Here is a 144,179-nt window from a genome sequence, read left to right as displayed (position 1 = left end):
ATGAATGTAAAAAAAAAGATTTTTAAAAATAATAAGCACACAGTGAACGTGTAGAGCTTGAAGGATGGTAGATAATCCAGAGTACTTTAGTATTGGCACCATAAGATGCAAATTTCTACATTCTAAATCTCTGATTTTCTTATCTGCATTTCCCTCTCATCCTTCGAGGTCTACTCTCAGAAGAAGACTGTAGCAGATTTCTGTCTTTTATTACGTAAGAGACCCCAGACCAGAAATTGTAGGAGGGTAGATTCTATTTCTTTAACACATTATGCATACCATCTTGCTTTGGAGCATTTTTTAAAAAAACTGATCATTTGAGCATTTGCTCCTTGTTTCTTAATGTGAAGCCTGGTGATTTTTCTCCAGGCTGAGTGTTTGCGTGGCGTTTGCATTTCTCCCAAGGGAGTGTCTGCACAGAGAGAAATCTGCATTAGGACTGACACTATTGTCAGACAAGCCCTGGCCTATGCAGCCTGCCGGTTTGCATTCTGACGGCTGACTACTCCTTGGGCCATTTGATCTTGCTGGCATGATCCTCCAAACTGAGGGATGTACCCTCTGTTTACTTTTAAACAGAACAATTCGTGATCCAAACTCCATGCAGCCCAGAGGCAAACCATAGGAATCCTGCCAGTCCCACGTGCATGTATACATTTTACACATATGATAAGGAAATGGTTTTAATCAGATTTCTGCTTGGATGTTCAGAGCCACTTGGGAGCCTTTCAGGCATTTAACATCGTTTGGTGCAATCAGTAATTATCTGCTTTTGTTTGAGTCTTTTTAAAAATTCCCTCAAAGCTATTGGATCATGCAATTGCTCTGAGAATCTGAAATGGATCATGCAGGTGTTCAGAACACCTGAGTTTAAAAGGAGGTCAACAAGCGTGTGATTAGTTCCTGTGCCAAATCCCATTTGCTTTCCAGGTATCAAGATTAAAGGATAAGATGCCTTGAAATTATCTGTTGCAACCGATTCTGAAAGTTTAGCCATGTCCATGGCGATGGTAGGCCCAAGCCTGGTAAGCACCTTAGCCAAGAGTATACCCTGACAGAGACCCAGGGACACACCTTTGACACAGACATTAGGCTTATAACTGATATCTGCCAATTCTGGTCACATAATCTAGCCCAGAATGCTGCAGGGGGAAAAAAATGTCTCTTTACCTGAGAAAATCTTCAAAATCAAGGCAGGTGGCATGTTCTGCCCTTCCCAGCCCACCATTTTCGTCTCTGAAACCCTGTATCGTTGCATCACCTTGTGTGCTTCCTTTGTCTGACAGCCAGTCCAGGGAGTGTAGACAGGTTAGCATCAACCTCTTTGCCACAGGAGCAAAGTCAGCCGGAGCTCAGTAACTTTGCTTTTGTACTAGAAAAGCAACTGGTTTCAAGTTTGTAATGTTCAAAGCCACCATTGCCAAGGACAGAAGAATTTGAGAGACCTTCATCGAGGACATAACTTGGAGTCCCTGAAGGTTGCAAGATGTTCCCTCACCCATCATCTCCCAAGCCCCTGGGTCATGTGCTGATGTAATGGGGGGGATGAGATATGCACATTACTGCCCAACAGAAAATCTGGTAGAATGTGGTTGCTCTTTGCCTGGCTCCATTTCCCTTGGGATGCCTGGAACCTTGGATGGAAGCCGGTTTTACAGTTAGGTCCTTTGATGTGGTGCATAACTGGCTCTTTGCAACAATCACAGTGCATTCCTTTTTTTTTTAAAGAGGAACACAGCAGAAGGCTTAGCAAGTTCATACCTATCCCTTCTTACCAGAAGTAACATTAATCTGGTGAATATTTCAGCAAGCCTGTAACCATTATGCCTTTGACTGTTACACAGAGCCAAACAAGTGAGAACAAAGTCAGAAAAAATGAGTGTTGCACAAATAGATCTTCTATGATAAGTCAGAAAGTAGAAAAATTCAGGGGTAAGTCAAAATTAGTCATGACTTTTTAAAAATTTTTTTCTGCATTATTTTTAATTGGGCTATAATCTATTAACCAGACAGTACACGAGTCTCAAATGTACAGGACAGACTTTGACAGAAGCACACACTGGTTACTATAGAAATCATCTGGTTAACCATTATTTTAAAACACTGAGATGTCTGAAAATAACAGTTAGTGGCTGATCTAGTTGCTCTGTTGTCTCAGGGTGAACCTGCACAGTTTCTTTAATTTTTAAAGGTCAGATCTCAGGGAAGTTGATAAAGAGAGGAGAAAACCTGATTCTCCCTTGACCAAGGAGTTTGGTGAATTTGAGTCCATTAAGAATACTGTCCTTGGGAAGAAAGTAGATCTTTGAGTAAGCTGAGTTCCCTTGAATTTACATACTGGAGTACTCTTAAAGCAAGCCATTTCTTAAAATATTGTATTTGCCTTTCAAATAAACATTCTCTTTGGCTTTTCATTCAACTGACCTATTTCCCCATGCCAACCTATCAGAAAACAAATCTGTGACCTCAAAACCAGTCTAAAGAATTCCAAATGCTCTTAATTTCACAAATAAATATTTTGCTATGATATTGATTATGATTTTTTGGACAGTGTTTTCCAAATCCTAAGATACTAGACTTCTTTTAGCTCCTTACTAACTGTGACCCCCTACCTTATACTAGTGATATTAGAATCTCTGAGAATCCGCCTTAAACTAATTGGTTCTGAAACAAGAGCCCTGGACACACTTTGAGAAAATCAAATGTAATTGGCTACCAGGCCAGTGAATATCTACTAGTGACTACAAATATGCAAACCTATTCCGTTTTTCTTTTCAGTTCCATCAGTGTCACTTCAGTGACGTTGTGAGTATGGCCAGCTTTGTAGCCCACAGGAGTGAGCCCACCATCATTAAAAACAACGTGGTTACACACGGACTATGGAGCCACACATACCAGGCTTAAATTCTGACTTTGCCTCTTCCTAACTGTGTGACTTTGCACAATGTTTGTCATCTCTCTGTGACTGACTCCTTTTATTCATCTAGTAAAAGGAGAGTGGCAATCCTGGAATCTGCTAATACTTTTTTTTTCTTTTTTTTTTTTTTTTGATTGTCAACTGTGAGGCAAGGATGCTGTCTACCTTAAATACTGCTGTTAGGACTGAACGAGCTAATATGGGTGACTTCATAATTCACTTTTCTGTATTTGTGAACTTACTAACATGTATTTATAACCCCAAATCATCATTTATAATACTTTCTTGATCACTCACGGACATATACAGAGCAACAAAAACAAACAAAATGCATCTCGGTTGTGGTTAAACGAGGCAACGCTCTTTCTGTGGCAAACACAAGTCTTTGCTTCCTACTTTGTGCACATTTACTTTGTTTTTATGCATGTTTTGTTTACAACAGCACCCAAGCCTCATGCTGGAGTCTGTCTGGCATGGCTAGCACAGAAGACTGGAATGTGCCTGATGGAGAAAGGTGCCAGTGAGGCGTAGTTCAGACAGTTACAGTGTGTTGGCCACAAGTTCAATGCTGACATGTCTGCAGTGTGTGTTCATCAGGTGCCTTTAGAACAGAAACATGCATAAAATCAAGCATGCTGAACTGCTGACCAAAACATCAGTGGGGATGGCAGGCACCTCACCCTCCACCCACCTTAGGAGCAATGATTCAGTGTTTACCATGGCTTTACAGAATGTAATTAGTCAAGTAATGAGGATTTACTACATACGGTGCTTCAAGAGGTGTCAGGTGCATAATTACTGCAACAGAAGTGTGTGTCGACTGAAGAATACCAGAGTGAGTTCAAGAGAGGCCAGAACTCACCTGCAGGAAGTTGTCCAAGGGATCTCGTGGGAACAGGTGGACCAGGTAGTCCCAAGATCCTCTCAAGGATGGAGGCAGTGTCCTGGAGGAAAGAGAATTACAATGGTGAAGGCAGGTACGTAGCTAATTTTTTCAGGCTTCAGGTTTTCCACAAACATGGGTTCTGGTTTTTTTTTCTAGCAGTGAGAGTTGCCGCTGGGAGGGGCAGGACCCAGGCCATGTCCTGGGTTCATGATCCAATGGAGCCCTTGGGGAAGTATGCTAGGGCAGATTCCTCAGTCTTGTCATGGGGTTTCTGATTCAGACTTCTCTAGTGCTGGAACTAGACATTGGTAGTCATAACTAGTTCCCCAGAGCAGTCCATTGGCAGCCTTTTGGAGCAAATCTGGCAGTGGAAGAACTGTTCCTTTGGAGGAGGGGCTTGCATTTGAATCCAGTTATATGGTGCTTGGGCAGGTGATTAAAACCCAAGGAGTCTGTTGTCCAATGAGGTCGATAACCTCAGGATTGGAGCATCATGGCTAAATATGAACTTGAAAGTGTGTGTAAATCATCAGACTCAATGTCTGGCTTATGGTAGACTCAAGTACATGTCAGACTGACCATCCTTCTCAATGGTTATTTCTAACTGCCGTTCCCATGTTCTCCTTTTTGTGCAGCACTGGCACCCCAGCAGGAGATGCTGTTTGGTTTTCTGGCTGGCTGGGTGGTTCAAGCCCATCCATCTACCCTCCTTCTTCCCCTCCTCCCACTGGCTGAGCTCACATGTCTGATACAAGACAGACAGACAAGCACTGGGAACTCTCGGTGTGATCTCACTGTCTTCATGGTTCCTGTTTCTCAGGGAAGCCTGGTCCAGGCTGCAGGTTTTGGATAGAGTATGAGTCACATTGAAAGCAGTCTTTTGCTCTGATGTCAGCTTTCCTGAACCTGCTGGGGCTCCCCTGGGGCTTGGATGATGTTATCATAGATGGGCCAGGTGGGGAGCGTGGGCCCCTGAGCACAGGTGGTCACTGCTTCTCAGCTGAATATTGCCCAGGGTCACCTACAGACACTTCCAGTCCCATCTGTTTGCCACTAGCCAGGCTGCAGGCCCCAGGAACCCTGAACAATAACTCCAGCTTGGAAAATGAGCTGTCCCTAAGGAGGCCATTGCTACTTTCCATACTGCCTCTCCTACATTCCTAACACCTGGTCCAGGCCTGCCTCCCCACCTGTATTTTTCTACCCTCCCCATCAACATGTACTATATCTCCAAAGTTCAAATTTCTCACTAGTTGGCTTTGGGCCACTCCTAGTCCTTGTTATTTGTATACTTGCTGCCTCTTGGCTAAGGGCTGAGCAAACTGGAAAATCCTCTCCCTAGTGGCAGAGCCACAGCCCCTTGACAAGGGCAAGTTCCCTTTTTCTCTTTGGGCATCAACTTGGCAGAGTGAGATGAAGCCCTCAGTGGTGTTCCTTCTGTTCCCCCTTGACTGAGTTTTGCCTCAACCAGTGTCCAAAGCTTGTTGAAGTTTGCTTCTGACCATTAGAAGGCAGGCATCACATAACCACTGGCCAAAGCGCTTGAAAAGGCAATGGAATATTCCATTGGCATCTTCCACTCTGACTCAATTGTGGAGGATGAAATGTAGTTCACAAATTACGTGGGTTGGGCACTGCTGCGCTTTACATGAATGAACTCATCTCAGCTTTTCAGTAACCAAAGAGGTATATGCTATTAGAATTGGCATCATCTTTGTCTTATTGCTGAAGATATCGAGACATGAAGGGATTCAATAATATGAATGAGAGCCCAAAGCATGCAAGTAGCAGTATCAGGACCTGACATTAAGCAGAAAGGCCTCAGCATCAGGACTTGCAGTCCTTGTGCAGGACTATATAAAAAAATATTTTTTTTTCCCAAAATGAGAAATCGGGTCCGGCGCAATGGTGCAGTGTTTAGGGTCCTCACCTTGCATGCCCGGGATCCCATATGGGTGCCGGTTCTAACCTCGGCAGCCTCTCTTCCCATCCAGCTCCCTGCCTGTGGCCTGGGAAAGCAGTCGAGGATGGCCCAAAGCTTTGGGACCCTGCACCCACGTGGGAGACCCGGAAGAGGCTCCTGGCTTTGGATCGGCATAGTATTGGCTGTTGCGCTCACTTGGGGAGTGAATCATCGGACGGAAGATCTTCCTCTCTGTCTCTTCTCTCTGTATATCCGCCTTTCCAATAAAAATAAAATAAATAAATAAACCCCAAATGAGAAATCCTTGAGTCTTAGGGTTCTTAACACCCTAGAAGTTATCAGGGGGGTGAGAAGTAGAGTTCCCATTTCCTTATCGACTTCTTCAACATTTGCAACATCTACAGACCCTTCTCTCACCCATTATATACGTGGGCATCTATGTAAAGCTCAGCTTGAAAGAGAAAGCTCCCAGCCAAGACTGTGGCCACTGAACAGAGTAGAGCTGCTCATGGCTAGCCACACTGTGGGCCATGGAAGAGCCAGTCTATGCAGATGGTATCCTAGAGGGGCCTGAGAATCTGTAGAGCCTGGTCATACACACGGTGTATGCTCCGTGAGGAAGTCACAAAGAGAGAGACACGGAAGTGGCCATCTGTCATACCCATGTCTGATCTGTGGGCTGAGTACGTCTGTAGCTGTCAAAAAAAGACCATTTATGCATTCCCCTTCCTCCATTCCCTTGGCTTCAGCCCCAGAAGCCAGATTCTTTGTCACAATCTAGAAGAAAGAGGAAGAAGCTCCCAATGTCAGATCTCAAATCCAAGGAAGGGCTAGAGCAGAAGATAAAACTTTTAATCTCAGACAATGTTTTCAGTTTTGTTGCTTACTTGGGCTACTCACTTTAACTCTGTAAGGCTTCATTTCTACAATGAGACTTGATGAACCTGGATGGCTCTTATTGCAAAACCATTGGGTAGGACTGAAATTCTATCCAACCTTGGAGAATGTACCAGCCTATTGCATAACAGAATGAATCCTAACCCACCCCCTGGGGACAGAATAAAGTGGTTTTTTATGTGCATCTATCACGCCTTGGACATTCATTGTAATGCTTGGATTTCCTACAGTTACTTTCTTTCTGTCATGTAGGCAAGGTTCCTCTGGGGATGGGTAAACAGGTCCTTCTGTTTACCAAGAGCCACAGCATGAATCACCTTTGTTTGCTTTAGTTTTTATTTTTCATAATACAGTTCCACAGGCTCAGGGATTTCCCCCTTCACCCTCCCCACTTCTTCTCCTCTGTCTTTACCTATATTGTTACAACAGTAGAGTCCTTCAACAACAGCCACAAGTCCATCATTCTGCTTTTAAGTGCATTGTGGATATAGACAATGGTAGAAAGTCCTCTTGTCAAGATATATTTAGGAGTTTCATTGGAAGTCCATCTTTCATTGAGGAGGAGAGATGCATACGGCAATATATCCTCACTTCTCCATATGCTAATATTCTTTAGCTCTGCATTGCAAGGCCTCCTGGGTCTGCAGGGAGGGCCCCTGGTTCCACAGTGAGCTGAGCCACTGCCCTCACTACTGTAACAGCTGCGGTTCACTTGGCTTCCTAATGCCATCTGCTTGGGCAGTTTGAGCTTAGATGCACTCTTCTCCAGCATGGGAACAAAGTTTACTGCTTTTCTCCTCCACCCAAGTGCCTGGGAAGCCCCCTTCTTTTTGTTACTCTTTGTAGCGCTATAAATGTGGTCACCTCAGTGTTTATCGGTTCCTAATGTTAGCAGCCTTCCCAATGAGAGCAGATAAAAGAAAGGCAAAGAATGAGATGAAAGAGTTTGACACCAAGTCTTTCTGTTCTATTTCTCTTCTTTGTTGACTTAGGCAATGAACCTGAAATCTGAATCCAGATGCTGGACAGATTGATTCTGGGTACCTCATCCTGCCTGGTTTCAGGTGCTCTCCACACAGCTCTTGCTCTAGGAACAGGTGGAAACGGCACTGGGTTACATGCCAGGAGTCCTTGTTGCGGCCTGTGCTAACTAAGTTCTATTTCTAGGTTGTCCCTAATTTGCATTATGGCCATGAGAAAGGCACTTGTTGCATGATGTGGTGGAAAACAAATACAGCAAGGATTCTGAAGAGCTTGGATAAATGTTCTGTGGCAGAAATGGTCAATTTCCACCATTTTAATGGAGATGATGAACTCTGACCCCTCCACTGAGGGTGTGGATTGGAACATACCCTTCCAGCTCCATCATGTAAAATAAGTGGAGGCTTTCTGGAGGGCATAAAGACACCAGGACAAAGAGACTAGGGCACAAAGTAATACAACAAATAAACATGTTGAGTGGGGATGGGGTGATATATTTTGAGTTTAAAAAAAATGGTAGCTTGGTACATCCTAGACACATGCAGAAGTCAGCAGAGGAGAAAGCTAAGAAACATTTCAATTTGTATCCAAACCTGGAAAAACCTCAGGAGTGGTTGGCATAGCACCTTAACAAGGAAAGGTCAAGGAGGGGCTTCAAAGGTGATCCGAGCGATTGCTGCAACAGTTAAGCTAATACTACAGGGAGCGGCGTAGCACCGGATATTGCGGTCACTTGGAGAGTGAATCATCACATGGAAGATCTTCCTCTCTGTATATCTGACTTTCCAATAAAAATAAATAAATCTTTTATTAAAAAGAAAGAAAACACCACCACCAATGCCAACAGCAGAAAGACAGGTACACAGCATGCAAAAATAAAAATGTAGCTAAATTAGAGGTCAAAAATTGGGTGAGTGGAGGGGACCCTGGTGTGGTCAGGGAAGACTCTTTAGTGAGATGACAAGGACCCTATGCTGGGGAATATGCATGTTCTGTTCAAGGGACAGGGAAAGAACCGAGCTGAGGAAGAAAAGAGACAGAAGGTCGCAGGGACTCGTCAACCATGATGAGACTGAAGCTTTTTCCTTTTCCTTTTTCTTTTTTTTTAAGATTTATTTTTATTAGAAAGGCAGATCTACAGAGAGGGGAAACAGCTCTTCCATCCGCTGGTTTATTCCCCCTATGACTGCAGCATCGAAGCTGAGCAGATTTGAAGCCAGGAGTCAGGAGATTCTGCAACACATGGGCACAGGGCTTAAGGATTTGAGCCATCCTCTGTTACTTTCCCAGGCCATGAACAGAGCTGGATCAGAAGTGGAGCAGCCAGGACATGAGCCAGTGCCTGTATGGAATGCCAGTTCTTGCTGGTAAAGGATCAGCCTATTGAGCCACTATGCCAACCCCAAGGCTTTAGCTTCTGCTCTGATTAAAATAGGAGTCTTTGGATGAAACCAGTGTTTCAAAACTCTCTGGCCAAGCAGATAACCACCCAGTGACCTCTTTGCCATGCAAAAGATAGGCTGTGTCCGGCAAAGCGGGGAGAAAGGATAAAATACAACTTTCACTGCCTATTTGAACAGGCACTCAGCTGCTTGGACTGAAGGTTGTCACCGTGAACTTGGCAAGATGTCAGCACCTCATCTGAATCAGGTTCCACTTCAGAGTGGAGACAGGAGGGCTCCCTGATGATTGCATGCAAGGAATCTAGAGCAGGAGGAGCCCTGGCTCCCTCCGCACTGCTGGGTGTGCTCTCTCCAGGATTGGCATGCATCTTGGCTTTACCCTATGGCTCCACATGTCAGGGGCAGCATGAGCTCCAAGAGCCCCACATTCACAACCTCCCACTTAGCAACCCCACTCACCATTACATGAAGGGATCTTCAAAAATATATGGAAAATATATATTATTGAAAAACTACACATCTATTTAAACATGTTTTGTCCCTTCCTTCTCTCCCTCTAGGATAAGTAAATTAAAGCAGAAATTTTTTAAGCAGGTGGAATTGGGAGAGAAGGTTTATTTCTAAGGATTTTCCATTCCAGAACACGTGAAGCATTAACAAACTCCTTCAAGGCTTTTAGTAGGATGCTAGCTTTGTGGAGCAGCAAGTTAAGCTGCTGCTTGAGGCGCCCACACAGCATATAGAATACTAGTGTGAGCCTCAGCCACTCCACTTCAATCCAGTTCTCTGGGAAAGCAGCAAACAAGATGGCCCGAGGATTCAGGTCCCTGACACCCTCGTGGGAGACTTGGTCATTATTCCAAGGTGCGTGGCTTCTGACAGTGGCCCAACCCTCACCGCTGTTGCCCTTTAGGGAGTGAAGCAGAGGGTGGAAAAGCTCTTTTTCTATTTCTATCACTGTGTCGTGCAAACAAATCAAATCCGTCTTTAAAAAATTAGCAAAACGCTGAAGGAAAGCTGGTCCTGAACAGTTCTTTTGAGCTTCCTAAGATGTTTAGAGCAGGATTCAGCTGCACATTTTTCTCCTCCCCTGGACTTTCTACACTCCTTGTCACTTATGGATTTGCGGGGGTGGGGTTGGGGAAGGGCTCAGTCAATTCCACCATTCACATTTGTATGTTTTGGAAGAATTGAGAAAGTAGCTGCTGGAATGTGTGTTTAAGAAATGGCAGAGTGCTGTGTGCTGTGGCCCCGGCTGTGAGTCCACATCAACACTCAGTGACCCTAAAATCTGGACACTGATCCCACGGTCAGTTTCCTCATCCTCAGTGAAACACCTGCTCTTCCCATCCCTGGGAAAGAACCGCTGGGTGTTGACAGTTTCCCTACTTGCTCCACCTCCACATGTTGATGGTAAACACTGCAGCCTGCTGAGTCTGTAGTGAGCTGGGTTTTCCCAGACATCCTCCTGCACCTGCTGCAGGTTTCCACTTTGCCACCTGGAAGCCGCAAATGCTGTTCTTCTTGCTTTGCTGCATACCAGTGGCAGAGATAATATTTACAGTGGCGGCCAGATGATCTTGCTGCAGGCTTCACAGCTCCAGTGAGCAGCTTATGCAGAGATCCAGGGAGAGCCTGATGAGGGGTTGGGGCTCCTGCCATCCCCCTTCCCTGGAGAAGGGTTCAGTGCTGGCCTAGATCCCAGTGCAGGTAGGATCCCAGGCCAAAGCCCCCAGTTTGGCCAATTGGAGAGTGGCAGCCAGGGAACTTTTAGAAGTTTCCAAAACTTGGATAAGCATGTCTCTAAGCATTCCAGAACATTTAGGGCTCCTCTTGGAAGAAAAGTCACAGATTAGAGGTAAATACGTCCGGGGGAGTTAGGCCAATTAGCCCCAAGGAACAAATACAACTCACAAAAGTAGGACAAGAAAATACTGTAACTTCTATTTATTTAGTTTTGACTCGCTAAATGTAATTTGCCTGCATGTATTTAAATAACTATATTAACACAGAAATGAAGCATGTCATTGCAAACTGAATAGATTGTATAGTCTGAGGTTATCTGTTCAAATTATTGGTATTGCTGAGCATAACTGATCAAAAATATTTGAAAGTCATCAAATTGGGAGATTAATTTTATATACTGCAATGCCATGGTTCTGTGGTTTTACATCTTAAGATAAGTTCTGTCCAAGTAGAGCATAAAGGGGCAGGTGAGAAAGCACACAGCTGGTCTACCTGGAGTTGCCAACCTCAGTGGGCTGTTTTCTCTGTGGGATCCTTGATCTTCCCACCTTCCAGGAGGACCAGATTGTGACCAGCTTGTGGGAACGAGGTGAAGGAGGTCAAGAGAAATCAAAGGTCAAAGACAGGCTGGATGATAGCCCTTGGAGCTATCCTGGGGCTCTCTCCCTCCTAGGGGTATAGCCCTACCAGGCTGCAGGACCAGGCGGGCTCTGACAGATGACAACTATGACTTCCAGAGCCTGTGCAGTCATCACTTACCTTAGTTCTGTTTGGACTTGTTACCTGATTCAGGTCATGTTAACCATATCCCCAACTTTTCACTGGGAAGACCCAACTGTTGATCATCTGGTCCCACAATGCAGACTTACAGTTCTTCTTTGGGGGTTAAATGTGAGATTTGTCTTAGCTCTTCCACCATCCTATATTGCATTACCATTTGCATTGTTTTGGTTTCTATTTCATTTCATCATCTATCTTCTTTCCCTCATTCATTTTCGCCTTCCTGCTCCCTTCATAGGATGCATGGCAAATTCACCCACCCCTTTCCTGCAAGCTGTTCATGTCATCCGTGGCTGCATTCTACTTGGAAATCTTTTTATACAGAGTCTAGGGGGAAATGCATTATGGTACACTTGATTAAGCTATCACCTGTAATGACAGAGCTCAAGATCCAGATGCTCCACTTCTGATCCAGCTCACTGCTAATACCTCTGGCAGAGCAGTGTGAGATGGCCCAAGCGTTTGGGCCCCTGCACCCTTGTGGGCAAACTGGGTGGAGTTCCAGCTCAGATCCAGCCATTGTGGCCCTTCAGGGAGTGAACCAGTGGACAGAAGTTCTCTTTATCCTCCCTGACTTACAAACAAATAAATCCTTTTTTAAGAAAATGCAGGTAGATGGCACTTCTACATATTTAAAAAATGCTTTCATGGTTTCTGATACAACAAATTAATCACTCCTTTCAATGTACTTTTTATGCTTTCTTTTTTCATAGTAAGTGACATGGCAGCAATGTTATGATATGTTCCCATATTTGTCTACCTCTTCCGGTCTGCACATTCACCCAAGGCCAACGCTGAAACACTGTGCCACAAATCCTAACTCAGTAGCTGATATAGAACAGTTTCTTTATACTGTGAATGAAGGATGCAAGGAGTTCTGAAGCCAACTACCCAGGAGGCCTCGCTTTGATCCACTGAAATGTGGTCGAGGGTAAAGCGAGCAACAACAACAGCAACAACAAAAACTCACATTCACTACGTGCTTCCATTTGCTTTCAGTGAGAGACCAATTAAATGCATAGCTAGTGAGCAGGGACCAGCAGACCAATTAATTACAAAGTCTGTTCGTGAAGAATCAGCCTCCTCCCCACATACTTCGAAAGCTCTGTTCCAGTCCAAATCACAGTGTCCTATTCGCATGGCTCTAGTTGCCAGATTGTTTCTTAGCCTCATTTCTGGGTTTAATCAAAGTTTACACCTGATTTACTTGGACCTTGGGGATTCCAATTCTGCAACAGGAACACTGAAGTTTTCTTTCTTTGAGAAACTCATTGAAAATCTCTAGTAGCCAAAAGATCTATTCTAATTGAAGTGCAACTCTATACAAATACAGTGTTCTTTCCTTATCTTGTCCATCAGGGAAAATTATTTTTAAAAGATCCCCAAACTGGAAAAAAAATAAATAAATGCAATTTACTAACTTTGCAGCTTCTTTATCTGATCCTTCATTTACTATTGGTTTAAAAAATACATATTTTCTTTCACATTCAAATTCTCTCTGCACACACACTCATACACACACACCCTAAGGACCCACGTAGCTTGAATTTCCATGCCTTGAAGCATCTGAAACTTGTTAAGACTTCCCTGTTGGGAAGTCCATTTGGGCACCAGTTTCAAGTGCCAGCTGCTCCACTTCCCATCCAGCTCCCAGCTAATGCAGCAGGAAAAGCAGCAGAGGATGCCCAAAGTGCTTGTCCCCCACACCTACACGGTAGACCTAAAAGAAGCTCCTGGATCCAGGTTTTGGCCTGGCATAGCCCTGGTCATGATTGTCATTTGAGGAGGGACCCAGTGGATGGAAGAGTCTTTCTCTCTCTCTCTTTCCCTGTTTATAACTCTGCTTTATGAATAAACAAAACAAATCCTCTAAAAAGAAGACATCCTCTAACTTATGCCCAAGTTTTCCTATCAGCAACTGTCCAGAAACCAGTACCACTCAAGAATTACATGTTTCAGTCTGGCCTTTGCCCAAGCATGCTGCACCTCGAGTCCTTGCTATAACGTATGCATGGAGGAAGATCTCTTCCCAGGCATGCCGAGTCTGTGCTATGCTGTAACTTTAAAAAGTGATCCTCTTCTTTCCTAGGCGTAGCTATGCTTACCCAGTGATCTCCAACTTCTGCCTGGAAAACTAAAGACTGAGCTGAAAGTCCAGCACCTGAATTTTGAGATCATTCTGTATCTGGTATCTGTGAGCCCTCCCATAGGCCCCCTGGCCATTTCAAAACTACACAAAATTTTATTTTCTCTTTTTCCTTTTTCCCTCTCTGGTTTTCCCACTGTTCTAGACTCTGCTTCCACCTATGGTCCTTGTGAGGTCAGAGGAGCTAATGTTTGAACAAATACCTTAAATGTTTACAAAGGAGGCTTATAAATCAAAATGCTGTTGATTTTGAGCTGCGGTTTTTAGCACTAACACTGGGAAACAACTTCCTAAAGTTCTGTGAGTTAGACGATGGTAACAGGGGCAGGACAATGTGAATGTATTCATTCCACTGAACTAACACTTCAAAGTAATTAAGACAATAAATATCATGTTCTCTGATTTTTTAATCATAACTGAAAGCACACATGTCATCCCTGGCCCATGTCAAAGAACCTGGATCTGACATTCAACTCTTCTTTCTTATCCCATCTTCCTGCAGACCCTGGGATATGATGGTGATGGCTAGCTGGGTCTCGGCCACACATATGGGAGATCAAGGTTGAGTGTCCATCTTTGGCTCCCAAGCTAAGAACAATGCAAGTGTCTTGGGGGGTGAATCAGTGGTTGGGAGCACTCTCTCCTTTTCTCTATATCCCTTAACTAAATTATTTTTTTAAGCTTTATTTATTTTTATTGGAAAGTCAGATATACAGAGAGGAAGAGAGATAGAGAGGAAGATCCTCCATCTATTAATTCACTCCCCAGGTGTTCACAATGGCTGGAACTGAGCTGATCTGAAGCTAGGAGCCAAGAACCAGGAGCTTCCTCTGGGTTTCCCATGTGGGTGCAGGGTCCCAAGGCTTTGGGCTGTCCTCCACTGCTTTCCCAGGCTACAAGCAGGGAGCTGGATAGGAAGTGGGGCTGCTGGGATTAGAACTGGCACCTATATGGGATCCTAGCACTTGCAAGGTGAGGACTACCACTAGGACTGCCACTAGGCTACTGCACCAGGCCCCTAAATTATTTCTAAACTGTTTTTTTTTTTTTAATAACAACCAAGTTGGACATTTCTGTCATGTGTTTAGGAAGTGGGTTTCCTGGAACCCATTCCCTCTGTGCCCAATTTTCTCACCTTTCATTTTACCTCTCCTTTAAATGGGGCTTGGAATTTGCACAGAGAATGAGATCAGGGTCTCCCACACCCTACACCCTCAAGTAACAAACAAGGTATCAGGCTAATTTAACCAGAGGGTTAATTACAATTTAAGGTTTCCAGTCCCAGGTCAAGTTCAGTTGTTTAGAGAAAAACTAGTCCAGCATCTGATATATCTAGTCAGTAGCAATGACTCCTGGTGTTCATAACTATTATAATGAACTGTAAGAACTGCTTCTGTCAGCACACCCACCCCTGCCAGCCCCAGGAGCAGCACCGCAGAGAACTGGGCCCACCATGAGCTACCCTTAACCCCAGTCTCCTGCTGAGAAGGCTCACTCAAAGCTGCTTTTGTAAGAAGACTTGCATGGCCGAGTCCCCAACCACAGCTTGGTGGTAATTAGTTAGCTTCTAGAAAAACAGACAAACTGACAAGTAAAAAACAAAGCACAGGAGCAGCAAGGAATAGAGCCCCTATGCTAATTTCCTCCCACACCTCCCTTGGATCACAACGTGACAGCTTTCAATCCTCTGTTATCCCAGATACTTGCACCTCAAGTTGCATCAGAGAGCAAACATTTCCAGCTGGGTTACAAACTGGGATCAAGAGACTCCTGGGAGGGTGACACAACCTCCAGCTGCCTGGCCCCAGGCGAGCTCTGATTCAGTCTGCATAATGTTGTTTCTGGACAGGGCCTGCAGAACTTGTCACATCAAGCAGAGTCCCAAGGGAAGGGACACAGTGGCAGTGGTCTTTGGGAGCCTTGTAGAAAAGTCTGAACAGGAACAGGTTGTGGTAACCTCGTGACATTCCTTCATCTCATAGACAAGAACATGAGAGCTGAGCCCAGCACGACAGCTCAATGACTAAATCCTCACATTGCAAGCATTAGGATCCCATATGGGTGCTGGTTCATGTCCCAGCTGCTCCATTTCCCATCAGCTCCCTGCTAAAGGCCTAGGAAAGCAGTAGAGGATGACCCAAAGCCTTGGGACTTTGCACCCATGTGGGAGATCCAAAGAAGCTGCTGGCTCCTGACTTAGGATCAGTTTAGCTTAGGCCATTGCAGCCATTTGAGGAGTGAACCAGTGGATGGAAAATCTTTCCATCTGTCTTTCCTTCTTTCTATAAATTTGATCTCTTTCCAATAAAAATAAATAATTTTTTAAAAAAGAAAAAAAGAAAAGAATCTATCTGAGAACTGGGTTCAGAGAGTGGAGCTTGCCAATTTCCCAGCAGACTTGAGCACTCCTTTCATCCTCTCCCCACCGACGACATCATCTGTGACCTGGGAGCAAAAGGTTTTGTGGAGAAGCAAGGCCTTCAGAGCCAGGCTTGGCTCCACATCCCATTTCTTCCTCCGAATCATTCCAAGGCCCTGTGAGTCTCAGTCTTCCCCTCTGTAATGTGGGCATAATAACCCTCATCTCTCAAAGTGACGTGAGGATTAAATGGAGTGATGTGTGTAATGCAATAGCATGGTTTGTGGCAGAACTAGTGCCCACACATGGAAACTAGGATATATTGCTATTTCTTCCCTCACTGATTCTCTGAGCATGATGGGTCAGATCAATGGTACAGTTGCTATGCACTGTAGTCCTGGGTATTGGAAGAGGGTAGACCCAGCACAGAGAGTGGATTCTGAGTTGGAATGGAAACAAATATAGAGAAGAAGCATCCTGTGGCACTTGATCACCAGTAGGAAGCAAAGCCTCCATGCAGCTGGCTGGTGTAGGTAGATCTAGGATAGCTCATTCACTATGGTGATCTGATGTCCATGGATGCCATGAGATGGATATTCTGGAAGAAAATAAGAGACCAAACAATAAAAACCACCCCGTCCACTGCCACACATGTGTCAAGGCTAGAGAAGGGAAGGCTACTCCCTTGATCTGCCTTGAGGAAGTCAGGAAAACGTATTCCAAGACTCATTCTCCAAGCACGAAATAGGATGTAAGGGCCCAAGAGCTTGGCCCCTGAGCTCTCAAGGGTCCATAAAGAATGCTAAATATTTAACTGACTCCTGGCAACATCAAAAGAGTCCTGCATGCATTAAATCATGTCCTTAAGTAGGCCATGAGAAGCCTTAGCATTTCATATCTTGATAAAAAAAAATACTGTATTTTAGAAAGGTGGGGCATTAAGGTAGTCTATCTAAAGTGCCTAGCAGGCTAGACTTACACTTTTAACTTCTGATCACTTCCCTGGAAGCTTAGAAAACTTGTCATAAGCTAACTCAAAATTGAGCTCCTGGTTCATTCTGCTAATATAAAGCAGATGTTGTTGCTCAGGGACTATCCTAGGTTACAGTTTTCAACAAAATCTCTAAGTATCCTTGAAACTGCTCCAGGTAGGAAGAAAGGCATATTGGATAATTTTGTCCAAGTTTCTTTTCACTTGTTAAGGCAAACAATGGTCATGTTTCCCTAGAAGTTTTCTATTTCAGCACGGAAAGTTTTATTTCCCAGGAGACCCTTGTTCCTGGGTAAACCAGGATGCTTGGCCACCTTCGCCCTCTCCAGACCTCTGCACACACCAGCCATCTCTTTCTTCCCTTAGAAATCCTTCCCCACTCTTTTTTTTTTAACCTTCATTTCCACTGTGGCTTGTGTTTACAGGGACACACGCAAGTCCTTTCCACACGGTGCTAATGCAAGTACATCCTATATTTTCCTTGAATTTCTTTTTCACATTTTCCCCATGCCATCACCACTCTATCTCTCCTCAGGGATGACTCCAATAACATCTTGTTCTTTTTCATCAGGCTGCCAGAACAAATGTGGGGAAGGAACAAGAGGGATTTCCACGTTTCAGAGCTGAACTGAGATGAAAGCACACATAATAAAAAATTAAAGACCATCATTATCCAGTGAAATAATTCCTTATTACCCATATCTTATTTGCCAGACATTGTGCTACTTGGCATCCACAATAGGACAGGTCCTTGATGTCATGCTAATATGTGAGAGAAATGGCTCCATTCACTCTGGAAGACTCATCAGTGCCCTAGATTGTCTTGCTCCTTGGTTTTCCATCAGACTGAGAAACTGCAGCTTGGACTTTGTGCCATTCTTTGTCTCGGGCTGCTGGTAGCAACAGACAAATCTCCTGCCAAGTCATGATTTGGTGCTTCAGGGCTGCTCCGATCAGTTAACTCACTCGATTTCCATAGCATTTCTTTCCCCCTTTCCAGGACCTCCCCTTCTTACCGTCCATACATCTCTCGGCCCTCTGCTGTCTGGAAAACACTCCTGGCACACTGAAAAGCTCACTCAAGGGGTGCCATCAGCTACATATAAAATGCAATGCCGCCTCTTCTTTACTTCTTGCCTCATACTTCAAATTGTTTATGGAAAAACATGAGATTAAAAGATCAATTCGGGCCCGGTATGGTGCCTAGTGGCTAAAGTCCTTGCCTTGAACACGTTGGGATCCCATATGGGTGCTGGTTCTAATCCCGGCAGCCCCGCTTCCCATCCAGTTCCCTACCTGTGACCTGGGAAAGCAGTTGAGAATGGTCAAAAGCCTTGGGACCATGCAGCCATGTGGGAGACTTAGAAGAGGCTCCTGGCTCCTGGCTCTGGAGTGGCACAGCTCCAGCCGTTGTGGTCACTTGGAGAGTGAACCATCAGATGGAAGACCTTCCTCTCTCTCCTCCTCTCTGTATATCCACCTTTCCAATAAAAATAAATGAATCTTTAAACAAAAAGATAAGTTCATTTTGTTGCAAAAATCTCTTGAGATCCATACACAGTTTTGTATCTTAAAGAATTACTAATTTATTTGCTTTATTTGAAAGGCAGAGAGATATCTTCCATCCACTGGCTCACTCACCAAAGATTCCCAAGTAGTTGTGAGTGGCTTGGATTAAAGAGTCTTGAACTCCAGCTGGGACTCCCACGTGGGGTGGAGGAGCCCACAAACTTGGGCCATCCTTTGCTGTCTCCCCAGGCATGCATTAGCAGGAAGCTGGAATTGGAAGGAGAGCCAAAATCAAATTATTCAATATAGAACGCGGTTGTTCCAAGAGATGTCTTAACCATGGTACCAAATATTACCCTCATAATCAACCCAGTTGGTTTTTCATAACCTTCATTTTCCTCTAAGTGGGTTCCCAGCATGAGTTGATACCATTTGCGCTTCTCTCACTAACCCTTCAGCTCCAGGTTGCTGTTTGTTCTCCTTGACCAGTCCTTTCTCTTCCTCTTGTCTCATTCTGCACCTCACCATGCTGTAGTCTGCACCGACAGCTCTATTCAGCTGACTCCCAAATCTCTAACTCCAGCTCATTATGTCCAAAAGTTCAAAGCTCATTGTCCTCTCCAGCACCTGTCACCCAATCCACCCTGCATCACTCTTTATCATTTCTCTTCCTCACATCTAAGCATGTGTCAAATAAAATCATTTTACTGTTTGAGCATTTTATTACAAGTGGCACATCCCAATTCAAATTAGAAGTAAGCAAAAAAAAAAAAAAGGGATTTGTTGGCCCATAAAACCAAATGAGAGAAAGAAAGAGTTCCCACGAATGGTAGCAGGTTTCTTCCTGTGGCTCAGGTTCTGTTTGTCCCCATTCTTACAGGTGCCTTTACATGCTGTTGTAATGATATGGAAGAACTCAGTGCATGTGTGGCTAGAGAAGGAGGGGGGGATAGGGGAAGGGATAGGGCCTATGGAACTATATCATAAAATGATAATAATAATAATTATTAATATGAAAAAAGACAGAAAAAAACCCACACAAAATTAAACCAACCAACCAAACAAAAAATCATAGCATTTCAAAGGTTTCGAGTTTTTGTAGGATAGTGGCTACATGATGCAATGCATAGCGCCAAGAACCGAGAGTATTATCAGGTCACATCACCTGTGGCTTGCCTGGGATGTCTACTGCGAAGGGAGGCCCAGACATGATTCTTCCTATTCACAGAACATTGGAAGGATTTCTTCCTAGCAAGCCTCCCTAGAGGGCACTGAAAACAGAAAAGCCCCAATCGTGTGACTGCATATCTGCTTTGATTGGACCACTTCACTTTCTGGTGGCCCCTTTCAAAGTTAAGCTGTTGCCTTATGTAAGCACTCAAGTGAACTTGATGTTTCTCATCATCTTAGACTCCAGAATTCCGCACATACAGGATTGTATGTACTTGGTGCACATACTCTTTGCTTGGTGCACTCGGCTTTTGTTCTGCTTCTATATCCATAACTCCGCTGGTCGTCCGTTGATGTCTCTTCCCATCAGAAGGAAATTTGTCAACATAATGAAACTTAAGCAGAACACACACGGATGTGAATTCCAGAGCATGTGTGAGTTCAACCTTCTCCTACAGCCTGGGAGCTATTTCTCCTGGGAGTGAAAGCTGCCAGGTGCCCAAGGAGGGGCTGCATCGTCTTCTGTGATGCAGGGGTGAGGATGTGACTGGCAGTGATCTGTAGGTTAGGGGAAGGAGGGAATGCTCAAATCATCCTTGTGAGACCCATCACTCCACACCATGGTCTACTGGGCTCAGGCTGAACTGCTCAAGAATGCAGTTTTCACGTGCCATCCTTTCAACTGTTCTCTTTTTTGCTTGTACCAATAAATCACCAGAAGCTGCCAAGAAGGGAAAAAACCAAAACCCAAAACAAAAAACTATTCTTTATGTTGATCTTTTCAGGGAATATTTGTCCTGAGTTTTATTAGTCCAAAAAACCATTCAATTTATAAAACAATTTTAGAAGGAGCTGCTGTGTGGCACAGAATGTTAAGCAGTAGCCAGTAACTCCAGCATCTCCTGTCAGAATGAGCGCTGGTTCGAGTCCCAGCTACTCTACCACCAAATCTCCCTGCTAATAAGCCTGGAGAAAAAACAAAAGATGGCCGAAGTGTTTGATCCTTTGCCACCCATGTGGGCTATTTGATGACGCTTCTAACTCCTGGCTTCAGCCTGCCTCAGCTTCAGCTGTTGCAAACACTGGGGGAATCATGCAATAAATGAACAGTCTCTTTCTCCACCTGTGTGTGTGCCCCTCATTCTCCATCACTCTTCCAGATAAATATTTTTTAAAAAATCTTTTTAAAAATAAAAAATAAAGGAAGAAAAGCTGTCAGTGTTGGTTATTAGCGAAGAAAAGGAAAGAGCAATCCAATGTGTTCTACACTTGCAATCCTACGAGCTGTCACTAAGCAAAACTCTTCCTATGGATAAAGCTATGTGGCTCTTCTCTGGATTTTTCCACCTCAGCACTTGTTTTTACAATTCCCTGGTAGATGCGGCTGAAGCCTACAGCTTTCTAAGAAATGTCCTTCCTTGACCAGGATCAAAGTGAAAACTTCTGGAATGGAGTATCAGCAGTGCAGTTCCCTGTGTTCATGTTTTCCATTCTGTGGTATTTTTCTTTCCTGTTAGTGGTGACTGTGTTTCAGAAACAAAGCCACCTGCTACCAAATGTGAATGAAACAATGGTTTCTCTCAGAGAGAGAGAGAGAGAGAGAGAGAGAGAGAGAGAGAGAGTGTGTATGTGTGTGTGTGTTGTGGTGGGGAAAAAGCAGTTTGTATGTCACCATGAAGAAGGAGCTACTTTGGTGCCTTTCAATGACATTGCTCTGTCTTTTTAAAAAGCATTTCATGTACGTATAAGGCAGAATGACATGCGGCAGAAGGGGCAGGGAGAGAGAGAGACAGGAGAGAGGAGGAAATAGAAGGGGAGAGAGAGAGAGCTCTTCCTTCCTCAGTTTGAACTGCCCAGGACAAACAACCAGGTCAAACCAGGAGTTTCCTCCAGATCTGCCATGTCTGGCAGAGGCCCAAACACTTGGAGCATCTTCCTCAGCTTTCCCAGGCACCCAGGAAGCTAAATCAGAAGTGGGGCAGCCAGAACAAGAACAGGTGTCCATATGGGATGCTGGCGTTGAGGTAGCCTTAGTGCCAGTCTCAGTCTTTTTTTTTTTTTTTTTTGAAGTTCACGGGGAAGGTTGAGTGGGGGACTGCTCCTCTGGGTAAACCCTGGTCTGGCACTGACGCTGTGGGATTTGGGTTCATCCCATCAGGCAACTCTCTTGCTGTTCACCTGGCCACACGGTATTCTGCTTCAAGATGCCCTCATGTGTGAAGTCGTGCTGACCACAGCTCCAGCACAACCAGCTTCTGCCCACGCGTGTAATTTTCTGGACCAGGCGACCCAGAGGGAGAGAAGTTGGAGGGAGCGCAGTGCGTAAGGTGCAAGGAATCGTCAGGGTCCTCAGGGGAGCTGCAGAAGCCCGCTCTACGCTCTGCACAGTGAGCCACTGCCTCTCGCCACTCAGATCCGCTGCTTCTCTTAGCAGCTCAGCACTGTGCCGCCCAGATAAACTGAATAGCCAACAAGAGCGGTCTTGATCTTGGAAACAGACCATTTGCTATCCCAGAGCAGCGCAACATTTCTCTCTGCCCAACCTCTTCACTTAGAGCCTAATTCCTTCCCCGCCAATCCACTCCCAAGTCGCATAGACTTCTCCCCCTGCTGTGTGCCCCTTCCCCTCCGCGCTCAAACACACCCGCAGTGACTGGCAGCTGGGAGTCCTGTTTTGTCCTTTCCCACACTCCCTATCCTCTTCCTGCTCTGCCCTTGTCCTTTCCACCTTCTGTGTCTCCCAGACCACGATGTTGCGCTGCCGATGGCAGTGAGGTTGAGATCTGACACGCAGGCATGAATAATGAATGGAGAGAGGTAGAATGAAGCCAGTCAGACGAAAGCCGGCTTTTCAGAAATGCAGCCAAATCATCCCAGTACCAGGCAGGGTCGGGTTTCCAGCATCTGCAGAAGCCAGCCCGGGTAAGGTCCTCGCCTTGAACGCGCTGGGATCCCATATGGATGCTTGTTCTAATCCCAGCATCCCCACTTCCCATCCAACTCCCTGCTTGTGACCTCGGAAAGCAGAGGATGGCCCAAAGCCTTGGGACCCTGCGCCCATGTGGGAGACCTGGAGGAAGCTCCTGGCTCTGGATTGCCTTGGGGAGTGAATTATCGCACGGAAGATACCCCTCTCTGTATATCTGCCTTTCCAATAAAAAAATAAATAAATCTTTTTTTAAAAATAAAAGAAGAAGAACAAGAAAATGGAGCTGCAAAGAGAGAAGCATCTGTAAGCTTCATGGGACTTCTCTGGGCTGGAGCTGCAAGCTTGCCTGCTGCCCCTGAGAAGTGAATGAAGCAGGAGCTGAGCAGTCCCAGGATCCCCTCATCCCAGGAACATCTTGGCCACACCAAGGAGGGGAGGATGAGAGGGGCTAGATGGGGAAACGCCCACACAGCAGCCAGATCAGGAAACCTGGTCTCAGTAACCTCTCCCTGGGGTCTCTCTTTGCAAGCACAATTTCACCAGGGCTTCTGCAAACCTCTTAGTCCAATCTGGAGACTTTGTCTAGTCAGTCAGCTGGGAGTCAACTTGACGGTTGTGTTAGCTACTGCTTCTGCGGTTCCTCGTCTCTCCTGCAGCAGTCCCCATGATGCTGCTGGATTTGTTTTTGCAACACCACTATCTTGCTGGAAACCTGCCAGAAGTCACCAACAGCTCTACAATAACTGTTAAATTCCTAGACATGGTGCCAAGTTCTCTGCCTTAATCCCAGACCCCAAATCCAGTCTCTGCTGCCTCCATTTCATGCCTTCACCTGACTGCCCAGCAATGCTGAATGCTTTGTGCTCCCGCCCCTCACCTGAATGCTTATTAACAAAAAGATGATTTATGTAGAAGGTAGAATGACAGAGTGCGAGGGAGAAAGAGCTTCCCTTCACTGATTCACTCCCCATTTCCCAGTTACCTTGGCTGCAACAGCCAGAGCTGAGCCGAGCCAAAGCCAAAGCCAGGAGCTCCATCTGGGTTTCCCATGTGAATGGCAGGGGCCCAAGCCCTTGAACTATCTTTTACTGCTGTCCCGGGTACCCTAACAGCAGGCTGGATGGGAAGTAGAGTAGCTGGGACCCAAAGCAGCTTTCTGATATGGGATGTTGGAGTCACAGGCAATGACAACTCACTGCACCAATGCTTGGCCACAGTTGTTTTCCATCCATCTCATCTGATGCTATCAATGCCTATTTATCATCCAACATGCAGCTTAGAAGTCTAGGAGTCTTTTTTTCTAGAAATTGTTTCCAAGCCTCTAGACTGGCCTCAGTTTCCTCCCCTGATGTCTCCTACTCTTTGCCACCATGCCTACATGCCAGAGGCCTGCTACACATTGGAAGGACCCCTTTGGGAGCCTGGAACCCCAAAAGAACAGGGACCACCTCTCATTCCCCCAGCAATGTTGCTGGCATCCAACACAAGGCCCAGAAGAGAGTGGACACCACTGTGTGTCACTCTAATAAAGCAGCCTGGCTACAACCCAACAGGGATACAAGACAACAGTATTCTAGTCAAACAGGCGCCAACATAGCCAGAGCGCATGCTCTCATTGTTCGAGTTACCCCTTTTCCCAGCCTCTCTGGCAATGGGGGACCCCTCTCCCAGCACACCTACCTCTGCAGTTGTACAACTATGCTCTTACAGTGTCCTTGCTCCCCAGTTCCCAGTCTGGGCTCATCTCTGCTAGGCCCTGGCAGGCAGCGGAGACACACCCTGATGACTTGTGATGGACTGAACCCACCAAGCCAACACTGACTTCATTTTCTCTGAATGAGGGCAATGTCTGAGTCACAGGAGAAACAGGTCGAACAGGTATGAATCTTGCGCAAATTTGTAGCAACAAAAAAAGTCTTTAATTGTTTCTTCCTAACTTGGCTTAATTTTTATGTCAAGCCCCATTTGCCTTCCACTCTGCCTGTTCCCCAGGCTGGCATCAGAGCCCCTGGGTAGTTCTGGGGAATCTGGGTGGGTGTGTATCTGTTCATGTTGCTTCCCCCAGGACACTTAACTGTGTCCATCCTCACTGTCACCACACATGGTCTCCCTCTGTTACTCTCCGGAACCAAGGAGCCATGCTGGGCTGGGACAGCTCTCAGAGAACACCATAAGCTGCCAAGAGATAATAGGCAGTCACTAATATTTCCTAGAACCTTAAAGAGACAGTACATGGATTCAGTCTGTTCTCAGCTCCTAGGAAGTTACTATGAATATTATTATGATGATTGATAGGTTTTGTTTTGATTGATTCGGGCTTTAGTGACTCAACACTGGGTGTGGAGACCAGGGATCCTGGACCTCTGTCCCAGGGCCTGCTGTCATCTAAGGCATCCTGGACCCCTGTCCCAGTTTGCGTTCCTCTTGCTCTAAGATGATTTCTCCAGACAGAGTGACAGGTGGAGTGTCTCCTCCCACTCCTTTGATGTCTAACTGATATATGATTTCTGTCTTGTTTATCTTTCCTTGAGTCTGTATTTTGAAACTCAGCATGCACAGGAGCCCCTTCTTCCTCTGATGTTTGTGGTCATAGTCCTTCCTTGCACCAAGGATCACAGACTAAAGGCTAGGGACTGACAAGCATAGTATAAAAGGGACTCAAGGAGGGAAGTATAGCTAACATGCAACAAGATAAACAGCAACTACAATGACTTAAGTCACTGTTCCAAGGACTATATGAGCATCATCATCTTTCTCTCTCACTAAAAGATTTTATCAATTTGAAAGGCAGAGTTGTAGTCAAAGGGAGAAACAGAGAGAGATCTTCCAGCTGCCAGATTCACTCCCCAAATGGCCACAAAAACCAGGGCTAGGCTGGTACCAAATTCAGAGCCAGGAACTTCTTCCAGACCTCCTGCATGGGTGCAGGGTCCAAAGGCTTTCAACCGTCTTCTGCTGTTTTCCCAGGTGCATCAGCAGAGAGCTGAATTGGAAGGAAACCAGCCAGGACTTAGCTCAGCCCCCATATGGAATGCCAGCCCCAAAGGTGGCAGCACCGTATTCTATACCACAGTGCTAGCCCACACATGATATTTTTAAATAACTCTCTTTAAATGCACTCTCCAGGTGGTACCACAATTTAGCTCTACAGAGTTTTCCCCCTGTACCAGATGCTATGGCAAAGCCCAAACCAACCACACCCATTCTGGCTTATGCATGTACCAGTAGGTACAACCTTCCCAGCCTGACTTGTCCCAGATCCAGCTTGCATGCAGGACAACAGATGGTATAGTCCTGCCTGGTCTGATCTGCCTCCATCCCAGCTCTCATGCTCACCAGTGGGAATAGTGGCCCAGCAGGGGAGCTCCCTACCAGTTTATCCACTCTCCTCCAGGTTTCATGTGTGTTGGCTGGGTGCTGTGGCCCAGTCTGGTTGTATGACCCATCTCTCCTCGGCATTTGCCAGTGGGTACTGTAACCTGACCTGCCCACCCTGCCCCCATTTCCAGCTCATGCTGGTGAGGACTATAGCATAGCCAGCCCAGCCAGGCCCCCAGTCCTGGCCCTAATGTGAACTGGCTGGTATTGCAGCCCACCCCAGCATGATGCACACACCATTATGGCTCTTGAATTTGCCAGCGGGTGATATAGACTGGCCCAGTCTGGCTTGTCTCTGACCTGAGCCAAAGGTTAGCCTGGGGGTACTGTAACCTGGCCCGGTCTGGGCTGCTCCTTTTCTTCGTTCTTGCTTCAGCATGGCCCCATCCTGGCCATCACAGCCATTCAGGCAGTAAACAAGCAGATGGAAGATCTGTCTCTCCCTTTCTCCCTCTCTTTTCCTTCTGTCTTCAAATAAACAAATAATCTTTAAAAACACCATTAAAAAGAATCTTTAAAAACACCAGCATTTGCCTGGTAGTGCTTCCAGCGGCCTCTCCCAGGAGGCTGAGTGGTGGAGAGCCTGACCTAGGGCACAGTCTGACAATTGCATACCGTCACCTTCTGTGCCCTTGATGATGCTGCCTGACTCTCAGAACGATCATCCCTTTGAATGAAGAGCTGTCCAAGAAATACTTATGGACCAACCATTGTTAATACTTCCATAGTTATATAGGTTTTTGCATTCCATAAACTATATACCTCTAAGAAAAACTAACATACAATTCCACCTGCACATATAGTTTGCCAGGAAGTTTTACAGCTATGTAAATAAGTCTTTTGAAGATATATTTATTTATTTGAAAGGCAGAGTTACAGAGACAGAGAAAAGGAAATGGAGAGGTCTTCCGTTTTCTGGTTTCCTCCCCAAATGGCTGCAATGGCTGGAGTTGGGCTGATCTGAAACCAGAAACTAGGAGCTTCTTCTAGGACCCCCATGTGAGTGCAGGGGCCCAGGAGGCCATCTTCCACTGCTTTACCAGGCACATTAGCAAGAAGCTGTATCAGAAATGGATCAACAGGACTCAAATACTCTCCCCTTATAAGATGACACTAGTGCAGGTGGCAGTTTAGCACTACACCACAGTACTGGCCCCTGTGTGTAAATTCTTCAAAAAAATGTTTTTCTTTTTCATTTATTTGAAAGGAAGACTTACTGAGAGAATGAAAGGAGAGATTCCAAATGTTGTTTCACTTCTCAAATGGCCACAATGACTGCGATTTGGGCCGGAAGACCAAAGCCAGGATTGTGGAACGTCACTGTGGTTTCCCACCTGGGTGGCAGAGACGCAAGCACTCACAATGGGCCAACTTCTGCTGCTTCACCAGGTAACTGGATTGGAAGTTGAGTAGCAAGAAATTGAACTGGCACTCATAAGGGATGCCAGAGTCTCAGGCTGTGGCTTAATCCATTATGCCACAACACTTATGTGTGACTTCTTCCCAGAAGGGAAGTCACCTCCAACAGCAAGCCAAGAGCAAACTGGATCAGGCTCCTTGATTCTCTTCCCCTACTCCAGCCCCAGCTCATTGATAACGTCTTGCTGTTACCAGAAAATCCCTCTCTACATGTGCCATTCTGCGCTTCTTGGCAAGTGCCCAGAGCTAATCAAGGACTCTGATTCGGGTTTTGCATCCTCTGTGATTTCCTGTCGGGCCCAAGCACTCACTGTTTGCAGGAAGTGATGACAAGAGGCCAGTCTGACCAGTGCACAGGTCTGGGGATTTCCTACACACCCTGCATGCCTTGGGGGAATTGCTGAGGCTCCCACTCCTGGCAAACCCAGGGAAGACCCCTTTCTGTCCTGTGATTGCAGGCAACAGAGGGCCAGGGCTGGGATTTCCCTCTTTCAGAAGGGAATTTGAGGAGTTGTAAAACCGCTTCTGAAGAAAACAATGAATGAGTTTTCCAGCAGCCCAAGAGTCTCAAGGAAGGGCAATGAATCCTGCTTCTAGGTTCTCCAGTCAGACAGCAGAGAACATTTGGGGCCATGCCAAACACCACTGACCCAATTCTCTCTTTAAAGGCAGCATGGAAATGGTTCAGCATACCCTGGGGAGGCAAGTCCAAGCCATATGCAATGAAACCAGTGAGTCAGCAGAACCCACAGAACACGGCACCGGCCCCCTCCCTTATACCTTCAATCATCTAGGAATCTTTTATGATACCTAATCCAATGCATGTACCATGCAGGGAGCTATTATGTTGCATTATTATTATATGGGAATAACAACAAGGAAAACCAGTTTGTACGTGTTCAGTACCAACAAAGCATCCTGCTTCAGGGCATGGTTCTAATATATCATCGAGCAAGTAAACATCAGAGCAAAGTCCTCAATAGATTTACATAGAGACAGAAGTCAGGCTGTTTTGGTCTCAGTTATTATACATTCCACTGCCCTCACACCTTCCATTCATATAGATCAGGGATGGGGAATTTTTTTTTTTTCCAGGAGCTTTGTGGATGTGTATAACATTATTCACAGACCATATAGATTTATCAACTTAAAAATTAACCTGGGCCCGGCGCGGTGGCGCAGTGGTTAAGGTCCTCGCCTTGCACGCCCGGGATCCCATATGGGCGCCGGTTCTAATCCCGGCAGCCCCGCTTCCCTTCCAGCTCCCTGCTTGTGGCCTGGGAAAGCAGTCGAGGACGGCCCAAGGCTTTGGGACCCTGCACCCACGTGGGAGACCCGGAAGAGGCTCCTGGCTTCGGATCGGCATAGCATCGGCCCGTTGCGCTCACTTGGGGAGTGAATCATCGGATGGAAGATCTTCCTCTCTGTCTCTCCTCTCTGTATATCCGCCTTTCCAATGAAAAAATAATAAAAATAAATCTTTAAAAAAAAAAAAAAATTAACCTACCATGGGGCTGAGGCAACGGCTCATCTGGCTAATGCTCACTTGCAGTCATAGGCATCCCAAACAAGTGCCGGTTCATGTCTCAGCTGCTCCACATTCCATCCAGTTCCCTGTTCATGGCCTGAGAAAGCTGCAGAGGATGGCCCAAGTCCTTGGGCCCCTGTATCTACATGGGAGACCTAGAAGAAGCTCCTGGCTTCATATTGGCTCAGCTGTGCCATTGTGACATTTGGGAGACAGGGCCAGCAAATAGAAGATCTTTCTCTCTGTCTCCTCTTTTCTCTGCATATCTGCCTTCCCATAAAAATAAATACATCTTTAAAAAATAAAAAGACAAGAGTTGAAGTGACTTTGGGAAGTAATTAGAGACTGAAGCTCAGTTTTTGAGAATTTTTCTTGACACAATTCTGGACAGCGTAACCTATTTTTTTTCTAAATAATAAAGATATATGCTGAGTCAGTTTTTAAATCTAATTAAAAACAAGCTTCTTTACAAATGTATTCATAGACAAAAAGAAGGAGGAAAGTCACTAGAGAGTAAAAGTTAATTAGACAGAGAAATACGTCACGTTGGTAACTCAGCAGTGAAGCCGGCTTGTTTTCTGGAGGAATCTTTCAAGCCATGATTTCCTTGAGCTCCTGTTTATGGCAATTGCGCAAAGTGTGAGAAACATAACACAAGTCCTTTGGCCCAAATAGAAGGACATGCTGCAAAAGAAACCCCAGGGGACTCAGGGAACCTTAGAGGAAGCTAAGAATGCAGAGAAGGCTCCTCAACCCACCTTGGAGATGGTTCAGGTGAGACTATCTCTACTGACAACTCATAACCATAATCTAATCTTTGCGGGAATTTTCTCCCAAGTTCATGTTTTCTTACTTCAAGCTGATTTTGACCAGTTAACTTGTTAGGGGTGCCTTTTTGGTGACAGGTAAAGATGTATGTGCATTGTTTTTGAAAAAACTTAATCTCAAACGAGATCTCAAACATTAGGGAAGGTCAAGTTCCAAGGGGCATGTATCCTTAGTCGAAATCAGAGCTGACATCATGAATGGGGATTTAAAACTCTGCTGAAGATTAGAAAAAATAATCCAAAAAATTTTTTAAAAACAAAAGTATAAAAATTATAATCCAAAACTCAATATTTGGATTACACAGCAAATACAAGTGATGACTAAGTTACTGAAAAGAAAAATAGTTCTGTAGAAATTAGCCAGATTGAAGCACAAAGGCAATAGACTTTATATTTAAAACATGAGCACATTCAAAGGTAAAACTCTATAATCACAACTCTAGCATAACAAAGCTCTAAAAAAAGTGGTGAGAATATTTAAAATCAACCTCAAAGAAAAATATCTGCAAACAATTAATAGACTGTTAGCTCATCTTTTAATCCCAACAGTGGAAATCAGAAGACAGTATAAATTTTTTAAATATGCCAAGGGAAAAACGCAAAAATAAGAATTTTATATTCTCAAATATATTGTTCTAATAGAAGGATGAAATGAAGATATTTTAAGACAAATAAAAATTCATAAATTTTCCAAGCAACCATCCCATTCAGATGCACTTCATATTGAATGATAAAATAAACTGTAATTAAAGTAGTAAAATCATGAATCTATATAAACAATCTTTTAATGGAGAAGACAATAAGCATAATGTCTTTTAGGAAGCTATATATTATTTAAATTTTTAACATAGAGTTATATAAAGAAGGAGAGACAGAGGTCTTTCATTTACTGACTGACTCCCCAGATGGCCAAAGAATGGATCCTGGAATGTGATCCGGGTTCCCATGTGTTACAGGAGCCCAGGCATTTGGACCTTCTTCCACTGCTTTCCCAAATCCATGAACAGAGAGGTGGGTCAGAAATAGAGAAGCTGGTGCTCAAATCATCACTCATATGGGATACCGGCCACAGGCAATGGTTTAACTCAGTACACCACAATCACAGCAGCAAGAATAATATCTTGAATCAAATATTAAAAATAGAACTAAAATACATAATGGCGTGGAAATGAGAATAAGTGCTTGATTTAAAATACTTATGGATTGGATTATTTGGAAGGATAATAAATATATTGAGTAGGTAACCATCAAAAAACACATTGTGTATCCTGAATGTATTTCTAGGAATTAAATAATCATATCAAAATTGGGAAATATATACGGTTATTAATAGAGAACTTGCTAAAATAATCACAGTGCATTTCAGACAATAAAATACTATGTAAGCATTTAATAAAGCAATAGATATACACATACTTACTTGGAATAGCCTCTTAGGTAATAGCAAAATATATAATAGTGCATATTAAATGAGCCATCTTTTTGTTTATGAAAATGGAGGGACAGAAAAGAATAAATATGGACATATACAAAGGTATTTTAAAATGTTCATGGAAAACATTCATTATCCTTTAATTTCCATTTTACCATGAATTGTTTTTAAAGATTTATTTTGGGAAGGAAGATTTATAGAGAGAAGGACTGTAAGTAGGCCGGAACTGAGTCAATTTAAGCTAGGAGATGGAAGTCAGGAGTCAGGAGCCACCTCCGGGCCTCCCACATAAGTGCAGAATTCCAAGGGCTTGGGCCATCCTCCACTGCTTTTCCCAGCCACAGGGTGGGAGCTGGGTCAAAGGTGGAGCTGCCAGGACACAAACCAGTGTCCACATGGCACTTGCAGATGGAGGATTAGCTAGTTGAGCCATCACACTGGCCCCGACCATGAATTGTGAAGAATACCCTCATATGCTCTTGCTTTTCAACCTATCTCAGAAAGGCACATAGCAAACTCCCACTGTGTTTGCCAATTTAAAATTTTTTTGCAAGGAACATTTCATATCAAACAGACAATAACCAAAGGAGGAGCCATACATGTAGAAATTAAAACCCAGAGAACAGCACAAGAATGTAACCAAGTACACACATACACACATAGAGAAAAATAATACGAACATGCAGAGAAACCAGCAACCTACATAGTACCATCCACGTGCTGAATCTCTGTGAAAGCAGAACAGCTACGATAAGCCCTCTGACTGTCCCTTCTCATGCATGCAACAACACTCTCATTCTTGCTTTTATTTAAGTCTTGTAAACATGTTATTCTTTTTCTTCCGCTATACCCTGTTCACATAAATTACTTCCTTCCTAGTTTTTAAAATATATATATAGTGGGATTTTGTATAGGGTACATGTTTAGTAAATAACTAATATATGCAAGTTCATGTGTCCTATATTTTCTAAATTTGAACTTTTCAAGCTGACAGACTTCTCTAAACCATATTTATAAGTTTTTAATGGCAGATGAAACATTATATGGAGGGCCTGTGTGGTAGTCTAGCGGCTGAAGTCCTCGCCTTAGACATGCAGGGATCCCATGTGGGTACCGGTTCTAATCGCAGCAGCCAAACTTCCCATCCAGCTCCCGCTTGTGGCCTGGGAAAGCAGTTGAGGACGGCCCAAAGCCTTGGGACCTGCGTGGAAGACTTGGAAGAAACTCCTGGCTTCTGGCTTTAGATTGTTGCAGCTCTGGCTGTCGCGGCCACTTGGGGAGTGAACCAGTAGACAGAAGATCTTCCTCTCTGTCTCTCCTCCTCTCTGTATATCTGACTTTCCAATCAAAATGAAATAAATCTTCTAAAAATAAACAGAAGCATAATGGAATGTTATGCTTGTTTTGAAGTTTGAACACGTACTAGTTTCCTTTATCTTCTAAGTTGCTCCCTGAACTTGGCACATTAGCAGAATTTTATTTCAAGAAATTGTTAAAGCCACATTATGGAATTTTCTTACAAACAGCCATGTTAAAACATTCTTCAGACCTCATTCTGTGTGACCTAGAAGCCAACAACTGGGATGCGTCCTGTGATCATGTTTGTACATGCTGTGTTCCTCAACTGAAGGCCAGATTGGAGCGCTGTAACAGGGAGAATCCTGGGTCTGTAGCTGGAGCCTGAGCATTTATTCAAGCTACTGTAGTCTATGCTCCCCGGGTTCTGCAAGGACCCCTTCAGTGGATAAACCAGCGGGTCCTAAAGATGGATAAAATGAGCTTCTATATCCTAAAGACATCTGGACCCAAAACAAATCACTTTCTTGCACATTCATTTGTACAAACATTCTAATTAGGAAAAAAAAAATCATGGTTAAAGTCGCTTTCCAACGTGTATGCTGAAGAAGTTGCTTCTTTTTTCTTACCACACTGCGGACTCTCCAGTGAAAATCTTAGAGCTAACGCACAAAGGCAGAGCCCCAGTTTCCTGCTGCGGGTTCCATGGCACTTAGTGCTTCTCAGACTTCAGTATTAAATCAGAGTCTCCTGGGAGTCCATAAGAAACACGGGCTATTGGTACTGGTCAATAAAATACCTGGGTGGGACCCTGAGAGCTTCAATTTGACCTAGCACCCCAGAGACCTCCAGTGTCCTATGTGGTCCCTACTTTGCCACACCATTGGCACATTCAGCAGGACTCAGGCCGTGAACCTCCCTCTCTGAGCCATTGGCACAGCAGTAATCCCCCAAAATGCTCACCCCACCGTAGTCCAGTGCCCCTCAAAGCTGAGCAGTGAACCAATGCTATCAGCCTGCCGGAAAGAATTCAAAGAACCTGTTTATTTTAAAGAGGCACCGGTGATCTCTGCAGAGATGCAAATGCTGCCTAACCCTCGTTTCCCAAATTATCTCGACACAAGGCAGTGGAGCACCTTCCAGCTCTTGTGGAGCCGGCAGGGCCGCCAGCTGATTCCCTAAAAATAGCTCACCAGCCTCTGGAGCCCAGGCAAGGAATGCCTTCCCGGCACTTGTCTTCAGCGGATTTCCATGAATGAACAGCTGCCCGAGAGAGGCATAACACCTCACGGGGAGGGGACAGCGGCGTGTTTAAAAAGCACAAGCCCTTCTCTCATCTCAGAAATCATCCCTTGCAAAGCGTCTATTTCTGAAGAGGGGAGTTGTGTCAGGGAGGAAACGTCCTTGTGTTGTGTTGGGCGATGTGAGGGTGCTGGGCACCTGCTCACCCAGTGGCTCAGATGAAAGGGTGACAGGCTGGGGCAGGGAGCCGTGCCTGAGCCTATCCTTATCAGATTCTGTCACACTACTTTTCATGTGAGTGGAACTTCCAGGTGACCTGGGAACTTGACTCCCAAATCCATTTTTCTTCCGGAGGAGTCACAGTGGTACTTAGAGATGTTCTCAGAGGAAGCAGAATCGGTTTCAGAAACCTCATATGAGTTTAAAAATGACAACTAACTTGCGATAAATGTTAGTTGGTGCTTATGTAAGATCTGAAATTTTAGAGCCTATGCCCTCTTTTCAGAAGGACTGGGGACATTTTTAGCCTAAAATCTGCATAGCTCTGCAACATTTGGGGAAATGGAAGAGATGTGCTTATCAAGCATCAGACTAGTTTTTATGCAAATCTTTGAAATTTTTTATATTAAAATGAGCCTTAGTTCTTCCAAACAGCCTAAAAGGCTTTCGATGCATGGCCAGTTTTAAAGTCTTCTGACAAGAACAAATGTTTTCAGAAAAGTTCATGAAAAACTGAAATTAAAAGATAAGTCTATGTGCCCGGCGGCGTGGCCTAGTGGCTAAAGTCCTCACCTTGAACGCCCCAGGATCCCATATGGGCGCTGGTTCTAATCCCGGCAGCTCCACTTCCCATCCAGCTCCCTGCTTGTGGCCTGGGAAAGCAGTCAAGGATGGCCCAAAGCCTTGGGACCCTGCACCCGTGTGGGATACCCGGAAGAAGTTCCTGGCTCCTGGCTTCGGATCGGCATAGCATCGGCCGTTGCACTCACTTGGGGAGTGAATCATCGGATGGAAGATCTTCTTCTCTGTCTCTCCTCCTCTCTGTATATCCGACTTTGTAATAAGAATAAAATAAATCTTAAAAAAAAAAGAGAGAAGTCTAGGGCTGGTGTCATGGTACGGCTGGTTAAGCAGCTGCCCATGATGCTGGCATCCCGCATCAGAGCCCCGCTTCTGGTCTTGATTGCTCTGCTTCAGATCCAGCTTCCTGCTATTGTATCTGGGAAAGTAACAGAAGATGGGCTGAGTCCTGGCCCCTGCTTCCTACATGGGAGACGTGGATGGATTTGCAGGCTCTTCCCAGCACCAGCAGGCACAGCCATTTGGGGAGTGAACAAGCAGATGGGAGACCTTGCTTTCTGTCTCTCCTCACCACTCTCTCTATCACTCTGCCACTCAAATAAATGAAATGAGAATGAGAAGCTTAGGGTGCCAGCACAGTAGCATAATAGACTAAAGCCTCCGCCTGCAGGAGCAGCTGCCCATGTAGGTGCCAATTGGAATCGCAGCTTCTCCACTTCCAACCCAGCTCCCTGATTTAGGCCTGAAAAAACAGTGGAGGATGGTTCAAGTCCTTGAGACTCTGCATTCATGTTGAAGACCTAGAAGAAGCTCCTGGCTCCTGGCTTTGCACCAACCTGGTTCTGGCTGTTGTGGCCATTTGGGGAGTGAACCAGCAGACAGATGTTCTCTCATGGTTTCTCCTTCTTTTTCTGCAAATATTCCTTTCCAATAACAATAAATAAAGCTTTAAAAAGAGAGAAGTTTATTTTGATGTACCAAAGTTTTGAAATCCACACATTATTTTTCTATAACAAACCTTTCCCATGAATTTTCTGAAGATTCTCACATTTTAACCTTTTAGAGCTCATATGTGCTTTTTAAATGCTTAACAAAGACCCTCAGCTGCTCTAAAATCTAACTCCATATCACTTATTGTACTATCTGGGAAAGTTTAAATTCATTTTTGTTGTTGATTTGATGAAAAAAATACTTTATTCCATAGTCCCCTGTGAATATACTTTTATAATATACTTCCTACATATCAGCCTCAAAATGTTTGCTTGCTCCTCTGAAAATCATAGGACTACATTTCAGTCAAAACTTGTCTTTCACTAAAATTAAATCAACGATTCAACTTGATTATTCACTTCATTTAATAGCCTGCCCCTGCATTAGTTCCTTTTCAAAAGCTAAATCTATGTTGAGCTGAGGGTTTGCCACCATAGAATAAGAGTTGTCCCTGACTTTGACGGCAATTTTAGATGATTCCTATGGACTTTCTAGATTAGTATCCAAAAAATCATAATATCAGTTTGATGCTCAAAATCTAGTAGGTTGATTAAAAATTAATCTTAACAGTCACCTCTACTAGTTAGTTTTCAAATACAGAGACTGTACTTGCAGTACAGGTCATTGTAGATTAGGACCACCTGTGTTTAGAGACCAATGTCTGATCCCAGTTTGTTTGCCATGCAGTAGGTAAAGCTGAGGCCCTGGAAGATAGGCAGGGAGAGGACAAATCCATAAGTGAGAAGGGAATGTTGGTATAGAAACAAGTGTGTGCCCGTGTGAGGTATGTGTGAATATGTACATTTGGGGAGGTAGGAGTGAGTCAAGGTAAGTACATGTTCAAATTTCCTTCAAAGACTTTGGGAGACTGACCATTTCTGAATTAAGAATGAGAAGAATTTGATCAAAGAGAGAAGTTTGGAAATGATCTCTGCTATTTGTACAGCTTGGATATTTTTTTTCTCTTACTCTATGTTTGTGTCCTGTCGATGTCATGTCTGGGAAGAGCTGAGGTTTGAACAGGCTTGTGGGTGCTTGTGGGAGCTGATTTTGCCCTGAAAGGAAAATCAGGAATATGCTACTCACTTGCATCACATCTGTCGTAGTCTCAGAACATCTGATGAAGATGATGATGTGAGAGACAATGAGATGATGGGAGTGGCAGAATGGTGGTGACAACAGTAATGATGGTGAGGATAGGGGTGGGGATGGTGGTAGGGGTGGTGGTAGATGGTTGGGGCATAGTGCTACTATTGGCAAAGACAGTGATGATATCAGTGGGGACAGTGGTGGCGCTAGTGGGGAGGGTTATGGCACTTTTCTGGTGCCGTTGGTGATGGTGACGTTATGGAGTCTGATTGTTTCTATTTTTGCATCACCTTTGGCTCACTTGGCTCTACAGAAGCAAGTCATGTGGTCTGCAGTTTTGTTATCGCAGAAGCAAAAATACAGATAAGTCTCTCATGTTTTGAAAAAGTAGAAGAAAATGAACCAAGTGAGTGACCAGGTATCTTATCAGCAGTGATGTCAGTAGTGGAATGTGAACCTGGAACTGGAGCCTTCATCCAAAACTGGTATGCAAGCCACATCAGCATGTCAGGATACTCAGGACTGGCCTGAAGCCTTGTTGCTGTGTGGTAAAGGCTAAGGAAATGTTTATTTCGAAGTTAGTTTCTCTAGAAATACAATTTTGATCAGCACCAGGATTCATGCAAAGTTTCCAGGAGCTAAACAGATTTGAAAAATGATTTGATAGCATAGCATTACAGGATTGAAATCTGAAGATTCGGGTTCTAATCACAACTTTTCGTCACTCCTTCAAACCCCAGCTGCTCATTGTGAAATGAGGATTAGATTCAACACATCAATGGTAGTTACAAGGTCAAAAGAACTTCACCTGGGACACAGGGAGTGCTTTCTTGGTGGCCATGGCCCTTCTTTGCCCTCTCAGTAAGTGCACCATAGCCGTTGGCTTGCTGCCAGTCTCTGTGAGATGCACACAGAGGCAAGCAGAGAACAGCAAGGGGCAGGGGCCAGTATTTCAAACACCTCTGCAGTGTTGTGTGGGCCCTTTAAGGAGATAATACTTGGCTGCAGTAGAAACGTAGCCTGCTGAGTGGCTGCACTTTTGTTGCTTAAGTGTGTCAAGTAGCAGAGTGTCTTGAATGTCAATGATTAGCCAGCATACTTCCATCCAGAACTAAGAGACCCACTTCCCCTTAGCATTTGTTTGGCAATCAAGGCCTTTGATACCAAAAATGGAAATAGAATGAGATTCTCCCCTATGCTAAGTCCAGAGAGCCCACTGGAATTAAAGTCTACCTTGCACTTTTTTTTTTATTGGAAAGTCAGATATACAGAGAGGAGAAGAGATAGAGAGGAAGATCTTGCCTCCAATGATTTACTCTCAAAGCAGCCACAACAGCCAGACCTGCACCAATCTGAAACCAGGAGCCCAGAGTCTCTTTCAGGTCTCCTATGTGGGTGCAGGGTTCCAAGGCTTTGGGCTGTCCTCAACTGTTTTCCCAGGCTTCAAGCATGGAGCTGGATGGGAAGCTGGACTGCCTGCATTAGAACCAGTTCCCATATGGGAATCGGGTATGTGTAAGGCAAGGACGTTAACTGCTAGGCTACTGTGCCAGGCCCTATCTTATATTTTAAAATGAGTTGTTGAATATGACTTGGCCTCAAAATAAAAGTGTATACAGAGAAAATAACATACACAGGTATCCTGGCACAAAAGTGTTATTCAAATAGCATCACACATTTTAAGCGCTTCATGAACAGTGTGGGATTCTACAAATGCTTGGCAGGCTGCACTGACAAGCCTTTGTACTTTGGTGTGGCTATAATCAAAGACCTTGGGAGTAGAGAAACTCGAGTTCTCCATCTGCACTAGGGATGTGTGAGAAAGAACAGTGCATCATGTGCACAGATACCATAGGCCCATGTGAGGGGAATGGGGGAAGTCACGGTTCTTGGGCGCTGCCTTGAGTGTCAAGAGGTAGAAATAATGGTCTTTCCTAAGTGAATGATTTAATTACCTTTATAAAAGGAAACCAAGAGTCTGTTTATTTCCCAAATTCTCAAAATACCCATTGTTGGGCCAGACTAAAACTGGGAGCTGGGAATTCAGTCTGAGTCTTGCATTGGTAGCAGGAACTCAACTATTGGACCATTTCTTGCTGCTCCCCAGGGTGTCCTTTAACCAGAAGCTGGAATTCAAAGCAGACCCAGGACGTGAATCCAGGCACTCCGATTGCAGAAGGCAGCCATCTTAAGCAGTGTCTTACATGTTGTACCAAATGTTCACTGGGTTCTTTTTTTAAAAGCTACTTGTTGTTTCCGATTAGACATGTGATTTGTTTCTGATGAGCAACATCATGCTTTTCATAACAAGAAAGTTTTGTGGAAAGGTGATAAAGAGATGGAAACATAAAACAGGGTAGATCCCATATCTGATCTTCCCAAACTAGGGCCTCCAACTGAAATTACACTGTCTTCGCATTTCTGAGATATTACTACATACCCCCTTCTCAGTTCAGTTCAGTTGCTAACATGAAGCCCTATCCATTGTCCTGTATCCCTCATCCCCCAGCCTTTGTCCCCCACTCTGAGGTGCTTCATGTGCAGTAACATGAGAATTATTCAAAATATTCATGGGACATGAAATTAAAATTTATTTTGATGTAAAATGTTCAGGAATCCATGTGTAAGAGGAGGTGTCAAAAAATTTCATGAAAACGCATTCAGTGGAGAAATTATGCCCACCCCCCAATACACACAAGTTGGAATTTTGTGTTCCATGGATGTCATGAAGATCTCATGTGTTTGTTCCCAGGAACTAGTTCTGAGTATGCTTGATTTGTCCTTAGTGTCCTTTAGCCCTTGCTACCAGATGTGTACTCGTCTAGGCCATACATCTCTGTCCTTACAACCATTCCTTGCTAGATTGCAGCAGTTTCCCCAACTCCTGCCATGTGCATCTGCTCTTGTGAGGTCTTTAATGAAAGACTTAGTGATGCGCTAAGTGTAAATCACCACATCCTTTAGAATTCTGTGTTGTTAGAGTTTCAGGCTCAGACTCAACCTCTGTACACTTGGCCCATGTTCCACAGGGCACCTGGGAACCTTAGAGTCCAAACCCACAGGGAGGTGGGTACTTCCCTTTCCTGGGCCAACATCTAACTCTCTTCTCCAGGAATAACCGACAACTGTCCCTTGCTCCAAACGTGTGTGACCCTCAGAACTCAGACACGGTGATCATAGCCAGCAAAGTGTCTTCGTGTCTGGCGTAGCTTGCCGACAGCATTGCTCATGAGGGCCATGGAGGCCACCCAGCTTGCGTGCCATTCATCTTCCAAGCCTTCCTCTAGCTGGAAGCAAAGCGAAGTTCAGGAAAGTTCTTCCTCACTTAGCTGGTGTTTGCTCCCAAGTTTTCAAATACAACTGTTTGGACAGTAAAGTAAACATACTTCCCATGAACAAAAATAATTTTCTAGGAAGTACTGCAGAGCATCATTTTGCAGCTCTTCAAATAACAGCTGTTATTTTAGTTCGTCTACACTGCCAAGCACCTAGTAACATCTGAGCCTGCTGCCCCTGTATTCCCTCTTCAGATTCCAAGTTCCCCTTTCAACAAGGGACAGTTGTTTGCCTTATGAAGAGATCCTATCAAACAGTCCACGCTACCACAAGGAGAGGCCCCATCTCCAAAATGCTGTTGACATCCCCCACTAAGGTTCTGTTCACTCTCTAAAAGCACAGTCCAAGTGAGTTATACCCCACTACCTGCATGGTAACATTTTTAAGAAACTGTTTTTTAAACTTTCAAACTCAATCTCACAATCCCAGAATATTAACTCCTACCTGTCCCTGTCCAACTGCTGTGAAGCCTGAACTAGACAGCCCCCATGAACAACAATACAGCCACAGGAATTAAGCGAGATGAAGGGAGGAAAAATTATTAGACATTCATGATATTATGGAAGGTGGTTCAATAATTTGTTAATGTCAGGTTCCGTGCCCACACCCCAACCCTACCCCCAGTGTAACAGCAACAGGCAATAACTGCCTTCCTGGTTTTACAGGCATCATTGCGCGGGTGCAATTTCCTTAGCTATTTAGATAACATAGTTGGTGTAACAAAGAAAGCCTGGGAGAAAGCAAGATCATAGATGACTTTCAAGTGCAGAATGGTTTAATTGTTGTTTTCAGCAATCCTAGCCTGACAAAAGGGATTATCACTGAAGTTGTGCTGATGGCATTTGTGTTAGACCAAAAGCCAATGCTGACTTCACTAGTTTTTCTTCTCCCCTGTGGTTTACTGAGAGCAGATGAGCAGTCAGGGAAGGACGATTGTAATGTATAAATGCAATCCTCCAGAAAGATTAACTTTGAAGATTCTGGAGCCACCAAGGGAGTGTGGCAACACAGATCCAAGGAATCCCAGAGTTGGAGAGGTGTGGCCATGCAGTTTCCTTGGTCAATGTTTTTTCCATGGGCTTGTTCATAACTTAATTCTGCAGGATGCCTAGGAACAGGAAATCCTCAGTTAAAATGGGGGCAATCATCCCCTGGGTCTCTGTCTGCTACCTGGTGGGTGTGGCCTGCAGCCTACCTGAGGCACAGCTTCCAACCCTGCCTGCAGAATGTGACCTCTGACATGACTGGAAGGTCAAGTGGAATAGATGTGCCCTTTATCCAATAACCTTTAAAACTTGTAACTTGTTTCTGGTAGTTCTGCAGCTGAAGAATACCACCTTGGAATCCTTGGGGCCTGCTGGCAGGCTTCCCCAAGACTAAAACCCCACAGAGTAGCACGCCGCACAGGCGCTGGGGAAGAACTTGTTGAATTAATGTCTCCCTCTGGCTTACTAGTTTTATTGGATGTGAAGTTATTTAAAACATCGTTTTCATGCTATTTAAAGCAAATTGGCACCAAAAGTGAACCTGACTGTATGCAGGCCCCATTTAGGGAGAGTGGAGACTCTCAAAATGGAAGGCAAAAAGTCAACACACTGACCTTCGTAACTTTGGAAATGAGGGGAGTGTCTATGACTAAAGGCAAAAGAAGCTGGACACAAGATTGCCCTCCAGTTGCTACAATACTTGTCCATGTGGATATGGGTAACTCAGACAGCCACCACATGTGTATCCTGGAAAATAATTATTTTGTGAATGGAAGACAGCCAGTGCAAGGTAGATTTGTGAATTGGGATGAAAACTGACTGGTCGGCAATGGGTGAAGACTAGAAGGATCCATGTATCAATGGATTAGAATCAGAAGTTTATGTTGAGCTTGCAGTGGATACAAATGTGTGTGTACTGTGGTTACAGATAGACAAATTTATAGAAAAGTGTCTTTGCTCTGCCGGCTAAGAGGGCTAGAAGACAGATACATGCACACCTAACACCAAAGCTTGGTTTCAAATACTACATCCCAGGAAAAAGAACCAGGACTCCTTGGAAAAATGGCTGATTCTACATTTGGAGTTGGGAGTACATAGAATGAGACTGAATTATCTTTTAGTGCCAGAAATAACTGTGAGGAAAACAACAACAACAATAGAACCAAGCCCCCAATAACAATGGTGTATCAGAAGAACCCAGCGAGCAGCTGACAGAGCTCCTAGCTGGAGCAATTTGAGCAATAATAAAGTAGAAGTGGATTATGATAAAAGTATAAAATAAGTATTCATGAGTCTATACTTGCAGAAAGTATTAAATAAAAAAGAAATAGAACCAGGTCTTCTGTGCAGAAAAATTTTAAATAATTTGCATACTTTTCCCTTCAGGACATGGAGGTCAAGCCACACTATTTAGCTGCATAAATGCGTAAGTGTGAGTGTGCTTAGAGAATTCCTTCTGAAGATCCAGTGAGGAGAGGGGAGGTTGTGTTGTGGTGCATGGGCTAAGCCACTGCTTGCTTGCAATGTGGGCTTCCCATGTTAGAGCATTATTTCAAGCCTTGGTTGTTCTACTTCCACTACAACTCCCTGTAATAGATCTAAAAAGACTATGTAAGATGGCCTAAGTGCTTGGGCCCCTTCCGTGCATGTGGTAGACACAGATTAAATTTATGGCTCCTGGTTCAGGCCTGGCCCTGCCTCTGGCTTTTGGGGCGATTTGTGGAGTGAACCAGAGGATGGAAGATTCTCTCCATCCCTACCTCTTGCTCTAACTTCCCAGTAGAATGCCACTTCAGCCCAGGAGCACAAGGTCAACACCAACAATGACAAGTCATACCCTGGAGGGGATGTGACAAGTGCATTTTAACTGTGCTTTAACTCCTAAAAACCCATGACCACAATTCAAGCATGAAGAATAGCAGGAAAAACTTCAGCTAAGGGGCATTCTGTAAATGTCCTATTATTCATCCTCAAAATTGTCTAAGCCATCAAAAGCAGGGAAGTTGGAACTGGGGAGAGAAGAGGATGCTGAACCAAGACTATAAGGCAGAAATGAAGGAAATCTGATTTAACTACGATTCTCAGTGAATAGCAAGGAATCTATGTTAATTAATTATAATAGACCTACTACATCACAACAGGCTTATTACAGCGGGTGCTGGGTACAGGGACTAGAGAAATTCTCTGTATTATTTGCCATTTTTCTGTAAATCTGGCACTGTTATAAAAAGCTGTTTGCTTGTTTCATTTGATAGGTCGTGGAGTAAAAGGCCAAGTATGCATGAATCTTTCCAGAAATGCTTGACTAGGGAATACCCCAGGGGAGGCAGAGTAAAGCTGGAGTCTGCTCTGACATAGAGGAGGTACTTGGGGAGCAAGGGTTATGGTGCATGAAACCTCATCTTAAACTTTGGACTTTACCTGAGATAACTCCAAGGAAACTTCAAGGATTTACGATGACTGTTTTGTTGTTAAAGGAGTGGAACAAAGAGGCAGACTTGGAGCCCTCTAATGATTAACTCACATATTTACATTATCCTGGTTAGAAAAAAATTTTTTCATTTACAGAGAATTAAATCAACCACTTATCAGTAAGACTTACTAAAATATTTTACTTTCATAACATATAAAGATGATAAGTAGGTCTGCTTTATTTTAGCAATACTTCCTTGTTCACTTTTAAAAGCCTTTAGTAGTTTATAATGACTGTACGTATTTATTCAAATAATTCCCTCAATCTCATTTCAGTAGTCTCCTTCTTTTTCGCCTTTTACTCTTTACAAAGCTAACATCCCAGATGATTCTAGAGGATAAGAAATTTCATCAGTTTAGCTTATACTTTAATACTGTAAAAGTCTGCTAACATATATTGCACTTACATTGCTTCAATGTAGGCTTGTAGTACTTGTTAAATTATAACTTGTGTTTTAATCCTTAGTAAATCCCTTTTGGTTATTAATTAAATGTCTCGTTAACTACATACATATTTAGTTAGGTGGAATACATTTAAAGACATGAGAAATGAACTTTGGCTTTTCTTCCATCCCTGTCTATCTTCCTTCCAAAATGCTCAGAGAGCATTTACTCTGGTCAGAATTCAGGAAAACCAGCATTATAATCATTAGGGTAGGGAGGCATCCCAGTCTTGTGGTAGGAGCAGGTGGAGCAGATCATTTAACAGCACTACATGAGTTAAGGCCAATATGTACAAAGGATGCATCCATTGGAATCCTGGACACAAGGATACTAGACAGAGATGGCACCGCCTCTGTTCAGCCCAACCCTGGCTACTTCTTCTGGCCCAACATGCATCTGAAATTGGATTACTTCTGTCAGTTGTCAAATGCATCAGATGTAATGAAATCGCCTAAGTTCTTATTACATCTTGGCTTTACTTAGCAAAGACAAGTACAAAATTAAGTGTCTGTGATAGACCCTTGAAAGGGTAGTGCAATTTATTTTGTCCTCTAGCCCTCATCAATACTGAATAAATAAAATAGAAGGGGGCTAGCTAAGTGATCAGATTTAACTGCAGCATTGATCACTAAACCAAACATTTGTATAGAAAGCCAGATTTCTTGGAAGCTTTAGAAAGCCAATTAAAGAACTTCTGATTTCTTCAAAATTGACTGATTTAAGGATACCTATTTAATACATAAATCCAGAGTGACAAGTAGCCACCACTCTATAATCTGAGCACATTCATCTCAGTGACTGTATTAGAAAAAGAATGTGCACATGGTGATATTGCAAGGGGCCAATGAAAGCCTGCCATAAGGGTCCTGCTCCAAAATGCGCTGAGTACCATGAGCTCACATCATCCTACAGAGTCTGGTAACACCTGCAAGAGCACACAAGACCATACTATGTGGAAGAGATAAGAGCCACCACCAATGCTAAACCAGACACAGGAACCCTAAAACTGTCAATCCGTCCTGTCTTCAAATCACCAAAGTTGGCAGGAGACAATCTAAGCTTCTGAGTGTTTTACTAAAATTTCTAAGTATCATTTAATTTAAGAAAGAGATATTTTACATTTGTGAATATTAAAGAGAATCATTATTCACAAGGGAGGTTGGTGTCACAGGCACCAGTTTTACTTGGTATGTCACAATACTGTATTTATTTACCTCATCTTAATTCAAGAGACAGAGCTAGAGCACTCTCCCAAATGCTCACAGTGGTTGGGATTGGCCCAGATCCAGAACCAGAGGCCAGGAACTCCATCATATCACATGGATGGCAAGGACCAAAGTACCTAAACTGGCATTTGCTGCCTCCCGAACACTGGCAGGAAACTGGCACAGCCAAGACTCAAAACTCAGGCAATTCTATATGAAATGAGGGTGTTCCAAATGGTGTGTTAATCCCTAAGCCAAATAGCTGTGCCTAAATATTTCTTTAAAACTGTGTCCTATAACAGTCTGCTAACATTGAATGCTAATTGAAGGTATTTATGAAATCATCAGAGCGACATATGTGAGATTCAGTAACTTCTGAAAAGAAGCTGTTTCTTCCATGAAGGGCTTAGTATGCTCCCTGGCTCCAATAAACTGTGGGTGTGAGTCCAGGTGCCATTTTGATTCATCAACAATAGTTGCACTAGATAAGCAAAGTCCCCCAAGGCAGTTCTTTGATAAACCAGCCTCACTGGCAGATCTGGCTTCTAATCTACTCCAGATAAAGAGAGTGCTGTGGAGCAACTGTACGGGCACCACCCAGGGAGAGAGCTAAAACTGGTGCCCTTGCAGGTGTGAAGAAGAAAAAGCTTTCAGTACTGTTTCTACTGAGTCAGGCCTTGTTACCAGGGCGAGAAGCAGACAGAAGCAAGGCCTTATAAGAGGTCAGCAGTTCAACAGGCATTCCCTTAGTCACAGGGCTGGGCTTCATTCACCTCCTCCTGTCACCACCTGCAGAGCGGCCCCTGGCCAGTAGGAGGGGAAGAGTGGTGTGCCTGCAGTGTGTGTGTGCACACATGTGCAGATCCAGATGTGTACACACAGTGGACACACTACTATGCACACTCCTACGTTAGCCACCCATGCGTATTTCCACTTTGCTTTTCACGGGAATTTATTTGGCACGCCTTGACTGGCACTAATTCTAATGAGATAATCCCAGCAGAATCACTTACTATGTTGCTCCCCAGCCTGGACACTGTTCCAAGTTTTAAAGTAATTATTTCTGTCCTTCTCTCAAAGGTGATTAGGCCACACAAATTCCAAATCTCATCAAAAATGGCATGCTAGGGGGCCCGGCGCAGCGGCGCAGTGGTTAAGGTCCTCGCCTTGAATGCCCGGGATCCTATATGGGCGCCGGTTCTATCCTAGCAGCCCCACTTCCCTTCCAGCTCCCTGCCTGTGGCCTGAGAAAGCAGTAGGGACAGCCCAAAGCTTTGGGACCCTGCACCCACGTGGGAGACCCGCCAGTGGCTCCTGGCTTTGGATTGGCATAGCATCAGCCGTTGCGCTCACTTGGGGAGTGAATCATTGGACGGAAGATCTTCCTCTCTGTCTCTCCTCTCTGTATATCCGCCTTTCCAATAGAAAAATAATAAAAATAAATCTTTAAAAAAAAATAAATGGCATGCTAGGGAAGTCTGCTACTCATGATATTGGCATCTTTAATGGGTTCCAAAGGACCCTATTCAAAAAGACCTAAGGATCAACGGGGTCACAGAGAACTAGCAAGATTTCCTGAGTTCCTGAAATCCTCTACCATGACTACAAGGGAAATTAAAGCTTCCAGACAGAAATGTTAAGAAAGCGGTTCCTAATTCAACAGAATGTTATCTGGCCGACTTGCACATCAAATCTGACTTTCATATTTTCTCCCCTCACAGCAGAGAGGTTGATAAACTTTCTGGAAGGTGTAGATGGTTCTGCAGCCATACAGTCTTATCTTGCTACTCCACTCTGCCATGGTATGGGGAAACAGAAGTAGAAAATCAGCCAGCGTCGGTATAGTGGTGTGTTCACAGGACTGGAAAAGTACAAGGAAAGTTTCTAAGGGTTTTATTCCGGATTGTATTGGGATTTAAATGTCTGCTCCACTTGTTAACAGTTGTGTGACACTGGGTAGGTATGTCATTTAGTTCTCTATGCCGTGATTTCCTTATTCTGACACAAGTTCACCAAGGTGCATACTCTATTGAGTTGTGAAGATTAAACAAAATAATAACACACAAGACACTATAATTACCTACTAAATATGTGTCATATGCATTTACATTGCCCTTGGAAACACCACATTTATCACCAAGAAAATCAAGCACTGCCTGTGAATTAGGAGTGTTCCCAGCCACTGTGGAGTTTGGCTTCTTAGAACTCTCTTGCTCTGACTGGCTTGTGTGCAATCTTACCTAAATTCCACTTGTCAGAATAAAAAAAAAAATCAGGTAATCAAGACTTGTCTTGAACTTGAAACAGTGGGAAAGACCCTGAGACCATTTTGCACTTACAAAATCCATTTAATGTTGTCATTTAACGCACTTGCCAAATTTTCATATTCTTCTCCCTCTTCCATGTTTGATGAGTTGGTAATTAACCTAGTACCTATCAGGTATTGTAAATGTCTTTGGAAGGTGTGTTGGTCTGGACATGAGGGCCAATGTAAGAGAACGGTACCTGGCTGTGGCTCTCGGGCTAGTTCCTTGGAACGAGGAATTCCAGCCTGTATCCACACCCTTCCAAGGACAAGACATTTTCTTCAGCTACTCTGTGCTAATAAAGAAAAGCTGACTTGGAGTTCATTCTGTACACTCACTCAGACAAGACTGTAAGTCAGTTTCTTATCAATGCTACTAAACTTCTCCTTCATTCAGTGGCAGAGACTTAAACTCAGTTAATCCAACTCAACTCCACTGTCTTGCTTCATCCTTGGGTGCAGGCTTTGTGGGGCCTGGAGTTCACTTTATCGTTGGACATCAGCTGCCCAAACCACAGCCCTGAAAGAACTTCTGTCCTGTCTGTCTCTTCCTGGTCACCAGACACACAAGGCCACATAGATGCCATTCCTTGTCTGTAGCAATACTCTTTGTGCTCTGTCCCTGCTGCTTCTAGACGCCCAACAGGGACACAGTCCTCTGTAGTCTGGCCTCTTTCTTCCCCTAAGACTGTAGGCAGGAATGTCCTACATGATTTATATAGAAGGGCAAATGATCCATGGAGACTTGGTAGAAACAAATACAGAAACAATGCTAATTAACATTTTAAAATTGTTCTGCCACATATATCATTCAAATTCAGAAGGATTGGACAAGAGGAATGTATACCTGGTTGGAAAGAGCCTGCATGGATCTCAAGTACACAATTTGGCCTGTGGCTAGAAGGTGTTGGGCAATAGACCTGGCTTGCTCAATCAAATAGATAAAACAAAACAAAAAGGTGAAGCTATTTGCGTTATCTACACATGAAAGTAGTTGATTATTGGCAGTGGGCTACTGGGAAAAAATCCCCAGTTGAGACTAAAAGCCGGCTTAGACAAAGACCTACAGGTAGGATTTGGAATAAATATCTTCAGTATTTTCTCAATTATACAAGGTTTGAAATTTTAAAGAAGGGATCATGTGTGCTTGTATGTCTAAGTGCACATACAGAGAAATACAGAGGGAACTGGCTTTGAGTATTTGTGGAGATTTGATAAATCCAAAGTCTGCAGGATAGGAAACCCAGATATAAGGTGCAGTTGGAGTTCAAAAGTCACCTGCTGCAGAATTCCCTCTTGCTCAGGGAAGGTCCTTTATCTGATGGCATGAGGCCCACCTATATTGCTTCATATGTTAAGCTTGCTTCTTAAAACACCTTCACAAAAACATTTAGAATAATGTTTGACCAAATATCTGAGCATCTTCTGGCACAGTCAAGGGAATACATAGAATTAACCATCACACTATGGTTCTCCACAAAAACTCATTCCAGGTCCTGCCTAGTTTGCCACATCCTCACAATGAGTCCCTGTCTAGCTAAGGACTGAAGATGCACAAGTCAATTCAAACCTTCCTGCTTCAGGAAGATAGCACAGGAACAGCCCCCTGAGAGGAGCTCAGCTCCTGCTCCAGCTGGTGCACCTTCTGCTGGGCTGTACTAAAGGGATTCCAACCGAGAGTTCCTTTTCCTTCTTGCTATTCCTGAATTGTGCCTTAGGATAGCATAACTAAAGGAAGGAAATTTTTATTTGCCTGAAAGAGTTGAAAGAAGAAGACCAGGAGAGAGGGGCTTGCCAGAAGAAGTTTCAGGGACAAGGAAGTACCATTCAAAGAAAAGTAGCAACCAAGTATTTCATTTGGACCCAAAGCCAGGGACTGTTGGCAGAAAATAATATGACTGAATTCTAATGTTGAAACACAGGGAAGAGAAGTGAAATAGGAGATTTCAGAGGGGTTGGAAGAGAGTTAAGGGAAAGGTGAGAGAAGTCACGTTTTAAATGATTGAAGAGAACATCTCAAATGGCATCCAACTGTGACTTGAATGTCTCAGCTACTTCTAAAGGGTGCTTTACATATCTTCCATTTCTACTTCAAACTCTGTCCTCCGCTATGCTGGGGATTTTAAACCAGGTTTCTTCTCTGCAGAAGAGTTTCATTCATGCATGTTCTATGTTTCCTATCACCACTACCACACAAGGAATGTAGTGTGGCTATTTTGTGCATCCCTGTCTTGCTGCTGACTTCCACAGAGTTTGGAGAAGACAAGGTGTCACAAGCTAAGTCTAGCATCCCACAAACAGTCTGCTGGTCCTACTTGTCTTCTCCACTGGCTCCTCCCATAAACGTGACTCTTTGGGGATGTCTGTTCCCCCCCACTATGCATAAATGGAAATAAAACCCAACTACTCTCACCCAGAAACAAGCCCTCTTTTTTGGATAGGCAGCTCCCAATTGCTTCTTGTTCTTACCAACAGAGTCTAGACTTTTGATTGTGCTAGGCCTTCAGCTCTGCCCATTCTCCTCCTTCAACAGCCTCACTTGCAGCATTACAACAAGGCTAAGTTTATTCAGACATTTTTGAGACTCCACACTGAGCTGGTGATGAGAGAAGTTGCTTAAGGAACAGAGGCGGACTCTGGTTCTGAGAGGTGGAGATGAGAGCCTGGGATGGGGTGAGATCTGCTCCTGAGTTCTACTGACATAGAGATTTCAAAAGGGAATCAACACCCAGAAGGCCAGTCTTTCTTTGGCAGGACTGTTATGGCAGCCAGCATCCACAAGACTACTGGCATAGCTTACAATGAACAATAACTGGCTGCCTCAAGGTCCAAAAATGGCTCTGATTCAGTACAACTATTTATTTCCGCCTTCTTCCACACAAAGATGGCATGGAATTTTTAGTTACCGCCTCCATGGAGTCCATAGCTGCTGTGTACACTGCATGATCTCCATCCACAAGCACAAGTCTTCTGACCACCCTGCCCCTTCCTGTCTGCTTCTTCATCCTGAAATCATCAGATTCCATAGCAAGCCCAAGTGTCTCATATTCACACTCAACGGTTCCAGCGTGGGTTAAACTGCAAGAGAATCCACTCGGGCCGAATGGTTTTTGATGAAGGTCGGAGAATCTCTCAAAAGCCAAAGCGAGCCCATGGTTTCTCTCTGATGTCAGGCTTATCCTGTAGTTAAGGGGGCTATAAAATGAGTATAGATCAGGATTTCTGACCTCTAGATTATTCCTGTTGAACTAAGAGCAAATTGGAGAACTGTAAAAAGAATGGGAGCGGGGCCCGGCGCGGTGGCGCAAGTGGTTAAGGGTCCTCACCTTGCACGCCCGGGATCCCATATGGGCGCCGGTTCTAATCCCGGCAGCCCCACTTCCCTTCCAGCTCCCTGCCTGTGGCCTGGGAAGGCAGTCGAGGATGGCCCAAAGCTTTGGGAACCAGCGCCCGCGTGGGAGACCCAGAAGAGGCTCCTGGCTTCGGATCGGCATGGTATCGGCCCGTTGCGCTCACTTGGGGAGTGAATCATCGGACAGAAGATCTTCTTCTCTGTCTCTCCTCTCTGTATATCCGCCTTTCCAATGAAAAAATAATAAAAATAAATCTTTAAAAAAAAAAAAAAGAATGGGAGCAACAAAGCAAGACATGAAAATTAAAGAGGCCAGTGAGAAATGATACAGGCATTCAGAACAGGTTGGACTAAGAGAGAAAGAAAAGGCCTGGAAGGTGGGGAGGGAACAGCCTTATATAGACTCGGAAGCATGACCAGAATTGCATGAGGTGGAGAAGTCTGCAGAGAGAACTAATGAAAACAGAAAATGTGGAAGGAAATTCATTGGTAGAATGCATGCATGTAAGTGTTCCCTCGATGATATCAGATGTAAGATGAGCATTTTAGAGCAAATAGTGTGCCAAGCCTAGGGGAATGCAAGAGAGATTTCAGAAAAAGATGCACAAGTGTAAGAGAATGTGTCCTTCCTCCCTAAAGTCCTCAAAGCAAGATTACCTTTCAAAAGTAGGAAATGGGGGCAATGCTATGGCTCAACAGTCTGATCCTCCACTTTCAAGCACAGGCATTCCATGTGTGCACCTGTTTGTGTCCCTGCTGTTCTGTTTCTGATCCAGCTCCCTGACTGTGGCCTGGGAGCCTGGACCCATGTGGGAGATCCAGGAGAAGCTCCTGGCTCCTGGCTTTGGATCGACTCAGTTCCAGCTGTGGAGGCCATTTGAGCAGCAAACCAGCAGATGAAAAACCTCTGTCTCTGCTTCTCTCTGTAACTCTGCCTTTCAAGTACAAATAAATGAACCTTTAAATAAATAAAAGAAATGTAGAAAATGACAGCATTTGGAGTAAATGAAAAGAAGTATCCTTTGATCATGTACTGGCAGACCTTGCAGAGCTACTGTCTACAGAAGTACAGACTTAGCTGGGTTTTCAAAAAGTGTGACTTTAAACTCATAATTTCTATTCATGGGGTGGGTTATTAAGTGAAACCACAGATGATATGTTTTCTCCTTGTTCTTGGGGGCATCACAAAAGGCAACAACATTCCTTCCTAAAATTTCCTTGGAAATTACTACCCTGTGATAAGACCCATTGAAGGGCTTTGGTCTTGATTTAATGTTTTATGCTGGGGGGCCTGTGAAACAGAGATTACATTTCTAACCAGAGAGGTTTTCTAATGGCTCCAGAATCACTGGATCCTTCAAAATTATCCTGTTTTCATTGAAATGATTTGTGAGCTAAGAAGATCTAACCTCGCTCTCTTAATTGCTGTTATACCCATTGTACTTTCTCTGTTAGCATCGTTTTCCATCTAATCCATTGCCACTGGAAAGATCTGACAGAATATGAGCTAAGCATTGAGAAGGCCCTTCTCTGCTATTGAAACTGGGATTAAAAGTAAGTACACTACTAATATGCTGTTTTGTAGATGATTTATTTTCATATGTTCTATCACGTCAGGGTGTCTCAATTTCCATTACTGGTTTTCCCTTTTTTGAACTACAGAGAACTGAGAGCTGTTTCCGGGTATCACTAATAACAAGATTCATTTTTCGCTCCTGACTTTTATGTCACAGAAAAAGCAGATCCTCCCTTTTTAAACATTTGTTTTAGAAAAATGTAGGCTTTTTTGATTGGCAGGGAAAAATACATGTTTCTTCTCCACATTTCACATAAAACATCTTTAGATCTCATCAAAACTGCAAAACGCTTTTAAAAAAAAAATTTCATAATCTCCTTTCTACCAAAAGAGGAACAGAAAAAAAAACCCTGGGGCCCTTAATATTTATTTTTAATCGTAAATACATTTAGACTTTTTACAAAAGCATAAACAGAAAAAAATTGTGTGCGTGTACACATGAGTGTCAGAGCTAAGTAGAGAAGCAAGCATTCACATGAAAAACAGTGTTCTTGGTCCTCATGGCCTAGGCAATAAGGCCTTCAACTAAAGCATATTTGTCTTAACTTGGAACAGTCCAAAGGGGGTATGACATATTAATAAAAGACCAAGCCAAGCTGTTACCTAGCCTGGAGACCTACATTTTGGCTGGACATTTTAGCTCGCCATCAGTGCATGGCGAAAAGCAAAATGTCTTCTGGCTGTGTGCTTGTCAGCTCCAATTTCTTACTTATGGGCTCAATGCGATAGTATAGCACTAGGCTTCAGCAAGAGGCCTCTGACTTGGCTGCTTTGGGAGCCACGAGGGTGTTGGAATTAATGACTCAGAATGCTGGGACCTCTTGGAGGGTTCACGGCCCCATAGCTCGCCCTGCGCTTGGCACAGTGAATTGAGCCTTGGCTGATATTTCGTTATGATAATATGGCACAGAATCCTCTTGTCTCTCAGTACCTACCCCTTCACAAACTTTTTAAAACACCCTCATGTCTGCCAGGTTCTGAACTAGGCATGATACTTAAGTTAGCTTGCTTCATTTTAAAGATTGCTTGATCTTTTTTCTATTGGCTTGAAAGGCAGAAATACAGAGAAAGAGAGAGAGAGAAAGGGAGAGAAAGAGAGATTTTCTGTCCCCTGATTTACTCCTCAAATGTCTGCAACAGCCAGAGCTGGGCCAAGCCAAAGCCAGGATCCTAGAACTCCATGTTTGCCTCACACACAGGTGCCAGGGGACCCAAGCACTTAGGCCATTTTTTGCTACTCTCCCAAGGGCATTATCAGGGAGCTGTTTTGAGAGCAGAGCATCAGGGACTTAAACTGGTACTCATATAGGATGTTGGTGTCACAGGTTGGGGCTTAATCCACTACCTCAACTAGCCCCAATTTCCTTCACTTTGAAATCTACACTCTGAGAAAGGCATCAGCAGTTGCATTTACAGATGAGACCACTGAAGCCAGTGAGGACCCCGAGTCAGTGTAAAGAGTGAGGGAAGGCATTCCAAAAGCAGTAGCAGGGATGACACCCTCCATTTCCTTTGTCCAAATATGCTAAAACCAAATTTACCCAGCAGCTTGGCAGTCACAGTAGGGATAGGATATATAAGAACTGACCACACAATTGATATTTGCCCAAGCGCTGTTAACTGTGGCTAGTAGCATCAATATGTATGAGATGGAACCATCTGGAATAGAGCTGGGCTGAGCTGATTGAGCACTGAAGGAGCAGTGAGCCTTTCTTTGCTATCCCACCTCTTCCCCGACTCCATCCTACCCCATCGCCCCCCACCCCAATATAGCTCCTTGGAAACCAAGGCTGTTGCCCTTCTGGCTCTGTTTGGATGCTGGAACCCATCTGTCAAGCACAGGGGCTAGCTGTATCTGAGCCCAAAGAAGTCACTTCACAATCTCTGGTCATACAATAGCAGGAGGATGCCTATTCTTTCACTGGGCTACCAACAAAGAGACATTATGCCCTTATATGAAAAGTCACATTTATGTTCATTCTGTGCACTCGCTCTGGGGGATCCTGCACGTGAGCATGGCTGTCATGCCCGCTGTGACTGAGTCAGCCCCATTGGAAGCGATGCCGTGTTTGTTTTCTTTCATTCCTTTGTAAGGAAATGGATTAGCGAATCCATGTTTGTTGGAAAGCAAATTCCTTTTTCATCAAAACCTCAGCTCTGTGCCCTGGTTTGAAGAGCCTTCTTCTGCATCTTGTGACACTGACCTAAGGAGGGGCGGTAAAGCTCAGGAAGGACTCATGTCTGGGAGAATGGAGCTGAAACACTGTGGTTCCCTCAGCTGACACACATACACATTCTCTGCTTACTCAGACAACCCCTACAGGGCCAGGCTGTCTGGAGTTGCTGCAGGTGGCCTCTCGCCCCAGCTCACAAAGCCTGCTTGTTAACCAACCCCATCACATGTCTTTTGACCCCCTTCCTCCCCAGCCTCGTCCATCTCTCTCCCTGCCAACCGCCACTACTACTTCTCAAAGAGAAGGCACTGAGACATTGGTCAAAAGAGCTATTCTCTTGAAGACTCCTTATTGAGGTCCAAACTTTCCAGGAAGTTAGACCAAGTTAGCTTGGCTCCCCTCCCCCTCTCTAGACATGGGCCTGTGCTCCCCTCCCCATTCCCATTCGCTGGGAATGGCAAAGTTGATTGACTTTGTTCTGGTTTGAACACGCCACCAAGTGCCCCTCTGGTCAGAATCCGTTAGAGGCATAAAACCGCAGGCAAATGATCCTGTGACTAAGCAGGGTGTGACAATGGGGATAGGGCCCAGGGCAAGGCAGAGTTTAAACAGGAGATATGAAAGGCAAGTCACTGTGCTCCAATCTGTGAGGTTGACAAGTCTGGGTGTGTTGGTCTTCCCTGCCTGCCTCACTTTACATAGCTGAAAAGTTGAGATTGTTCATTCTAAACATTAGAACTTGTGGGGAGAAACACTGTAATAAGGGCCAGGGGAGAAGACTCTGGACTGGCCTGGATAGGATGGAGATGATCCATCTCCATTCGGTACCATAGGCCTGAAACTGAAGGAAGCTTGCCCGCACCCATAGGTTTTATTTACTTCCCCAAGTCACCCCATACTACTCCACATGAATATAAAACAACAGGTGTCTCCTGATGGAAATCATGTTCCCAGAAACCCCCAAACAGAAGCAGGTTAAAGCCCCACTCATTTTCCCCCCTGGCTTTAGTGTCTTTTGTACTAAAGAGAGAAATAAGAAATCTCTCCAGGGTTACATGTGCTGTATCAAAATAAGGTTTTCTCTATGCTGGTTATTAGTAAAATGTTCACAGAGTCACAAGTCTTACAATTCTTTCATGGACGCATTTACCATGAGAACCGTAATGGAAAAAAAAAAAGAGGGAAAGACAACAGGCCACCGTACTGCAAGAATAAATGGGTACACACACCGTAGCTAAACAGGTTAATAAAATTTTATAACAATTGGCCAATAACATATTCTTCCTAGATAAATAGCAGCTCCTTTTGGTCCTGCCCCTGGGTCATCCTCAGTAAAACCTGACCGTGAGTGCTGGTAGATGTCTATAAGACCGCGACCACGTCAAGATATTGTCATGGATGGGCTTTGGCAAATGACAACCAGGTCGCAGAGGTAACTGCATCCAAGTGCAAACAAGTCAGAGGGCTGGGCAGGCTGCAGCTTCTAGACCTAGCCAAACCAGAACTGTGGTTGACTGCAGGGAAGACAAAGAGAGCAATGTCCTGGACGGGACTGCAGGACAACAAGAAGGCAGGTGATGTTTCTCACCTGTGTTTCGCAAGTGGCTGGAAGCCTGAGCTTTGAATGACTGTGTGGGACTTTGGATTCATCCATTTCCTACAAGAGGTTTTGACCAATGGCCTTTGGGATGACAAAGGCTGCTGAGATAATGACATCTGTTTATTCTTTCAAACACAGGCAGTTCCCTTAGGAACGTGGCTGGTCTCTACCCCTCCCTTCTTAATTCTGAGAAATCTGTTCTTTTATATGCACAATTCAATAGCATGAAGTATATCACACTGTTGTGCAACCATCACCACTCACTCTAAAACTTTTGACCATTTTCTCCACACGTAGTCTGAGACCTGTTAAGCATGAACTCTATGCCCAGCCCAACTAGACCCTGGCAATCTCATATCAGTGCAGTGGTACGGTATTTATTTATTTGTGACTGGCTTACTTGCTGTCCTATCCCCAACTTTCATTCATGTTGAAGCCTAGGTCAAAATTTCCTGCCTTTCAAAGCATGAATAACATTCCATTTTCTCTTTTGAGATATAATTGACACAATATTTAACATGTTGAGGGTACAATAATTAATAATAATTGTACTAAGCGGCTCAAGCATTATCCCAATCTAGTTTTAGAACTTTTTTTTTATTATTTCAACCAAATCCCTTATGATTGCAGTTAATCCCCATTTGCATATCCCTTTACCTTGTCCAGCCCCAGGCAACCACTGATTCACTTTCTTGTCGCAATAGATGTGTTTTCCTGGTTGTTTTATATGAATGACATCATACCAACAACAGCCTGTCTCTGGCTCCTTTTATTTAGACTGACATTCTTGAGAAGCATCTACATTGTAACACATTTGACTATTTCATTCTTTTTCATTGCTGACTGGTACTCCATTGAATGAAACATTGTTCACTCCATTGAGTGAAACATTATTGATCCACTCACTAATCAATAGGTATTTGAGCTGTGTTTCCTCTTTGGCTACTCTGGCTAATGTTGTATGAACACTGTGTACCAGACCTAGTGTGTCCATATTGCCATTTCTCCTAGGAGTGGGATTGCTGGGTCATAGGAAAAAATTATATTAAACCTTTGAAGAAATTGTCAAACACCATCCCAAAGTGGCTGTACCAACAGAAGGCTTTCTTTTGGCACCTGGACAGAGCAATCAAATGGGCTTTTTTCCTTTGTAATTTCCTAATGTGAAGTATGCTGCTTCTTTCCAACTTGGACCCCAATTCAGTTAGAAAACCAAGCAGTGAAAGTCATGAATTAATTCCTCAAATATTTCTCATTTTCATATCTTTAACTCACTGCTGAATTCACCTTTAAAACCCAACAACCTTGGACGATTAGAACAGTGCTATGGAATGTTCCACGAGAGCCTGGGCAAGCTATGCTGCTAGCGGGGAACCTCACAGGCTACATTTGTAAGTAGCGGATTAGACCTGGAAGATGTTTGATGTCCTTTCTTGCCATTCACCAGTGGAAGTGTCTGTAGAAGCAGAATAATTCTTTGATGGCTTTGACACATTTTTGCATCTGCTCACTTTACCCAAATGGGCAGGATGAGTTTCTCACTCACGCATGTGCCAATATAGTTAAGGGACCGACCTTCTCTCTTAACCAACATGGGAGAGGGAGAGGACCGGATAAAAACATGACCACTGTCCTTGGAGGACAGGACCAAGCTCTCACAGGGTGTGTGAGGGCACAGCTGACTTTCCTGTTGCAGTGCTCAGGAATACTCCTGCAGTAAGCATTAATCAGTATGTCTCCTGCATGTCACCTTATTACCAGTTGATGTTTTGAAAAAAAATGTTTACCTTCTGTCATGGAGACACACCCCTTGTCGTGCCCTGCAGTATGTATTTTTTCCCCCAATAATTGAATTGAACTACAACAACAAAATACCTAAACCTGGGTGCCTTAAAGCAATAGAAATTTAGTGTCTTACAGCTCTGGAAGCTAGATGTCAGGGATCAAGGGGTCTGGCAGGGAGGGGAGGGACAGGCTCCAAGCAGGAATTCTCCCTGCTTTGTCCCAGTATCTGGTATGTGCTTGCAATTGCAGGCATTTCTTGGCTTACACATGCATCAAACAGGCCACCTTCTCTTGGGTGTCTCCTAAGGCCAGTCCTCTGTGTCTGTCCAATTGTCCCTTCTTAGAAGGACGCTGATCATACAGGATTAGGTTAACTTGATTACTTCTGTGAAGATCTCACTTTCAAATAAGGTCACGTACCGGGGGTACTGAGGCTTAGTGAGGCTGGAGACAGTTTTGGGGAAATACTGCTTGATGCACAAGCAGTCACATTTGGAAAAAAAAAATGAGGTTTGCAAAAACTTCATAATGTGTGTATATCACTGAATATACTTCTAACTACACTGAAAAGGGGAAGGGACTGTCTTTCTTCTTACCCCTGATATCTGAGTTCAGTGGTGCTGAGACACAAACATTACAGACCTTCTGAGCCTTTGGCTCTCAGTCCTCTGTAGTTTGAGATTCTGACACCCTGCCCAGCCATTGTTATTCAAATAATAATTTCAGTTTGGCCAGCAATAAAAAACAACCCATTGTCAGTGTTTGGATGATGACACTGTCAGTTATTCAGAATTCTCTATCCTGCATAATGCTACCAAGGAATAAACTTGGGAAAGTAAAGATGTTGGAATGGTCAACTGGGACACAAGGAAGTGGTGCCTTAATTACAGGCTGAGGATTAGCTGAAAAGGCAGCTTGAGTCTCTGCACCACAATGAAGACAGAGATGGCTCTAAATTGGCAGCCCAAAGAGCTGGTGATTGCTCTGGGAGGAGAGAAAGGCATGGGACCAAGGACACCTACAGGAGCAGCTCCTAAGGGCTTTGCTGATTTTTACACCGCTATCTTTTTTCTCCCCTCCTTACCCCCTCCCAAACCCCTCCATGGTGGCTTTGGGTGTGATGGGGCAGACCCAGCTTTGAGTGCACCTTGAGGTTAGGGTATCAAGCACATTCCCTTGGTTTTCTTATGCATTGCTTGCCTTCTCTTGTGAGTGGCACTCTCCTCCCAGCAGGTAAAACTTCTCTTCCCACTTGCCTCCCTGTCCAGCTCACTTAATCCACTCATGTTTCTCATCTGATTCATGTCTTCCTTGGGGGGGTGTTCCTTGCCACCCCTTCCTGCTACAGAGCAGCCCAGAGTCCAAGCTTTGTTCAAATATTCCCCAAGGATTTCCCTCCTGCCACCTCTCCCCCTGGCTGTGGATCTCTCTTGAAGCTTCTCTCTGGAATTTAAATACCCTGGGGGCGGGGAGAAGGGGGGCAGGGTCCTTTCCACCCAGACCTCTTCTAGGGGGTTGTGGCCTATGACCTTCACCTTGACTCATCTTCTTTGCTCTGTCTTTGCAAGACTCCTGCAGCCTCTTTCATTGGCCCCTGGGCCTCTAAGCACCACCTCCAGAGGGCAAATTTGGCTTACTGGAAGGCTATCATACCCTTTCAACTCAAAGAGATCACAAAAGGGAATTCTCTGGCTTTCCTATGGGAACTGATGTCTTCACCGTTTCAAGGCTCATCTTCAATTCCACCTTGACAGCGTTCCCACTTAAGGCAGTGTTGCTGTGAAGTTTAAGAGAGAAAAGCCACTTCACAGTCTTTGGCACCAAGATCCTGATGCAGAGGAAGCACCCTGGACAGATACTATTATCAGCCAACAGGTGAGGAGCCAGTCCCTGTATTCTTCAAGGGTCCCACACACTGTCCATCTTGTTTCCTCTGCCAGCCCCCTTATGAAAGTCCCCTACCTGATATCTGGACCCAGGGCAGAAAATGCAAGCCAATCTCCCTGGCTCCCATCTCTGGCGCTGTTTCCTAATCCTCTCTGGGAGACAAAATTCCAGATAAGACTAAGGAGAAACTCCCGGGATGATGTCATCCTGTCACTCAGAAATAACACTTTCTTGTTGGCTCACACAGAAAGCAAGTGCTTCTGAGCCAGTGCCTCACCGCATTCCCAGGCGCGTCTCCAATATCCACGCTCCAGGCCGACTGCAAGAAGTCTCGCTTGCCCATGTCCCTTCCTTTGTGGACACCATTCTCTCAGGCCGGAAAGTCCCTGTCGGCCACAAATAGAAATGTTTCTCATTCCTCCAAGTCGCCTTTCTCCATGAAACCTCTTTTTTTCTGTGTGTGTGTGTGTGTGTGTGTGTGTGTGTGTGTGTGTGTGTGTGTGTGTGTGTTTCTCCCACTTGGAGCCCCTCTGGCTCTCGCTTATCTTCATCTCAGAACTTGCATTTTCTCTCTTACTCACCTTTCTTTATTTTCCCTCCCAGTAACTCACTCAGCACTTCCTAAGACAGTGCCACTCAACATCTGGTGACTCAAATAGAGCACCTTTCTTTCCCGAAGGTCAGAAATAGCTCATCTTTTACTGGGAAAGTAGCATGTATGAAATAGCTTTGATTCAACCTTCATGCTGGTGACCAGTTTGTGCTTCTATGATAGACTCTGATGGTACACACTTCATAATTTTACCCTATTGCTGTTCTAATTCCAGATTCCCTTTTTTTTTTTCTAATGGCAGATTGTACAGAGAGATAAGAGAAGACAGAGAGTTCTTCCATCCACTGGTTTAATTCCCAAATGGCCTCAACGGCTAGAGCTGCATTTTCTCCAAGTCTCCCACATGGGTGTAGGGGCCCAAGGACTTGAGCCAGCTTCCACTGTTTTCCCAGGCCATTAGCAGTGAGCTGGATCGGAAGTGGAATAGTTGGGATTAGAACCAGTGCCCATATGGGCAGTTGGTCACTTAACCTACTGTGTCATGGGACTGACCTCCAGACTTGTTTTGTTAGTGCCAAAGCACTACTGTCTCTGTGTCTTCCCTGAATTTCCCAAGCTCTAAGCATTTCCTTGACAGAAGAGAGCCTGTGGACTAACATCATGAAGCGAACAGCTCCTCTTCAATGCCCTGGTCTCTATTTCAAAGCCCAAACCCTGCAGTTAAAAATGTCATGAAAATGAACTGGTAAGAGCTTGGAGCAAAACACTGTGTATGCCAACCCCACTGCACTGCGTGGTGCAGGTTGCCAGTTCAAGCAGAAGTGTTTATGAAATGCATGAGCTGACTGCAGCTAGGCTGAGGAAGTCACCTCCTTAACCGGCAATGGCAGAGCATTGTGTGAGAGTATGGGGGTCTCGTATGCATCTAGCTTTTGATTCTTTTCATCAGGCAAGATGAAGCCAGCTTTACGAACATGTTGTTGGCATAATAAGATGCACATTACATGTCAGCAGCTACAGTGTAATGTATTTTGTGTGAGCACAGCCAACTGCTAGGAGACACAGTTTACTTGGCAGGGATGCTGAATGAACCTTCGAACAGCTGTCCCAAGCCACAGAGCCAATAGGTGGTCTTGCCACACCATGACAGCTGCTTCTCCCAATTCTATTCTTTAGCTGATCTGTGTATAAAGAATAAATTAGATAAAGAGAAAAGGCATAAAGGGTGCAGAAGTGTCTCCTGGGTCTTCAAGACAGCGTTTGTTTCTTCTGTGGGGTGAATGTCCCCTTCCAAGGGAGCATGCAGGACCCCCGGGCTGGGGTCTAGGAAGCAGCACCTGCTGCAAGACCCACTTCTGCCCTCTCTCCACACGTGCCTGAACTACCTGCACCTCTACGAGGCTCTGGCATCTTTCCTGTGCCGAGGACTTGGGAGACACCTGCTTGCCAACACCTCTCCCTCCTGGGTCTTTCCACCTGTGTAGGTCGAATGCTCGGCTCTGATGGGTACTAACAGAGTTCAGCAGAGTTTGCTGTCCTGTGTGTTCAAATAATTTCTCTCTACTTTGGAAAGAAGAAAAATCAGGCTGGTTTCCAGTATTCAGAAGCACAGCCTGAGGCAGTAGAGCCAGACAGCTCTTGGTTTCAACACCAGGTTGACTGCTTCTCCATGCAGAGCCCAGGCATTCTCAGCTTCAGTTTTTTCCTCTGTAAAATGGGGCTAATGGTAGTCTCTACTCTGTAGGGCTGCTTGGCACAGGGTAAGCACTTAATGAACGCTGCTTCTGCTCCCATCCCTCCTTCCGTGCCCACATAACTGCTTAATTCTATCCATCCTCTTCAGATAAACAGCTCACACAGGAACAGGACAAAGCCAGGCTTCAAGAATATTTTTCCTTCTTCGGTCCCCTTCACCTACTTCCTCTTCCAGGGCCAGCCATGTCACAGGCACAGGTAAGGAAAGAAAGCACAGGAATCTTAGAGGACCCCTCTTTCTCCTATCAATAGTGCTCGCTAGTTGGCAGAAGACCCCAAATGCAATGAAAAGGCCAAATACGATGGGAAGGCCACATGAATTTTATCTGCCCCTCCCCCTCTTGGGGAGGGATCTTATTCTTGTTCCGTTTGACGAACCCCCACCCTGGCTGCAAAGTTCTGGGAACTGTCCTCCACTCAGGTGTCCTGCAGCAACACCCAGGGCAAGGTGCAAGGGCCCAGGCAGCAGCGGGAAGGGAGGTGGAGTGATTGGATCGCGGTTGTCATCACTCCCGGGGAAGAAATGTGTAGCCCGAGGACTGTCTCAGCGCATGACTCACGGGGTGTACGCTCAGGTGCAGTGGCCTGCGAAGGGCCTGCCTGTCCCAGCCAGGTGCAAGGCCAGTACTGTGCATTTTACCTCTAGAAAACTGGAATTCAATGAGGTTGAGCAATGTGCTAAGAGGCTTTGAGCAGGACCAGGAAGCTGCAGTTCGGGCCGTCGCCCAGCTCCCTCCCGCGCGCCCAAACGCCCCTGAGGAAACAAAACCGACTCCCAGGAGCCCTAGCCGCGGTGCTTCCGACCCCTCTCAGCCGGCCTCCCACTCCCCTCAACCTTGCTTCTCCCAACCTGAGGGCCGTGGGGCACCTACACCCAACCTCAGTACCTGGTGGCCAAAGGAAGCTTGGCCGCGCCACAGCTGCGCCTCCCCCAGCAGCCCCGGAGGTCGCCGACGACGGGCAGCGGGACCCCCGGGGCTGGAAGCTGAGGGTTGGCCCGTCGGCAGCACCCCGCAACGGGCTGAAGGCGGAGCCCCAGAGCCGGGAGCCCGAGGGCGGGCCGGGCGCGCGCGGGGCGGCGGGATCCCCGCCGGGGAGGCGGCGGCGGCGGCGGCGGGCGCGCGGGCGCGGAGGGGCGCGGGGCGCGGGGACTGCAGCGGGGCGGCGGGGGCCGGGCCGGGCGGCGTCACCGGAGGCGGAGGGGGCGGAGCCGCGCGCGCAGCTGCCAGCCGGCCGCGGGGCCCAGGCAGACCACAGCCGCCCGCGGCCGGGCACGCAGAGCGCGCGGTGCCTCTCCAAACAATGCTCCGCGGCGCCCGGCTGCGTCCCGGAGGACAGCGACGCGGTGACCCACGGCAAGACCTGGGGAGCGCAGCCCCGAGGTGAGCTCTGAAGTCGGCCTGTTCTTGTGTGTGTGTCTTCCATGGCTAACGTGGCTGCATCGAGAGAATCGGCGGCAGCCGCGCGGGCGACCCACTGTCGCCGTCCCGCCGGAGCTGACAGGCGGCAGCCCAGGGGCTAAGTGGGGGAGCGCCCTAACCGCCTGAGCCCAGGGGTGGTGCCCGAGTCCGGAGCAACCCACGGGAAGACCCGGGAACCGGAGGGTTGTTCTCGATTCATTCGAGAATTGCGCGCTCTTGGAGAAGGGGAAACTTTCCTTGGAGTTCCGGGATGGGGGGAGCGACTGCTGGGATGGTCTTGGCTGCTCCGTTTGCGCCGGGAGACCCGAGGTTTGGGAACCGCCTTCGACTGCGAGCTTTGTCACTGGAGCCGCGAGCTAGAGGCCACCCGGTGCTGCTCGGCCTGGGACCCTGGCGGTGATGGTTTGGGGGCGCGAGGTGATTACCTTTACCGTAGCGGCGTGCCTGTGGAGGGCCGGATTCCCTAGCCTGCTTGGTCGCTTGGAAGCGCAGGCTGAGCGCACGTTTTTCCCTCTGCCCATGTCGCCCGCTCCTGGCCGGGGCGCACACACACACACACACACACACACACACACACACACACACACACACACACAGAGTCCACTAGAATGGGAATGGAGGCAGCGGACAGCGTCGCCTCGCTGTGTGTATCCTTCAGGCGGGCAGGAACACGGTTTCCCAGAGCCGATACCAAAGCCCACAGGTCTGGGGCCCAGGAGTTGGGCAGTACACCGGCAGTCACGGCAGGTTCCTTGGGCTTTGTGATCACCCTCCAGCTATCCTTAACAGCCGTTGTCCCCTTCCCTGTCGGGGAGGGAAATCTGACAGAAAGTCCTAAGGGAATCCTGCGGTTGTTCAGCTCTCCTGGGGTGGGGTGAAATTCAGGTAGCCTCCTTGTTGGCTTAAATGTGGGTGCAAAACCATACTCCTCCTGCTGAGGTTAGATGACACAGCACTGGAGAGAGAAAAAAAGAAAGTTGTGTATTTCAACTTTGTGTGTGTGTGAGTGTGTGAAGGTTGTGACTTTTCCCTTACTGCTCTGGCCACCCTGGCCAATGGATCCTGTTGAAATGCAAACACTTTTCTATAAGGATTTTTCTTTTGCTGGTATTGCATTAATTTAGTTACAATATATAGAAGAAACTGTAGACTCCTTCTGCCCGTCCCCCCCTGGAATTCTCTCACTACACGAGCAACTATCATGCAAGCCTAAAGGACGTGTTGAGCTAAGATCTTGAGTCCCGCGCGGGTCTGGCCACTCTGATTCTTGAGATTCCTTTTGAAATGGGGTGGGAGTGCATCTGACAGCTTCGATCTTGCACATGGCAGCCACAAATGTAGTGCAGGAGTTTGCAGAAGCAAAGATATTTTATCATGACTTGCATCAGAAAGAATGCTGAGATCTTTTGCTAATCTTACATGGCAGCCTCCTACTGGAATGGGTGAATTTGCATAATTCTGGGGGCTGCATCCCCCTGGAGGGTAGGAATGTGGGCTGGGGAGGTGCCATTCCCCGGCTGTGGAGAGAGCTGGCTCTGCTAAGGCTAGCCCCGTGGGTGTTCCCCCCCCCTTCCTCTTTCGCTTACAGCAAACAGGAGAGCATGCCAGGCGCAGTAGTTAGGGAGGGGTCCAGGTTCGATGTGTTGCTGAGTTTTGTTTGCCAGGACCCAGAAACCAGCGTGAACACCATGATGGGAAGACCAGGGCTTTCTGTTTTCCCTTTCTCAGAACTTCGCCTTAGAAACCTGCGTGGCTCTGGGCAGCTGTGTTGCCTAACTGTTGGGGTGTCTCCTCCGCTGAGGAAAGGGCTCAGACACTGGTGAGCGGTTCCCAAGGAAACAGCTGGCACAGCCTCACTCTCAGGGCTGGAGTGGGCCATTGGCTGCAAAGGCGGGGGCCTGAGAACGTGGGAGGGGTCCAGGGCACCAAGCAGCCCCCTACCTTGTGAGGTGTTTATATTCTCAGGTGCCTGCTGAGGAAGTGAAAGGTAACCGATTCCAATGGTAAACCTGTGGCAGTCCCTGAGGAAGTGGTTGGATGCCTATCTCCTGGGATGAGGAGCTGGCTGGAAGCTGGGAGCCCACCTAGACCTGGTTTCTAAGCTCTTTCTCTGCCCTACCTCACCCATGGGCTGTGGGGGCACCTGCTGGTGCCTTTCTTTGGGGCAGTGTCAGTAGCCTTCACCACATCAGCTGCCCAGGATGACAGTCACTCCACCCTACCGAAAATCAAAATAGTCCTTCTGCTTTTTTGCCTCCTTGCAAAATGCAGCAGCAAGCCAAAGGATTTTGTGGCCCAGGTTTGTAGTTGGAAGAAAAAAAACCCTGCTCTCGGCTTCCTCTGTTGAAGGAAGAAGCCCAGTGACCCCTTCTGGAGGTTGTGGCTTGAGAATGAACCTGCTAAAGGCATACCGGGAGGGAGAGAAGATGACAGTCATCTTAAAGAAAGGGACCCAGGGGCTAGCGTTGTGGTGGCATGTTGGGTAAAGCTTTTGCCTACGGTGCTAGCATCCTGTGTGGATGCTGGTTCATGTCACAGCTGTTCCACTTCTGATCCAACTCCCATCTAATGGTCTGGGCAAAGCAGTGGAAGATGGTCCAGATATTGGGACTTTGCTGCCCACGTGGGAGACTTGTATGTCACTCTTGGCTCCAGGCTACTTCCTGGCCCAGCCTTTTCTGTCGGGGGCCATCTGGGGAGTGAGCTAATAGATAGATGATCTCTCTTGCTCTGTCTATTTCTCTCTCAGTTTTTCAAATAAATAAATCATTAAAAGAGAGAGGAGGATCCAGTGTGACTGCTGACAGACGAATACTTGCCTTTATTCCCAAGTGTTCTGGCCACATGGAGGTTCTGTAGGCTCCCCTGCTAGCTTTGGAGGGATGAGAGGGCCCTGGGCCCAGCACTGTTGAGCGCTCCTGTGTGTAAGTGTGGGAGTGAGACCAGGAGCACTTCCCATGGAGACTGGAATGAGCTCGGAGCTCCTGGCACATTCCACCTGGTTAGTCCTGTTGACAGTTTAGAGCGCATCAACCTCCAGCAGATTCTCTTGGGAGCAAAGCCAGGCCTGGGGCCAAATTGCCTCTGTGTAATGAGAATCTGTTCACCCTGGGGTCTCCCAGAGACTTTCCCAGGTACCCTCCCCCAACAGGAATCCAGTGCATAATTCTAGGCCAGCAGGTGGACCCCGGCAAACTCTCAGTATCCCTGGACAGCTCCTGGTTTTTCTTATAAAGATATACTTATTTATATGACAGATAGACACAAAGGGAGAGACTGAAATAGACAGGACAAATTCTTCCATCTGCTGGCTCACCCCCCAGCTGACCACAGCAGTCAGGCTGTTAGACCAGGCTGAAGCCAAGAGCTTCAGGTAGATGGCAGTGGTCCAAGTACTTGGGCCATCCTCCGCTGCTTTCCAAGGTATGTTAATTAGCTGCATGGGAAATGGAGCTGCCAGTACTCACACCTGAAGTCTGGCCTGATCTTCCTACATCACATGCAGCAGTTTAACCTGTTATGCTACAATTGATGCCAGCCACTAGGTCTTTGCCTTCGTTTTCCCCTCTGTGAAATGGGGTTAATAGCAACTAGATGGGATGTCACTTCGGTTAATTGGGTAATTATACATCTTTGAGCTCTTCCCCAGATAGTGTGAACTGCCAGTCGTCTTTTATTCAGTTACCACATGGACAAAACCTGTTTGACACTCCCTGCTTCCCATTCTGTTCTATCGGCCAGGGCTTGGCCTTGGTCAGGATAACAGGCACTGAGCTGCAGTGACCTCACTCAGCACAGGGTTGAAGGATGCACAGTAAGGTGTGTGTGTGTGTGTGTGTGTGTGTGTGTGTGTGTGTGTTGAGTGGGGGTGTCTTGAAGATGCCAGACCCCCAACAAGTTTTGCCCTAGGGGACAGGTCAGCACCACAACACCACAATGTCCCCTCCTCCACCTGCTCAGAGGAGTGCATTCCAGTGCCGCCTTCACTCTGGCATGATTCTCAGGCAAAAATTGTAACTTGTTATCTGGGAACCACTGCTCTGATTGGTCACACACTTTGAGGTCCATGTTTTTCTGGGGTCAGTGTCACGGCCCTGCACTCCCAGTAAGCAAAGCACAAGCTTCCCATCTCAAACTCTGCATGATTCCTTCCGGTAGGGGCCCAGAAACCTTCAAGCACCCAAGATTTTAGGGGGGCCCAGGTGGTTTTTTTTGTTCTAAATGTCACGAGGAGTGTTTAGCTTTTATACATCTGATAAATCCACATTACTCAAAAGTGTGTAAGGGCTTTATGCAAACCATGGAATGGAACATTCCTCCTTAGCTCTCTCTTCCCTATGAAATAGACTCCCGTTGCCCACACTGGCCTTGAGTAGGGCAGGTTTCTAATTAGGTGAGCTGTCTGTCTTTCTAGGAAGTCACTCTGGGACCCACCTCTTCCACTTACCAGGCCACACCAGCGAGCCGAGCACAAGATGAGCCAGCACCCCATGAGCCCAAGATGCAGCACGCTGTCCCACTGACCCTAAAGAGCCTGAAGATGTCAGCGTGCAGTGACTTTGTGGAGCACATCTGGAAGCCCGGGTCCTGCAAGAACTGCTTCTGCCTGCGGAGCGACCACCAGCCGGCTGCTGCTCGGTCCCAACCCCGAGCGGGCAGCCTGCCCACCCCTCCTGTACCTCGCCTGCCCCCCAAGCCTGAAAACGGACGCTTGGAAGATGAGGGCGTGAGTGGCTCACCCTACTCCAAGCCCACCATCGCTGTGAAGCCCACCATGATGAGCTCGGAGGCCCCCGACGTGTGGGCAGAGCCCAGCCTGAGTGCCGAGGTCTCACAGGTAAGGTGGCTTTTTTCCAGGGGCTGCTTCTCTTCTGACCCTGGGTAACTGGTGGCAGTCAGTGAGGGCTGTGGGAGCCCTTTTCCTGCAGGTTGGCTTCCAATCCCGAGCCCCAAGATGGCTCTTTCCCAACTGGAGTGTGTAACTGTAACTACACTCCCTTGTGTGGGTCCCCTTAGGCGAAGAACTATTTGACCTTGAGACTATAGATGGGAAGACAAATGAAGCTTTTTTTTAAAGATTTATTTTTATTATTTTTTTTTTTTATTGGAAAGGCGGATATACAGAGAGGAGAGACAGAGAGGAAGATCTTCCGTCCGATGATTCACTCCCCAAGTGAGCGCAACGGGCCGATACTATGCCGATCCGAAGCCAGGAGCCTCTTCCGGGTCTCCCACGCGGGTGCAGGGTCCCAAAGCTTTGGGCCGTCCTCGACTGCTTTCCCAGGCCACGGGCAGGGAGCTGGAAGGGAAGCGGGGCTGCCGGGATTAGAACCGGCGCCCATATGGGATCCCGGGCGTGCAAGGCGAGGACTTAACCACTTGCGCCACCGCGCCGGGCCCGACAAATGAAGCTTTTTAAAAAGAATGATTAGCAAGAACTTTATGATTTATTTTCATATTGTGCAATGCCAGTTTTATAAAAGTTTTATTTCATTATTTGGAAACAGAATGACAGAGAGAGATCTTCCATCCACTAGTTCACTCCCTAACTGGCTGAAATGGGCAGGACTGGACCGGGCCAAGGCCAGAAACCAACAGCTTCCTCCAGATCTTCCACGGGGCTGTAGTTGGCCACCGTCTGCTTCTTTGCCCAGGCTATTAGCAGGGAGCTGGATCAGAAGTGGAGCAGCTGGGACTCAAACCAGCGCTGTGATATGGGTGCCAGTGTTGCAGACAGAGGCTCAACCTCACAGTGCCACAATGTGGCCCACAACAAATGAAGCTTTTTAAAAGGAGTTTTAATTTTTTTGTCCAATTGATAAAATAATGTATATAAGTAGAAAGCATGGCTTGAAGAATGTTATGTACCCAAAATGTCTCAAGGTGACTTTAGCCAACATGAATTCATAACCCACAGCTCCCACTTAGCTCCTTCCTTCCTGTGCCAAGCACGGATGCTTGCATCATTTTCACACATAACTGTCAAAGGCAAATTCTTTATTAAAAAGTATAACCACGCTGAGAGAAGTATCAGCAGCAACGGCATGCCATCATCCCCTGCCCCCCCAATTCCCAGTTCCAGTTTTGAAGTGGGCATTTCAGTAGCTTTGATTTCAGGTCACTGAAGACAGTTGCATCTCCCAGAGAGCTAGACCATTCCAATCTATCCCACAGAGAACTCTATTAAAAAACCGCAGCCATCTAGAAGGCACAATGACCAGGCCTGTTACCTGTAAACAAGTGTGGGAAGCCGCAGGTCCCAGACACCTTCCAGGAGTGCTGGCTCCCTTTTGGGCCTCTTGGCTCCAAGCGGCCTTGCTCAGGAGTGAGTGGGCCAGGAAGGGTGTAGGAGCCATTGTTCAAAGGTCAGTTTCAAATCAGGGGACACCTAACTGAAGAATGGCATTTCTTGGTGAGGCAGTGAGCTTCAACATGGCTGGCTTTCTCGGGGCTGCCCAGATTGTCCTATGCCAGTTAAAGCCCGTTCACCTCTCACATGCTGAGCAAGGATTCCAGGTTCAGATCCCCCCAACCACCTTCCTGATGTGGAGGAATGGGGGGCGTGGGTAAGAAGCCAGAAGCCAGTGCTGTTTGAGATTGCTTCTAGCAGTAGGGATAGGCAAGGACTGAGAAAAGAAGAGGGGGTGATCGTGAGCAGTCGACTTCTGGATCTCGGCACCCCCACCCCCATGCCCTCTCCCACTCTCCTGCCCTGTCTGTATCTTCCCCCACCTCCCACAAGGGTTTTAAATCATCCTGACTTTGGCTTCTTCTGGAGTGCCTGGAGACAGGCTTAAGGGCAAGTGTGATGGCTCAATGGGCTAATCTTCCGCCTGCAAGTGCTGACATCCCAAATGGGTGCTAGTTGCAGTCCCAGCTGCTCCACTTCCCATCCAGCACCCTGTGTATGCTCTAAGAAAGCAGGATGGGTCAAAGCCTAAAGACTCTTCACCCTCATAGGAGACCCAGAAGAGGCTCCTGACTTCGGATGGGTTCAGCTCTGGCCATCAATGCCATTTAAGAAGTGAACTAGCAGATGGAAGATCTTTTTGTCTCTCCTCTCTATAAATCTGGCTTTTCAATAAAAGTAAATAAATGTTAAAAAAAAAAAAAACAATGAATGTGAAACAAAAATTAAACAAAACCCAACTGTTTGTTTTGTTTTTACAGCTTTAGCTATTGAAAGAGTCACAGAGAAAGGAGAGAAAGTGCACTTAATCCATTGGTTCACTCCCCAGATGCGAACTGGGTCTAGGCCAAGGCCAGGAGCCGTGGGTCTCTCACATGGGTGCAGCACCCAAGCTTCCTCCACGGCTGTCCCAGGCGGATCAGAAGTGGAGCAGCTGGGACACCACTCAGCACCTATATGGTACTCAGGGCCCACAAGCTACTGGCTTTACTGCTGGGCCAAAATCTTTTCTAAGCCTGTAGGGGAACTTACTTTACTTGACACCTGTAAGAGAAGAAGGAAAAAGGCCTTTTCCCTCTTCCCCTCAGATTTATAAACCAAAAGCATGGCCAACCCTGGGAGGGAAGAAGGGGCTGCCTGCTTGCAGTGGAGGACAGCCGCAAGCCACTTCCCTAACGGCAGTCTCTTAACCCCTTTAGGGCATCTGGAGGCGCACCCCTGGCAAGCTGCCCCTGCCCAAGCCAGATGATGTGCCCCTGGTGTACCTGAGCAATTTCCGCGGCGTCCCCAAGCCCACCAGCCCCTCGGCCTGCTCCGACGGCAGCCCCCGCTGCCCACCCGCCTACGCCATGGTCGGCCTGCACAACCTGGAGGCCCGGGGGGACCGGAGCATTGCTTTCCACCCTGTGGGCTTCCAGGACGAAAAGCCAAACCGAGAGGACAAAGCCTCCTTTCCACACGCAGAGCTGCCTTCAGCTCAGGAGAGCTTCCGACAGAAACTGGCGGCCTTCGCGGGGAAGAGCTTAAGCGGCGTTGGCGGCCACCGAGGGCCCCGGTCCTGCCCGTCCCCGCAGCCGCCACTGCCGCCACCACCGCCGCCACCGCGGGGGTCCCTGCCCTCTGAAGATGACAGCGACCCCAGGTGCTCACCCTCTGGGGACAGCGAGGGTGGCGAGTACTGCTCCATCCTGGACTGCTGCCCTGGGAACCCCACTGCCCCGGAACCCTTGCCCGGGGCTGGAGACTGCTCACCGCAGCGCTGGGAGCCCAGTGCGGAGGAGAGGCGGGCACTGAGTGACAGTCAGGGCCCTTCCGCCAGCACGCCACCCTGCCTGGGCCCCAAGAAGCCTTCCCTGGCCTCTGAGGCGGCCAGCTCCTCTGACGGCCTCTCCTGTGGCAGCCGCAGCAGTGGCGCTAGCAGTCCCTTCGCTCCGCACCTCGAGAACGACTACTGCTCCCTGGTCAAGGACCCTGTCCAGGGGAAGCAGCCGGACTCTGGCTGCCACACCTCCCTAGCGACCTCCAGCAGGTGCGTGGGGCCTGCAGTGGAGTCACAACTCCCCACTCAGGCCGGAACCGCTGCTCGGCCAGAACCCATCTATGCTGAGAGCACCAAGAGGAAGAAAGCACCTTCGGGCTCTTCACGGAACCAGGCCAAGTCAGAACAGGCAGCCCAGGGCCAGGCGTGGACAGGTGACGCCCGGGCTCCGAAAGCAGCACAGGGCAGGGGCCGGGACAGGGAGGGCTCGGACCTGGTGCCCCAGGTGGCTGCCACCATCACGGTCATGGCAGCCCACCCGGAGGAGGACCACCGCACCATCTATCTTAGCAGCCCTGACTCCGCGGTGGGTGTGCAGTGGCCGCAGGGGCCGGTGTGCCAGGACATTGAGGCAGGCGAGGACGAGGCTCCTGCGGTGAGCTACAGGGAAAGCCAGCATCCTCACAGTGCTGGCAACAGCACACCCAGAGGGAAGCCTGCCATCCCCCCGAAGCTGTCCAGGAGCAGCCCTGGGGGCTCCCCTGTGTCACCTTCCACCTCCCCACTGGCTGACCTCAGCGATGGGAGCCCCGGCAGTGGCAGCCTGGGGCTGGCACCTGCGTGCAAAGGCCCTGTCGACCCCACTCCTGCCTGCCGGACCAATGGGGTGGCTACCAGCAACCCTGTCAGGTGCCCAGCACCCCCCCCTTCAGCCTTGGACCCCAGGCGGCCCAGGTTCCAGACAGGTGCCTGGAGCCGGCAATGCCGGATAGAGGAAGAGGAGGAGGCAGGACACGAGTTGCTGAGTCACAGCTGGGGAAGAGAGTTGAACGGTCCCTCCAGCTCCTCCACCTGGCATCGGGTGCAGCCCCCAGATGCCACCTCTTCCGGGCAGCACAGCAAGGCCAGCACAGGGATGAGCAAGTCGGCCTCATTTGCCTTCGAGTTTCCCAAGGACAGGAGCAGGATGGAGACTTTCTCACCTCCTCCCCCACCCCCAAAGTCCAGGTGAGTACCCTGTGTGTGTGTCTTTGAACATGTGGTCTGGTTGGCTTACCAGGAAAACAGGAAAGCTCATGGAGAATGGGGTTAGAAGATGTGGTTCCGACAAAGTTGGCAGTGTCATGAGCTCACTTTTCACTTCCTGCTTCATGAACTTTTTACCTGTTTGTGGGGAGGACTAGGCTCTCTTAAAGTCCTTCTGGTCTGCAGCTGTCTCAGTACCCTCAGCCTGGGGAGAGTAGGAGTGGCTCCCTGCACTTGAACTCAGCATACCACACACTCCCTAGGTCCCTTATTTTTATAATCTGATCTTTGTTGTCTCTCCATCTCTCTGAACTACTAGCAGGCTGTTTCAAGGAAACCTTGAAATTCTTCGTTTGTTTAAGCTTGCATGAAAGGGCTAACGGAAGTGAGGCCATGCAGGACTCTGGGAGGCAAACCAGCAGGGCCAAATGTGTGCTGAGCCCACTGTTATCAAGATGCCAATTGGGCCATCAGACCAAAAGTAGAAAAGAGGAAACTTTGCACGTGGCTAGGAAACCCTCAGATGTGGGTTTCTGAAAGGGGCAAAAAAAAAAAAAAACCAGTTTCGTGTTAGCATGCTGAAATGCACAGCTCTCTCTGCGTTTCAGTGCTAACTCCTGCTGGTTTAAAGTAACTTTCAAAGGCTGGAGAGAAATACATGCCTTTTTAAAAAGCCATTTTGCTGTGTGTGTGGAGTTTAAATTTTGGGGGAAAAAATCTCTCCATTAAAGCAAAACTGAATTTTCTTTTTAATTGGGGAAAAGAGAAACCTACTGGCTTAAAAAAAACACTTTGAACACAGATTTGCAGCCATGTCATCTGCAGCAGCGTCTCCACTGATTGCTTTGACATTGGTGTTGGAAGCGAGCGAGACTGCAGAGGGAGAAGCTGCCATGCCCCTTGAGTTTGAACATCAGGGCGTTGTGTGCTGTAACTGCATTGCCTGGCTTTGGCACTGGCCGCTGAGCCTGCAAACCAGGCGTTTCCCATTTGCACTAGGAAATGTCATCCTCTCTTCTCTCTCTCTCTCTCTCTCTCAGGTGGGGTTTTAATTATCATCTGAATTGCCACCTGAGATTTAGGATTTGATTTGTTATGCTAAAACCCTTGCCTTCTATAAAGTTTAAGCCCAATGGAATTTCCCATAGGGTCTGGATTCTAGCTCTTAAAACCCAAAACCCAAACAAAACAAAAATTCTTATTTTTTGGCACTTGGGGGAAAAAATTTAGGAGACGCTATTTAAGGGAAAATGGGTGGGAAAAAAAGCTTCTTGAAGTCTGCAGAGGAAGAAGAGCGTGGAAGAGATGGGTAAAGGTCTTTTTAAACTCTCCTTGACCCGGAAGCCGAAACAGGGGTCGCCTTGACCATTATTTGGTGCCGGGATATGGTGCAACCATGGCTTCACAGCCTGAGGGGGCCCACCAGAGTTCCACCATCACAAGCATGACTGACCAAATCTGAATTTTGACCTCTTGCCAGTGAAGCTATGAGATGGCAGGTGCACAACGTCCACACATACCACAACACTGACTTTTAGCTTTAAAGTTGAGGAGGGTGCCAGGGACTGTGGTAGCCTTCAGATCTCCCAGTGTGAGAATGCAGTGCATCCTAGATCCAGCACCCAGACCAGTACAGACTGGTGGTCAAGAAAAAAATGTGGATCATGGAAAAACATGGGTCTTCAGACAACATAAGTGCTTTGGTTACTCTTTTCCAGTGGGGCCAGTGGATGGTGTGTGTCCAGTGGATCTAGTGGGTGGTGTTTCCGGTGAGCAGCTTCGTGTGGGAGTGATGTGGAGGTGGGGCAGAACCTGGAACGGCGTGGGTAAGACAGGGCCCCTTCTGCTTTCCCGGCCCATTGTGGAGGAGCACGTTTTCTGACTTGCCCATATGGCATCCTGTCTGACAAAGCTGACTTTGGCTTGGAGAGGAAGCAGCAGCAGATGTTAATAATTGCTAGATTTGCTAGAGCTTTACTTGGCAGAAGCTTGTGTGTCTGAGATTTTGTGCCCTGTAACTGTCCAATACCTTCTCGAGATAACACCTGTTCAGAGGCCCTGGTGATACCTGTTTGGTGTGCTTGGTGATCCAGGCAGGTGGGGGCAGAGTCTCACCAAAGTAGCTTCCTTCTCACATCTGCTTGGAATGATAGGGCCCTTGGGCATCCCTGGCTCACAACCCGTGTCTACCGAGGGCAAGTGTATGCAGGGAGGACTCATGGAAGAGTACTACTGTGTAGGAAATAAAACCCTGCAGGCCACAAGTGTGGAGTCTTAGTTCAAAGTTAGGTTCAAGACCTCAGGCAGTGCCTCGGGAAATGATTCAGATGCCACACCAACAGATTTCTCTCTGCCTTTGCTGCAAACCTGGTTTGAAATGACTTAGCACTTTGGAGTGATGAGGTCAGTTGAAGGAGAATCATCTGGTTAGGGCAGACCAGTGTTCCGCACAGCCCAGAAGGGAGTGATGAACTTGAGCACGGGGGTGGACACTGGGGAGCACAGGTGACTAAGTAGTAGACAGGTTAATGTGTCTGTCGAGTCCAAAGCACTGAGACTCACTTAGTCAAGTTTCCACCAGCAAAAGGAAAGGTGTTTTTAGTTGAGTCACTTGTGTTAATTTTGGCACTAATCACTCTGTGCCATGTTCTTGCCTTCTTCTGGGCAGCACACTGGCAAGCCGGGGCTGGGTCTGTCCTGGGCTTCTGCGTGCCATTAATCCCCCTCGCATGCTGCTTCTCAGCGGACAGATTGGGACAGTGTCACCCACGGAGTCCTATTCAGTCCACAGAAGTCACCGTCTTGCTGTCCCACGGACCCCAAAGACTTCTAGGAATGGATTGTGATGACTAAGATGGCTGTTATCACCCTACTTGGTGTCCACTCTCATCACAGCTATAGATGTTTTATTTTGTGCTACAATGGGCTGGCAAACCATACACTGGAAAACCCTAAAGTTGCCATGCTTTCTAGGCTTGTTGCAATAGCACTTTGAAAAATCTCTGATTGTGGTGTCATAGTTGTAGCTTAGCAGGTAAAGTATACTGCCTGCAATGCCGGCATCTCCTATGGGCACTTGTTCAAGTCCTGGCTGCTCCACTTTCAGTCCAGCTCCCTGCTGACAGCCTGGGAAAGCAGTGGAAGATGACTCAAATACTTGGGTTCCTGCTTCTCATGTGGGAGACATGGAAGAAGCTCCTGGCTCTTGGCTTTGGTCTGGCCCATCCCTGGCTGTTGCAATCATCTGGGGCATGAAGTAGCAGATGAAAGATCTGTGTGTGTGTGTGTGTGTGTGTTTTACCCTCTCTCTATAACTCTTTCAAATAAAATGAATGAATCTTCAAAAGAAAAAGCTCAGTTTGCATTAGGAGGTACTGTGTGCTTGATGGAGCTTCAAGGACTTGGCTAGAGATCAAGTTGGTCAGAAGTGAGTGAGCCCTGGGAGTGCTTCAGTGAGAGAAGATGCCCCCACACATTCACACAGAGTTTGGCAATCAGTACAAAGCACGTGCACCCGTACTGCAAGTTTATGTTCTGCCTCATGCCAAGGGCAAATTCATAGTTGGCTTCATCCCATGAGTTTGTGGGTAGAACCTGGAAATACGAGACATGGAATGATGTCATTAGTCCTGAGTGCTGGATTTGATTCCCAGCGTCTAGTTCTGTAAAGTTTTTAAATTGCTGACTTCACACACACACACACACATTCAGAGTTTTTCTGTAATTTTAAGCATACACCATTGACTAAGCCTTAGGGATCAGAGTCTTTGAAATTCCCAATGCCTACTAATTGCCTCCTTGGTGTGAGGCAGTGTGCAAGGGCTGTTCTTTAAGCCAGTTCTTGGGTGGGATTCTTTCCCTTCAGGATCCTGAGAGTTGAGTGGGTGTGGCTTAAGGCAGCACACGTGCACTGTAACCACCCAAGATCCACTCCAATCTCCTTCCGGTTGGCAAGACGGGTTCTCAGAGAATCCATGTTCTCTGCAGAAACTCAAAGGTGAAACTCAGCTCAGACTCAGGCTGTTGACAGTTCTTCTAGGAACTGTATTTTGATCCAAGCCTTAGATTGCTGCAAGCTTATAAATAGCCATTCATTTTTTTTTTAAGTAGATAGTAAAGTAAGTAGATGGTAAGATAAAGAGCATGCTTAGTCATCTATAATTCTATGAGGTCCAGCTTGGGGCCTCGTGCATAGTTAGTGCTCAAGAAGAATTCCTTAAATGGACAGTTGTAGGCAGGGACCAGAGCCTGTGGATTTCATCTTCCAGAAAAGCACATGACTCCATGCTTGGCATACAGTTAGTGCTCAAGAAATGTCAAAGAAACAGATAGTTTTAGCCACAAAGTATTCTTGTGAACCGGGTCTCCAGCCTGTCCCAGTGCACTGTTCAAGCCTGTTTGGACCCAATTAGCATAGTGTCTTGCCTTGCATTGCATTGAAATTGGTCCATGCTTACAACTCCTCAGGAAGTTGTAACTTCCTAGGAATGTGACAATTGCGTCTCATACTTCTTTCTTTTTATGAAAAAAAAAATGTATTTGAAAGGTAAAGTTGCAGATAGAGAGGAATCTTCCATATGCTAATTCATTCCCCAAATGGCTGCAATAACCAGGGCTGGGCCAGACCAAAGTCAGGAGACTTGAGTACCATCCAGGTCTCACATGCAGCTGGCAGGGCCCCAAGTGCTTGGGCCATCTGCTATTGCTTTTCTTGGAGCACCAGCAGGGAGCTGGATCAGAAGTGCTGCAGCCATGACTCAAAGCAGTGCTCAGATGGGATTCTGGTGCAGACAGTGGTCTAACTTGCTATGTCGTGGCACTGGCCCTTATTTTTCTTGATGTGCCCGTACCTCAGCACAGAACTTGATACACTGCAAGTGTTCAAAGGATTAGTGAATTCAATTCTCAAAAGTCCAGAGTGACCAATGGACTGCACAATACTTGGTTTGGGGCCCGGCGCGGTGGCGCAAGTGGTTAAGGTCCTCGCCTTGCACGCCCGGGATCCCATAGGGGCGCCGGTTCTATCCCAGCAGCCCCACTTCCCTTCCAGCTCCCTGCCTGTGGCCCGGAAGGCAGCAGAGGACGGTCCAAAGCCTTGGGACCCTGCACCTGTGTGGGAGACCTGGAAGAGTCTCCTGGCTTCAGATCGGCATAGCACTGGCCCTTGCGCTCACTTGGGGAGTGAATCATTGGACAGAAGATCTTCCTCTCTGTCTCTCCTCTCTGTATATCCGCCTTTCCAATAAAAAAATAATAAAAGTAAATCTTTAAAAAAAAATACTTGGTTTGCCTTTCCAGTGGACACCTGTTGTGATTTTGTGGCTATCTTTGCTCAATGGAGCATCATTTCCTGGAGTGAGACACTAATGATTAGTGTCTAAAGGTGAGCACAAGTCCTATAGGCACAGTGCATCTTAAAAAAAGAAAACAAAAAAAGATTTACTTACTTTCATTGGAAAGGTAAATTTAGAGAGAACCATCTGCTGGTTCATTCCCCAAGTGGCCACAACAACCAGAGCCGAGCTGATCTGAAACCAGGAACCAGAAGCCTCCTCTGGGTCTCCCATGCAGGTACAGGGTCCCAAGGCTTTGGTCCATTGTCTACTGCTTTCTCAGGCCACAGGAGGGGAGCTGGAAGGGAAGTGGAGCAGCCAGGACACGAACGGGCACCCATATGGGACCCAGCACTTGAAAGGGGAGGATTAACTATTGCACCAGGCTCACAATGTATCCTTTCATGAATTAATTACTCTGTAGGGATGGCACATTTCACTTTTGCACCAGGTTCTCCTACTGTGACCTTTTTACCCCCAATTATTAAGCTGAGCAGGTGTGCCAGGCCCCTCTCACCATAGAATGTTCCTTTCAGATGGTCATGCTCATGTCAAGACTTCTGTTTTTTCCATCGGGAGGTTGTGGGGAACTCCAGGGTGTGCATAGATTTTCTGTGCTCTGTTGGGTATATTGGAAAGTACAGCCAGGGCACATGATCCTGTCCTCACCGCCCACCCTGCTTTTGGAGGGACTTTATTCCCACACTGGCTGGTCTGCTCTTCAGGGGTGGAACACACCAACTGGTGAGAAGTTTTTCTGTCCAGGACCTGAGCAATTTTTTTCTTTTTGCTGTGATTATAAGATTGTGACATCCTTATGAAAGGAAGCCCGTGTCTTTTGTAGGCTTGCTAGACCAAGTGCAAAGAATACTACATGCCTCTTTCTCCAGCTAGTCTGTCTGAGATTTTAAAGATCTGAGTCTAATTCCTCAGTATTTAGCTTACTCATTCTTTTCTTCTGTGGATCCCTGAAATTATGATGCTGTTCCCATACCACCCAGTAAATCTCCCTGCCTCAGTTGCTTTCCTCCAGTGTCCTGGGCGGCAGTTCTTTGTGTTGTTCCAACAAGCAGACTTGCATAGACAGCTGAACTTCACTGGGTGACCAGGGGGACTTTCGCAAACTACGCTAAAAACATCCTTCCCCTTTGGCTCACTCCAGTTAGTTTCTTCACCTTACAGTTGGTTTTAGCAAATATTACTATCAAATGATCCCCTTGGCATCCCAGCAGCCTGGTGTTTAGTCAATTCTTATGTGTTTCGAAAGAAAGAAAGAAAGAAAGAGAGAAAGAGAGAGAGAAAGAGAGAGAGAGAGAGAGAGAGAGAAAGAGAGAGAGAAAGGAAGAAAGGAAGAAAGGAAGAAAGAAAGAGAAAGAAAGAGAGAGAGAGAAAGAAAGAAAGAAAGAAAGAAAGAAAGAAAGAAAGAAAGAAAGAAAGAAAGAAAGAAAGAAAGAAAGAAAGAAAGAGAGAAAGAAATCGATTTTGTTTATTTGAAAGAGCTGCACAGAGCAGGGGAGAGATAGAGAAATCTTTCATTTGCCAGGAGCGAGAAGCTTCTTCTGGGTCTCCCTTGTGGGTGCAGGGACCCACGCATTGGGGCCATCTTCCACTACTTTCCCAAGCACATCTTTAACTTAAATAAGGAACTAAGGAACTTTAACTTAAATAATGAACAATAAGATAGCACTTCATGTCCATCAGATTGATGAAAAATCCAAAGTCAGATCATGACAAATTTTGGCAATAATCTAAGAAAACAGCTCTCTCTCTCGGCATTCTGCTGTCAGGAGTGTGGGCTGGAGAACAGTACAGCATCAGAGTAAAACATACCCCACACCCACCATCTTCACTCCGTAGTGTGTGCCGCAGAGAAGCGTGCACACACACACACACACACGTCAGTGCAGGGACTCCACGAAGAAGGGCATTACAGCATTGTTTACAGCAGCAGGGAGATGGACCAAACCCATGTGTTCATCGTTAGGGTCATAGAAGAGTACAATGTCCTGAGTATGAAATGAACTGCTTCATAGCTGTTGGAAGCCATGTTTAGTTCTGAGCGCCCAGCTTTGACCTGGTCCAGTCCTGGCTGTTGCAAGCATTTGGGAAGTGAAACATCAGATGGAAGATCTATGTCTTTTGGTCTCTGACTTTCAAATTAAAAAAAAAAAATGTGTGTTATGTGAAATTTGCTGTCTTAACCTTTGCTAAGTGTGCAGTTCGGTGGTAGGGTCCCATTGTGGTGCAATCAGTGTCTAGAATACCTTTCATGCTGCAGAAGTGAAACTCTGTACCCACCAAACAGCAAGTACTGTTTCCCCTTCCACTGGCCCCTGACAGCCACGGAAACCTTCTGTCTCTGAATTTGTCTCATCTTGGTGCCTCCTAGCAGCGACTATGGAGTTTAAGGGCTTCTGTGATTGCCTGTTTCACTTAGTATAACGTCTTTATAAGTTGCACTCCTGTGTTGGAATTTATCAGAATATCTTTCCTTCTAAGGCCCAATCCTATTCCCTTGTGTGTATATATCACATTTTCCTTATGCATCTGTCCATCAGTGGATGCCTTAATTGCTTCTGTTTTTTTTGTTTTGTTTTGTTTTGTTGGCTGTTGTGAATGATGATGCCATAAACGTGTGCACAAATAACTCTTAGGATACTGTTTTGAAATCTTTGTTGGATCATCTGGCGATTTCGTTTTTGAAATTTTTCATTTGTTTGAGCAGCAGATAAATAGACAGACTTCATACCTACTGATTCGCTCACCCAGATGGCTACAGTGGACAGGGCTCAGTTGGGCAGGTTCTAGGAGCCAGGGACCCCATCCAGGACTCCCATGTCAGCGTCAGGAACCCCATCGTGTGAGTCCTCCCTGCTGCCTCCCAGGGTCTGAATGAACAACAAGCTAGTTGCTTCCCATGTTCTGGAACATTTGTCTGGTCTTATGGATAATGACCGTCCTAAAAGGCATGAGATAGAGTCTCATTGATTTTGCAGTCTCCTAAAGCGTATTGATGTTAAATATCTTCCCATGTGCTTACTGATCATTTTTTGTATTTCCTTTTTAGACTAGTCTCTAAATCATTTGTCCATTTTTTAATTAGGTTTTTGTTGTTGAGTTGTAGGAGTTCTTTGTATAATTTGGATACTCATCCCTGCTGTGATATATAGGATAAAACATTGACAAATGTATTCTCTTCGTTTATGGGTTACTTTGAGGTATAAAATCATTTCAATACAGTCAAGTGTATTTTTCTTCGTGTCAATGCCTTTGATGTCACATTCAAGAAATTATCGCTAAATTCAGTGTCAACGAAGATTTTCCTTTCTGATTTCTTCTAAAAGTTTTATAGTTTAGGTCTTATGTTTAAGTCTTTGATCCATTTCAAATAACTTTTTGTACTTGTTGATAGGTAAGAATCCAGCTTCTTTCTTTCATATGTGGATGTCTGTTCCCCAACACCATTATGTTTAAGATTGTCCTTTCTCCTATTTAATGATCTTTACAGCTGTGCTGGCAATAATTTGAGCATATATGAAAGGGATTTTTTTTATTCCATTGATCAGTATGTTTATCTGTATATTAGTACCATAGTGTTTGGATTACTGTGGATTTATAATCAGTTTTGAAATTAGGAAATATGACACCTCCAACTTTGTTCTTTTTCCAGATGCTTTTGCCTTTGTGGTCTCTTAAAATTCCATATGAATCTTGGGATTTTGTTCTACATCTGCACAAAGTGCCGTTGAGATTTTAATTTGGATAACATCAAATCTGTAGGTCATTTTGGATAGTACTGGCATCTTAATGGTATTAAGGCTTGTAGATTGTGCACAAGGAATATCTTTCCATTTGTTTATAACATCTTTGTTTCTCTATTTTCCTAATATTTTACTTCTAGGTAAAACCTTATATTTATTATATATAATGTTTATCAAATTTATTATATACAAATGCCATATATGTATACGCATACATACATATACATAGGATTTTCTTTTTAAAAAATGTAACAATAGAATAGAGGGAAGGGTGAAAAGAAACCAAAGTAAGGCAGACCAACAGGAAAAGGTATCATTAGTGAAGGCATATGATTGTTTCGCCTCACTGCTCCTGGAGAAGTGCAAACAGGAAGTGAGACTGTGAATCAGAGGAGGAGGGGTACTTACTGGAAAGAAATGAGTATGGTGATTAACAAGGTCAGTGAAACTGGTGAGTCTTTGGAACAGCTGCCTTTGGGCCACTAAAAATATCAGCAGGGAGCCTTGGGAGCTAACATGAAATAATTGTGCATGGCTGGACTATCTTAGAGAAACAGTGGAGTGTCTGGCGTGGGGCAAGATGGTAGATGTTGGGTTATTCAGGGTGGGGAGTTTGCAGCCAAGTGTAAAAACAAGGAAATTGAGGCACAGCTAGGACAATATTGAAGAACTAACTACCTGGAAGTGCAGAAGAAACTGTAGGGCATCTGGCCCTTGTTGAACAGTAGGTTGGGCCAGCGTGAGGAGTGAAGGAGTAGCTCATTCTGGTTAGTTTATTCCAGACAGCCTCCCAACCTGGTAGGCTAGCAGTGGAGTCTATATAAATGCCCACTGGTTTTAACCAAATAATTTGGCTCAAAAACTGAGTCAACTGAGTCAACTAAGAAATATTTGCTGAATCAAGAGGAGGGCTTGAGAATTCTAAAGGCAGGGTTATCAAAATCAGTAGTCTAGAAACAAAAGATTCCCATGGGGCACAGATGATGTTGGTGTATGGAATCTGACTGGAATGGGAGGACAGGACTGCTGTGCCTCCCAAGTTGGTAATGACTCATTGCTGTTGACTTAGCTAACCTCTGAAGGATGTGTGTCCTAGGCATGGAGAAGTAATGTGGAGAGGAAATGTCATGGGAGTTTCTTTTTTGCAGAGGGGAAGATGGGTTAATTTGGAACTCTTCTCTTTCTAGATTTTCATGTAATGAAAGTTAGGTGATAGAGCTAAATGAACTGATTATCTGAGAAGTGTGTCAACCCCCAAATCTGGGGTTGCACCATAAATGGTCAAACTCTTGAACACAGAGATCCAAAATGACTTCAGATTGATGGACATGTAAATTCTTCCTCATTATCTTAGAATAACACATGTCCTCAAAACATTTTGATTATCTCTCTCCTTTGAGGCTCTCCAAACTGTTGTAATAGAAGTGAACACATCCAGGTAGAGCAAAATCTCTGGCCCATCTAATGTCATCTTCTGTCCTTGTAGCAAAATAGCATTACACAGTTTGTAGGAGGCTGCTGAAGTCACCTGTTCAGGCATCCATCCATCTTCCTATGTATCTAGCACTTTCTCAGTCTTTGAGAACACACCTCCACACACACTTCTAAGGCGAACAGGGAGCCTGGGGCTATTTTACTTGTGCCTCTTGCCAGTTATCAATCAAGACTTCCACACCTCTCCTTTCCATTCGATTAATTTGCTAGAGCAGCTCAGAGAACTCAGGGGGAAGATATGACATCACTGATTTATTGCAAAGGATTTTACAGAGGATACTGATGAACAGCAGGTCCAAAAAAAAAAAAAAAGCATGCAAAAGGAAAGGAGGGAAGGAAGAAAGGGCCTGGGGCTTCCTACCTCCTTCAGGGCATGATGCTGTCCGAGAACTGCATGTAGAGATACCCTGTAGCTCTCAAGATCCTGTTGTTTGGGGTTATTATAGAGTCTGTATTACTTACCCATGATTAGTTGAATCCTTGGCCATTGGTGATCAACTTGACCTTCAGTCTGTCAGACCTCTTTGGAGATGGGAATGTGAGTCTCAAAGCCCTAGCACTCTGATCCTGCCTTGGCCTTTCTGTTGAATAGTCCCCAACCTGCTGGGGCTGCCAGACATCAGCCAACTCCTTAGTGTACACACATACACAAAGAAAACCACTCCCCCTTCGACAGGGTCCCAGAATTTCAATAGTGTATGCCGGGAAACATGAGAGAGGGGGTAGATTTCACGATATTGAAGCTTCCCATATCTTTTAAATAAGCATAGTTTTATGGCGTCCATTTTTGGATGGTTTTCACTGAATGCAAAGTAGAAGCAGAGAGCTTATAAAGCCTAGCAGAATTACTGGGGCATTAGCTACAATGCAAATCAGCAGGCCTGCAGCCTGGGGACCACGGAGGTCATCTGACCACAGAGAAAGCTGCTTTCGTATATTTGTGCATGCTGAGAAATCAGTGGGGAAAACATGTCCCTGGAACAGACTGACCCTGTCTGTCACTTCAGGTGGCACTGACGCACTTGCAAAATAACTCAGCCCCAACAGTCAAAAGCATAGAAACCCTTCCTGTGTAGGTATGTTCTTTTCTTACCCCAACTTCTGCAAAATCAGAATTGCAAGGTTCGTGCACATTCAGGATATTTTTGAACAGCTTTACTTGGTGAACATGAGGGAGATTCCACTACTGACTTGGTCATCTTGATGGTGGTTGTCAGTTGTTTGGTGTTCCTGCCAGACATGTGTCTTTTTTTCCATCAAGTAGGGGTTTCTTCTCCCAAATACCACCCAGATGTTGAACCAGAGGCAGATAAACTGAGTTTGGGGTTATTATAAAAATCTCTGGCCCATCTAATGATCATTCAAGAAATGATCACTCTGCTGCAGCAAACCCAGACTGTGACACGGCTGGCTTCTCAAACCCCTGCTCCCTCACAGGTGGTGACAAGCCTGTTTCCCAGGAAATAATTAGAATAATCTAACCAGGCTTATAACCCAGTGCGCCATGATATGATGTAGGCTCAGCTGGCTGTGAGGGCCAGTTGGGACAAACAGCTCAGAGAAGACTGACGGTGTGAGGAGGATTTGGAGGTAAGTGAAATGGAGTTAGGCTGGAAGGTTCAGAAGAAGGAACACAGGGTGCTTTGGGGACAGTCAGAAGAGGTGGTGAACCTCCCTGGAACCAAGAATTTGTGAAGAGCAATGGTAGGGTATTAAGTAAATTCATAAGACTGTTTTTTTTCCAAGCCTGAAATCTAGGTAGGTGAGGAGTGTGCAGGCAGTGTATTGGAAACCATCACATGGGAGTTTTGAATTGATGCAATATGGTGGCCAAAGTAAAGAGATCTTCCAGGAGGAGAGCAGGGTCATCCCACAATGGTGAGAGCAGCAGTTTAGAAAGACTGGAGTTGGGATGTTCTGCCTCCAGGGTTGCAGATTATTACTGCTGGTATGGCTGGAACTCTATCTGCAGGAACATGGCAGATCTCTATCTGCCAAGCTGTGTGTTCACTGAACCACAAAAGTGGCACCAACTGTGATCCCCGATGTCCCTCTAACGCTTACTGCAATACTTGACGCTGAATAGACAATGAGTACTGAGAAACCCAGGCCTGGGATTCAAGATATAGATGGGAAGGGAAATGCACTGGAGACAACAATGGTAGAAGAAAAATAAAAACGAAATGTTCTTACCAAGCAAGCTTGTCATTCCATGAGTCCAGTTTCAGATGTGGCTGCATCATAGAGAATCCATGGGGTGATGCTGCATGTCTGCCAGGGTGGACGTGAATCGGCTCTCATCCTGGAGTCCCACGGGACAACTGGAGATTAAAAGCTATGAATCAGAGAGACGGAGCCGTCCTATTTTCCTGTGCTTTTGCAGGAAGTGCATTTTATAGAAAAGTCGGAAAGGAACTGAGGGGGTACGGAGAGCTGCGGGCGGGGGAGGCCACAGCAGCCAAAGGAGTCACTCAGCCACAGCCTCCGATGATGGCCCTTTCCTGGCCAGCGCTGCTCCTCCTGACACTGAAGCCCCTGTCCCCCAGCCCGCCGGGGAACTCTGGGCGGCTGTGCTGACGATGGTGCCTCCAGCCAGAATCTAGGATGGTAAGAGGTTCTCGTTTCTTTGACTGAGATGTTCACTGTTTGATTCTAAAATCAGTTCTTTCACTTCTTGTTCATGACTGAATAGCATGTACAGGATTCGTGTTGACTCCTCCGTGTTTCCAGATCATGAATCTGACTCTCTAAAACTTTCTTTCGGATCTTCTCTAAATCAGTAAATCTGGTAGTGAACTTGCCTGTTCCTGAGACTTGGCGGTGGCCATGCCTGCTGGGAACCTGAGAGCTTGTCTCTTGGGAGAGTCACACCGCACAGGGGCAAAATGCTCTCAGGGGCAACTTGCTTCCATCACACTTGGCATTGTGCTGTCACAGAGTATTCTAACAGCCCCTCCACCCCCCACCGCCCCGAAGTTGGCGATGGTATTTCTGCTGCATTGGGTGGGGGTGGGGATGGCCAAAGTGCAGAAGTGTGGCTGTTCTGAAAGCTCCCGTTCTGGGATCTAGAGGTATTTTTAGATGGGGCTGGTTACTACAAATGAGGAAGTCTAGCAGATGGCTCTTCCGGCTGGTTCCTTTTTTTTTTCCCCCAGCTTTCCACCAACATAGAATGGAGCCTACTCTGGCCTGGCTCCTGTGTCTGAGGACAATGGGGGGAAAAGTCATTCTGAAAGCCTCCGGCAGTTGTGCAAGGTTGCCTCTCAAAGAACACTGTACCGGTGGCTCGGGCAGTTCACCCGGATCCCTGAGTGTCATCAGCCGTGGGAGCCTGGACATGCACGCAGCATGTCTCATGCGGCGTGAGCTGAGACATCCACAGAGGCCCCTCTCCCCGACTCAGCTGATCCAAGTCACCCCTCCGCCTCCCTAGAGCAAAGATTAACTAGGCTCTGGGGGGTTTGTCCACTGAAACCACTTCCTTCGATGCCACCAGGTCAGATTTCATTTTGTAGAGATGGAGTTTGCACTGGTTTTATGAAAGACAAACGATAGTGAATGAAGCCAGAGTGCCTTTTAAGGAATTTGAGTTTTGCATGTGTGCTACTGCTTAGCCTGAGCTCTAAGAAGGCAGTATATCGGACTCTAAAAGCCAACTTGGGATAAAGAAGCTCTTGGCTGGGAGCCTCAGGAAGTCTGTGGTACCCAGACACGGCAGATGCGAAAAACAACTTGATGGTTAACAATCTACTTTGATGACAAGCTTCCCTTTCATTTGGAAATCTGATGTGGTTTTTACTCCTTGCCTAATGAAGGTGGCAATTCCCAAAGAATGCGGCCAGCACAGGTTTCCAGGGTGGGAGCTGTTTGATGCAGCTCCTCTTGGATGAGCTGACCCATCAGAAAAAGGCTGGCCTCTGTGTGTGTGTGTGTGGTGTGTGTGTGAAAAAGAGAGAGAGAGAGAGAATGCATGTTCTTTCCCAGTTACTCCTGAGGATTCTGAAGGCCCACTGGAATTTCATGAGCACTTGCTTCAGCTTCAGCTTTTCCAGCAGAAAAGCAACAGTTACATCCGCAGATAACATGAAAATTCCTCTGGGGCTTGGAAATGAAGATTTCTACTTCTGGGGGCTCCCCTGCCAACACTCACAGCGCTTAGCCTGTCATCACAAATACTAACCGATTGTGGCTGAGGGTACGTGAACTCTCCCAGAGGTGGTCTGCCCCGCCTTGCGTCCTGATTCAGGAGAGTGGGAGGGCAGGGGTCCCTTGGCCTCTCAGAAGTTCAAGAAGCACATCGCAGGAGTGGCCATCCTAGGGTCCATTTGGGTGGTCACTTGCTCCAAATGTTTATGTTTCCCTCTGCCCAATATTTCAAGCTCACAGATTTAGAGGATAGAGTAAGTGACGTTCTTACTTATGCCACTATCTTATGCCACTAAGATGTTTTAAACATTAACATTTTGTCATTTGTTTTCTAAAGCTTGAAAGGTTGACTACTAGGGTAGTATTCAATCCTTATCCAATTCTGTTTTTAATAGAACAAAGCTAATATAGCTCAGGAGTCATTAGCATGTTATCCACAGCCAGCCTTTTTTTTTCATAAATAAGGGTTTTTTTTTTTTTCAGATTAAAAAATGTATTTGAAAGGTAGAATCATTGAGAGGGAGAGAAAAAGAGAGAACTTCCATGCACTGAATCACTCCCTAAATGGTGAAGCCAGGAGTCAAGAACTCCATCCAGGTTTCACTCGTGGGCTCATGGGCCTAAGTATGTGGGCCTTCTGCTCCTGCTGCTTTCCTAGTTGCATCAGCAGGGAGGTGGATCCAAAACAGAGTAGCCTAGACTCCATCCTGAGCCAGTATGCTCATGCTTAACCTTATAGGAGTCATCAAGTGTGCTAACCAATCTGTGATTCATGAAATAGGAGAAGAAAGTTCCTGTACCCTTAGCAATACCTGATAAGGGCCAGTCTGATATGATAGGCATGTAATTTCCATCTGGCTTCATTTGGAACTGGATTGGGAGTAATGTCGGTCATCTTGGCTGAGTCAGTCTGGCCTTTCATGTTTCTCCTTCTGTTTGTATCCACTGGCCTTTTCAAAGAGCTCGTGTTTCTGTTTCTTAAAGGTCCCAGCATTCTCCTTATTTCCTGGAAGTCCCTACATTATCAGCTGTGTGGGCTGCAGACACATGAATTGTCCAAACTTTGTTTCTTCTCTTTCTTTCTGGTGCCTTTTATCTGAGAGAAATGTTAAAGTATTGAAATTTGTCTTATTATTTTTATGTCACCCCAGATTCAATCTCAGAGCTCCTTTCTTGCTTCAAGAGCCTAAAGTTATCTTGCAGTACTTTTTAAAAATTAATACAAAAGTTGGCGAGTCTCCCATCAAAACGTCATGTTTGTATATAGCTCTGCTTTCTTCTCCCCAATCCCCTGTTAACAGGTGTCGTGGGTACTGTGAACTGCATTGTACCCTCTCATCCAGGTCATGCTGCCTTTGCCACAGAGTCGCTTCCTGTGCACAAGGGTTGCTTCTTAGATCTCTATTCTCAGAACTTTGGCCTTGGTTTCTCAGAAACGCATCTTTACTCATGTCCCTTCTACACCTGGGTCTTGATGCTCCCAGCAGTATATGTAATGAAAGATTCTTCCTCCTGCTTTCATGTGGGGCTCCCTCTTGGTGTCTGCTCCCTAAGAATGTTTCTCTCTTTTCAGCTTAGCTGTTCCTTTAAATGATTGTATGTATATATGTTCATGGAAAAAATGGAATGCAAAGATAAGTATATTCTGATTTAAAGATAGTTGGAAATCTCATATGGATTTATCATATAAATTGCCCATAAAGTTTTTGAACACACCCTTCCACTGTGCCAAAATAAACTAAAATGCTTTAGTTCTTCCATAAGCATTTGGAGGTGCCCTCCTGTAGATACATGGACACAAGTGTGTGATTTTTGACTGTGTTTGCGTTTCATCTAGAGGTTCTTTAAGTTTGTGGAGCGGAGGGCTCGGCAGCTTAGTAGACACGGTGCTAGAGTTTGTGTCTCCCTTGGTGACTTTCAGGGTGTGAAGACCAAGCAGCTGTAGAGACCACATTGCCTGGGTTTCCAAGAGCTGGGTTCTCCCCTGCCCCAGGGGTTGTTGGTGTTGCTCACAACCACATTAAGCTGGCTTCTTCTGAGAAAGCCACTCTGGATGCCTTTGGTGGAATAAAGATAACCTAGAAAGCTTCCAGTGAGGGTTGACCAGAATCTGCTTCAATCTTACGCTTCCTAAGGAATGAATATTCAACACTATCTCTACAGTGAGAGAGATGTGAAGACAACAATTAGTCCAAGTCTTGTCCTCACTGTCGTGCTTTCAGCACTTTTTAGCACGCCCCTGAGGACTGCGAACAGGGAGAGGCGTGTTATCTACAGAGCACTTTTGAAGGATAGCACTGGGTCATTGTGGGTTAAGCTGCAGTTTGGGTGCCTGCTTCCCTTCCTCAAGTCTCGGCCACTGGCTTCTGATCAGCTTCCTGTTACTGTGATCCTGGCAGGTGGCAGGTAGTAACTCCAGGGCATGAGACCCTGTCAGCCACTAGGTGATCTGGATGGAGTTTGGGATCATAGGTTTGGCCTGGACCAACCCCAGCTATTGTGGGTAGATCGCTCTCTCTATCCCTGTTGTTCTGTCTTTAAAATAAAAATAAACTTTTTGTACAACAACAATTTTCTCAGGAGCTAGTAGATTTTCTCTAAACTTTTCTGTTAATGAATAAGGGATTCCAAAGACTATATAAAGTAACTTGGGAGGGGGTCACTGGTGTTGTGAAGAGGGTTAATCTACCACCTGCAACACTGATATCTCATGAGCACTGGTTCATGTACCAGCTGCTTCACTTCTGATCCTGATTCTTATAATGTATCTAGCAAAGCTGAGAAGGATGGCCCAAGTACTTGAGCCTCTGCACCCATGTTAGACCTGGAGGACACTCGTGGCTCCTGACTTCAACCTGGCGCAGGCATGGCTATTGTGGCCAGTTGGGAATCGAACCAGAAGATGGAAGATATTCTCTCTCTGTCTGTAACTATGCCTATCAAAGAAATAAATCATGTAAAAAGTACCACAGTGCCTGGCAATGTTTAATACCAAGAGCAATTGATCCATTTTTGATGGTAAGGTCATGTACATAAGATCATACATAAACTAAGGCAGTTCTGGTGCCAGATTGTAACCATCTTGTGTATTTGCTGCAGTGGATACTGAGACATGTATTCACCATGGTAGGAACAGGAATGTCATCAGGAAAGATCAGATCAGACAAGAGTGGGTCACCTCTGGCCTGGGAAGAGCTGGGTGAGTGCTGACATGTCTCAACTCATAGTGGAAACGTCAGGTCAGACGTGAATACGCATGTAGCTCTTGCAGAGAGGGATGGAGGACTCCTTAAGTGAATCACCCCATAGGAATGCTACTGTTTTCTCCACGGTGAGTGCTCATGTCCATCCTGGAATTGACATTCTTGTCCTTGATGTGGCAATGATGCTGTCACTGAGCTACAATAAAAGACTGCAAAGGAAGAAAAAGGGCAGATTCCACGGTTCTAAATAACAGTTACATCAGTTTGGTTCCATCTAAGACTTGCCCTGGAAGCCTGGTTCCGATTTAAATAAAGTGAAGCCAGTGCTATTAAATTCCTGTTTGCAAAGCAAGCATCCTATATGCAAGCACAGGTTTTAGTTTGAGCTGCTCTGCTTTGGCTCGAGCTTCCTGCTAAGGTGCCTGGGAAGGCAGAGGATGGTGAGTCAATTATTGAGGTCCCTACCACTCACGTGGCAGACCCAAATGGAGTTCCTGGATCCTGGCTTTGTCCTTGCCCAGTCTAGCTTTTGAGGAGTGAACCCAGCGCACAGAATCTTTTTCTCTTTCATTCTACCGTTAAAATAAAAATAATTTTTAAAAACTGTAACTTAATCCTTAATGTTGAGGGATAACTTTCTGTCTTTAAAGTCATGAGAAGAAGGTAAATAAAATGCAAGTCAAGAAATCTGACCTTCTTGGTCCTGGTTTACAGTTCACTTGCCCTGAGGCCCTGCAGAAGTTGCTGCACTGGTCTGTGTCTGGCCCTGGGCATTGGCTTGTATGTTGTTATTTCAGTTTTCCCTGGTAGAAGTGTCTTGGCAGATGGGGTCAGGATGGGAGTGGAGTGGCTCCCAAACCAGAGGTTTGTGTGGCTGGGATTTCATGGACTTGCCTCTCCTAAACCACACCCTGGAAGTCTTCCAAAGTGCATGTGCCTGCGGTTTCAGAAGAAACATGCTCTCTCCCTTCGCTGTCTCCCTGAGTTCATCTTTTTAAAATTCTCTATTTTTTTAAAAAGTGTTTATTTGAGAAGCTGAGCAATGGAAAGGCAGACAGAAGAGAGGTCTTCCATCTGCTGCTTTATTCCCCAAATACCTACAACGAACAGCCAGGACTAGACCGGACCAAGGCCTGGAACCAGGAACTCAGTCCTGCTCTACCATGTGGGTGACCCTTTGGGCCATCACCTGCTGTCTTCCCAGGTGAACAGTAGCAGAAATCCGGGAATCTGAGGCAGAACAGGAACTGGAGTTCGGGTACTCCAGGAAGGGATGCAAACCTCCCAAAGCAGCTTCCTCATCACTACACCAAACGTCCATCCCCTCCTGCTGGTGTTGGCCAAGTTTCAAGAGCTCTCGGCCACCTTTCTGCACAGAAACCTGATAAGTGGCTTTTCTTGTTTATTCTTGCCTTTTCCAGGCACCTTTTGAAAATGAACAAGAGCAGCTCTGACTTGGAGAAAGTGAGCCAGGGCTCTGCAGAGAGTCTCAGCCCGTCCTTCAGGGGTGTGCACGTCAGCTTCACCACCGGCTCCACCGACAGCCTGGCCTCGGACTCCAGGACCGGCAGCGATGGAGGTAATGGCCTGGAGTTTGATGGATTGGCTCCTGTTTTCTTGGATGAGCAGGGCCGATCCCGGGTTGATTGGCAGAATGGGAGTGAGGGACTGCACAAAGGCTCCTATCTAGATCTTGCTTTCCCTAGGCAGTAGTCTCTGCCGATGTGCAGCCAAAGTTGAGTCCTGATTGAATGGTTGACAAGCTGCCCCATTGCGGTCATGATGATGCCTGCCTCCCCATGGCGACAGGAAGGGAGAGGAGGTTGGGGTTGATAACAAATTAAATGGCTCTAGATTCCTTGGGTAATGAGCCATCTCTGTATAAAGTATAAATCTGCTTTTCATTTCTGTCCGTGTGATTGAGTCGAAGGAGATTGGAAGCATGCCCAACAACTTCTTTCCTTGTTGCTCAAGCGCTTGCACACACGTGCATAGATGTGACAGGTGTGCTTACCTTAGGGTTTGTTGAATTAAAGCATGGAACCTCTGTTGGGCTGCCATATATCCCAGTTGCCAGATTAAGCTCCAAGGCATAAAAAAAGAGATTCTTAGTTTCTGGAATTCTGGCTTGGCTGTGTGGGATGTAAATACTGCCCGTTTGCAGTCCTCCTGTGTGCTCTCTGCTGGGTCTCTCGCAGACTTGTATTAGTGTGTTGGAGTAAGGTGTATGCTGGCAGGATTGTTCTGGCTCCCTCTTTCTCTCGGAGCTACTTTTGTTGTAGAATGTTTAATGGTAAATTTGCTGTCAGGTGACATTTTTCTGTCTAGATAATGAGTGCCAGCCAAGATGAAAGTGTATATTCTGAGCTGGGCTGTGGTGTGTTCTGATTGGAAACCTCTGATAACACTCCATAGAAAACAGGAAATATCTAGTCTTGATTTGGGAAAAATGTGGCAAAAAAAAAAAAAGATTTTCTTTTTCTGCAGATTTTTCCGGACTCCTATCTTCTTCCTTTTCCCATCCCATTGTGCGAAAGTTCCAGGAGACAGATTCTCCCATGGAAGGCTGGCCCTCTGCACACTTGGCCACCGTGCTGGTCACACTGGGTCAGTCAGCTGGAAGCAGCTCTGCCTCCAGCCCCCTGGGTCTTGAGAAGAATGGGGCTCATGGGCTTCATCACTTTGCTTTTGAGAGCCAATTCTGATGTCTGCTCTCAGGGCTCTTAAGCTAGGAAAGATGAAATTAAAACACAAACAATGTGGGTGGGTGGGAGAAGATAAAGAGTTGAGCGGCCCAGGACAGAAGTGTTTGTAAGGGCTTCTGGAGAAGAAAGCAACCGATTAGGACTGATGGAAGGTTCGGGGCAGACTTCCTGAGAAGAGGAGAGCCGAGCTCCTGTCTGCAGTGTGGTTAGAACTGGAGAGGCAGCTTGGAGGAAGCACAGGCTCTCCAGGTTCAGGAGACCCTGAAGAGGACTAGAGGCACTGAGGAAAGCATGTGACCGGCCTGATCCACCTCAGGGAATAGCCAGTTGGGAGAGAATGGGATGCTGGCTGGTGGGAAGCAGGGAGCACATCATGCAAGGCTCTTGAAGCTAACTTGCATGGGTGGAATGCAAGGAGCTGCTGAAGGTTCATGGGCAGAGTGCTGACACCCACCTCAGACATTTTCCCATATTGCTTTCTAAACAGCATGAATTACAATGACTCTATTTCTCATGGTGAGCCTGCTTTTCACTGGAAATGCACTTTGGTATTGAGATTCCCAGGGGTGAGGACTTTACCTAGTGCATATTTTGCACATCCAGAGGGCCTTGGTTCAGTGTCAAACTTCAGCTCCTCACTGCAGCTTATGCACAACATGGGAGGCAGGCAGATATTGGACTCCTGCCACCCACATGGAAGACTTGAATTGTGTTATCATTCCTGGCCCTGCCTTGGCCATCGCAAGCTTTTGGGGAGTGAATTAACATTTATCTTTCAATCCCACTGTCTAAATTTCATGATCATAGAATGCCATCTTTGCATCTTCTTAATTCCACCTCTTGGGGTTGCTCTTGGCTCTCCTACCCCTCCCAGCAACCTGTTGTATCCTCTCTGGTGCTGGCAATTCCCTTGAACAGTGAGCTGGCTCATTGTAAAGTCAAAGCCATCTATTTGGTTTATTCTTGGTTTGAAAGGGACAGACTGGTGGTCAGGACAGATCCATGGAAGCTACCAAGGGGACAGTTACCTGTGCTGAATTGAGAAGTGGATATGAGAGGGAAAGAATGGGTTGAGTGATCGTCAGAAGACCTGAGCTTTAAGTAGTTGCTATTAAATATGTAAACTTGTTGGTAGGATAAGCTAGCTCATTTCTTTCTTGGATCTAGGATATCATTACAATTAAATTCAGCAGTGCACCACACATCTGTGGTGCCAGGAGTTTAGAGGAGGGGGCAGAGCTCAGATGTTGGCATACTAGCCACAGATCACAGATCTATACTGAAAACCTAAGTGAGTACTTACTTGCATACAGATACAAGTGTGATGTTATCTCCATAGCTAGCTAGCTGGAAATAGAGGACATTTAACTATTAGACAATAGTCTTCTGTTTTTCTCAAAAATAATGCCAAGCAGATTTAAAAGAAAAATGCAGGTTTTCAGTTAATGCATCAGTTGATAGCTGTTTGTTGAATGCTGGCTATGTGCTAAGTACAGGTCTAGATGCGGAAGCTCTGTCCATGGAAAGCAATGCCCAGTTCCTTCTTCTCTGGGCTTACATTATGGTGGGCAAGGTGGACAAGAAGAAAGGTAAAGGAGGACACAGCTACTGTGTCTGGTGGCCATTGGTGCTTAGAGAAAGAAAGATCAGGGCAGGAGTTGAGCAAGGAGCGATGGAGAGATAGGAAGTCCACCAAGATCAGATACACATCAGGATGAGTTGCAACCTGGCTTTGCTCAGGCACATTCCCCCACTCAGCATGCAACCTGAAACCCTATTTCTATTTCTGAGAAAGAATTGTGTTAAATGTGGGTCTTGGTAAATGCATGTAAAGCTCTACCTAAGTCTAGTATCTTTTCTAACTATTAAACAGGCTTGTTCAAGCACTTCATCCTAAATTTGTAAGTTCAACTCAGATTTTTTGATAGTTATTTAATTCATTTGAAAGGCAGACAGATTTTTTTTTTTCATCCACTGATTTACTCCCCAAAGATTGGAATAGTTGGGACTGGGACTTATCAAGTCTGGGAGCCTGGAATTTCATCTGGGTTTCCCATGTGGGTGATGGGGGCCCAAGAACCTTCTCAGGTGCGTTAGCGGGAAGCTGGTTTGGAAATAGAAGAGCTAGGACTCCAGCTAGTACTTGTATATGGGATACTTGTGTCATGGGCATCTTAAACCACAGCCTCACAACAACCAGTCCCATATCTAACTTATAATAAGTTATAAGCTATGTGTTTTGTTCTGGTACAATGTGTGTGCTCCATATTCATACCCTCCATGAAGATAAACTGAGTCCTGGGTTCTGGTCCAGGAGATCTATTGGAGAGGGCACTTTCCTTCATGAGACTATGTCTGCATGCTGAACAAGCATATCACCACAGGGAAGCGTCAGCTTCGTTTGAGCTACTCCCTTTACACTGGGTGCAGTGAAAAGTCAACCTTCCCATTCCAGCTGCCACCAGCACCTTCGGCAAGTTTTTTCTGTTTCATTCTAGAAATTTCTGTCTGCATATCAAATATCTAAAAATTCCGTTTTCTACACTTCATCCTTCATGTGTCTTCAAATCTTTCAAATCAGATCTTCTTTTCTCCACTGCATTTTTTAAATTGCTGGAATTTTTTTTAATTGTATGAACTGGTCAAACTCCTGGCTTTCTTAGGCCTGTTGAGGTGTCTTTCAACACAGAAGTGCAATGAGATCCTATCTGCAACAGGAAATCCTCGAAGACATGGGAAGGATATGTCTGTCTCAATGTGTGTGTGTGTTTGATGTCGTTGTTCCCCAGTTATCCTCTACACGTGTCATTGTATCCCTCCATCAATGGCCTGTGAGAAGTACACAGAGCAGACTTAAAATTTTTCTAACTTGGGAGACAGCTTCTAACAATTGTGTTGAACAAGAAGTTGAAACATCACAGGGCTGGCACTGTGGCATAGTGAGTGAAGTTGTCATAGTGTATGTCTGTGATGCTTCAACCCCAACTGAAGACTGACTGCTCCACTTCCTATCCAACCTCCTGCTAATGCACTTGGGCAAAGCAGTGGAAGAGGGCCCATATACTTGGGTCCCTACCAGCAAGAGGGTAAATAGAGGAAGATTCAGGCTCCTGTCTTCAGCCTGGTTCTTGCAGCCATTTGGGGAGTAAACCAGCAGATGGAAAAAAAGACCTTGCTCTCTGTGATTCTTCCTCTGTCTCTGTAACTCTGCCTTTTGAATCAAACTAAATAAATAAATCTTTTTTTTTTTTAAAGAAAGAAAGATCATAGTCCCAGAGCCACTCCTCCCCGCCCCCTCCCCTACGTGGCCATAGCATGGCATCCAGTGATCTGGAGTCTTCTGGCCACAGTGCGTGGGTGTCTGTTTGCTTGGGAATCATATCCCCTCCTGTCTTGATTGATGACCTGGTCTGCAGAGACTGCCACGCCTCCCATCCCCTTGTAAAATGCTAATAACAGGCTTCCAGCTTCAGACCTGCTATCTGGCTGAAAAGGCAGAAGTTGTTTCTGCGCTTCGCTGTCTCTTCTTTCCCCATTTCGTGTTGTGTCTGCTCTGATCTGATTCTGGAACCGAAACAGACATTGCACCATTGTCCCAGGGAAAGGACAAAGTGACGTGTGGAGCTAAAGCATCCTCCTGCCCCTCTTCCATCTGCCTGGGGTGGGAGGGACAAGGGGCTATGGGTGTAGCCCCTGTGACAACCACTTCCTTTGTGACATTGATAAAGTGCCCAAGGCAGTGGCTTCTGTTTTAGCAAGAGGTGACTGAATTAGCTCCCATGGCAGGGGCTGGGGTGTTTTGTTTTGGTTTTGGTTTTGGCTTTTTGTTTTGTTTTTCTTTCTTTTTTTTTTTTTTTCTGCCTTGGTCCCTGTGCCTCACAGTTAGTAAATGCTCAAAAAACACTGACTGGTGAATGGGAAAAAATATATAGCTATACAACTTGTTTTCCTCATGAAAAGAATGATCTGCTAAATAACCCAATTATAGAAAAGCAGAAAAAGATTCAGTTTGTTGGACCTTACTCACAGCTGGAGATGAGTCAGGTCGAAAGGCCAAAAGCTCATGGGGATTTAGTGAGGACACACTGCACCTTTGGCCTCTAGGTTTGCACAGGCCAGCTGCTGCCAGTCAGCAGAGCCATGCCTGGTACCACGCTGATGCTGCCTATTCGCTGGGCTCTCCACAGGCCTGACCACTTCCTCTGTAGCCCAGCACTCATTTCGTCTGCAGAGAACAATGAAAGCACCCATTCAGACCCAGTGAGAAGACAGGCCTGGATGAACTTCTGGGCTGCTTTTCCAACTATTGAGTCCTCTCTCATCTCTGCCTTCCACATAAAATGACACCAAACTAACACACCCACCCCTCAATCTTATGTTCATTTACTAATGAATTATTTGTTCTCTTTGAAAGGCGGAGACAGAAAGAGAGAGAGGAAGAATAAGAGAGATGGGCAGAGAGAGGTCTCCCACTTGCTGATTTATCCCTTGGATGCCTGAGGTGGTCCAGGAACTCAATCCACATCTCCTCCCACATGCCCAGCAGGGACCTAACCACTCACGCCAGGGAAACGTGCAACCAATCGGCAGGCTGTAGAAGGCCTGCACTGTCATTTTGCCTGGCCCTACCAAGGAAGCTGCAGTCAGGGCTTGAAATTCAATAAATCCGTAGCAAGTTTATTTTTCAGTTGATAAATATGCACTGCCCATGATTATTCCCATGGCAGATCTCAGTAGAAAAAAGCTTCCCCAACCCCAGGCCCTAAGCTGTTACCTGCTGCTTGCGCATATGTGCATTAGCAGGAAGCTGGATTCAGAGCTGAGCCGAGGCTTGAATTTAGGCACTCTGAAGCGAGATGCAGGTGGGAGTCCATGCTTTCACCTGCTGCACCAAAGACCCCCCTCATCCTTGCCTCGCCCTGTCCTGGCAGGCACCCCCATCCTGGCAGACACTTCCCAGGCAGTGCCCAGCATAGCACTTCTACCGCTTTGCTCTGGAGTCAGTTGTTTGCTTTCTATGCAGAATTGAACCTGTGATGGAAAATTTAGAAACTGTGCTTTAAGCTCTCTGGCCCAATTCATATGCAAAATCATTTAGAAACAAGCAGGAAAGGAAAAAGCTTCTAATGCTGTAACTATGATATACACAAAGTTCCCAGAAAAATGTTTCCCATTCTCACTCCTCTCACAGCTCTTAACTGTAAGCTGCCAGAATCAGGAAATGGTGCTTTAATCCCAGTATACACACCAGCTGCTGGTGGAGTTCCTTTCATGCCCCATTGACTCTAAATCCTGAGTAAAAGACTGAGCCAAAATCAGTCGGGACATTTTTAGGTAGGGTATTTGTTTTGTTTTGTCTTCCTGCACCAGTGACTTGCCTGTGAATTTTGAAGCTATTTTAGCTGTCAGGTTTTATTTTTCTCCTCTCTTCTTTCTGACCTTTCTAAGTTTAGGGGGTGGCTACTACCCTAAATAGTAAGAAGGGAACAACTGTATGGGCCAGAGCCAAAATCCTAAAGAAGTGGTTCCCCAAGAGTCAAGAAAGTGACGAGCTGTTGGAGGGCACTGTGCTGCTTGGGACCCTGGGGAGAGGCGAGTTTCATCTCGAACAGCCACATGTTAGCAGCTGCTTCAAGGTGGTCCCGGGAATATTACAGCTGAGAAGTGATAGGATCCTGGGTGCTCTCCAAGTGAATGACCGCCTCCTCAGCAGTTTTCCTCGCACACCTGGAGAGCTTTGAACAGCTGAAAGTTCAGGAGAGTGTATCAAGTTGGAAGGTAGAGGAATGCTCATACAAAACTCATGCTATGACAGGGTATTTGTTGAGGGCCAGTGTCATGGTACTATGGGTTAGGCTACTGTTTGTAATGCCAACGCATGTTCAAGTGCCAGATGTTCTACTTCCTGTACAGCTCTCTGCCAAGATGCTTTAGAAAACCATGGAAGGATGGCCTGGATACTTTGGCCCCACCACCTACATGGATGACACCTAGCTGTAGTTCCTGGTAACTGCTTTGGCCTGGCCCAGCCATGCCCATTGTGGCCATTTGAAGAGTAAACCAACAAATGAAAGATCTCTTTCTTGCTTTTTCTATCACTCTTGTCTTTCAAATAAAGAGAAATAATTTTTTAAAGAAAACAAAGTCCTTCAAACATAGAATTGAAAAAAATAAGTTTGTTTTGGTGCAAAAAAATTGAAATGCAGGCATGACTTATTGGTAAGATGCACAGTCCTCATTACACGTCCATTACAGTCCATCACACCACCCGATAAGGTTTGTGCAGCTACAGGCTTGTGTCTCTGCTGGGGATGTGTATTCTCTTTGGCAGTGCTGTCCTCTGAGGAGTGTGCCCTTGCCCCGGGGGTTGTTGGGGTACAAACATACAATTTAAAGGAGCTGGCCCACGTGCTAGTCCTTTGAGCCAGGCTTCCCTCTGAAACGCTCGGACCACTTGCTGGGTTGACCCGAACAGCCATGGGTTTAGATCTGATGCAAGTCAGTGATACGCACGGTGTCTACAGGAAACACTTGAACAGAAGGATACCAGGAGGAGAATGGTGCTCTCTTGCAGCCGAAAGCATACCATTCTCCTGTGCTAAGCCCTGCTCCGCAGCCTGCAGCAGGCTCTCCCTTTGGGCACACCTAGGGACTGAGACACTGAGGCTTGTCCCAAGTGACTTAGGATCCACCTATGAAGGGGGTGGTGGTGGTGGTGGTGTGGTGTGGTGTGGTGTGGTGTGGTGTGCCACTGAGGTAAGAGCCTTCTGTCTGGAGCTACTTTATTTCAAAATGGTGATGAGACAAGATGGAGGAGTCAAAGAAGTTGCAAGTGAGAAAAGTGACTGAAATCCACTGGTGCTGGGCGGGGCCTGTCCAGGGCTGCACTTGATCAAGTGAGGAGGCTTAACCTGCTGGGGCCAGCTGACTGAGTGGCTGTTAGGGGCTCGTGCCTTGTGGGGCCCCAAGTCAGAAAAGAAAGGCCTTGGCTGTGTTTCAGACATCAGGGGAGCTCACGGTGATGACAGGAAAGACAAAGCAATGGAAGCTAGGCAGCAAGCACCAGGCTTGGAAAAGGGTCAAGCCAAGAAGTAATGGTCAGAAGTGCCTTTGTCCTCATGTAAGCATTGCTCCGGGGACCTGTGCGGTGCAGTGGGAGCCAGACAGAGTCGTAGCCATCATAGCACCGTCCCCCAGGGGCACTGCTAACAGCTGGGCAGACATTCTGATCATATTTTGCTCCTGTTTCCCAACCCCAGCACCTTTCCTTTTGGTGATAACCTAAGACTGCCACTCGGATGGTGGTGGCTGCTGGTGCCCAGAAGATAGAAAGTTGGGGAAACTGATGGGAACTTTCTGTTGTTGTGGTTTATGATTTAGTTTATTTATATGAGAGGCACAGAAAGGGAGAGGGGAGAGAGAGAGGTTTTCCAACCACTGACTCATTCCCCAAATGGCTGCAATGATCATGGCTGGGCCAGACTGAAGTCAAAAGTCCAGGGTTTCTTTCAGGGCTGCCCAGCAACCCTGCCAATGTGGATGCAGAGGATCAAGGGCTTGGGCCATCCTCTACTGCTTTCCAAGTGCATTAGCAGCGAGTTGGATTAAAAGTGGAGCAGCTGGAACACAAACAAGCGCCTAGATGGGAGACTAGCATCACAGTGCCAATTTTACCTGCTAAGCCACAGTGCCAGCCCCCCACAGTAGATGGGAATGTTTATCATCTGCCCCCTTGCCCCTCAGGGCTTACTGCCTTTGGAGAGCCTAGAGGCAGGTGGTCTTGCACCTTCTTTTCTCAGCTGAGAAGTTGGTGGGTAGTCCTCTTCCTCCCCCTCCTCCCTCAGCCTTCTCTTTGAAAAGGAGACATGAGAGGAAGTGACTCACCAGGCTCAGCTGTAGTGTGGGCTTGTGGGGGGAGTCGTGAGCTCCAGGGCTACAGAGCCTGCTGAGCTCAGCAGCGACCCGCTGGCCCCTCCCCCAACTGGCTCTGCCTCATGCACCTTCCGCTCTGATGATTGCAGAGAAAATCCAAGGGTGTGGATTTATTACAGGGACCGCACCACTGCAGCCTGATTTATTATTAACCTGAGCCCTCCTGGAAGGGATATAAATCACTCATTGAGCCCTGTTGGCCGGAGCCCAGCCTACTGTTAACAAAAGCAGGGCAAGGCTGCAAGGGCGACTCTCTGTGATCAACCTCCAGGAAGCAAGAGTGACTGCCTGCTGCAGGCATGTGGTAGGAGAGAGGAATTCGAGAAGCAGTCAGTGCCCACCTAAGAGTGGGGAGAGCCAGGGACCGACCCCACAACCTCACTCAGTCTTAGTGGTTGCACAAGACTTCTCTTTGCATGAGCTTTCGGCGCCCTGTTCCTGTGCCCAGTGGGCAGCAGCATGCAACAGCTGTGTCCACCCATGAGCTTTGCATCTACGGTTGGGCTGTATAGGAGGTCCCCTTGATCACACACTCATGTTGCTGTGGGGAGGTCAGTACCTCCCAGGCCGGGGCCTGAGGAACCCCAAGGACAGGTGCCTCCACTGTGCTAGCTGGGGAGCCCTCCCTCCATACAGAGCATGCATGGCAAGAGTCTAGATCTGAGGTGCATGGCATGCTGGTGGTTGGGCGTGGGGATAGAATTCTGCTCCCACTTGGAGTAAGCAGAGGGCTCAGTATCAGCCTAGGAGATTATTAACTACCCAGGAGCCAGCCAGATTGGTCACTGCCTCTGAGTGAGAGAGCAAAGCTCACAGACCACATGCTTCCTCTGGGACCTCCACGCACACCCATCTGCACCAATACCTTGCCTTGGCCTGTTTCGTTGTGCTTTTTGTCATTATGATCACTACGCTGAAGTGAGGAGGTGCACAAGACCTATGCTGAGTGCACGGCCTTGCAGGCAGCATGACATAGTAGGCTCCTTAACAGGTTGTTAAGGCCCATTTATTTGAATCTGAGGCACATGCTGCTGTCAGATTTTAATCTTCAGGAGAACACCAGGTGTCTTCAAAAAGCTCATGAGAAAGGCATAGTTGGAAAAGCTGTATGGTCCAGTGTCACTGCGTATCCAATGAAGCTGCCGCCTGTGACACTAACATCCCATAGGGAGCACCTGTTAGAGTACCGACTGTTCCATTTCCAAACCAGCCCCTGGCTCATGTACCTGGGAAAGCACCCTCTAGTCCAGTCATCTCTGCTTCTGTCTTGCAGGTCCATCATCTGAGCCCACGCACTCCCCCACCAGCAGTGGGAAGAAGCTGTTTGCTCCTGTTCCGTTCCCTTCCGGCTCCACGGAGGACGTGTCCCCCAGTGGCCCTGCACAGCCACCCCCACTGCCCCAGAAGAAGATTGTGAGCCGTGCAGCCTCTTCGCCCGATGGCTTCTTCTGGACCCAGGGCTCGCCAAAACCACGGACCGCAAGCCCCAAGCTGAACCTCAGCCACTCGGAGACCAATGTCTGTGTCCAGGATGAACCTCACTTGAGCAGTTCCTTGAACTCTGGAGGCCATCACCATCATGTCTTCTCCTCTTCAGAGCCTCTGGAGAAAGCCTTCAGAGGCACCGGGCACTGGGCGCCGGCCCCAAGCCTGGCAGGCAGCCACAGCTGCTGCAGTAGCCCTGGTCCACAAGGCAAAGGGCTCCCATGCGCTTCGTCCTCCCAGCTGAGTGTGTCCAGCCAGACCTCCAGCAACAGCACCCAGCTGCAACTACACAGCCTCCTGAGTAGCATCAGCAGCAAGGAGGGCACCTATGCCAAGCTCGGGGGACTCTATACCCAATCCCTGGCCCGCCTCGTGTCCAAGTGTGAGGACCTCTTCATGGGTGGCCAGAAAAATGAGCTGCACTTCAATGAGAACAACTGGTCGCTGTTCAAGCTGACATGTAACAAGCCCTGCTGTGACTCGGGGGACGCCATTTATTACTGTGCCACCTGCTCTGAGGACCCCGGCAGCACCTACGCTGTGAAAGTAGGTACCACCTGCTCCCTTCCGTTCTGCAGACTGGTCCTGGTCTGGGCAGACTGTGGCTCATGAGGGTCATTGCATCTCTCCAGGCACTGGGAGGAAATTTGATGCCTGAGTTTCTCTTTAGATTTAATAGGTGTTTGTTGGTTGGTTGTTTTTAACCAAGTACCTACTTGATACCAGGCATTTTGCAGAGATTACCTATGTAGGAGTGAATCTAAGGTTCCTAATATAGCTTAGAATCTGCTGATGAAAACGAGCCATTAAGATACCGTTCTTCACGTGTTTGAGACCAAAGAGCAGTAGACCTGGCCATCATCTTGAGGAATACAAGGGATGCTAATTTTCATTGAGTATGTACTGCGTAAGCAGGCACTCAGCTGCCTCACCTATAGACCTATCAGTAGTCCTGCAGGCCAGGTAGATATGACAGCTGGGGACTTTGAGGCTCCAGGTGATGAAGGACTGGCCCAGTTTACACCTGAAAGGGATTTCTCTGTCTCCAAAGTCTGTGCTGTGATTATATCACTGCCGAATAATGAAGCTTATGGCCAGCATGGTGTAAACATGCTCATGCAATTCTTATTGGTGGGTCACAGCTATTGCCACCACACTCATTGCTGTCTCTCAGCATGCAGTTCTGAGTGAGCTGGTCCACCTGCTACAAGCATTTGGTCCACTGTGACCGCTGCCATGGATCCCAGCCTCTCCCTCATGGCCATCTTCTTTGAATACCTGCACTGGTTCTTACAGCCTATCCATGAATGCTAAACTCTTTGCTGCCATACCCACTCCCACAACAGACTTTTAAAAATTCTTTTTAGAAAAAAATATTTATTTACTTTTATTGGAAAGGCAGATTTATAGCGAGAAGAAGAGAGAGAGAAATATCTTCTAAGTGGCCACAACAGCCAGAACTGAGTTGATTCAAAGCCAAGAGCCAGAAGCTTTTTCTGGATCTCCCACACAGATGCAGGTTCCCAAGGACTTGAGCTGCCCTCCTTTGCTTTCCCAGGCCACAGACAGGGAGCTGGATGGAAAGTGAAGCAGTTGGGACACAAACCAGTGCCCATTACGGGATGCCAGTGTTTGGAGGTGGAGAATTAACCAATTGAGCCAACATGCCAGCCCCTTTTTATCCATTAGATGCAGAGTAAAAACTGGATTTCCCTGGCCACATGGATGACTTTGAGATAGTAGTGAGTTTTATTTGAGGGCTTTCATTTTAAGAAATTGAATTTTTGAAGCCCTGATTGATAAATTCGAAGTACTATAGAAAATTACTCACTACATTTACAGGTGGTGGGGATGAGAATGAGTAGCCAGAGATCTAGACACTATCGTCAAGATGGTAGGTGTTAAATGAAAGAAAGTGCAAAGGTCTTGGTTGAGATTCTTGGATATGCTTATTGAATGTTGCAGCTTCTGCACTGTGCCCACCACCCCTCACCTCCACTCCCCCAATGAAAATATAAAACAAAATGAAGCACAGAGCCCCCCCCCCACATACTCACCCCACATCCATGCAGGTTAGGTCTGTATGCAATAGAGGAAAGAATCCTGGGTCCCTCCCCTGAGGTCATCACAACTGGCTTTGGGTTGCCTCTGTCAGCCCAGGGCCCTGTCATCTACCTTCATGGGATGAAAGGGCCACAAGTTGGAGTTCCTAGGAAGCTGAGGTGATGGTGGTGGACTCCAGCAGTCCCTCCCTTTCACTAGCCACGGTCCACAGGGCTGACCAAATGGGCCGCAACTCATGCTTCTGCTTGAACCATTCTGTATTCAAGTGCATGCCTGGCTATCATCTTCCCTCCTGAGTCTGGCCTTGGGTGTGCAGCATCCAGAGACCTCTCTGTTTTGAGGAGGAAGGAGCTTGTGGAAGAGACTCAATGCCACTCCCTTGCCCTTGGGATAGAGAATGAGGAGATGGATACTACTGTAAAAAAAAAAAAAAATCAGACCAGGCTGCCTGGTGCACACGACACCTGGCCTTGCCATTGAGTCTGAGCTTTGCATTGTTTTTGTGTCCATAAGTGACCAGGCTGTGCTTCCTGCCATCATGTGCAGGTGCCCTGTTCAGTAACACAGCAAGAGAAATTCAAATTTTCCCAGAGGATTAAAAAAGGTGGAGGGGGCTTGCTCCTTACGCTGCTTATTTTCTTAAACATCTAAGCCATAAGGAAACCCAAAAATAAGCATTGGTCCCCTAGAGAGCCCCCAAGGCGTTCCTTATTTGACTGTCCCAAAGTCTTGGTAGCCAGCTCCAGAAGCATCTCTGCATGGTAGATAAAAAGAGCAGTGTTTACCAGGATCAACAATACCAGTTTGCCAGTGCATCTCGCCTGGGGATCGGGAGGTGGGGTGGGGACTGCGGAGCCTCCTTTCGTGTGCCTGCAGCTGTTTGGCTTCATTAGTGCAGCAGTCTAGACAGAACCCAGTCCTCTGGGAGTCCACGTTTGGGAGGGAAGGAGGGAGCGGGTCTCCACGCCCATTTCGTCTGTGCATGTGAGGCAAGCAGCCTGCCCAGCAGCCAGCGGATCCTTGAATGTGGAGTCCCTGGTGAACAATGGCAGGCTCCCATCTGCACCTGCTGGCTGCTGATGCAGGCACCTCCAAGCCTGAGCTCAGTGACCCGTAATGGAGAAGAGATAAAGCTGGTTCTTGTGGCTGGAGGGAAGGGAATCATTAGCTGCATGTGCATTTTCAAAAGCCGTTTTCTTTTTCAGCCACCCAGAGCTTCACTTTGGTAATCCGGGACTTTTGAACCTCTTGGAGCCTTTTTTTTTTTTTCTAATGTAAGCGAGGTGACTGAGCTCAGATTTGCATGCATGGAAATGGATGACTGGGACATATAAAATGAGACTTGGCATAGCAAGCAGTTTGAAATCAAAGCTGGAGTGAAGATCTATACCAAGTTCTAGAGCCTAACATCGGAGTGTGGGACTTCCTGACAATGCAACCAGGCGAGCCAGGGGAGGACAGAGAAGAGGCCCCAACCTCCGTCCCCTTCTCCCACCCAGCACTACTGATAGAGCCTGGGGGTTGCCCACCAGAGCTCCAGCAGTGGGTCTGGGTCCTACCCCTCTCCCCGACAACACTTATTCTGAAATGCTTCCAGTCCAGTTGCCAGGGACTCTGCTCTTTCATTTACATCTCTGTGCAGACCCTCTGCGGCTCCATTAGAGCCCCTGATTTTTGATCCCCTTGAGGAAGAAAAAGGGGGTTGGGCATTGGAACCGCTCCCCAGGTCCCTTGCAGCAGTCCTGCGTGAGCTGTGCCACACGTGCGAGCAAGGCTTGCACTGCTCAGCACCCCCAGACATCTGCAGTGGAAAAGGCAAGAGCTGTCACCATAGCAACCTGACCCAGTGCCTGTGCACTGCACCATAAGACAGGCCAGAGTTTGGCAGTCATATCTGCTGCATTTCGGGTCCTCCCCGTGGTGGTCCCAGGGCCGGGGACTGTCATTGTCCCCTTATACAGAGGAGAATACAGGCGTTGTGATAAATACCATTGACCTTCATAGTCTGTGTTTGAAAAATGTGTTTACAGTCCCCACACCAGCACTGTGGAATGTTCTCAAGTCATCAGTGGGTGCTCACGTGAGGGGAAAATTGCTTCCCCTCCCCGCCCACAGCATGCATGTTCCCAGGCTCAGCTCTGCCATATTGCTACAACTTTCTTCCTGCCAGAGTCGCCTCCAACAGTCCACTCAGGATCTCGTGTTTCACTTTTGTTGTTGTTGTTGGCATATGATTTTTATTTGTGAAGATACAGCTTAAAATGTCCCCTCCTTCACCCCCAGGCATAGCCCCGCAGTGCTGTGAGGTTCCCAAGCACAGTAAAACCATGATGCACTGTCCAGGGAACATACGTGTGTTAGATTAGCTAGCATCAGGCAGGTGCAGTCGTGCCATGGACAGTGAGCTTGATGCTCATTGGCAAACTGTCTTTGAATAGAAATACGCATCACATTCAGTTACATCGTGAATGGCTGGTGAGAAAATTGACCAGAAGTTTGTAGGAACCTCACCCAGTGCTTCCCCTAGGAGCAGTGGTTCCATATTCACAACTTTGTTATTTGTGGTTTGTATACAATAAAACATAGCTACCACAAGGAATGAGGATCTCCTACAGCCAGTCTACCTTACTGAGCTCATGTTTCAAATGCTGATATTGCTTATTCCAAAGCCTATGCTTTCGACCTCCAGAACACTTTCCAGATGGGTAATCTCACTTCCTGAAACCTCAGTTTCCACATCTATAATAGCAGCTACGACTTCCGGCTTAGTGAGATCCACTGTGACATTGCATGGAAGCTGCATAGTAGCGTGGAATGCCGCACTGCAAGAGTCTAGCAGATCCCTGAGAGGGACACAGTAAAGTTCTTCCCACGCACCTACAGAGGCCAAATCAGAGTGCTGGAGTGTTTGTTTGCAATACAGTTCCTTTATTTATTTATTGTTTATTTATTTATTGCCAATTGAAAGGCAGAAAGGAAAAAACAATCTGCCTGCTGATTCATTTTCTAAATGCCCATATGTCAGGAACTCAATCAGGTTTCCCACATGGGTGGCAGGGCCTCAAGTACTTAAACCATCACTCATTGTCTCTAAGGGGCACATTAACAGGGAGCTGGAGTCAGAATCAGCATTGGGGCATGACTCCGGCCTTGCAGTATGAGATGTAGGCGCCTCACACAGCGGTTTAGCCACTGAGCCACACATATGCAAGAGTCTTTTCAAGACCTGCTATTCCCCTGCCAAGGCTTCTTGAGTTTGCTGGTATTTCTGAGGCTGCCATTTAAAATCAGAGCACAGGGCTTGGCACCATGGCTTAATGACTAGAACCCTCACCTTGCAAGCACCGGGATCCCATATAGATACCAGTTCATGTCCCAGCTTTTCCACTTCCCATCCAGCTCCCTGCTTGTGGCCTGGGAAAGCAGTAGAGGATGGCCTAATCCCTTGGGAACCTGCACCTACATGCGAGACCCAGGAGAAGCTCCTGGCTCTTTGCTTTGGATCAGCTCAGCTCTGGCTGTTTTGGCCATTTGGGGGAGTGAACCAGCAGATGGAAGATCTTTGTCTCTCTTTCTCTCCCTAAAACTAATCTGCCTTTCCAATGAAAGCAAATAAAATCCTTCAAAAATAAAATAAAATGAAAGTGCAGTGGATGAGCTAGACAAACACAGCCGAGGTCAATTTCCCTTGCACATGTATATCAGCATCATTTCTGCTCCCACAAAAATGAAGCAGTGTCTGGAATAAAACACATTTTTCTTTTCATTTCCATTTAGTTTCCATAATAGAAAGATCATGAAATTAATGCATTCTCCCACCCCCAACTCCAATTTGCTTTGAAGATGTTCCCTTGGCAGACTGAATGATCTCCTTTGTGCCAGGTTCACGCTGAGAAAGCTTGCAGAGTCACAATATAAATAAGTCTCTGGAAAGATGCTTGCTCCACACATGAGCTGCACGCAAGTGACACTGTGTCCATGCTGTTGGGCTCGCCGCAAAGCAGGAACCCAGAGCAGAACAAAACAGGGGAAGAGGTAAAGCTAGTTGGAAATTACTTTCAGGAGGTTTATAGGTAGGTGTGAGAGGTCTTTCTGCTCGCGATTGCACACTGATCCTTGCTTCTACAAAGCATGAGCAAGGTTGCGCAATACCGGAGTGAGAGAGCTGATGATCTACTACCTTCCTTCCCATTCAGCAGTAATTACAGGGGCTATTAGGGCCGGCTCAGCTCCACAGCTGAGTGGCGTCGGACCGTGATTAGCACTGCTAGAGCTCTTCAGGTGGGTGCTGCTGCCAGCAGACAGGGCAGACCCCAGACAGACATGGGCACCCTTCCCACAGAGCAGCTGGAGGTGGCGCATTCCCTCCTTCAGTTCAGAGAGGGCCTTTGAGCTCCCCGTGCCCTGGACAGCCTTCTGTTTGCTTTTGGGTCATTGTGACTCACCCTTGCACTTGGCAGTTCTACCTGAGTCAGCCCTGCAGGCTGTGCCAGCCAATAGGTTTGAGTATCTAGAAAACAAGGGCAACCCATGAGGACCTGGCCAAGTCCTACAGATGTCCAGCCTCCCACAGCCCCCGAGATTACCCAAGGAGGGAACAGGCCAGCGGTTCCACTTATCTGCTGCCAGGCAGCTACCTTTTCAGGTGAGCAAGATGGCAGATGAGGCCAATTGCTATGTTAACTCCATCTGGCTTCATGAGAATTCATTCAGTGCATACTGTGGCTGGAGGGATGTATTCCTGCCTGTGCCACACTGCATGTGGCTCTGCAGGGAGCCCTGTCTCAATGGGTCACTTTTTACTCAGTTGCCTAACTGTGCTCCATAGTGGCTACTCCGTGTGACCTTCCCACCAGCTTTGTAACATGGTTGCCATTTCCCTGTATCTTTATAGTTTCTTGTTATTGCCTGCATTTTATTTTTTTTATAAAATGAGATTTATTGATTTTACTTGAAAGAATTATAGAGGAAGTGAGAGATTTTTTAAATGTATTTTTTAATATTTTAAAAATTTTTATTAGAAAGGTAGGTTTACACAGAAAGGAGGAACAGAAAGAAGGTCTTCCATCCCCTGGTTCACTCCCCAAAGGGCCACAATGGCCAGATCTGAGCTAATTAGAAGCCAGTAGCTTCTTCTGAGTATCCCACATGGGTGCAGGGGCCCACATACTTGGGCCATCCTCCATTGCTTTCCCAGGCCATGAGCAAGAAGCTAAATCACAAGTGGAGCAGCGGGGCCCGGCGCGGTGGCGCAAGTGGTTAAAGGTCCTCGCCTTGCACGCCCGGGATCCCATATGGGCGCCCGTTCTAATCCCGGCAGCCCCGCTTCCCTTCCAGCTCCCTGCCTGTGGCCTGGGAAAGCAGTCGAGGACGGCTCAAAGCTTTGGGAACCAGCACCTGCGTGGGAGACCCGGAAGAGGCTCCTGGCTTCGGATCGGCATAGTATCGGCCCGTTGTGCTCACTTGGGGAGTGAATCATCGGACGGAAGATCTTCCTCTCTGTCTCTCCTCTCTGTATATCCGCCTTTCCAATGAAAAATAATAAAAAAATAAATCTTTAAAGAAGTGGAGCAGCTGGGATACGAGCCAGCACCCAAAACTGTTGCTAGCACTGCAGGAGGATGCTTGGCCTACTTCGCCATGGCATCAGCCCCAGCTTGTCTTTTATTAAAGCCATGCCAGTGGATGTGAGGGGGCCGTTTGATCTGTTTTGACTTGTAGTTTCCTCATAACTAATAATGTCAAGCATCTTTCCACGTGCACCTGTCTGCTTCTGTAAATCTGGCTAGTTGTCTATTCATACCTGGGCCCATTTTTAAATTGGGTTATTGCCACAAGACTGAGAAGTTAGAAGGGATTTGTTTTGTAAATTCTAGGTACAAGTCCTTAATCAGATATGTGCTTGGCAAGTATTAGAATCTTCCAGCCTATTCCTTATCTTTCAGTTTTCTTCAATGATGTCTTAAAAAAAAACTATTTATTTGAAAGCAGAGTGACAGAGAGAGAGAGGCGAGAGAGTAGATTCTATCCTCTGGGTAGAATGCACACAGCAGCTGGAGCTGGGTTAGGCCAAAGCAAGAGGCAGAAACTCCATCCAGGTCTCCCACAACAGTGGCAGAAACCCAGGCACTGGAGCTTTACCCACCGCCTCCCGGGCACGTACTAAGTAAGCCAGATTCAAAGCAGAGGTGGGATCCACCCCAGTGACTTAGCTTTCTAAACCACTGGTTTGAAGCAAAAAAGTGATGAGGTCAGGTTTAACTTTATTGTTTCCTTTTGTGAACCATGCTTGGTCCAACCTAAGGTTTCAAAGATTCTCTGCTGTGATTTTTTTCCACCTAAAATTTGTGTTTGTCTGCTCGTAGTCTTAAGTCTGTGTGTGATACGGTGTGAGGTAGGGGGAAGTGCAGTTTCACCCGCATGGACAGGGTTCCCTGCTGACTTCGCTTCTGCTTCCTTCCCTGACCTCACAGATCTGTAAGACTCCTGAGCCAAAAGCAGCCTCCTACTGCAGCCCCTCTGTGCCCGTCCACTTCAACATCCAGCAGGACTGTGGCCACTTTGTGGCCTCCGTGCCGTCCAGCATGCTGGCCCCTCCCGAGGCACCAAAGGACCCTCCACCAGCCCTAACCGCACAGCCCCCTGCCCAGGAGCAGGACTGCGTGGTGGTCATCACCCGCGAGGTGCCGCACCAGACTGCTTCCGACTTCGTGCGGGACTCGGCTGCCAGCCACCGGGCAGAGCCCGAGGCATATGAGCGGCGCGTGTGCTTCCTGCTTCTGCAGCTGTGCAACGGGCTGGAGCACCTGAAGGAGCATGGGGTCATCCATCGTGACCTGTGCCTGGAGAACCTGCTGCTGGTGCGCTGCGTGCCGCAGGCCACCTCCACCCCCAACCCCGCCGCCTCAACCCCCGGCCCTGGCCCCGCCGCTCTTTCCACCACCGCCACAACTCCAGGCCCAGCTGCACCTTCCTCCGCCAGCACCTCTGTGGCCGGAGCCGGCGCCACCCCGAGCCCCGCTGCCACCCCAGCCTGCCAGGGCGCTCCCGGTGATAAGCAGTTGCCCCGGCTGATCATCAGCAACTTCCTAAAGGCCAAGCAGAAGCCGGGCGGCTCCACCAACATGCAGCAAAAGAAGAACCAGGCCCGGCTAGCCCCAGAGATTGTGTCGGCCTCCCAGTACCGCAAGTTCGATGAGTTTCAGACGGGTATCCTCATCTATGAGCTGCTGCACCAGCCCAACCCGTTTGAGGTGCGCGCGCAGCTGCGGGAGCAGGACTACCGCCAGGAGGATCTGCCCCCACTGCCGGCCCTGTCCCTCTACTCGCCTGGCTTGCAGCAGCTGGCACACCTGCTGCTTGAGGCCGACCCAATTAAACGCATCCGCATCGGCGAGGCGAAGCGTGTGCTGCAGTGCCTTTTGTGGGGGCCCCGGCGTGAGCTGGTGGAGCAGCCGGGACCCTCGGAGGAGGCGCTGTGCAGCACACTGCACAACTGGATCGACATGAAGCGCGCCCTGATGATGATGAAGTTTGCAGAGAAGGCAGTGGACCGCCGGCGGGGTGTGGAGCTGGAGGACTGGCTGTGCTGCCAGTATCTGGCCTCGGCGGAGCCCCGTGCGCTCCTTCAGTCTCTGAAGCTCCTGCAGCTGCTCTGAGCTGAGCCCTCCCACCCCAGCCCTGAGCTCTGGCTGTCCCTCCCCCATCATTGCCCTTGCCTTGCCTTAGAAACACCCTTGTCTTCCTGGGAAATGGTACAGATGCCTGTCACACTCGGATGTAATGTATATATAAAATATCTATAAATATGGAAGACCAAGGGTGGCCTCTGCCCTTGGCCTTGGCCTCCTCACCAAGCCCTCCCCTATTTTCCTCTGTAATGTTATGCATTTCTAGTACAAGTTTTGCCCCCGATGAGATCTGGTCACCCTTTTGGTAAATTGTTATTTAACAAGAAAAAAAATTCCATTAAAAATATGTTTGGTTGGGTCTTGAACAGATTTCTTTTATCCCCAAGCACAGTAATGTCTTGAGTGGTGAAAGTGACTGTAGCACCCTTGGTCTTGCATTGGTGTATCAACTAGAGCCTCATCAACCAAGTCCTGCACATGTGGGGACCAATTCATCCTTCCTGCTTCACCCGAGCCTTAGCAGTCTGCCAGAAAGAACCCACACTTCGCTGTGTGAGCCCCTTGGCTGGGAAGTGCACCCCATAGCTTCAAGCCCATCACCCTTTCTATCAGTCAGCAGCCTGGCAGCAAACAGTCCTCTCCAGGTGGTTCAACTGCAGAGCCTTTTGCAGGAGCTCACCGTGGGAGACAAGGGCAGGGTTGAGAGAGCTGAAGATGACTAGGGAGGCAAAAGCCGAGGCCCAGCATGCAGACCAGGAGGGGCCTTTTAGGAATTGTCTACAGCCAGAGTTGGAAGAGAATGTGCAAAGTTACCTTGCGCCCCCCTTGTGCCCAACCTGTCATCTGCATTATTTATTTACTTGAAGGAGGGCAGGTTACTTACAGGAAGGACAGAGCTTGGATGATGTAGTCAGCAGAGTCGGTGCCAAACAGGTGCTGGGAAAAGGTGTGGGAGAAGGAACGGAATGAATGGAGTGCCAGTGGCAAGCCGCCACTCTGTACTACACTAAAATAACTGTCACAAACCAAGTCTCTCTCTGTTCCTGTCGCCTGCTCTGAATTCCTTCAGATTTCCCTTCCTAAAAACCCATTCTTTCTTAATGCATTTCCTGGCACCCCTGTCTGGTCCACAGTTGCTCCTGTGCCTTTAACAATGCATAAAGAGTGTTGGGAGGCACCAAATCTTTCCCTCCTCCAAACTAGGTTTGTTCAAAAAGTCAAAAATTAACTCATTTGAAAGGAAACAGCTCCAAACCCTTATACTTCTACCTAAAAGCTTCTGATTATTACACTAACACAGTCTTGTTAGTGTTGCTGAACGACATCTCGGATTTGCTATTGGCATTGCCGCAGAACCCCCAAACTGGGGTCTCCTCACCGAATACAGAACGCCAACCACTGGCAGGGAGTGGGAAGAGTAGGCATTCACTGTAAGGCAGAGCAAGGAGCCACGCAGCTAATGTTTCATTTCTGCTCCTCCAAGGAGTTAAGAGTGAAGGTTCTTACAGATTGAAATAGGGGTTGAGAGGTGCGAAACCAGCTCCAGTCCAAGTTCCTCATTGATCAGTAGTGCCCGTGACCTTCCTTTGATTGGTCAGTGGTGCCATGCTCTTTAAGGAATTTGTGATGGCTAGGTGGGGCTCCAGTTGACCTGGGAGGTTTCCAAGTAAGTGGTAGTTACCTTGTGTCCCAAACCTGGAATTTCCCTAATCAAACCTCTCTAGGCAATAATGGCCACTGGTTTTATCAGTGCCAAGGACTTCTTGAGTCCTGTGGTTAGAACCTTGTGGAGTCAGCTGTTTCACTCCCTCAAGCCATGGGATTCTTTGATAAGGGACAGTCAGGCTAAGAGAGACCAGCCATTATGGAGGTCTGTCTCCTTCGGAACTCTGGACAGTTTCAGACACAGAGATCTTAATGGGTGGCCAAGAAATCTGGGACTGTGGTTAGTGACCAAGAGGGGAAGCTTTCACATTCACCTGCATGTTCACTGCTTTTGCCAGGGTCCCCTTCAGCCCCCCGACTGCACACACATCTCTATTTCCCGCAATAGTGGCCAAGAGCACCTGCGAGCACATTTGTAATGTGACTTGCTGTTTGCACCTTGAGCAAAGACCCCTTTCAAGCCAACTCCCAGCTCTGTGTGTCCTGCACCATTCTCTGTAGCACCTGTCTATTTCGGAGGCTGTTATTTGAACATTGTTTGTTCCTGGGAATTTTCCAGGCAAACCCTCCACCCTCCGTTTGCTGTCTTTTGCTTTCTTGTTCTTTCTCATTTCAAGTAAACAATGGAGAGGGAGGAAACAACAATTTTGCCAGGGAAGTACAGTGCCACTTGGAAACTCGCTTCTCACAAGGCACATTTGCAATCCCTGAATTAATTATACCTTGTTAATATGCCACCCACCTCAAGGGGGAAAAATAAAGTCATGGAAGAGATTTTTAAGAGCAAAAATGAAACAACAACTAAGGGAGAGCAAAGGAAAAAATGTAGCAATTGGTTGAGAAGCATGAAAGCAATTAAGCCTAAAACTAACTTCTGAGGTGCCCACCAACCTAGGGAAAAAAAAAAAAAACAACTGGTGATGGAATTCTTTTATGTGAAAGTTAGGAAAAAACTCCTCAGGTGGAACAAGCCTTTTCCAGTGCTTCACTGTGAAGGAAAATTGTCAAAGACTCTTTGTTTGAAGGCATTGAATTAAGCCCGAATAGTAGTTGAAAAAAAAAAAAAACAACTCTTTTTTTCTAACAAAGGTCACCTTTTTCCATCCACCTGTGGTGAAATGCACTGTGTAGGGTTCACATCTGGCTTCATCCATGCCGCCCACTCATCTCCTTAGCTTGGCCTCCTCCGTGATTGGCATACCATGTGCTATACAAATACAAAAACACTACAAAAAGTCAATGAAGAAATGAAGTTCAAAAATAAGTTTATCCTGGTGCAAGAACTTTTTTGAGCCTCATGTGTAATTTTTTCATAATGTGTTGCCCTTGAATTTTCTCAAGACCTCTCAAATTTGACAAACAACTGCAGTCTCACTAAATTTGGGAGTTAAGTATTCAGGGGTTCTTGCTACTTCGAAGTATGCCTCAGTTGCATGACTGTAGCCCTTGGGAAGCTCTGGCCTTGAATAGATGAAACCAGGAAGCTCTCACTGGTCCTGCAGAGTTGAGGTTGGAGGCCTGTGCGAGCTTGTCCAGTGTCCATCTGGCCTGGCTTTCAACCCAACAACTGACACTTAAATCTCTGCTTCTCCTCCAAGGCTAGGAGTCGAATTTCCCCCATGTCCTTCCCCCATTTGTAATTTGTTTGTTCATGGGTCTTTCTCATTTTTGTGCCAAATGTGGAATCTTCTCTTCTCCTTAATTCTTGTCTGTAGGCATTAAGAAACCTCACATATAAATTGCTATATTCTTGCCAGAAGCAAAATAGGGATTGCTTATCTTAACACAGGGCTCAGATCCACAAAGACAATTCTCTGAGGAGCTATAGTCAGCTACTCTGTTTCACACTTTCTGGTTTTCAAGAGCTTAGGGTTGACAAAAAATGCTTGTGATGTACACATGTACACAAAACAACCTGACAGTTCAGAATAGGGAAGACACAAGCTGTTTGAATTCTCTGAAATCTGTTCTCGGAATACACAGCCAATCCACGAGGCAGCCTTTCCTACCCAAGAGTCTTAGAAGAGCTAAGGATAAGCCTAACCAAATCTCACTGAAAGTTAGAGCTTTGCAATGTAAGATCCCCTTGTTACACCTAATAGTGATATGAATAGGATTGATCTATTAGAAGCCAAAAGTAAGCCTCGCTGATGTCATTGCTCAAAATGAAAGACTAGAATAAAGTCTTTGGGGACAAATAGAGTAAGATGGCTTCACAAATTGTTCATTCTCTTGGCAAGCACTAATGAATGCAAGTAAACGGGGCAGCCTTGTTTGTACCTGGTATTCTAGGGAGAAGACTTTGACACTGGGTGGCAGGTGTGGTATGCACCTTGATGGCTTCTGGGACGTGGAAAAGGAGTCCCCAGTAACCTAAAAATGGTATTGCTGAGTTTGGAGAGAGTGGGATTGGACCCAGAAGACTGTGACCAATGTGGAGTGTTGCCCAGCGCCTAGACACCCAGTTGTTTCTGGTCTGGACCATTTTATCAAGACTTAAGTGTGTCCAGAGCAACTTTATGGAGTGTGGGAAGGCCAGTCAGGTTTCCCCAAGATTGCTGTGTATGCCAACAGGCGAAGATTTGAATATACACATGGGTCACATACTGTAAATGCGGGATTCGAATCTTTTCAGTTCCCTTGTTGGCCAGACATGGTTTCAGCTGGATTCTAGAAAACAACAGCCGTATGCCAGATGTGCAACAATTAACATGCTCTCATGGACCTAAAGGTTATGTCTTCAGACTTTCTGCCTTACTACTTTGTCAGGGATAATTGGGCATGGAGAAAAGTGAACAAAATAGAATATGGAACACAAAGAAGGAAGAGAGGCAGGAAATAAGAATGTAAAGTTTCAAGGCATCCCAGGTGTTGTGCCACAGACCTAGACCCAATCCTGCTGACCTATGATCCTGAAAAGCCATTTGTGCCTGCCAGCCCTTGACATGCTGATTGCTAATCTCCCTTAGGAGGTCTCCAGGGAAGAGGAACAGACACTATATTCCCTTTTCTAGATGGTGTAGGATTCAGTTTCAGGATGAAAACAAATATTTACTTGAAAGGCAGAGTTTACACACACACAAACACTTATGCCAGTTCCAAAAGGGGTTTAATGCTTCAGCACTGTACCACAACACAGGCCCTGCAAAAGCTATTTTTGTCTAAGGGTGTTTTGAAAAAATTCAGGGAATCAAAAACAGAAAGGGCACCTCCAACTGTAAGTTCATACTCACCAATGCTCCACCAGCCAGGGCTGGTCCATGCTGCAGCCAGGAGTCCAGAGAACTCCAACTAGGTCTCCCACTCAGGTGGCAGGGGCCCAAGGACTTGGATCATCTGCTGCTTCCTTCCCAGGCACACTACCAGGGAGCTGGAGAGGAAGCACAACAGTTGGGCCTTGAATCAGTACTCTGATACGGAATGCCGAAATGACGTGCTGCAGTTTTACTTGCTGGGCCACAACACCGGCCCCTTGACTTCAGAGTTCTTTTTGGTTTTTTTGTTTTTTAAATATTTTTTGTAGTTCTGTATCTTCCCATTATTTTAAGGATTTGTTTTTTTTTTTTTTTAATTCTTATTGGAAAGGTGGATATACAGAGAGGGGGAGAGACAGAGAGGAAGATCTTCCGTCCGATGATTCACTCCCCAAGTGAGCGCAATGGCCAATGCTATGCCGATCCGAAGCCAGGAGACTCTTCCGGGTCTCCCACACGGGTGCAGGGTCCCAAAGCTTTGGGCCTTCCTCAACTGCTTTCCCAGGCCACAGGCAGGGAGCTGGAAGGGAAGCGGGGCTGCCAGGATTAGAACGGGCCCCCATATGAGATCCCGGGCGTGCAAGGTGAGGATTTTAACCACTTGCGCCACCGCGCCGGGCCCGACTTCAGAGTTTATAACAGATTTTTACAAACTGCTCTTTGCTGATGCCTTCAGTTTACTGATCATTCTCACCACCACAATGCATTTCACAGATGCATTTCAGTTTTTCTAAAAGAATCATAGGGATTGTCTCTTACACTTAGCTTCACCGGTTTCAGTATTCAGAGTGTGCAAAAGGTAGCACAGCACCACAAGGCCAAAGCATGAGACAAGGCATGCACACACACGCCAAGTGCTACCTCACTGCCCCGAGCCTTCTGCCCTGTTCCAGTCCTTCCTCCCTTCCACCTGCTCTTATCTACCTGCTGCAGTAACTAAACTCGCCAATGTCTGTCTTATGCCTCCTGTATTTAGCTAGCACACATGAGTGGTCACAAAGACAGCTGGCCTTTTTTGGCTGCTGGTACCACATCCTCAGAATCAACTAACCATGACCTGAAAAATATTTGAAGGATATATTGTATGAGTACTGAATATGCCAACTTCCTCATCTTTATTTACTAAACAGTACAGTGTCACAGTGATTTATATAGCACTTACAGTGAGTTAATAAAAGCAATCTAGTGATGTGTACAAATGTACAGAAGGATGTATATAAGTTATATGCAAGCAATATTTTTCGATGTTTGTATCTATCTGAAAGGCAGAGTGACAGAGAGGGGTAGAAACAGAAAAAGAAATTTCCCATCTATTGGGTTGCTTCCCAAATGACCACACAGCCAGGGCCAGATCAGACTAGGACTAGGTACTTGGAATTTCATCTGGGTCTCCCACATGGGTGGCAAGGGCCCAGTACTTTCCCAAGAACAAGAGAAGGATGCTGTATCCAAAACAGAGCAGAGGAAAAGTGAACTAGCAATTATTTGGGATGCTGGCATTGCAAATATAAGCTTAACTCACTGTGCCACAACACCAGCCATGCAAAAGTTATTTTATAGCTGGGTATTTTTGAAAAATTCCAGTGTGTGAGGATGGGCTACCAAAGGCTAAGGGACCAATGCAGGATACACCTAGAACTGCATAAAGTGTAATTTTTTAAAGGGACTTGGGAAGAGTGATTTGAGAAATCTCTGAGACACGTAGCTCTCCACAACATGAAGCAAGAAGAAAATTTCACAGACAAGGCTGTCCGTGACTATCCAGAAAGCACCAGGACATTCTTCAGAGACATCAACATTATAGCAATTGGCTAAGATAGTTTCTTTCCCCATACTTGGGATGACCTCCAGGGTTACCCTGGGAACAAGATGCAGGCCAAAACCGGACTGGCTGTCACCTGTTCAGCTAAATCCTTGCAAATGGACCAGTGCAGCTGCAGATGTTGCTGCTCATGGCAGGCCTGGAACCATGCCCAAGTACCAAAGGAAGACTGAAAGATTTCCTCTTTCCTATACAGAAACTGGCACATTAAAAATGCAGGCGTGCTTTGTTTTTTTCCCACTTAGCAGGATGCCAACAGGAATATTCTTCAACAAAGGAGGCGTCTTGATCTTCCCGACCTCAAGTCAGAGAATTGACAAGGTGAGAGCATCATGTGTACTTGCTTGGAGACTATTGATTCATTTCACTTTTTTTTTGAAGGATTTATTTATTTATTGGAAAGTCAGATATACAGAGAGGAAGATCTTCTGTCCGATGATTCACTCCCCAAGTGAGCACAATGGCCGATGCTATGCCGATCCGAAGCCAGGATTCAGGAACTTCTTTTGGGTCTCCCACGCGGGTGCAGGTTCCCAAAGCTTTGGGCCTTCCTCGACTGCTTTCCCAGGCCACAAGCAGGGAGCTGAATGGGAAGCGGGGCTGCCGGGATTAGAACCAACACCCATATGGGATCCCCATGCATTCAAGGTAAGGAATTTAGCTGCTAGGCCACGCTGCAGGGCCCAGATTCATTTTACTTTCCATCATTCCTTGGGTTGGGGCTCTGGGCAAGTCCACTGATTTCCTATTGGGAGATGTAGATTATGTCCTCCCAGGTGGAAATCCTGATACTTGCCCCAAAAATACTACAGCTGGCCTTGGCCACAGTCCTCAGGGGAAGATAATAAATTCCACCCACAGGCCCTTCCTTGTCCCCAGAGAGATATCACTAGCCCTTGTATCTGAAACTAAACACATCTTCACTAAATTCTGTGCTGTTCCCTGGCAGCTGACCCAAGCTGGAGAGTGTATCAGAGGTCAATGGCACCGGGAAGGTCTTCCAGAGATGATCTTGATGCCCTGTGAGGGCTGTGCTCCTCTGTACCCGTGCTCCCCAGTAGCTCTACTGTTGTGCTCATTTCCCTCCATGGCCCCGTAGAGCTGCCTAGGCCTCATCGGCTGCACTCCTCTGAGAACCAGGCCATGGAGCTGAACAATCACCTCCTGATGCTGTTGGTCTTGGTTGAGTCTGACACGAGTCATGTGCAGTTCTAAGGACCTGACTGAGCATGGGTTAGAATGGAGGAGCTAGCTGGGGCTTAGCCAATGGCACGGGTCCATGCAGAAACAAGGGTTGAGGGCGAGAGCCACACTGCCAGCCCAGAGGCTGTGCAGGGTAGAGACTGCCCAGCTGGGCCCACGGCACCTCTAAGCTGCTGCTGGCAATCCCCACCCAGCCATGAGTCACTCATTTGCTCACAGCCTTCATCCTGCACACAGGCAATGTCTGCCCCAGCCGCAGGTCCCTTGTTCTGCTCTTTGTTTCAGCTTTGAACGGGCAGCAGCCTGGGAACGCAGAAACTCAAGGGCATTGTGAAGTGGGACCAGCAGCCATTTGTGTTCTTTGGCAGGAGGAAACCCATTGCTAAATACCCCCCACTCCTAAGTGCACCTAAGAAAGGGCTTTTCATGGGGGCAGGGCCTCTGCTGGGGTGGGGGTGGGGATTATCACATTCCAGGGGAGGGCACTGTGAGGTCTGGAATGCCTCCTTTGTGGTAACTCTCAAGTTACCAGGCCCGGGAGAGAAAGGCTGGAGGAGACAGACACTTAATATTCCTGGACTGAGGCTGTGCAGAGCTTGCCACAGCCCAAGGCTGAAGAATGGCTACACATGGACTCTACTGGGGACCTGCATGTCTGGAAAGGCACGCCGTGCAGCCTGGCAAAGAAAAACCAACCGTACCTCTGAGTCTGTTTTTGGTTTTTGTTCACGCATCCTCACACTCTGAGCACCCAGGAGGAATTCCTCAACACCAGGTAGCTATGATTCACAGTACCCTGGGTGGCTTGAAAGGAGATTTTTAGTTTAGTGTCTGCTCACCATATTGAAAAGCCAGGAGAGGGAGGGTGCACATGAGTTTTATTAGAAGCATTTTCTCTGGAATTGCTCTAAATGCACTCCCAGAGCTGTGATGCCCTCTCAGGTCCCCAGGACGGAGAACATTGTCTTTTGGGTTACCTGTTTGGTCCAATCCAGTGCTCTGCCAAACTGCCAATGTCCACTGCTATAAGGCCCTTGCATGAGGGAGATGTGCCCAGTGCCTGCCTAGCTCAGCTGCTGCCCAGCCCTACTCAGGTTTCTGCTGTGATCTCCCAGGCAGCACACCTGCATTCAAACTCCTGCCACTCCAAGAGCCCCTTTCTGCATCGCCTCCATCATTCAGCCTTACCCATCTGCTCCCTGACAGATGTTTGGACAGGACAGAATAAGGAGGACAATGTAGGTTCTTGGCCAGTCCACTTCTATTGTTTATGTACTTACAAAGAGAAGGAGACAGAGAGAAAGTTCTTCCCTTCGCTGGTTCACTCCCCGAATAGTCACAATAGCCGGAACTAAGCTGATCCAAAGCTAGAAGTTTCTTCTGAGTCTCCCATGTGGATGTAGGGGCCCAAGGACTTGGGTCATCCTCTACTGCTTTCCTAGTTTTTCTACCTCCTGAATGGGAAGTTCAGCAGTCAGGACACAAACCTATGCCCATATGGGATGTTGGCTCTTGAAAGTGGAGGATTAGGGCCCAGTGCAATAGCCTACTTGCCTTGACCATGACAGGATCCCATATGGGTGCCTGTTTGTGTTCCGGCAGCCCCATTTCCTATCCAGCTCCCTGTTTGTGGCCTGGGAAAGCAGTCGAGAATAGGCCAAAGCCTTGGGACCCTGCACCTGTGTGGCAGACCGGAAAAGGTTCCTGACTCCTGGCTTCGGATCAGCTCAACTTTGGCTATTGCAGCCACTTGGGAAGTGAATCAGCAGATGGAAGAGCTTCCTCTCTGTCTCTTCTCCTCTCTGAATATCTGACTTTCTAGTAAAAAAAATAAATAAATCTTTAAAAAAGAAAGAAGGAAAGTAGAGGATTAATTAGCCTGTTAAGCCATGGCACCTGCCCCAAGCCAGCCCACTTTAAAACACCAATTTGTTCTCTCCATCCAATGAGGCTGCCTGGGCAGAACAGAAGTGGGAATCTTTAAATTCGCCAAGCTGTTAATTTTCACTCTGTGTTGTGAGATTTTTCTTACATCTGATGCTCGGTTTTAAGAAGATACCAGTGTGGTCATATATCCCCATCAGTGAACCAGGAGTCAGGCTGAGAGGCAAGCCGGACAGATGCAGATCGTATGAACGTGGTCAGCAACTCTGTGTGTGTGTGTGTGTGTGAATGAGTGAGAGAGTGAGAGAGTGAGAGAGAGAGAGAGAGAGAGAAAGAAAGAGAGATGGAGAGCTTTCCTCCACTGATGGCCTGCAACATCCAGAAATGGAGCGATTCAAGCAAAAGCTCCCATCTGGATGGCAGCCACCCAAGTGCCTGAGCCATCACTTCTGCCTCCTGAAGTATGCTTAGAAGGAAGCTGAAAATAAGTGGAGCTGGGACTACTACCCAGGGGCTCCAGTGTGGAATGTAGGCATCCCAAGCTGTAAGTTCACGGCTATGCCAAATGCTTTCTCCCACTGGCGATTTTAAAGGAAAACTTAAAACCCCTTGAAGGAAAAAAAATCCATCTATGAAGGTGCATACTCTCATGCTCCCCAAGCTTGAATCTACTTTCAAAGCCACACTTGAATTTCCTGGCCATGACTCCAAAGTGCCTTCATTTTGAACTACTCCCGCAATATTTTTTGTTTTATCACAGTAAAGATTCAGTTTTCTAGAAGAAAGTCTCAGGCTTGTTGGATTAAAGGACATACAAACCTCTTGGATCTATCCCAACATTTGTGACAATTACCGGTGTTGGAGCTCAGCCCCCAGCCGACTCCCATCCCCTTTGTGGTCGGAACGTGTGTCACCATGAGTGAAACCCAAAGAGTATTATTTCATCAGACTCACTGTGTGATCCACCAGGAAGAATCTCATTTCCAACTGGCTCATGAACTGCCTGGGCGACGGCGACTGCACAGACTCCTGGTGCTCACATTGCAGGAAGTAAGAATACGACATAGCACAACTTCTTGGCACACAGGCCTCTCCCCTCCCTCTCCTCTCCCCTAACAAAGGCTCTCTGGAGGAGTGACATGTGCATCAAAAGCTGTGTGTTGCCCAGTGGTCTCCCACACAGGCAAGTGTTTGTTTTGGCAGAGAATGACAACATTCCGTGCAGCCGGAGCCAGGAGCCGCTGGCCATGAACTCCTTCTAGCTGCAATGGGGAGATGTGTGGTTGCTGTGCCTTTCCCAGGCTCCCACAATTCAAACATGGCTAAAGATTCTCAAGACAACCTAACAGCAGCTTCCAGGACTCCAGGCCAGACCTGAAGATTTCTGAACGGAAGAAGAGGCAGCTGAGTAACACACCCAGATCATCAAAGCTCAACTTAGGTTTCTAAGCTGGTAATGTCCAGCTGTTGGTGAAACTCTAGGATCTTAACGGAAGTTAAAATGGACTAAAACTATTTATTTATTTATTTGGAAGGCAAAATGACAGGAGTGGAGGGAAAGGAGATACAGAAGCAGAGAGATCTTCCATCTGCTGGCTCACTCTGCAACAACCAGAGCTGGGCGAGGAACTTCATCCGGGACTCCTACAGACATGGCAGGGACCTAAGCACTTGGGGCAACTTTTGTGCTGCTTTCCTAGGCACATTAGCAGCAAAGCGGTGTAGCTGGAGCTTGAATCCATGCTCCCAAATGGGATGCTGGTGTCATAAGTGGCAGCCCAACCTGCTGCAGCATATTTCCAACACAAAATTGGATTAAAAAAACTTATTTTACTTGAGTTTCAGAGAGAGAGAGAGAGAGAAGATGAGAGACAGAGAAAGAGATCTTCCATCCACTGCTTTTTTTCCCCCAAATATCCACAATGGCTCTCTAGTGTTTCTTAACCTCAATTCCTACTCAATATTTGCAAGTGACTGGTGGAGAGACCATTTTACAAAGGTTTCCCCTTACCATTCTGCTCATCTGCTTGGAGGTTCAGTCTGCCTCTGCCAGGCCTTGTGCACTTGTGTCTTGACCAATTGCTAGTCTTTATAAATGTAAACAACAGCCTTATGCATTTCCTTATGGTCTGTGTATGAAGTTTCTAGGCTATCTTTTCACTAAACAGCTCAAGGTGCTGGACAGACAAGTTGTAGGATGTTATTATTATTTTTTTTAATCAGAAAAACTTCTATGCATTTGAATGTTGATCGGAATTAAAAAGTAGAAATGGTTCCCAGCATAAATAAAGGTCGACAAAGAACCTGTTAGTGCCACATGGATATGAACTAGGATAGAGGTAGTTCAGAAGGTGCATGTGGAGCACGGAGGAGGAGAGAAGCCAGCTTTGTCTTCTTTGGAGAGACAGGAGATCACAAAGGGAACGCCAGAGGTAAATGAAGGATGGGTAGGGATTTTTTTCATGTGGGGAAAAATTAGAAGGATGTTTTATTGTATTTTTTTTTACATTTTAAAATATTTTTAAAGTTTGATTGTATTTGTTTGAAAGGCTGTGTGACACAAAGATGGAGCGGCACAGAGAAACACAGTGAGATTTTTTTACCCTTTGCTTCCACTCTTCATATGGCCCCAATGGCCTGGACTGGCCTGGGCAGAGCCAGAAGCCAGGAACTCCATCCTGACCTCCCATGTGAGTGGCAGGTACCCAAGGACTTGGGCCATCATTTACGGCCTTCCTAGGAGGATCGGCAGAAAACTGAGTAAGAATGGAGCAGCTGGGACTCAAACTAGCACACTGAAGTGGGATGCCTGTGTCACAAGCAGTGGCTTCACTCGCTGCGCCACAAGGTTGTAGCCAGGATACTTTACTTCTAATGCTCTTTTGAGGTGTGATTGGTCAATACAATTAATTGCATATCTTCAAAGTATAAATAAGCTTGATAAATAAACCTGAAGATTTTCAACATCTGTATAGTTACGAATCGCTGCATGGCAGGATGAAGTGTTGAGAGCTGTGTTATTAGGTCATTTTATTATTGCATAAACATCATGGAGAGTACTTACAAACACCTGCAGATCATTCAGTGTGGTCTCTTGATACAATGAAGAGATGTAAGTAGCACGAGATGTGTGAGGCTGCTGTCTGCAAACCATGGTACATCGTAAGAGCTTTGTTTTATGTAAGTAAAAGTAATGCAATGTGAGGATAAAAAATATAGTCTAGTAAATGCATAGGTAGTCCCATGGTCTTTTGGGATCGTTGCCAAGCCCCATGTACCACCATGCATACTTGCATCTGCTGTACTTTGCTAGGTCTGCAGTACGGTGGGTGTGTTTACGCCAATTTCAGCACACACAAGAGTAAGGGACTTAGCCAGGAAGTAAGATAGTGACAGTATCATCAGGAAATAGAAAATTTCAGCTCCATTGTAATCCCAGGGGACCTCTTTGGTATGTGCAGGCCATAGTGGGCTAAAACGGTATGTGGTGCAGGAAACCACAGTCACAGTCGAGGTGATGGACAAAGACATCACCTGCAAAGGTTTTCTGCAGCCCCTCTCTCATCCTTCCCTCCTGCCTCACCTGACCCACTCCCCGGAAGTCACTGATGTGCTTTCTTCCAGGTTACATTCATTTCAGTGTTTCTAGAATTTGATGATAGCCTGCGTATCTTTTTTTTTTTTATTGTTTTTATTTGAAAGGCCGATCACTCAGAGTGATCTTCCATCTGCTGGTTCAATCCCTAAATGGTTGTCAAGGCAAGAGCTGAGCCAATCTGAAGCCAAGAGCCAGGGGCTTCTGTTTCTCCCAGATGTGTGCAGGGGGCCCAAGGCCTTGAACCATCATCCTCACTACTCCTCAGGCCATAAACAGAAAGCTGGATCTGAAGTAGAACAACTGGGACAGGTGCTCATAGGGGATGCCAGAACTGCAGGAGGTGGCTCCACATGCTGTGCCACAGGACCAGCCCTGAGACATGCATTTCTGGTGATTTTGCTAACAAGGACTCATGGAGGTGGTATGAGTGTTAAAAATCTCTTGTCTTATAACACAAACTGCTTTGCATGGGATTCTGCAATCATTTACCTTTCTTACAAAGATTTTATCTTAGTAGCCTTCACTTCTTTAAAGTGTTCTTTCCACTCAGAAACCTTGCTTCCTTTATTGGGACAGTGGGGACAGAAAGGAGCTTTGGAAGTGTTCTCGTTATTAGCCATGGTCTCCGCTGGAATCCTCTGTTCTCTGTCTCATCTCTCCGGGATTGAAGGCCCCCTCATACAGAGGAGGAGGGCGTGCTGGGCTGACCCCCCTGAGACACTGACTCGGGGTGGTGCTGAGTACGGCAATGACGTGAATGGGAAGACATCATCAGCAGCGTCCACAACTAATTTCCAGACCACGAGTTGGATTTCAACCCAAGTGTAGGAATAACTTGGAGCCCCATACAGCCTGATTAAAACAACAGCTTTTTATTTTTGTGTCTCTGAGGTACCATTTCGCCATTTGTAATCACCTAAAACTATGCTTTGAAAGAGTAATTGATCCAGCTGTAATATTTTCTGGAAAAATCCACCCAGGGGCTACATTAGAAGATAATTTCTAATGTCTTTTCCATTTAATGGCTCTCCTATTGCTATTCCTTTAACAAATAACAAAGAAGAATCCTGTTTCTATCTTTTCAGCAGTGAAAATTTCTGTGTCTCACAGATGTTTGGGTACTTTATGGTGAATACAATCCCAGGTTAATCTTACCTTAGCACTGAGTCTGGGAATTCAGAAAGTGCTTTCTCTGGCAAGTGTTAACTCACTGTGTTTTAGAGGCAGAGTTGGGAAGAGGTTGCAGCTATGAGGAGGGTTGCCTCCTGAGACAACTGGTTTACCCCAGGCTGTAAAGGGCAAAGGAGTGATGTGTCTTTACAAACTTTAGCTAAGCCCAGCCGAGGAGCAGCAACCAAAAGGAGGTATTTCCTGACCTGCCCCAAGAATAGCAAGCGCACTGACTACCCTTCTCTTTTGCTGGCCCTGGGGTGGTATCTCAGGTGGCCTTTCTTGTGATGGATAAAAGTTCTGAGGGTCCTGTTATGCAGTCTGCAAGATGAACTGGACGCAGCCATTCTTTCAGCTTAAGAATCAAGTGACTCTAATAGGCAAATGACGAAGCTCCCCTGCAGCCACGATTGGGGTTACTGAGCAAGACTACATCCCATTCTGAAATATCTCCTAAGTGCCTTCCTCTTCAGCTAAGCCATTCTCCCAGAGGCTGAGGCTTCCTCAACCAATGACACTGAGATACTTTAGGAGAACTTACTCTAAAGAAGCAGAGATAGACACGGAGTTCCTTTCTGCTGGTTCACTCCCCCACAAATGTTCGCAACAGCCAGAGTTGGGTCAGGCTGAAGCCAAGAGCTTAGCACTCAATCCATGTCTCCCAAAGAGATAGCAGGATTGTAATTATTGGAACCATCGTCTGTAGCCTCCCGGAATACGTCTTGACAAGGAACTTAGCTTGGGAGTGGAGCGGGGACTCCCACTCAGGAACTCTGACGTGGGACGCAAGCATCCTAAATGTGCGTCTTTACTGTGACAAACACCTGCCACTCTTACTGTGTCAACATTGGCTTCTCCTGTGGATGAGCCCTCTGCACTAGACATCAGTGCTTTCTTGATTCCTCCTTTCCCGTTGTCTCTCCTCCTCACCTTCTTTCAGTTTTGCTTGATGTCACCTACACTGTAAAACTCTGCCCTCTGTGTTCCCCTACCCAGGGGCATCCCCAGGTGAGCCTATAGAACCACGTGTGTGGGCAGCACTCATGGATGCTGTGAAGTTTCTGACTGAGTTTGTTGTTCATCTTGCTGGGCAGACCTTCTGGCCTGAAATTCTCACCAAACAGCTCACATGGGGAGAGGGAAACTTGCACCCATGCCTGGTCTTTTCCAGTCCTGTTTCAACGTGTCTGAATGCTTGGGACTTTTTCTTTGAATGCCACCATCATGTAAGGGTTTGTGCTCCCTGTGCATCCTTTTGGGTGATAACAGAGATGCTGTTTCATTCCACATAAAGTAAGCAGGAAATGCAAAATCTCAAATACACCGCCATCATCTGGTTATACAGGGACCTGAAGGTACAATGAAGACCTCGATTTCCAGATTTTCACCCCAAGTGTCGTGTAAACCTCATTGTGTCCTTGAACTCATAGAACCCCTTTTCACTGCCTCTCCATTGTTGCTGTTTCATATCAGCATGTAGCTTTCCAGCATGGACCCTCCAACATGGCGTGGCTGTCAGTCCATCCTTGTCTATGGCCACCTTTTGCCTCTCTGGTGTTTGGCCCAAGCTAACTCAAGCGTAGGGCCTCTTCACCACACAGGTGCCTGTGACTGGACCATTTCATGTTGTTCTACAGAGTCTGTTGGCACTGGGGAGACTCCCCAGCGCCCCATGATGGCATCACCCATCCTGGCCCCAGCAGGTGGAACCCTGAGTTAGGTTGCTCTTGCTGATCTGTAGAACATGGACGTACGGCTCTGAGAAAGGGTGACTAGCTCAGTTCCCAGGAGAACTGCTTTCTCTCAGTGGGCACGAACTGGTGCTCTCCGTGCCCTCGTGGGCTGTGATGTGTCAGCCTGTTGGAATGTTCTAGGCAATGCTCCCTCCCTATCAAGGTTGGTGAGTCAGAGGGTAGGGGAGGAGACAAAAGGAGATCAGAGTAAAGAAAGGAGGCGAAGTTGATGGCCCTCCACCCCAACGAAGAACGCTTGCTTGAGTCACTCAGTGGTTCTGGGGCTGGGGCAGGACTCTGAGTTTCCTGCTGTGAGCCCTGAACGTGCTCTTCTGCTGACAAGGCAAACTGTGACAATCTCTGGTAACCTGTGAAGAGGGTTTCACCTCTGGGTTTCTTGGGCAGGAAGTGGGAGAAGTCCTTTGCCTCCACCAGAATCTCCACAAGGAAGGGGGAGTCTGCTCTGCTATGCTAGGGACAAACTGAGGCGGTGCTTTGCCCTGACATGGGGCAGGGGAGCTACAAATGTTGCTTTACAGAGATGACAAATGGGAGGGCTGCAATGGCACCTCTTTATCTGTCTCTTTCTCTGTCTCTCAGATCCTAGTTGAGTCATGTTTTCTCCACAATTTGAAATTCAGGGGGAAAAAATTTACAAGAGATCATACTGATTTCCATGCTTCCAGAGATGAGCTGAAAAACTACCCTTGTGTGACTCTGAGGAATACAAAGGTGAAAAGAAAATTGCAGTTCCTCTTCTGCATCCCGTTACACATCTGTGGGTTCCACAGACAGCAGGTGGAATATCTGAGGAGAAAAATCATATCTGTACTGAAAATATATAGATTTACCCTGTAGTCACAATTCCTTAGACAACACAGTATAACAGGTATTCATAGCATTCACACAAAATTTGATAGTGGAAGTCATCTGGAGAGGATTAAAGTTTACCGGGGCTGGGGTCAATGCCATGAAGTAATAGATTAACCCTTCGCTTGTGGAGCTGGCATCCCATATTAGAACTGGGTCAAGTCCCACCTGCTCTACTTCCAATCCAGCTCCTTGCTGATGTACCTGGAAAAGCAGCAGAGGATGGTCCAAGTCGTTGGGGCCTATGCACCCATGTGGGAGGCCCGGAAGAAGCTCTTGGTTTCCCATTTGGGGAGTAAACTAACAGATGGAAGTTCTCTGTGTGTCTCCTTCTCTCTGTAATTTTCCCTCTCAAACAAAAAATAAGTAAATCTTTTTAAAAAGTATACAGCAGGAGGTGTGCAGGTGCTATGCACTATGTGTCATTTTATACAACAGACCTGAGCATCAGCATATACTGGTGCCCACAGGGGTTCTGGAACCAATTCCCTGTGGATCCCAAGTGACAGTGCTACCACAGGTGTGTCATAGACCTTCCTGAGAAGGTATCCCATGGGTCTGAGGCCACAAATGAGGGTGTAACTAAGTAGAAGCCAAAATTGGAGACCAGGTTTGATGTCCTAGGTTGTGCAGCAATCTGAATGCCGTGGCTGTGAGCAGTGAGAGCATGAGGGCTAGTCCCAAGAAGTAGCCTAAAAGGCTCCAGCAGGTGGGCAGGCCAGCTGGACTTTGATGCTCACAGGCTGTGCGTGATATGCCTGGACCAGGCTCTGCTCTCAGCATCCCTCACACTCCTGGGAGAAGCTAATGGCGTGGTCACAAAGAAGTAAGCGGAAAGCAATTGACATTCCCCTCGTGCGGTCAGTCACGGCCTGGGTGGAAGAGCCCCAGCAGACATGGCTTCAGGAGAGGGAAGACATTGAGCTCACCCTTTCAGTTGTCCTCTCCGGCTCTCACTTCTTACAACAGTGCTATCTTACTATGCCAACCCTTGAGGAAGCCCAGTCCCTTCCTGTTGTTACACCAACAGCTCCCTTCCTGTCAGCCAAGATATCTTTTAATGCTCCCTCTTCTTGCCTTCAGTGTAACAAACAACCTCCCAGCAATCACCCAATGCTGAAGAAGCATGAAGATGTGAGAGGCTCACAGTAGCATTAGAGAAATAACCCAGCATCATCACACAGGGCAAGTTGTGTGCCAATGCCCAAAGGGGACCAGTGGAGATAAAGAAGGGGGATATGCCCGGGAGAGAGGGGATGGGGGAGGGAGAGTATTCAGAGGCCAGCTGGGCCTGTGTTTTAGTCTTCCTGATAAGGGAAGGGGTGTTCAGTCTAGGGAGAAGGGAAGAAGCCTGGGATTGGAGAAGCAGTCCATGACCTGGAACTTTAGAATATTTCCATGAATCCACAGGGAGATTCCACACCTCCTGGGAAGGATCGCAGTTAAAACATTAGCATGTGTGTGCACACACACAAACAGCACATAAAATTTCCTGCAGGCTATGTGTATAAGGTGTATATGAGTCAAATATATTTCATGTTTGGATTATGAGCTATCTTCTAAGATATTTCATCATGGATATATAAGCATCCCAAAATACATTTTAAAAAGAAAAAGAAGAAAGAAAAAGAAAAGGAATCTGAATTTAGACTCCTTGTGGTCCTAGACATTTCAGGCAAGGCTGTGATTACATGGCAAGTCAGGTGCTGGGCTGGACGTGGCATCTTCCAACACTCCTCTGTGAGGGTCTGCACATTGAAGGAAACTAAACAGAGCCTTGCCAACACTCCTCAATCTGTCTCCTCCCCTCCTCCAGCTAATTCCTCATCATTTCCCTGGCCACAGGTCCTGACTCACCCTTGCCTGCTCTTACCTTGGCCCCTAAGGTCCAGCTACCTTCACTGCCCTCTCCCCCACTCCCATTGCCTTGGATGAGGAGGGAAAATTGAATGAGATGAAAAAGTAATGGAATAGTGGGACCAGCCACATCAGGCATCCCAACCAGAGTGTTAAACAAAAGCAGGAAGGACGCTTCAGGGGAAAATCCTCATTCAGGAAGTTGGGAGACAAAAATAAAAAAAAGAGAAAAACAACTTAGATCACCTGTGGAAACCACTGACTTATCTCATGAAATACAGGATATGACAACACGAGCTAGAAAAAGCTGGACATGTATGAATAAGAGCTAAATTTATAGAACGGTCACTAATTAGGCACTTTCCTAGCATAAAGTATTTATTTAAGCCTCTTGGAAACTGAGTTGAAAATTATTATCCAACTTACAGATGGGGAGACTGAGGCAAGGAGTGGGAAGGAACGTGTGGATCCACACAGTGGATGAGAACTACCCACCTGCACACACTGTGACTCTCACAATGAATTATTTAAGTTAGAGGTTTGGGGATGGCCTCACTCCATGCTCTTTGCTTACCATTTATCTGCTGTTCTTACTGTGTCAAAATATAAACCACACATACACTCTGAAGGATTACGCTGTTCATTTGGGAGTAGGCTAGGAGCACTGCAGTGTGGTACACACAGGTGCACTCTCTAACAGGGCGTTCTGATGGAGCTGAGGTTCTAATTCAAAGTCACCTCTGCATCTGAAATCAATGGCAGGAGCTGGTGATCACTAATACATTGGGTAGTGTGATGTCCAAACAGAAGAAAAAGGCAAAACAGAGATAATCTTATTCACAAAGAAACACAAGAACACCCCCCCGCCCCAATCCCTGACAACAAAATCTAGGGTTAGACCAATAAGCAGGGCGATGGTACAGTTCTGTCACCTGTGATTGAATAAAAGGCTGTCTTTATGGAGCGATGTATGAATGGCTTCCACACTGACGTAGCCTAAAGTCCGGGCATAACCTGTGTTCTAACAGGAAAATAGGATCACTAGCATTTTTCTGTGAAGAATGAACATATTCTTAGGTTATCATAATCTCAACCCAAGAAAAGTTAGTGGTTGAAAACACAAGTATACCTTAGGGTTTCTGCTTAAAATTCTAAAGTTTCGAGGAATCATTTTCTTTTCCTTTTATTTGGGCATGAGCATGTTTCTGTGGCCAAAATCCGACTCCAGGACATAAAAATAGATTTCATGGCATTTAGGTTGAGATTGGCTGCTCAATGCATTCCCCGCCCCCCCCCCCCCCAATCTTGATCCATTGTGATTCCGGAGGCCTGACCTTTTCTATTCATTTGAATGACATTTTGGTTGACTGAAAGGGCAGTACTCTAAAAGGCAAATAATAAAAGCATTTAATCTCTTTAGTCTGTCTGTATCCCTAGGTCATTTTATTTTAGAAGGAATGTGTGTGGATGGTGTCCTCAACTAACTCGTAATCAGTCTGGTTATATCTAATACAACAAATAGCACTTGACTCTAACAAAATAGGAGTTTTATAGTGTGTGTCTTGTTATTAATTCTACCCTAAGGGCCTATTTGATTTAGCATCAAATATGAGATTAAGGGACTCTACACTTTAGCTGAACAGCCACTCAAGGGATTTAAATATGATCTCTTTACATAAAAGAGAGAGCTAGCAGGCATTTGACATCCCCTCCAAGAGAACACCTGTTTGTACATATACTGCATCTCTTTTTCCTAATGTAGATTGTTTATTTGAAAAGCAAATGAGAAGTAATACTATGTGTTCTCAAAAAATTACCTGCAGTTGCATAAAATCTGAGACCAGATAACTCCGGATGGGTGCAAAGGGGTAGGAGGGTACTATGACACATCAAGTTAAGCATTAACCTATAGTGCTGATGAATCCCATTGGGTACCAGTTTGAGTCCTGGCTGTTCCACTTTTAACCCAGGTCTCTGCTAATGGCCTGAGAGAACCATGGAGGATGGCCTAAGTGCTAGGGACCCTGTATCCATGTGGGAGATTCTAATGAAGACCCTGACCCTTGGGTTTGGACAAGCCCAGCTCCAGCTGTTGAAGCCACTGGGGAGTGAACCAGTGGATCACTTTCTCTCTCTCTCTCTCTCTCTCCCCCAAAATAAATTAAAAAAAAAAACTTTTTTTTTAAAAAAGGGTAATTCTACTAGTTCTCACTGAATAGTCAAGAAAAGCAAATGAAGATTATACTAACACTAACTCTGTAAACGCATAAAGTATGCTTGTAAACATACATCTTCATGCAATTTACAAATGCATATTGATTGGGTCATGTGAAAGGCATCCTCCAGGGATGAAATGACTTTTCAGGCCTAGTTTTAGGCTCAATGAGGTTCAATCTTTGGTTTTCAAAGGCCAATTCTAATGTCCTTGCTGTAACTCTAATTGCAATAAAAATTTGCAGGGCAGAGGAGAAAAATTCAGGTCACATTTCTCCATCAAAAAGCTGACGGTTACATGTTTTTGTGTTAATGACACATAGTGTATACTTGTCTCATGAATTTAGTCAAATCATTTTAATAGTTTAAAGAGATAACAAGGGAAGAAAAACAGGGAGGGAGGAGACAACAAAAAAGATAAAATTTCTCTCTTTCTATGTCTCTCTGTCTCTCTCTCTCTCTCAATCTCTCTTTCTCTCCATGGAACTTCAAAATTCCAAAATATAACACTATGAAGTTCAGCACTGGAGAAGCAGGCCTGAAAATCAACAAACGACTGGAGGGAACAGAACACAAAAGGAGAGGAGGCTGTAGTAACAGAGTGCAACCTGACCAGACGTGGCTCCACTGGCTGGTCTTCCCGTGATCTGGCACCAAGCGAGCAAGGTCACTCGGTCTGTTTGCAAAGGACAGGAAATGTATTTCTAATATTTGACTTTTGATTTTGCAAGACAAATGCAAACATTGGTATATGTGATCACATTTCAATGACAGTGATGACATAGCTTTTTTTTTTTTTTTAGAATTATGGCCACGTTCATCATGCCCCAGTGCACATCCAGTGCCTGAGGGGAGGAAGAGTACAAAAATTACACACCACCCTATTGTTACCAGTGTATCACAAAGGGTGTGCATACCCATTGCTTATACAACATCGCATTTTTTAAAGATTTATTTTTATTGAAAGTCACGTATACAGAGAGGAGGACAGAGAGGAAGATCTTCCTTTCATTCATTCTCCAAGTGGCCACAACAACTGGAGCTGAGTTGATTCGAAGCCAGGAGCCTCTTTCAGATCTCCCATGTGGGTGTAGGATACCAAGGCTTTGGGCCGTCCTCTACTGCTTTCCCAGGCCACAGGCAGGGAGCTGGATAGGAAGAGGGGCTGGCAGGATTAGAACTAGTGTCCATATGGGATCCTGGTGAATGCAAGGCAAGGACTTTAGCTGCTAGGCTACCACACCAGGCATTTTAATATATGAGGGTGAAACTAAACCTTCAAAAGTGATTTCTACTTTTTTCCTTTTTTAAAATTTTGCTCTCTGATTCTCCAAAGCCCTGAGTTTTCCGCCAATCGAGTGGAAGTGCTAGTCTTTGTTGCATTGCCTCACCCATGTGTCAACTCTTCCGTTAAGCAGGCCTCTGGCCCTGGTAAGAAATGCTGATGATATGGCAACAGCAACCAAATAAAAGATTAGGTGCTATGGGGAAAGGAGTATTACTCATGATTCAGTGTACATCCTGTCAATTAGCTAGGCCTGATGAATAGTATGTGACCGGAAACAAGGAAGTGCTCCACACCTTGACAACATCATGTCCTTGAAGGAGTATGTGGAGCAGCTGAGCCGTTGCACTCTGGGTCCGTTGCCACAGACACACACACACACACACACACACACACACACACACACACACACACACCCCAGGGTGGTGTCCTTCTCCAGACAGCTGCCGCTCGAAGGTGGGGGTCTAAAATGCATGGGCATTCATTACATGTCTGGCTAGCAACAAGAAATCCTCACATATATGTTAGTAAACTGTATGGAATTGTTGATCCTGTAACAAATGTTTTACAGAAAAATGACAATTTCATAGATCAAAGCAAATCAACAAAAGAAGACAGTACAGGGTGCTTGTCACATTTGAGAATCAGAGGGTATTCCAGTTGACTCCTGAATTATCTTTAAAGTGTGCTATGATAGAAAATTCAGCTTTGGAATTCACTTACGCAAATCCCTAAAGCATTTCTTCATCTTTATGACACCTAAGAACTGCTTAAGCAATAATACCAGGCATGTATTTTCTTTAAAAATAATAGCGACTTCCAACACCTTATGCTTTATGTAGATTTTCACGTACATTTTGCTTAAGGCTGGGTAGAGTTGGTGTGATTCACAAGCAAGCTTTCCTCAGGGACTTTACACTTCGCTTCTCACGGGGGGGGCGGGGGGTGGCTAGGACGTGTGTGGTCAGCCTAGCAATATATGTCGCTATCCTACGACCCATATCTGTGGAGATCATGCAATGACAAACCTGAACTCAGGTGTAAAAGAAAAGAGTAGTCACTTCTTTCGCTTAAAGCATTTGTGGTTGGAGATTTCATTCTCAGAGGCCTTGCACAAAATTCCATCTGTACCTCCGCTCTGGGATGCAAAGAGTACAGGACGTCTACATGGAATAGGAGGAGGACCCACATGTGTTCTCCAGCTCGTCATGGCTGACCACACAATACTCTGAGTCTGTGGTCTTTACAAGTGATCGAGCTGCTGCTATCACTCACAGCAAAGCAGATTTTTCCTCCTTTGTTGTCAAGAAGTCTATGGGTCTGCTTTCTGCATGGAGTCCCCCTAGATAAACTGCTAAGGATTGGCATCTAACGCACTTGGGCTGTTGGATCTTCCTACAGAAAGGAAAGACAGATAGGAGATGAGAGGCAGGAAGGGAGGGAAGGGGGGAGAGAGAGAGAGAGTTTTAACCTCTTCTGGGACACAGAGACAGAGCACATGGTCTTCAACGAGTTACAACATTGTAACAAGAGAAATGGAGTTGTTCTCCATTTTTTTTTTCCACTTTTTGATCTACCAAAAGTGCCAGAGGTGAGGGAGCTGGGCACACCAGGGCAGGAACGGCAGCAGTGTGTTGTCCTGGGATGCGTTCAGTGTGTTAGCTGTGGAACCAAAACTGACCCACAGTAATTATTTCATTTGATCTGAGAAAATCGAATTCCTAAACATTCTTTTTTTAGTTTCCTGTGTTTAAATATTAATTTTAAATGGTGTGTCAAGATTGAGAAAGTGCAAATGAATCTGCAGAATGACAGAACACGGCTTCAATAAAGATCAGTAGAGTTTTTCCAAAAAAACCCATGCAAAGACAAGTGTATCATAACCCATGAGTCAGGAAAGTGAAGAAAATGGAATAAATATCGCCTTGAAGTTCAGACAGGGCCAAACACAGATAATTATAGTTTTCTACAGTGATAGCACAATTACCTTGACAAAATAAAGACTCCATGGTAGTTTCAGACAGAAAGAGACTGAAAATTACAACACTGAGAACAAACAGTAAGAAAATTCAGAATGAAGTCTTTGTGTTTAAAGACTTATCAACCCCCTCTCTTCCATTTCTTGATGTGGGATATGATATAAAATGCAAATATTACACATAAGTCTAAAATCTAAAAATACAGGAAAAAAGCATTAAAAAGAAGAAAGTCTTAAATGTAATTCAATGACTATGCTTTAATTGCCATGGAGTACAAGTCTATGCAATTGGAAATGTCTCCTTAATTAAGGATTGCAGCACACCCAGAGGGCGCTCTCCATGGCTGAAGTACACAGTGAAGACCTTACACTGACTGTGACTTTAGTTTTCTCTTACATATCACAGTCATCAGCAAGCAATGACCCAGAGTCCTAAAAGACCTACAGATTTCAATATTGTAAAACTCCTGACATGCTCGTAGCTTTTTCTTGCTTTTGCTTCATGCATCTATTAAGTAGTATAATTATTACATTAGTCTGCAAACCAGGATTCTACCAAAGCATGTAACACTCATATTTCTAATGGAAAATAACCTCTGAATTCTCTCTTTTAAAAAAAAACATTGTTTTTATTTGAAAAACAGATTTATAGAGAGAAGGAAAGAAAGAGACAGAGAATTTCCAGCCCCTGGTTCACTTCCAAGACAGCTACAATAGCTGGAGCTGAACCTGTCTGCAGCCGAGAGCCAAGAGCTGCTATCTACAGAGGTGCAGGGTCCCAAGGCTTTGAGTCGTCCTCTATTGCTTTCCCAGGACACAAGCAGGGAGCTGGATGGGAAGTGGAGCAGCCAGGACTAGGGCCTGTCTGCTGGTTTGGGTGACTTAACCCAGACTATTGGTCAGGTCTTACAGCAAGTGCTAGAATTTTTAGCTTCCTTCGCAAAAAGTGGTCATGCATAGTCAACTAGCCCTTGATTACCTATTAGTGGAGCAAGCACTGTATGCACAGTGATTAATAAATTTACTGCACTTACATTAACTCCAGTGGGCTCATGAAAAAGGATAGCTAAAGGACTTCTGGTCAAGCCAAGTGGCTCCTTGATTTTGGCAGAGACTTTTCCTCAGCCAAAACTGTTCCTCCTCCTTCTCCAACATGATTCTTACTATTGTTCCTTTTTTAGCCCTTTTATACACAACCTAATTGTCAAATTTGTTTCTTCCAGAATTCAACAGTTTCACGTGAAAATTATGATTACACAGGGATTCCAGCCAATGCCAACAACTGATAGTTAACTTCTGGCTTCTAGAATGGAATCTCTAGATCAAAAGGAAAGGGAAGTTTATTCGCTGATTGGGCAGGGATGGCACCCTGACTCATCTGCATAAGAAGAAGTCACAAAAACCAGTTAGCACATCCTAGGCAGCCTGGGCAGCAGCCACACTGCTGAAACTTCCCTTTCCATGCACTGTCCAAACTCCCCTTTCTGCCTTCCCTGCAAAGGAAGATAAAAACTTCACAATGACACAACCTAAAACCAGTTCCACCTAGACATCCAGTGTGACTGCAGGCTATGTCTCTGTGACAATCTTCACATCATTATAACAAAGTGGCCGTGATCAGCACTCTCACTCCCATTATGCACCTAAAAAAAAAAAAGTCAAGGAAATGGTCGATACTCAAGCCCTGACCTCAAATCTAACCCTTTTGAATAGTCCAGCCCTTCCCCAGACACCCTTCCCCCAGGCCTCTAGATTATGCAAAAGCACAGCTCCATCTCCTGGAGTGCAACTCTCTCTTCTGAGTATCTCCACACTCCTTCTTGAGTGTGTACTCTTGCTTTGCATATAAATAATTCTTGCGTCTCCACTGACCTGCAATTCCTTCTCACATGGAGATAAGAACCTGGACCAAACTTCATCAGGAGCCACTCCTGCAGCAAATGCTCATCAGCCACCATCCACTCTTAATTCATCTTCTGGATTTGTAAGGATTTAAAAGATGCTAAGAAGCATCCCCACTTGCTTTTGTCTTGCTATTTTTGCAGTTCTGTGTCCGTGTAAGTTTTCATTTAGGAGCCCATTCATCTGCTTTGATAGGTCTATCTGAGTGGGTGTGTTATCTAATGTCATGTACATCTGGATCACCCAGGCATTTCACAGCTGGCTTCTGACTTGGTAGTTGTAGCTAGGGGTGGGGAGCCCCCATTTTTTACCAGTGGGGACGCCCCCATTGTTGGTGTGCAATCCTGCTTGTGTAGCCAGGACCATTCGTAGGGATGAGCACACCTCTGGTGGCCACAGAAGAAACATACAATCATTTCATCATGCATTCAGTTATAAATTCTGTAAGAATGTTTAAAAACATATCCCTCCAGATGCTAATGACTGATTTATCTCTCTTTAAAAAAGTTATTCGTTTTTGTTGAAAAAGCAGCTCAGATTGACGGAGAGAGAGAGAGACAGGTACCTTCCATCTGTTGATCCACTTCTCAAGTGGCCACAATGGCCGGTGCCGAGCTCATCCTAAGCCAGGAGCCAGGAGCTTATTTTGGGTCTCCCATGTGGGTGCAGGACCCCAAGGCTTTGGACTATCTTCCACTGCTTTCCCAGGCCACAGCATGGAACTGGATGGTAATTGGAGCATCTGGGACATGAACTGGCATCCATATGGAATACTAGTGGTTGCAGCATGAAGATCCAGTCACCAAGCCACCTCATTGGGCCCGGATTGAGCCAAGTCAACCTAGCTTCACTTGGACTCTGTGATCTGGAATTTGGTGCCATTCCAAGAGACCACACAGCCAGCGATAATCAAAGAAGGGACATGTTTAGTCTACTTGAATACTAACACAAATGCACTTTTTTCCCCTCCGAAGAAACATGGGAAACAAACCCAGTAGTAGCCTTTATGTACAAATAATTAATGAGTTACAACTGATTTGTCTTCATTAAATGTTTTCAAAAGTTCTCTGAGGCTTTTAATGTGATTCTCCTATTCCTGTCAGGAAGAGCCATAAATTGCATTTCATCTCAGTGTGCTCTCAGTCAGTCCCCTCCATGAATCAGACAAGCCCGACTTTAATTAGGAAAAATGAGGATCCTTTCAGAGGAATTCTAAATTTCTCAGTTTTTTGGCTCCTCTCGGTCTGTGCTGCTCAAAACACAAAACAAAACACAACACACACACAAAAAAGGGTTTTGCCATGTGACTCACCATTGTCAGTGGTTCAGATGAAAGAAGGAATCCATAAAGATTTGAAAGGAGTTAGTTTTGATGATGTTCTTTTTCCTATTATTTGTCCCTGGCTAAAAGTACGCTTTTTTATTTTGAATGTCAACAGACATATTTCCTGCCTTTGGCTTGGTCAATAGTTGAGTTTCTCAGAAATCATCTGTTTTGAGATTGCGACAAAATTGATATCAATTTAGGATGGAAAGTAAACATTCTACCTCCCCCCGTAAAATGAGCGTATTCTCAAAGGTGAAGCCTATCCAATTGAATCAATATGCAAATTAATATTAGTGTCAACTTTATATTGTCATAAGCCTCTAACCTCATGTACAACCTGTCATCCATCACTAAGCCACAGTACTGAGAAAATACCAGAAATGGTCCATTAGCTCACGGACTTTCCTTGAGTCCAGCAATGCCTGAGTATTCTCATCTTGGGTCCTCCCCAAAGCTGGCCTGTTGCCTTTTGCTGGCTCTCCATTTAACACTATGTCCATTTATGTTACAAGAGTTACACAGATACTGTTGGAATTCTTAAATGTTTACTCAAACCTTTTGTTTATCAGTTTTATTAAAACATCTGAGGTCATCATCACCGTTAATGACCTGGATTTGGCAGTTACTACAGAAACTTCTAGAGAAGAGAATTTCAAAGGCCCCAAGGTGGGGAAGTTAATGCATTGGGTAGGTTTTCTCCATAAAAGTCTGGTGGGTTAGAAAGTACAGAAAGGTAGTAAATTACAGATGTTCTTACATGCTTAGATTCTCCAAGACCATATAAAATCCCATCTGCATCTGTAAATCAAGATTGCATGTGGCTGATGGACACAACCAGACATCACCTGGTCATGGCCCTTAGTTTACTGACACTAGAAGTTTAATTCCATTTTAAAGTCTCTGTTATAGAGGCTAACTGAGTGAGTGTTAACCATGCCTAGCAGTGGGTTTTGCTTATTGTAGTTTGATACAAGGTATGAGGAAGGCATAAGAATCTCAGTAGATATTTCCTAAAATTTAAGGCACCAATTATTTTCCATATTAAAAAGCAATAAAGCTCTTCTTCAAGTTCAGCCCAATTGGATTTTTCTTCACAGCACTAATGCATGGAACTCTGCTGTGAAGTAAAGCAGAGAACATCGAGGCATTGATTAGAAGTGCTCAAACTAGAACAGAAACATATGGTGCTACATACCAACCCTCTGCAGCAACTTCATGGAAATCGGGATGAATCCATATCGGCAAAAGAGAATACATGATCAAAAGCCTAAATCACACAAGACACAATTTGTCTGTGTTGTCCTATGCTACACCTGTGATCTCCAAAGTTCCAACCACAGGGATCCAAAGATTTCGAAGTGGATAAAGAAAACCTTAGGGAAAACCTAAGCCAGGCTTGTGTAAAACTGGGGAGAGTCCACCTCCCACAAGGTGATGATTCACACCGGCTTGGAACCTCTTACACCTGCACATTAAGCAGTTTGTTGTAGTGTTATAGTCACTGACTTCTACCAACCAGAAATCCTAATTTAAGATATAACTTGGAGCATTAAGTGGGCCCTAGTGTCAAACAATTCAAACTCGGAAACCATGAAAGCAAAAGAGTTGCATTTGGGGGTCTGGAATTCACAATTTGGGAAACAGATTCAGACAGCCCAGAAAGAGTACTCTGAAGAAACTCGGATTGTGAAAGGGAAGAAGACTCCAGGGCAATTCCACAAGCTACATGAAAGTTGATTGGCACAGAGATCCTTGCCTCCCAGGAGGCTGTGGCATGACTGATTGCTAGGCTATCTCTAGGTGTGAAGTTCATTTGTCATTTGTGACAGTGGTGGGGATGCAATCTTCAATAAGAGATGTTAATGGCCTTGTGGGCCTAGGCTGGGTTCAAAGGTTTACATTCCTGTGCCACATTCTCTTGCTCAACTCAAGAGTTCATTTTTCCAATCATAACCAGAGAGCAAGCCCTGGTCTACTAAGGACTTTTCAGAACCATTTTAAAATGTTCTTGAGCTGTTGCTTCATGGGCCAGGTATGATGGTTAATCCTCCACCTCCAAGCACCGGAATCCCATATGGATGCTGCTTTGTATCCCTGCTGCACCACTTTCCATCCAGCTCCCTGCTTGTGGCCTGGGAAAGCAGCAGAGGATGGCTCAAAGCTTTGGGACCCTGTGCCTGCCTGGGAGACCCAGAAGAAGCTCCTGGCTCCTATCTTCTAGCCCCTGGCTTTGGATCAGCTCAGCTACCACCATTGTAGCATTTGGGGAATAAACTGGGAGATGCAAGATCTTTTTCTCTGTCTTTCCTTCTCTCCAGATCTTTCTTTCCCACAATCACAAAGTTTACATTTTTTTTAAAGTTGCTTCTTGCCATGACATATCTTCTGGTTTTCACATTAGTCATTCTTACTTGAAGGAGAATCAGCTCAGTCAGATGGCTTTCCTCCTCCTCTTCAGGATGCTTGTCAATTCTAGAATCATCTCTGCCATTGCCCTTTTGAGTTAGGTGAGGCTAGCAAAGTTGCACACACAGACTAAAGACTGGGTGGGGCAGAGGCTCAGGCTGCAGTGAATAGACAGGTGAATGCTGAAAGTCAGGTCCCCGAAGGAATGCAAAAGCAGAGCCAAAACAAACATTCCAAACTGGGTCATCGGTCCAAGGGGCCAAGTGATGAATGGGAACGAAGTTTAGGTGCCAAATGGGTTAGAAAAACAAAACAAAAGAGGAGAACAGCTGAGTGAGTCCCCAGCGAGGCCTGAACAGCCAGCTTTTTGAGATCATGCTGAATACACTTAGAAGTCTTAAATTAGCTCGGACCTAACACCAAACTCAACAGCACTTCCAGGATTTTCCTTTTTGGGGTTTCCTGGATTTGCCTGTTAGAAGCCAAGGGTGGGGGTGGATCTGAATCTTACATTTCAGAGGTCCCACTGTCACACAGGACAAGTGACTGGAGCCCTTCTCATGAGCTGCGGGTATCAGGGTCCCATGTAACATGGTGTGGACATTCTCAGAAGGAGGAAGCTATAGGTAGAAGGTTCTAAGGTTGGTGACCTCTGACAGCATGAGGGGGCCAGAGCTCTGCTGCTTTTTGCAAAGTCGGGTCTGCTAGATCTGAAGGAGATCTAGGCATCTCCCAGGTGCTGCCCTCCAGGAGGGACTGATGGCTACCAGGGTATGATTGATTTCAACTGACAGCATAGTATAGGTTTGACAAGTGATCCTTTGAGATGTCGTACCCCCCAGGCCTATTGTTACAGAATGGGGTCTTCCGAGGAGTGTGCCATGTACTGTCACAGCCGACACCACAGAATGCATATGAGTATAGTTATTTTGTTTTCTGTAGAGCTACAGAGCATTGTCCTTTGCCAAGCCCAAGATACTGAAGTACTTATATCAATCCAGCATTCCACAAGCAATTTTCCACTGGATGCTTCCACACTTTATAGCTGACCCTCCCTGTCATCCTGACACTGCTTTCCTTCTCCACAGTTGCCATCTGCCCCAGCTACCTTTTTTGGGCTGCCCTTGGGTGGTCCTGAATTGTCTGAGGATCCTCCCATGCCTCTGACCAGCTTTTCTCTCAATATTTGGCACAGGATCAGGCAGTGGGCAAAAAGAGACTTGAGGGGCATGGAGCAATGGTTCGAGAAATGTTTCTTCATTTGAAGAGAGACACATGGAAATAAGGAACCTGTCTTCTTTCATTTTTCCACATTGTGCCCAAATCCAGTTTCTTGTCTCTCATGCACACACT

General features: G+C 46.3%; 1 protein-coding gene across 1 annotated transcript; it reads left to right on the top strand.

The window, feature by feature from the left end:
- The first annotated feature begins 63,330 nt into the window (after positions 1-63,330).
- PRAG1 (PEAK1 related, kinase-activating pseudokinase 1) lies at positions 63,331-113,015 on the top strand. The gene is made up of 6 exons (XM_040965838.1): positions 63,331-63,452; positions 67,906-68,328; positions 71,100-72,886; positions 92,263-92,420; positions 102,752-103,509; positions 111,501-113,015. Exons 2-6 carry the CDS (start codon positions 67,993-67,995, stop codon positions 112,683-112,685), a joined length of 4,224 nt encoding a protein of 1,407 aa, XP_040821772.1. The 5' UTR covers positions 63,331-63,452; positions 67,906-67,992; the 3' UTR covers positions 112,686-113,015.
- The last annotated feature ends 31,164 nt before the right edge of the window (positions 113,016-144,179 follow it).

Source organism: Ochotona curzoniae, unplaced genomic scaffold, assembly GCF_017591425.1.
Source record: "Ochotona curzoniae isolate NIBS_2020 unplaced genomic scaffold, NIBS_Ocur_1.0 scaffold_4505, whole genome shotgun sequence".
Classification (NCBI taxonomy): domain Eukaryota; kingdom Metazoa; phylum Chordata; class Mammalia; order Lagomorpha; family Ochotonidae; genus Ochotona; species Ochotona curzoniae.
Note: the sequence above shows the minus strand (reverse complement) of the source record. Positions and strands in the feature narration are given on the sequence as shown.

Coding starts and splice junctions, on each gene's coding strand:
- PRAG1 (XM_040965838.1), top strand. CDS start 67,993: ATGCAGCACGCTGTCCCACTGACCCTAAAGAGCCTGAAGATGTCAGCG. Junction 72,887..92,262: donor CCCCCACCCCCAAAGTCCAG/GTGAGTACCCTG, acceptor TGCCTTTTCCAG/GCACCTTTTGAAAATGAACA. Junction 103,510..111,500: donor GCAGCACCTACGCTGTGAAA/GTAGGTACCACC, acceptor CTGACCTCACAG/ATCTGTAAGACTCCTGAGCC.